The sequence below is a fragment of the Bradysia coprophila genome, unplaced genomic scaffold (genome assembly GCF_014529535.1).
Source record: "Bradysia coprophila strain Holo2 unplaced genomic scaffold, BU_Bcop_v1 contig_232, whole genome shotgun sequence".
Classification (NCBI taxonomy): domain Eukaryota; kingdom Metazoa; phylum Arthropoda; class Insecta; order Diptera; family Sciaridae; genus Bradysia; species Bradysia coprophila.
Window position 1 is genome coordinate 20,975,786 of NW_023503493.1, and position 142,626 is coordinate 21,118,411.

At 35.3% G+C, this 142,626-nt stretch overlaps 14 protein-coding genes across 25 annotated transcripts; 7 read left to right on the forward strand and 7 right to left on the reverse strand.

The window, feature by feature from the left end:
• Positions 1–3,865: 3,865 nt before the first annotated feature.
• On the forward strand, positions 3,866–5,539 carry LOC119075842 (aminoacylase-1-like). The gene is made up of 6 exons (XM_037182390.1): positions 3,866–4,066; positions 4,137–4,481; positions 4,538–4,968; positions 5,033–5,169; positions 5,230–5,290; positions 5,361–5,539. Exons 1-6 carry the CDS (start codon positions 3,979–3,981, stop codon positions 5,502–5,504), a joined length of 1,206 nt encoding a protein of 401 aa, XP_037038285.1. The 5' UTR covers positions 3,866–3,978; the 3' UTR covers positions 5,505–5,539.
• Positions 5,540–8,171: 2,632 nt separating this feature from the next.
• LOC119075856 (glutathione S-transferase 1-1-like) lies at positions 8,172–9,851 on the forward strand. Of its 2 annotated transcripts, none has more exons than XM_037182410.1 (5): positions 8,172–8,312; positions 8,750–8,842; positions 8,991–9,245; positions 9,308–9,475; positions 9,622–9,851. In XM_037182410.1, the coding sequence occupies exons 2-5, from the start codon at positions 8,753–8,755 to the stop codon at positions 9,763–9,765; spliced, it is 657 nt and encodes a 218-aa protein (XP_037038305.1). In that variant the 5' UTR covers positions 8,172–8,312; positions 8,750–8,752; the 3' UTR covers positions 9,766–9,851. The 2 variants fall into 2 exon arrangements, with proteins under 2 accessions (XP_037038305.1, XP_037038307.1); XM_037182412.1 differs by lacking the exon at positions 8,172–8,312 and adding an exon at positions 8,539–8,561.
• On the reverse strand, positions 9,760–21,578 carry LOC119075854 (transcriptional regulator ATRX-like). 4 transcript variants are annotated; one of them, XM_037182409.1, is made up of 19 exons: positions 21,295–21,578; positions 19,317–19,935; positions 16,101–19,286; positions 15,760–16,040; positions 15,496–15,695; positions 15,299–15,436; positions 14,956–15,212; positions 14,755–14,895; positions 14,472–14,689; positions 14,314–14,411; positions 13,957–14,255; positions 13,770–13,891; positions 13,504–13,709; positions 13,419–13,432; positions 12,536–12,555; positions 12,430–12,472; positions 10,092–12,142; positions 9,940–10,031; positions 9,760–9,884 (listed from the first exon to the last, which is right to left on the reverse strand). In XM_037182409.1, exons 2-19 carry the CDS (start codon positions 19,905–19,907, stop codon positions 9,856–9,858), a joined length of 7,986 nt encoding a protein of 2,661 aa, XP_037038304.1. In that variant the 5' UTR covers positions 19,908–19,935; positions 21,295–21,578; the 3' UTR covers positions 9,760–9,855. The 4 variants fall into 4 exon arrangements, with proteins under 4 accessions (XP_037038304.1, XP_037038301.1, XP_037038302.1 ...); XM_037182406.1 differs by having other exon boundaries at positions 16,101–19,935; XM_037182407.1 differs by lacking the exon at positions 21,295–21,578 and adding an exon at positions 21,122–21,250 and having other exon boundaries at positions 16,101–19,935.
• Positions 21,579–23,446: 1,868 nt separating this feature from the next.
• Positions 23,447–26,488, forward strand: LOC119075573 (zinc finger protein 879-like). Its single transcript, XM_037182040.1, has 10 exons — positions 23,447–23,637; positions 23,713–23,826; positions 23,891–23,977; positions 24,118–24,213; positions 24,275–24,488; positions 24,685–25,371; positions 25,440–25,874; positions 25,944–25,983; positions 26,050–26,210; positions 26,290–26,488. Exons 1-10 carry the CDS (start codon positions 23,558–23,560, stop codon positions 26,440–26,442), a joined length of 2,067 nt encoding a protein of 688 aa, XP_037037935.1. The 5' UTR covers positions 23,447–23,557; the 3' UTR covers positions 26,443–26,488.
• Positions 26,489–27,673: 1,185 nt separating this feature from the next.
• LOC119075769 (titin-like) lies at positions 27,674–30,523 on the reverse strand. Its single transcript, XM_037182313.1, has 3 exons — positions 30,451–30,523; positions 29,065–29,940; positions 27,674–29,007 (listed from the first exon to the last, which is right to left on the reverse strand). Exons 1-3 carry the CDS (start codon positions 30,460–30,462, stop codon positions 28,048–28,050), a joined length of 1,848 nt encoding a protein of 615 aa, XP_037038208.1. The 5' UTR covers positions 30,463–30,523; the 3' UTR covers positions 27,674–28,047.
• Positions 30,524–32,705: 2,182 nt separating this feature from the next.
• LOC119076221 lies at positions 32,706–38,365 on the reverse strand. 6 transcript variants are annotated; one of them, XM_037182875.1, is made up of 7 exons: positions 38,170–38,365; positions 34,789–35,317; positions 34,661–34,735; positions 34,386–34,600; positions 33,997–34,328; positions 33,611–33,938; positions 32,706–33,537 (listed from the first exon to the last, which is right to left on the reverse strand). In XM_037182875.1, exons 2-7 carry the CDS (start codon positions 35,021–35,023, stop codon positions 33,313–33,315), a joined length of 1,410 nt encoding a protein of 469 aa, XP_037038770.1. In that variant the 5' UTR covers positions 35,024–35,317; positions 38,170–38,365; the 3' UTR covers positions 32,706–33,312. The 6 variants fall into 6 exon arrangements, with proteins under 6 accessions (XP_037038770.1, XP_037038772.1, XP_037038771.1 ...); XM_037182877.1 differs by having other exon boundaries at positions 34,661–34,720; positions 38,170–38,364; XM_037182876.1 differs by having other exon boundaries at positions 34,661–34,732; positions 38,170–38,364.
• A 602-nt stretch (positions 38,366–38,967) lies between these two features.
• Positions 38,968–41,073, forward strand: LOC119076231 (probable cytochrome P450 9f2). The gene is made up of 5 exons (XM_037182889.1): positions 38,968–39,292; positions 39,365–40,143; positions 40,200–40,616; positions 40,680–40,697; positions 40,774–41,073. The coding sequence occupies exons 1-5, from the start codon at positions 39,081–39,083 to the stop codon at positions 40,947–40,949; spliced, it is 1,602 nt and encodes a 533-aa protein (XP_037038784.1). The 5' UTR covers positions 38,968–39,080; the 3' UTR covers positions 40,950–41,073.
• Positions 41,074–42,561: 1,488 nt separating this feature from the next.
• On the forward strand, positions 42,562–44,684 carry LOC119076230 (probable cytochrome P450 9f2). The gene is made up of 6 exons (XM_037182888.1): positions 42,562–42,663; positions 42,735–42,955; positions 43,034–43,812; positions 43,877–44,293; positions 44,359–44,376; positions 44,444–44,684. Exons 2-6 carry the CDS (start codon positions 42,744–42,746, stop codon positions 44,617–44,619), a joined length of 1,602 nt encoding a protein of 533 aa, XP_037038783.1. The 5' UTR covers positions 42,562–42,663; positions 42,735–42,743; the 3' UTR covers positions 44,620–44,684.
• A 4,004-nt stretch (positions 44,685–48,688) lies between these two features.
• LOC119076232 (60S ribosomal protein L7) lies at positions 48,689–49,961 on the forward strand. Its single transcript, XM_037182890.1, has 4 exons — positions 48,689–48,811; positions 48,883–49,182; positions 49,373–49,565; positions 49,640–49,961. Exons 2-4 carry the CDS (start codon positions 48,884–48,886, stop codon positions 49,901–49,903), a joined length of 756 nt encoding a protein of 251 aa, XP_037038785.1. The 5' UTR covers positions 48,689–48,811; position 48,883; the 3' UTR covers positions 49,904–49,961.
• A 3,392-nt stretch (positions 49,962–53,353) lies between these two features.
• LOC119076233 (REPTOR-binding partner) lies at positions 53,354–59,176 on the reverse strand. The gene is made up of 4 exons (XM_037182892.1): positions 58,995–59,176; positions 53,935–54,016; positions 53,745–53,866; positions 53,354–53,678 (listed from the first exon to the last, which is right to left on the reverse strand). Exons 1-4 carry the CDS (start codon positions 59,037–59,039, stop codon positions 53,586–53,588), a joined length of 342 nt encoding a protein of 113 aa, XP_037038787.1. The 5' UTR covers positions 59,040–59,176; the 3' UTR covers positions 53,354–53,585.
• Positions 59,177–63,230: 4,054 nt separating this feature from the next.
• LOC119076234 (translocon-associated protein subunit gamma) lies at positions 63,231–64,355 on the reverse strand. The gene is made up of 2 exons (XM_037182893.1): positions 64,048–64,355; positions 63,231–63,912 (listed from the first exon to the last, which is right to left on the reverse strand). The coding sequence occupies exons 1-2, from the start codon at positions 64,193–64,195 to the stop codon at positions 63,491–63,493; spliced, it is 570 nt and encodes a 189-aa protein (XP_037038788.1). The 5' UTR covers positions 64,196–64,355; the 3' UTR covers positions 63,231–63,490.
• A 1,219-nt stretch (positions 64,356–65,574) lies between these two features.
• On the reverse strand, positions 65,575–67,110 carry LOC119076235 (uncharacterized protein YxjH-like). Its single transcript, XM_037182894.1, has 2 exons — positions 66,954–67,110; positions 65,575–66,897 (listed from the first exon to the last, which is right to left on the reverse strand). Exons 1-2 carry the CDS (start codon positions 67,086–67,088, stop codon positions 65,875–65,877), a joined length of 1,158 nt encoding a protein of 385 aa, XP_037038789.1. The 5' UTR covers positions 67,089–67,110; the 3' UTR covers positions 65,575–65,874.
• Positions 67,111–70,367: 3,257 nt separating this feature from the next.
• LOC119076236 (glycine receptor subunit alpha-3) lies at positions 70,368–77,227 on the reverse strand. Of its 2 annotated transcripts, none has more exons than XM_037182896.1 (9): positions 76,914–77,227; positions 73,376–73,459; positions 72,578–72,722; positions 72,049–72,358; positions 71,854–71,988; positions 71,624–71,724; positions 71,403–71,563; positions 71,197–71,335; positions 70,368–71,117 (listed from the first exon to the last, which is right to left on the reverse strand). In XM_037182896.1, exons 2-9 carry the CDS (start codon positions 73,450–73,452, stop codon positions 70,875–70,877), a joined length of 1,311 nt encoding a protein of 436 aa, XP_037038791.1. In that variant the 5' UTR covers positions 73,453–73,459; positions 76,914–77,227; the 3' UTR covers positions 70,368–70,874. The 2 variants fall into 2 exon arrangements, with proteins under 2 accessions (XP_037038791.1, XP_037038790.1); XM_037182895.1 differs by having other exon boundaries at positions 70,368–71,126.
• A 9,229-nt stretch (positions 77,228–86,456) lies between these two features.
• LOC119076237 (zwei Ig domain protein zig-8-like) lies at positions 86,457–120,720 on the forward strand. 2 transcript variants are annotated; one of them, XM_037182898.1, is made up of 10 exons: positions 86,457–86,708; positions 89,538–89,962; positions 99,096–99,250; positions 103,898–103,975; positions 106,536–106,602; positions 106,687–106,752; positions 110,636–110,755; positions 110,820–110,919; positions 110,988–111,088; positions 118,478–120,720. In XM_037182898.1, the coding sequence occupies exons 2-10, from the start codon at positions 89,899–89,901 to the stop codon at positions 118,675–118,677; spliced, it is 951 nt and encodes a 316-aa protein (XP_037038793.1). In that variant the 5' UTR covers positions 86,457–86,708; positions 89,538–89,898; the 3' UTR covers positions 118,678–120,720. The 2 variants fall into 2 exon arrangements, with proteins under 2 accessions (XP_037038793.1, XP_037038792.1); XM_037182897.1 differs by having other exon boundaries at positions 86,465–86,708; positions 89,417–89,962.
• Positions 120,721–142,626: the final 21,906 nt, after the last annotated feature.

Sequence of the window (142,626 nt, forward strand, 5' to 3'; positions counted from 1 at the left end):
TATTTAAAACATCAGTGAACAAATTTTCGATAAAAAAAATTGTCAAGTTTTTTATAAGGAATTGTTGAATGAATTTTCTATTTTATCTACGTAAAAAAAATCAACTTCCAAATACGTAAATTCGTTGCGAGCAGAAAATCAGAAATCAAATGTTCTGTAAATGTATTCCAAGAATTTGTGTGGTCGTCCGTTAAATTTATTTTTCAAAGAAAGAAGAAATTCATTATAACTTGCCTGCGACTGTCTAAAATATATTTGCTTTGTGATGGTAGCAATGGTAGAATCTGCAAATTATGTATATCCATTTTCCCCAAAATATATACGAACGAAAGCTGGGATTGCAACAATTGAAATTATTCGTGCGAATCGGGCAGATATCATTTGAATTGAAATTCAAATTTCTCGAACTACTCTTGAAACGATATTAAATGTATAACTCTTCTGAGCAGAGGAGATCTGTATGCATAGATACCGACACGGCATGGTATACTGTATACGACTCCGAGATGGATATGATTGTATACAACGATGCTATTACCCACATATTGAATATACTTCTATATAACCACATACTGAGTTTCTATATTTTTGGGATTATGTAACTTCATTTCAGTTCACACTTTCCTCAATGTTTGGCAATATAACAGAAAAGCCATAAACAACGTCATATGGGGGTTGTATGTGTACTTAGTCATATTGTGTGTATATATTTTTTCGGAAATATCTGCAGGGGTTTTTGCTCTTTATATTTTATCTTTATTTAGACGGTATACGGTAGCGTAAACGCTACGTATGTGTGTATACATTGCATTATTTCACTTTTTAAAAGAAAATCGTTTTTCTTTTCCATTTTCTTTTTATTATTTTTTCTTTCCTTTTCCACTAATAACGGAATAGTTTCATTCGTAATAAAGTTAAATTATTTTATTAGAAAATCCGTATATATAAAAGAGTCAGCGGGCTGTAACCAATTTTGAATCGAATTAATGCATTTATAGAACTAAACAACAAAGTTGAACGTCTTATCTGGTAGTATCTGGAATCTGGTACACACAAATATTTGTAATGCACAACTGATTCTAAATTAGAATTTCTAATCGCATGTTCAATCTTGCACATTAGAGCTGAAAAGTTACTGAAGAATTTAAACTGTTGTTGAGAACAGCTGTACCATTTATGGAGTATATCATTTTCCAACGCTATTTAAATTTGAATAGAAGTAGTTTATAATAATTTGGCTATTGACACAATGTGCGAATAGCTAAAAAAAGAACTATTCGCACATAGTGAGAATAGCAATGGTATCATAAAGTGACTATTCGTACAATGTCTTGTCGTATTTTCGTTTTAATTTCTAATCCAAATCGAAAATTTTGCGAAAATCGAAAGATCTTACAGACATTCTTGAATAAATTAGTAATCCATTTTGGCCCAATAAAAGTATAGAACAGGTATGGTCGATCGCCGAATTTGTCTTAAACTCACTCACATTTTATGTCAAAATAATATGAAAATGAGTGCGTTTAAGTACGAAAATCAAATTTTTATGTCCTCCGGGCGGACAATATACCGTACCTGTTTTACACTTTCATTGTTTTGGCCAATCCAGAAAATCCAGAACCTCATATGATATTAAATATTATTGTTAAAGACTTCGTGCATGTATGTGAGCTCTGACGACCATAAGATGCGGCATCTGTTTTTCAAAAGCGTACGAATCGATACAGATTAAGATAAGAAAGTCGCAGAAGTACAGAGACCATTCTAAACAAACTTTAACTCTGCCTATTTTAAGCCTCCTACACTTTTTCACAATTCTGACCCGCATTCACGTAGGATGAGGTGTATTCATCACATCTCTATATATTGAACGGAGATATTTGATGAAATGCAATACACATCAAGAAACTATATATGCCCGAATTGCCTCGCTGGGTTGTGGGTATAAGTTATTGTACCGGCCATATCTGTATTTTAGTCCAATTTGCTACACATTTGACTGGCGTATCGTATAGCTCAATAACCACATAGTCACATTTCGGGAATGTTTTTTTTGTATTCAGAATTCAGATGCACCATTTGTCGACATTTATCCACAGACCGATGTCTTAAAAGTATCGAGTCTGTTACTTCTAAGGTTTTTCTGTAAGAATTTCAGAAATCCACCGGCATGTGTTTGATAGACATAACAAAAAGCTTAAATTTAGATGACTTGAGTTTTTTAAATTCTCAACTTTTTTGAAATCTCACTATACACGTTTGCATTGTATACGTCAATATTTCCCAAGTTTCGTCGTATTATAAAGACTTTATATTCTAAATTCTATAAATCTTGTACAATGGCTCTAAGGTTCTTTAGGATTTTTTTTTGTAAAGCGTGTATAATGGTTCTTAAACGACTTTTTAAACTGTTATCGTTTGTTTGTAAATTGATGACGAGCTTACAATAAAAGCAACCGGTCGAATCGCTTATAACCATTACTTTGCAACACCTTTTGCGTTTAAAAGAAAAATTAAACGAATCAACAGCGATTTCCATTCATGTCCGGTTTATAATGTTCGTAGACATCACACTTGCAACGTAATACAGATTTTTATTATATTTTCAACACAATATTTTCCTTGGCAAATAAAAGCAAAAATTGTTATTTTATCGTGCGCCTCTTTGCCCTTGCAACTTTTTTATTCTAGAAATTTATTTTTCAATTTGCTAAATAGTTTTTCGCCATATGGTCCCATGTTCTATTTTTCAACATGCTCCTCTAGCATATTATGTAAGTGGAGTATTGAATGCGTTATTATTTTATCGTAAAACTACTAAGTCCATGTTTGTTTTCTTTCCGTTTTTTTTTTTGCATAAAATGAGAAAACAGCGCAAAATAGACATTTTTCAAATATTGAATTTCTTTTTGTTTATTGAATGGATATCCATCGTGTTTTTCTGCCGTTATTGCGGGCGGGAGGAATAGTTAATTCTATTGTATATATATTCTATTGTAATAAAATGTCATAAAAACGTTGTTACCATGGAGTACCAGCGCATACACGCACTACACATGTTTATGGCCCAAACCATTCAACATTCGGTTTGGAATATTAAATTTTCGAATTTCCAGAATAAAAAACGGAAAAGGTGGGATTTCTTGCTAGTCCAAACTGTGGTCTATCCGACAAGGTCGTTGCTTCCTAGGGTGACTGCACAAGTCTCCGGAAATGTACCAACAGCTATTGCGTTTTCATTCATAAAACATTTAAAAAAAAGACCAATAACTGCGTCCGACTACCGGGTACATGACTACCGGAGACTCACCCTCACCCTTTATAACAGGTTTTATTAGACAGATGGCATACCCTATTTTCATCGTCACTGTTGCTAACAGATGACACAGCCGTCTGCTTGGTTCGTGAAGGTGTAGCTCATTTGTCAATGAAAGAAATATATCGTCGACGAGACGCATTAATCAACACCATTTATCAACAGTCGCTTCGAAAGCGTGAATGTAATAATATAAAAAATGTAACGATTGTCTTCTTCTCCTTATCTTCCACTTCGCGGTTGTTATAGTGTTGGAGATCAATTTTATCAATTGATTTTTTTGCACACTTAAAGATACTCAAATCTGTTCAGATTGTAATAGCCGGTCTTTATATTTTCGAATGTACGTATGCGTGTGTGGCACTATGAGCAAACTGTGTAAGTTACTCGAATTAAAGAAAAGATCAACAAAAGTGTTTTAAGCGTCTCACGTTTTTATTCAGCTAACAAATCGGCACAACTTTTGGGGTCTCGAAGTGTGTTTCGTTCTACATACATCTTTACTATCGAGATAACTTTGTCCGTCTAATCGTATAAGTTATCAAAGATTCATGTTTGTATTTCAAATTTTGATTATTAATCGACATCCACCTGTCAATACGTGTCTATCCACCTTTAAGTGAGAAGCTTTTCTTTTACAAATATTTTTCTCCGGCCATTAAATGACTTCAAAGTGGGAATCAAACGAGGACATTCAACGGTTTCGAGAATATCTTCGCATACCGACAGTCCAGCCGAACGTAAACTATGGTAAACATTGTGCAGATAAATCAAGTTGATAACCAGTTGTTTAACTTCGATATACCTCTGTCGTTCTAAGATGAATGTGTCACTTTCCTTAAACGGCAAGCTGAGGAGTTAGATCTTTCAGTTGACATCTTTTATCCTGCTTATCCGACAAAGCCAGTTGTAATATTGACATGGCAGGGTACCGACCCGACTCTAGAATCAATTCTCTTAAATTCTCATATGGATGTGGTTCCTGTCGATCTCGAGCATTGGACACATAAACCATTTGATGCTGATATTGACGATGAAGGTCGAATTTTTGCTCGTGGTACACAAGATATGAAATCCGTTGGAATGCAATATTTGCGTGCGATCAAAGCGTTGAAAGAGCAAGGAGTACAATTAAAGCGAACCGTTCATCTGATGTATGTACCAGGTCGGTAGTCGAATGTCGCTATCAATTTGTATCATTCGAATAAATCATATTCGTAGACGAGGAGATCGGTGGAGAAAACGGAACGCGCGCTTTTGTTGGCACTGACGCATTCAAACGTTTAAATGTAGGATTTGCACTAGATGAAGGAATTGCGACTCCAGATGAAACATTCTCAGTCTTTTATGCGGAACGAAGTGAATGGCGTCCGCATTTCAAATGTTATGGAACAACTGGTCACGGTGCATTGTTGCACGAAAAAACGGCTGGTGAAAAAATTCGTTTTATTATCGATCGCTTCATGGACTATCGGTCTGAACAAGTACAAATTTTGAAAAATAATCCAGCGCTTAACGTGGGTGATGTTACAACAGTGAATTTAACGATTTTACAAGGTGGCGTTCAAGTTAATGTTGTACCTACGTTTCTTTCGGCTAATTTCGATGTTCGACTATCGATAAATGTTGACCATGATGAATTTGAGAAAATGGTAGCATAAACTGTTAATTAAACCGTAGATTCACAATCTAACAAAATTCGAATTCCCAATTTAGCTACGCAAGTGGTGTGAGGAGGCTGGAGAGGATATCGAGCTCACCTTTGAAGCAAAACGGCCAAAGGTTCCTGCCACTCGCATTGATGGCACAAATCCATATTGGACAGCCATATATGAGACTTTAGTCAACGATTTGTGAATACTCTTCGATTTAATCAAAAGACTTCTGATAAAAAATTTAATTATTTTTTTCAGGAAGCTGAAAATAAAGCCACTTGTATCTGCGGTACGCACTGACAGTTGCTATATTCGTGAAGTGAGTCGATCAGAAACGTTTATGATTTTGTTCCTCTTACTAAATTCTTTTTCCCTTCGTTCTTGGCTAGATTGGAATTCCAGCTATCGGGTTCTCTCCATTGAATCACACACCAGTATTGCTCCATAGTCACGATGAATTTGTATCAGCGGATGTTTATTTGACCGGCATTACAATTTATGAAAATTTGATTAAAAAACTTGCCAACGTCTGAAACGACTGAACTAACGATCCACGTTTTTATTTTTGAGTGCAAATAAAAGAAAAATCTCTCAAGATCGTATTCCTTTTACACCATATAATCAATTGAAACTTTCGAAAACTAACGGAAAGCGCTATTCTAACCAACTAAATCACAATCTGCCGTTCTTGGCTTACTCAACCGTTCCATCTAACACGGTATGCTAACACAAAGGAAAAAAAGCCTCATAAATTCAGAAAAAAAAGCTGCAACCAAAAGCTTGAAAGTCATATAACAGAAAGAGTACAAAGTGTAATTTTGTTGAACTACTACCTGCATCATTTCCGGAGAGGAAAAAAAAACATTTGTTAAAGTTGATTATCGTTGCAAAGGCTACGTACACTTCACATAGCGCACTATCCTATGGCTGTGTCATATGCTGTCGACAAGCAACAACAAAAATTAATCTCGCAAATGTGATCTTATGCATGTTAAAGCTAATGAAGATTCGTATTTTGAATCAATCTTTTGAACAGCTTAGTTAGGTCGAAACAAGTTTGAACAAACAAGGTTTTATGGAAAGAAGTCCTTTTTGAGGAGAAGCTTACAACTATGTGCAACGTAGCCAATGTACGTACATACTTGATGTGAGATTACTTTTATTTTCTAATTAACCCAGATCATATCTTCACAAGTCGAATTAATTTAGTAATTTATTTCGGTCATTTCATTTCCGGACGCTTTAAATATTGAAACGTACAGAACAAACCATTTATTTAGATCAGTTTATCCATATATGCCTTACATGAAAATAATTCCTTTGGCATCGAACCAAAATTAGTAAGGGAATTCACGAAGCTGAAATATACAGAAATATCTACATTCGGTTTGTTGTTCATTAATCGATGTGCAGTGCAGGGTCTTAAAAACATGTAAAGCAAAAATTATCGGATCTAACAAGGCATTCCCCATTATTCCACTAATGTCTAACACAATAAATGTTGAAATTTTAAAATGATTTTGGACACCCTTGACAAAACTACAACCGCTTCGGAGAAACGTTTGAATAGAGGAAGAAACACGTGCATCTTGTTAAAGACTTTCAATTAATAATTAACATGGAGCCACAGCGTTAATCCATACAATATGTACAAAGCACCAGCCGACGCACATTGTTGAAAATCCACATTCACGTTAAAATGTAGCCCTTGTTTCAAGATGCTGAAATAAATTGTTTATCTATGAGTTTGAGCTTATAGGTGAGTTTGAAGAATATGGAGTGTCATTAGTGTTGGAAGAGAATATGGCTTTTCGTGAGGAATGTAGGTAAATGAGACCAATAAGTTGCAAAAAGTAAAACGTGAAGATTTTGCAACTACTTCAGACTGTATTAGGTTGAAGTAGTTACAAAAGGTTTCGCCAAAAGAGGCACGCTGTAAGCCTTTTCTGTATATTTCAGCTTCGTGAATTCCCTTATTGTAACAAATTTAGCCCATTCGATTTTAATTTGACTTGTTTTATACATCGTTTAATGGGGATTTTCTTTACTGACTTTTATACACAAATCCTGAAACTATAAAGGTAAATCTGAATGTATTTATTATTTAAATTTAATAAGGGATTTTCCAACCAACCGTAAAAAATATTTTATTTACGGGATGACGAGAATTTGGGACAATGTGGTATGTAAATAGCGTTGAATAATTACAAAAAGAGAGAGAGAAAAACGCGAATGCCATGCATTAAGTACACTGAAATTGTATGAAACAATGTAGAAGATTTATTATTTATCAGCGAGAAATGTCGTGGCTATGGGTCGTGGTAAGAAATAATAGATGAGATGAGCTCGCGAAAGTTTATCATATTTCTGTGCGTCAAATAGCTTCCAGAAATAGAGGAAATATACAGACAGTTATGAGAAGTTTGAAGATATACTGTTCATATAATTAAGCAGAGACGAATGGTTACCCTAGTGAAAAAAGTTGAAAATTTTACTTCGAGGGTAACCAGAGCGCGCCAGAACATATTTCAGCCCAGGAAATTAAATCTCCTAAATTTAATAAAAATATTTTTTCACAAAAGGCATCCGAAGGTTGAGGTCAGAAAATTACTATTTTTTCACCTGTGTTGTCAAATAATTATTAAAAATGGGAAACTTCTGTTGCCTTTTTCAAGAAGAGCACATACAACTCGTTTATAATTGTTATTTATTTAACAAGAATCGTATGGGTTATCGAATTATCAAAATTGCCAATCCGAAGCGAGGCCTAATCGAATAATTACCGAAGATAATCGAAGTGTGACCCGATATGTATTGTCACACTCGGCCTACGGCACACCTAGTGCCTAAATGACAGTGTTCATTCCAGTGGAGCTTTTGGGATTAGACGTTGATGTAAGTGAAAAGTTCATCACTTTATCTACATCTACATATATCGATGTTCGTCACAAGAATCGAAAATTCTACTGTATAAGATGTAGAGACACACACACCTCACTTAAAAATCTATCTTCAAGAATAACAACAACAAACACCAGAAATTTTGTTATCAAATGTGTGTTTTTGCTAAAATTTCTCGAAACGGAACTGATAAGCCAGGAATCATCAAAAAGTATATGAAAATCGCATCTCGTCTCATAAAGATACGACTCATCAATATTGAATATTCCATACCATCGCAACAAGGTAGTTACATTAAAAAAGAAACGAGTTTAATTTCGGCTCTACGACAGACACATTCGCTTCATCTTCGTTATAACATTTAAAGAGAGTCGCACAGTTCTTAAACTCACGGTACCGCCATAACAAAGTTTTGTTCCCAAATTTAGTTTTGTATTGCGGTAAGTAATTAATTAGCCGCAAACGTACAGTACGATTAGCATCAATAGCGAATAATGTAGCGAGCGACAAAATTTTTCTATCGAGATAATAATAAGATTTCCGCTAAGAATCGATTGTAATCGAAAGACTATTTGAAAGAATGTTTTAGTGGATTTAGTGTTTGGCTGGCCACATTATATATTGTGGATCAGCTTTTCTTTGTATTGATTCCTTTGCACCGTACATTATCTATAGTTTTTAAAATAAAGGTGATTCCGATGAAGTCTATGGCACATATTTTTAGTATTGTACTTTGCGGAATGCAAACAATGGTTCAGTGTTGCTTTGAGTAACATTACCATTGATTAGCTGCATTTAGAGCAATAAAAACCGAAAATTTAGATTAATAAAAACGAGTCGTAACATATTCAATGAAATAACATATTTTCTACTGCAGAACATGGCACCACTTACTTTGTATCATTCTACTGCCAGTGCTCATTCCAGGGGAGCTTTGTTTACCATACGTAATTTGGGATTAGACGTTGATGTAAGTGAAAGGTTTTCATTATTTGGTCAACTATGTTTTGATCGGTTGGTCTCTGTGTTTATTCTTCAGCAGAAGAAGAGACATGCCAACTAACTTCTAAATTAACTCGAATACAAGAAAAAACTGAAAAAGTTCACCCCTTTCTTAGATAAAACTACTAAATCTCCCTGCGAAAGAGCAACTCAATCCTGATTTCATCAAAATTAATCCGCAACATTGCGTTCCCACCATACTCGACGGAGATTTCACTTTATGGGAATCGCGAGCCATCGCTGTCTATCTGATTGAATCGAAAGTGCCGGACAGTCCGTTGTATCCGAAGGATGTGAAGGAAAGAGCATTAGTCAATCAACGATTGTATTTCGATGCGGGTACACTTTACAAACGAATCCGGGATATTTGCGTAAGTGGAAAACAAGTAGCTGAGACTTAGAGAGAACGATAATGCGGAAACCGAACTTTCAGTTTCCGATAATTTACCTCGGTGAAACAACAATACCAGACGATAAGCGTAAGGCAATGTTTGAAGCATTCGGATGGTTGGATGGATTTTTGGACGGAAGTGATTATATAGCCGGTCCCACTGTGACAATTGCTGATTTGTTTGCAGTGTCCACAATGCTATCGATTGTGGTAAGTTGTGAATGATTCAACACACAAATTCAATTCTCGCATTTTGCAAATCAAGCGAAAATGTCATCGCAAATGCTGTGTCGCCTATCATAAGATTGGTTCTACTATTTTTGCAAAAATTTAAATGTTGGCCTTTTCATTTGCAGAACGCCGGATGCGATATCGGGGCGTTTAAAAATATCGTCGCATGGTTGGACCGATGTAAAACTCTGCCAGGGTACGACGAAAATGTTGATGGTGCCAAGGTGTTTGGGCAACGTGTTACAAGTCGATTAACTGACAAATTTTAGGTGAAAACAAATGTCTGTATTTTCGGAGAAAATTTTTTTCTCTTAAGAAGAACAAAAAATAAATAAAATTTCATTTCCATTTTAAACAAATTAATCCAATTCGACAATTTCGACTGGCTCTGTAATGAGAAATGTAAATTTTTTCACTTGGAACAGTTATAAGCTAAATATTACCTCTGGGTTTTGGTTTTTTAATCAACGTGACCCCTGTATTTTTCGGAATTAATTCTTCCAACTTTCTTTTCCGATCGCTGGATGAAGTAGGACTGAAAAAATTTCTTTTAATAAAAACAATATTCCAACTGTTGGTATATCAACTGACTCACTTTGTAAAGGATACTAATTTCGGTGCTGGACTTGCAGTGAATACTTTTGTATTTGGTGCTGGACGTTGCATGGCCACTTTGACACCATTATTTGCAGCGACAACACGAGAACCTGGATTTCGATTTATTGCTGGGATTACAGGTCTGGATGTCACACCTGCTGCTGTTTTGTTGTTACTGTTACTCGGCGTCGAAATCAGTTTTAACGTTGGCATTGTGCTTGCCAGATTACTGAATTTAGGAATTGACTTAGGTGGGTTTAGCCGTCCAGTAATTTTGTTCGCATTGGTAACAGACGACGGATTCGGTATTTGCCGTGTGATTGATGCGTTTGCACTTGACGTTGCTGGTAACTGGCGGGTTATTGATGTCGATGATGGCACACGGCTCACCGATAGCTGACTGTTGTTTAATTTGTTTATTTCGATCGGTGACGATTTGTGACTCGACGACGCACCTATCAAAGCCGTAGATGCTAATCTTTGCGCATTAATTGCACTCATTGGCAATGACAATTTTTGTGGTCGTTTTGTCGGTGTGATTGTCACTTCGTTTGTCGGTAGATTTGGTGATGATAAATGATTTTTCGCAATGGATGTTAGTGATGAAGACGACACATTTGTATCCATAGCTCTGGTTGTTGTTGTTGCTGTTCTAGTTCCACTCTTTAGGTTGTGTATTCGGTTAACTGACAGTCGATTGGCAGTTCGACTCGGTGACGGTGGAAGAGAGATTCGGTTTTGAGGTTCGGGCCTGGCATTTTGCTGTAGCTGGCTCTTTGCTGCTTTTAACAGCGAATCATTTTGTGACAAATCAAAAGCCTTTTTTTCCGGTGCCTTGGGATACACAATGCCCATATTAAAATTTTTAATCGGTTGTGCGGGTGCCTTTGACGTCGTTGTTGCTGTTTTCCGTTCCATCGATCTGTTTATGGCAGACACATCCTTCACTATAAGATTTGGTTCTGGGCTTGTACGATTGCTAGCCAATGTAATTGACAATGGTCCCAGTGATGCGTTATTATGGCTATTTTTGTGCGCTGTCGCAGAAGTTCTACTTATTGACAGACTACTTGTTCCATCCGCCGACGTTCGATTTATCGATGGACTGCTTCTTGATGCAATTGAAGGACTTGCTCTTGCGCTTGATAATGGACTTATTCTTGCACTCGATAGAGGGCTCGCTCTTGCACTCGATAGTGGACTCGCTCTTGCGCTCGATAATGGACTAACTCTGGCACTCGACAGGGGACTCGATCTGGCGCTCGATAGAGGACTCGCTCGTGCAACCATTAACTGATTCCCTTTCAATGAATTCGACAAACTGGAATGTGTTGATGTTTTCTGGTGGCTCTGACTCGTATTGGACGACAAAGAAATGGAACTTAGTGATGAAACAGGACCGATTGATGTATTAGCGGCGGCACGTTGCACGTCTTTCGATGCCTTTGTAATGACGCTAGTCGGTATGCTGAATGAATCTTTGGTGATGCTGGTTGATGGGGGTAATAAATTAGAAAGAAGCGGATTTTTAATTGCGTTTGGTCCAGGCTGATTTGTCGCCAACGACTGAGCAGCGTTTGTCGATGTAGCGCTAGCTGATGTTGGATACATATTGAACGGCGAATATGACGGATTACCAGAATACGAGGGCATGTATCTTGCTAAATTATATTGTGCCACTGCTGACGAAGACGATGACGTCAATTGATTAAGTCCGTTAAATACACTCGATGAAATGTTACTATAGCTAGTTGGTGATGATGTTGTACTTGTTGAATTTGTTGTTGATTTGTAGTAATTGTTGCTAGCGCCCGCTGAATTGTACAGTGGGTTCGTACTTGAGCTAGACGGTGAGTTAAAATATGAGCTAAGCGGACCATAGGCTGACGTTCCACCAGACTGATTGAATTGGGAATACATTTGGCTCATCAACATAAGTTCCTGTTCCACGCCAGTTACATTTGAAACACCAGTGTATCCCATTCGCTGCAAATAAGCAGGTATCATACTGGTTGGAAGATTCGGTGGAATGTACGAGTAGGGATTCATCTAAAAATTAAAAAGAAATTGAATTTAGAATTGGACTAGAAGTTTTGCGGCTAGCTTGGTGCATATGGTCGTCAAAACGAAATTATTTCCGGCTCCTTTTTCCCTTCATAATGTTATCATAGCTCTGACTCGAATGTGTCAAATTAAGAGTTGTGGCCATTGCTGGAAATCTATTGCACTTTCTAATATGTGTAAAATGTCCCAGTACGCGATGGTGCGACACGAATGGACACTCTGAGCTACATATCCTACACGAGCATGTGAATAAAAGACCATTAAAAACTTACCAAATTTCCTAAACCGAAGCTTCCGTATCCTGAGCCGTACGTTCTGTAAGAAATAGTAAAAGTTAAATAACGGAGGCCGAAAAAATTGTCAGTTTCAAGTACTTACCCGTCCGCTGTGATGTTCATCTGGAAACGAGTAAAAGAAAATTAAGAGATTAATAGAGGAACATAAAATGAACAGAAAAAATGGTTGTTTGATGAGCGTATGGACGTCCTAATAGGATCTATATTTTTCAGTTGGGAGATTACTCAAGCACACTGTTTTTTGAACATGAAGAGAAGTTCCAACAATATTCATTGAAGATGAAATTGATCAGTTCGAGACAAGCAAAAACTGATGAGTCATAAAGACGTTGAGTATGAAACGCTCTCAAATCATGCACATGGAAGATAATTGCGGCTCGCTGAATTTCGGTTCCCGCGATTGCTGTTAAGGAGTCAGGACATACCTCCAAAAAAAATCCTAAAAATCTAGAATTCTATCTTTTACTTTTATAAATTTGTTTTTAGGTGTTCCCTGACTCCTTGACAAAAATCCAGGGAGCTGAAATCTGACTAGCCGCAATTGCCGGCACTGTGTTAAATACAAAGATTAAAATCTTATCAAAGAACTACGATCAAACAAGCACAATCAACTCGTTTAATGTTTAAGAATGTAAAATGTTCCACTTTTGGAAACAGTGATCTTTGTTGATCTGACAAAAGCAGCCGGAAGTTTACTGAAACACTTTGAATGATCGAATTAGGTCATTTGAACATGAAACAAAAGTGGAAAGAGTGAAGTAGTTCGAGAACCTGACGGAACAGTCTACAGTAGTTCTCGTGCTTCCTATTAATCCCGCACAAAATTGAAAATATTTAAATTAGAGATGTCATTTCATCTGTATCATCACATCTGCGACACAAAGAGTTAAACCCATTCACTCAGTGCTCAACATCCACTTAAATACAAAATTAGAGAATATGATCAAAAACAAAACTTTACTCACGTTCCCGAATTGATCTGTAAAGAAGAAAAACACAATTTGAGTTTAGACAAAAGACAACTTGTAAAATAGAGAACAGAAAGCTTACTCTTCATGCTGACATCTTTCTCGTACGCCTCCCAAGCGTCAGCTTTTTCCTGTTCGTTTAGGTCTTCGGCAGAATTATTTTCCAACAGAGAATCATGTTCGTGGTACTTGTACACCAGACTCTTGAAATTTCTCAATAAACTGGCCAAAATATTGTCGACTGGACGAACCGGTGTCGGTTGTTCGGCCGGATCTGGTTTGGTTAAACTGAAAGAAACAGTCCGATTGAAATGGCACACATTCTCCGTCTGTACGCAATATAATTACGTGTATAGTTCGGCCAGCTCAGCCAAACTGTAATGCCGGTCAATTTGTTGTTCGTCGACGACCCGAAAACTCATAGCTTGTTTGGTAACCGATCTGGAATACACTTTCTCTTCCATAGTGCCCTACACATAAAATTAATCGAAACATTGAAGCTAAAATTGGTAATTGATGGAAATCGCTGACATACCATCGCCAACAATCGATAAATGTAGCATTTGCTTTGTTGGCCCAAGCGAAAGACTCTAAAAATATTCTGTTGATCATTCGACGGATTCCACGATGTGTCCAGCAATATAACGCGATTAGCACCAACGAGATTGATACCCTGGCCTCCGGCCTTCGCCGATATCAGAAAGCATTTGACACGTTCATTGCCTGGATTGTTGAAATTTCGGATCATGGCATGTCGTAACGCTTTCGACGTTTTTCCATCCAACCGATAGTAATCGTGATTTTTCTCCCACGGACCATGAAAGTTTTCGATGCCTGTTCGAACACGGAAAAACGTTAGAAGCGACTCGCTGATGTTGTGGGAATAAATTACCGAGATCACTGCCATCATTGAATGAAACCTTGTTGTGTATCTGATGCATAAAGAATTCGACCACATCAAGGACAGCAACGAAAGCCGAAAATATTAAACTGCAAGGAAATGAAGTTTTTATATGGAACTCATCGTTCGGTGTGCCCTGAACGGCTTACCATTTTTCCCTGTTTTGTTCGCACAGCTTTAGAATCTCGAATAGAATTCGAAGTTTGTTACTGGGCAGCAACGATCTTAAATCCATAGGTTCTATAAACTGACGCCACCAGTCATTTTCAACGGACATCTTTCCCACTTGGCTATCTAGCACATCGTCAGGCTCCTCATCGGAATCCATGTTCCGTCTTCTGGCTGCATTTCGTTTATCACGAAGGGCCTGTAGAATTGATTATGAACGAGAATGTCAGCAAGAGATGTGAAGTCAGAAACTGTTTGACTTACGATGGCATTTTTCCAAGCATTTTCCAACACTTTGGGATGTGTCCAGATTTTTCTCAAAAATGTGTAGTCCGGAATGAGACTCTTTCCACCGTACCTCTCTTTCAACGGATTGTTGTCCAAGAAGTGCTGATATAGTCGATTCTACGGAATGAGGAAACATTAGTACAAAATGGAATACCGACTACGGCTACAAAGACTAACCTGAAGTTCCGTCATTGGTATGAACAAAACATATTCGTACTTTTCCGGCAAAAATGTTTTCAATAAAGCGGCTTCACGACGTTGCACAAATTTCGAGAGTTTCTTGTGCAGAACATAAGAACGTTGTTTCATTATTCGAATTTGAGCACTGTTCGAATCTTTGTGCTGCCCTTCCTTGATAGGATTCTCGTAGAGATTGGCAAATTCTTTTTCAGTTCCCAAGAACGACGGTTTGATGAAGTTCACCATACTGTAGTCTGTCGAAACAAATTTATTGGAATCAAGTGATATCTACGCAAAACGATACGCGAGCGATGAATTGACCCCATTGAGGCTGACTTACATTCCTTCAAATTGTTTTGTATTGGTGTTCCCGTTAGAATGATGCGACGTCTACTTGAAATCTTGTTGACTGCTCGGCTTGTGGTTGACTTTCTATTTTTTATGACGTGTCCCTCGTCGCACACAACCAAATCAGCACCTTGAAAGTGGAAACGTTGAATAGATTCTTTGCAGAGTTCAATCGACAAACACCCTTACCAGGCTTCAATAAATATTCCTCGACCATTTTCCTAATCCGATCCAGATCGACTTGAGACATGTCAGGTTTCGATTTGTCTGCATAAAAGACCAGCGATCGAAACGCTTCGTAGCCGATTAGCATGCATCCAGCTTTTCCATCAGGATCGGCTTTAAACGAATGCCATTCGCGCAAAATTTGTAACTTTTTGTTGATGTCACTTTAAGAATCAGAAAGGCACACTTGGAATGATGACCATGAATTTTCAATTACAAATTACTCACGATGGATCGGGGAAGTGCAGCACTTTCAGCTTTACTTTAACTGATTGCAGCCAGGTTTGAATCTCGTCAGCCCAGTTCATGATTGTGGATTTGGGACAAATTACCAGGATTTTCTTCGTCTTCAGTTGTGGATATCGTATAAGGGTGTGTAGTAAAGCTATCAACTGGAGTGTTTTTCCAAGACCCATGCAATGTGCCAGAATGCATCCGGACCCGTTGTGTTTTTCAATGGAGTCGACGCTTCCGTAACAGCAATCGTACATGAATTTAACGCCAGCAATCTGTGACACAGTTAAATGGATCATTTAATAACAAAATAGGCAACAAAAATGACGTCTTACCTGATGCTCCTTGAGATTTTTGACAATCTCCGGATGTACAGATATGGCACAATTCTGTTTTGAGTCAAAGTCCAGTATGACGTCACTGTCATCATGTGATTGTGATAATTTCTCCGTTTGCGATTCAACAATTTGTGTCAGTCTTTCGGTTTTCTTCTCCAAACGTTTCAGTCGATCGTTCTCCTCTTTTTGTGCCTGTTTGGTTTCTCCAGCCAATTGATCATTGCGCAGCATTGGACGACTCTTCGTTGTGGGTTTTTCGTCCTCGCTGTCTTCGTCTATCGTCCCCTTATCAATTTCTAAATCACTGTCCGAACTCAGGCTGATGCATTCGTCGGCTACTTTGCTGCTGCTGATTTTGGACACATCACGCTTCTTTTGATTTTGAATGATTTTGTCCAGATCGCCGTCACTCTTTTTCGTTTTGAACATTGAGATGTCGAGCATTTCACAATCGGAATTATCCGAGTTTGCGGTTGCCTTCGTGTTCTTGTCATCATCCAAATCCAGGTTGCTGAACAAATTTTTGCTGAACGCAATTTTGTCCAATTTCCATTTTTTCTTCTCTTCAGGAGCTTTTTGTTCTGATGTCTCCTCAGCATCCGAATCTTCATCTTTATCCGGAGGTTTCTCACCGTCATGAAGTTCTATTTCTGGCTCAAAAATGCCAGAGCTTTGCAGTTCCAGATCCTGTTCATCTTTCACTTCGTCGACATCGTCTTCCTCAACCGGAATATCCTTAGATGGTGCTGGTGCATTCTCCTCGGGCTTTTCGTTGTCATCCAAATGATTTTCCATTTCATGCGCCAATTGCTTTTTTAAGAAACGGTCAACCTTTGAGTCATTAGACTCATCTGTTACGTTGTCGATCGAGGATTTGTCTTCATCATCATCATCATCATCGTCCACAGATTCACTGTTTTGACCATCGGAGTCACTAGAATCTTTCAGACACTGTTGTCTCGCCAATTGGAGTACAAACTGTTCTTCGGATATGATGTCTTCCTCGGACGACGATTCCGATTCGATGTCTTGACTCGCTGAATCTTTCAGAATGTCCAGAATATCTTCCTTCGGTTTCGGCTTACTCACTGACTTCTTTCTATACACAGGAACGTGATTGACGACAGGCCTAACTTTCGTAGGAATGTTTGAAAAATCAATGAGTCGATCTATTTCATCATCCGTATCGCATTCGCTGACATCTTCCTCATTCTGGTGATTTTCACCATTGTCGTTCTCATCATCGACGTTTTCTGCTTTGAGATCCTCATTTTCGACCGCGTGTTCATTATGATTCTCGAGATCGTTTTCGACATCAACTTCTTTTTTCGGTGAGATATTCCTTTCAAATGCTTCATCGTTTTCCGAGTCACTGTAATTTAATTCTTCCGGCAATTCCCATTGTTGAGACTGCACGTATGGCGTTTTAGAATCGATAATTTCCTCTATTTCGCTTGTACGCTCAGTACCATCAAACGTGTGTTCAATCACAGGCTCGTTCACATCAGATGTTTGTTGCAAATCATCAGGTGTTGGTTCTGTGGCATCAGATATTTGTTCTGTGACATCAGATGTTCCTTCTATAACATCAGATGTTGGTTCTATAACATCAGATGTTGGTTCTGTGACATCACATGTTGGTTCTATAACATCAGATGTTTGTTCTGTGACATCAGATGTTTGTTCTGTAATATCAGATGTTTGTTCTGTGACGTCAGATATTTGCTCTGTGACAACAGTTGTTTGCTCAGTGACATCAGTTGTGTGCTCTGTCACATCAGAATTTTGTTCCACGACATCACCAGTTGGTTCACTGGCATCAAATGCAAGTTCGATAACATTAGAGGTCGTTTCAATGTTATCACAGGTAGATTCAACGGCATCAGGTTCCGAAATATTGCCAACCCCATCACCAGTTGCTTCATCGATACTAATGTCAGACGTAGGTCCAATGATATTCAAAGTGCTTTCAGCACCATCAAAGCCGAAAAATTCTTCTACTTCTGAGTCGACTCGTTGGTCGTTTGCATCATCGATGTCATCGCCTATGTCACTGTCCATAGATTTGTTCACCGGTACATCTAGTGGTAGAAGGTAGTTCGACATATCTACGTCCTTTACAGCATCTTTTTCGGAAGATGGAACTTCATCCAATTCAACTGACGAGGCTGCACCATTTTGAGATTGGTCATCATCAGAACTTTCTAGCAGAACGTTTTTCTTCCGCAGGTTTATTGATGACAATGTCACATCAGATGAGGATGAGGAAGAGGAGGATTTTGTACGAGCTCGTTTCTTTCGACGCTTTACTGGTAAGTTTTCCGAGTACGAATCGTCCGAACTATGCTGGCTGTCTTCTGACGATGACGCTAACCAGCGTTTTTTCGACTTTAAATCCAACTGCTTTTGTTTATCCTCAACGACTGCAATTGCATCGACATTTTCATCGTCTTCAATTTTGTCATCAGAATTGCCATTGACTTTGCTATCGACAATTTCCGGAAAGTTTTCACCATCGTTTCCATTTTCACTGACCATTTGACCAACAGTTTCGTCGATACTTCTTTCATCGGCAGTCTTATCACCACTGTCATCGACTTCTGTTTCAGCCTCATCGTTAGCATCGCCGAGGTTTCCGGTAGGTTCATCCGTTGCAACTGTGACCTTTTCGTGGGTGCAACCTCCAATTTCCAATTTTAGGATTGCAGCCATTGCTACAACGGACTTAATGACATCATTACCGCATTCTGTTAGGTCTGTCAGCCTTGAGGTACCGCTCGAACATAATTTTGAAAATTTACCGATTTTCGCCACTACTTCTTCAGAAACTGAACGTAGGTCTTTTAGCGTCTCTACCGGCACTTCATCAATTTTTTCAGTCGCGGTTTCACTTTCTGTTAAAACTGCTCGATCACCTCTATATTCCAACGGTTCAGAATGTCCCTCCGACATTATGTAGCCACTATCACTTTCATTGTCTTCCGATATTATGCTGGTATTTGCATCGATTGGTGTGGCATCATCTTTAGAAGCGTTCGTTGGAGTTTTCGGGCTTGGTTCGGGTTTCGGGATGTCTAGCACCGTTTCCTTTATCCTTTTAATTTCACTTTCTAAATTGTTTAGAATTGTGACTTTACTTTCACTCGATGAACCATGCATCCAACTGGCAATCAGTGCCTGCATTTCATTCACATGATCGATTGGCTCCTGCATTTCATTCACATGATCGATTGGTTCCTGCATTGGTTCAGTCTCTGGTTCGGTTGCGGGAACTTCAGGTCTATCAATTGTTTCGTTGAGAGATGGTGCAAACAACTCTTGAGACGAGTAATTATGATCGGATCGTATCGACTCCAGATTCGCACTAATTGATAAGTTCGAAGCGTTGTGCACTTCATCGCTCGAATTTAGTAAATTCACCACGTCACTATCTCGAGAGCTCTCATCGGCGATTTCAATGACACCGTTGACATGGTCATCGGTAATTTCCATTACACCGTTGATCTGTCTGTCTTCGTCATCCTCCGACTCGTACTGATGCGCGTTTCGCTCTCCTTTGAAATAATTTTCCGGTGAAGGGTACTCATCTAATTGAAAATTCTCCTCTTCGTAATTGATTCTGTTCCCTAAGAAGTTGTACGATTCCAATTTGATTTCCTGCGAACATTGTAGAGCAGCTGCTTCATTATCGGCACCCAAATTCCAATTGTCCAAAATTAGTTCGTTCATGTCGACCAAATCATTATCATGGTATTGTGAAGAAGCTGCTTTAATTTCGGTTGATGGTTGACTGTCCATGTCCATCGTAGATTATGTCGTTGGTTTTTTTCAGCTGAAATGTAAAGATTTGAGTAAGATCAAGTTAAAGCAAGTCATCTATGGAATCGGAACGTCTATCTCAAACAGGTAACTTTCAATAGACTTTAATGTGGGAGTGATTCTATAGATTGCGCCGGCTTCTGTGCTACTATTATAATTTCATCTTAAAGTGGGTAACAGACCTTCAATACCACAATGAATTATGTGGTTCATTGGCATGTTAATGCAGACGTTCATTCAAAACTATGTTTCTAAATCACAAAACAAGAAAGAGAAAGGACTACATACATCACATATACATACAAGATCTTGCTTTGTCTTAAAGATGATTAAACCCTCATACCACCTGTGCAGCCAACGTCAGTCTAAGCTATTGACAATAACTTTTCAGAAACGGCTTGTCATCTGCTATTGTCAGAAACGACAAAAACAAGCGATGACCTATCGTTAATATGGCCTTGTAGCGAATCGAAATGGTTCAACAAATGAAGTAAAAGATTTTGCGGAGATGTAACATTAGGCGACACTTTACAGATTCAATTTACAGATTTACAGATTTAAAGGATTCAATTTGATTCTTTCTTGGTATGTGAATCAAGAAATTGTTGACACACAAGCCCTTTATCACTAAAAATTAAAAAGCTTGAATTCGACTTTGATTCATCATAAAAATTTTGTACTCGAAACTGACCCCAAAACAAACTGATATTCCGAGTCGAATCAGAGCTTCACTATTCGTTCGTTTATCTTTTTGTTGGAATAAATAAACAAAATAACTCGGAACACATTTTATCACTGACAACACATATTCGATTATTGTCCATAGCATCGTACATAATGTTATGCATCGAACAGAACAATTTATTTGAGGTTAAGGAGACGTGTCTGGTAATAATAACAATGCAAATCTATTGATGTTGAATAACACACTCAATCTGCACTTTGAAATATTAAATCAGGAGCGTCGCAATTCCATGATATTATTGAACATTTTTGTAAATTGATTTTGATGCACATCCGACGGTAATGTTTACCTCAAGAAACACTTAAGATCATATAATGCAGAATACAGGTATAGGACATTTTCTCACTGGATGGCTTCTAGTAAAAATTACTGCCGCAGTGATGATTATTGAAAATTTTACTAATTGCAGAACAAGGAATTATTCTGCTGGTGCATGAAAAGAACCGATTCATACCTGCACCGACTTGTACACCAATTACGGATTTATAAAAAAAACAATAACAGTGGCTACGGTCAGACACAATTTTCTTGCAAAAAAAGGTGGCCATTTAAAACCGAATCGCATAATTTTTTTACAACCCAGTTACACATTGTATTACATCGTAAAGAACTCATTCTTTTCCTTACCTAATGGTTTAGCATTTTTTTGTACAATTCCAGTGATTAGAAACAAACCAATATTATTGCACTTTTCACAGTAATCATCCCTTTTTTTATGCACAAATTTACAGTAATTTACGACAACGCTACCAATTCAATTCAATTGACAAAAAGTATGCGACGTCGTTCTGAATTAGTTTTTTTTCTATTGTTTTGGCTCCAAATTTTTCTTTAATGCCATCTTTTGGGACACCCTTTGGGATTTTGTAGCTCTGGTAGCCAGATCTGCTATCCAATCACAAACGCACGACAAAAATGCAGTTTTTTGACAGTATGAGGGAAAACAGTAAACTGCTCGAAAATTACACTGATGGTGACAGGGCCGTATTATCGAAGGGGCATTTATCCTAGAGCGCCAAGCTATCAGCGGGCAAAATATTTGTCTGATAAGAAATGCTTTTGAGATGTGAGCCGAAATGTCTCACACGATTCAATATGGCAGTAATACACGCCCGGAATTTTGAAAACTGACACATTTTCTGTGTTTTACTTGAGTTTCTGATTTCTCCATATAAAAAATACATGCAAAATTCTCAAAAAACCACGTAAACCACAAAACAGAAAATGTGTCGGTTTTCAAAATTCCGCGAGTGTAGTTCTGTTCCAAGTGCAACATCGAAATAACATTATCAAACAAAATGTTGACAAAAATAGAAAAGCGTTGAGGTTATGGCTCTGTGGACGACGTTTGACAGTACATTGCGCTTTGCACCTGTACTTGGAACAGATCTATTGATAGTCACACTCACAAGGTTATGTAAAAGAAATCATTCGCTTCATTCGGGATTTACTGGACAAAGCAGATTATTTATTTTTATATAATTTGATAAGCTTGTGTTCCAATTTATGCTACTTTTCGGCTCTTTAGGATTTTAAAATTTTCCTATACTAAGATTTTGAAAAAGATGCTTGTGCGCAAAATTGTTTTATACCCGAGGGAGCCTAACGTCTTAAGACGTTACTGGATTTTGGGGGTGTTTAAACAAGGTGAATTTTTTTTCGCTCATTGTGTTGTGTTTAGTACTACACTTTCGGCATGTGTTAAGTCTATCATATGCAGCATGAGGCGTCGCGTCGGCGGCGTTGCAAATTTTTAGTACCTTTAATTCAAACGTGTATTTGGACAAATATAATGTTGATTGAAGATGATTTAAAGTTCATCGTTTATTCATATCGAAGTTTTATCGACGAGACATGATTAGCAAGGTTCTGAAGGAACCAGGTGTAGACAACTCTGAGTTGATCACGAAGGCGGTGACATTTAAATTGAGTTCAGCGGCTACGAAGTTTATATGAAAAAGGCAACGTTACGTAACAAAAACAAAATTCCGAATATTCCTAAAAAACATTTTCTTCAAGTTGATTTGACACACAATCTGCACTGAGTGCGTTTATCGATTTCGGTGTCACTCGCCTTCGTGTTCTTTCAGAACCTTGATGATTAGTAGGTTTCAATGTCTATATCGTTAAATGACTGACTCTGCTCTACATGCACACAAACAGAATCAATGTGAGAGTGGCCGGCATAGCTAGCATAGGAATAAAGTTAAAACTTCGCTGTTAAAACTGTTGTATTAACTATGAATTTTTGAGCTGCATATCCTCTCTTGCGATTGTTAGTAGCTAGCAAAGAGTGACTTAGATTAATTATTTGTGTATGTGTTTTCGACGGCCGATTTCAGTCATTTTTACGTGTTCAAGTGCCTAAAGTCGATGGTGTAAAACAGACACACCTAAGCTTTGGATACATAGAACATTTTACGTTGACGAAAACCTTAGAAAAATCTCAAAACTGTGAAAATTTACGACCTGCGATGCTTAAGTGAAAAAAGGGTCTTCAGTTCGAGAAAACTGAGGAAACAGTAATCACACTTAAGTATGGTATCTCAACAAAAAGTACTCCAGTGAGCTGTCAAATTAACAAGGCAAAAATTTAAAAAATTCAATTTTGTCTGTAACACTGAGTACTTTTTTGGTCAGTGGAAATCAAGCATTAACGATGTAAGTACTAGTCGTATTAGTTCTAATTTTGTTGATGGTTGTGGTCGTTGTGGTGTGTTAATGCCTATGACAGATTCTTCGAATGCGGCTTCGGCTTTGTGATAATAAAATTTGACAGAATAACAAAATATTCGTTCAGAACGGTGGAATTTTTATTACCAATGCGAGGCTGTAATCACTTTATTTTGAGTTAATATCGGAGTAAGTGAAAAAAGTGTAGACTCTAAAGATGTCAAAAATTTTAAAATGTTGCATTCTCGGCTGTAACGAGAATTCACGCAATGTTATGGAAGAAGTCAGTTTTCATCGGTAGGACATAAGAACGTTTCGAATTGGGGGTGAAACGGAATCGAATCAAGTAACGATAATTTCTTTAACTTTCAGAATTCCCAAGGATGTACCGACTCGAAAAAAGTGGACTGATCTGATTCGATCGAAAACAAATCAACCGAACGTCTTCGCAATAAATGCTTTAGTGTGTTCTAAGCACTTCGAACCGTAATCAATGAGTGACTTTTACATTGATTGTATTGTAACACGAATTTCTTCTATCTGTTTGTAGTAATCAGTTAGTGGAAAGAGTCAATGGCAGTCGGCTTCTGATCAATTATGCCATTCCGTCCATTTTTCCGAATGAGCACCGAGAATGGTAAGTTATTGACTAATCAGATCAATGAGTCGGCACATTTTGATAGATTTATGAATTACTGTTAAACGAGTGCCACCGGTTCACCCAGTTCTGAATAAGAAATAAAAATGGAACTAACGAAATGCTAACATTTCTTTCAGGTTCAAGTCGGACGGATCAGATGATGATGAATCTACTGAACCCCTGAAGAATGTGTCATCCACAATGACCATTGAACCGTCTGATAGTAGTGCAGCGTAAGGTTACTCATTTGGTTAGTATATTGAATCAAAAATAATTTGACTTTCGTTCGATTAGGAAGGCGCAACTTCGGACGGTAGATTGTTCAGCTACAAGAAAAAATTCAGTGACAGTGTCTATTAAACAGGAGGATGATTGTGAGGAACTACAGGCGACTGTAACCACCGATTTTCAAAGAAGTTGCAGATTTTGTTTAACGATTCCGGGTGCTAATAAAATTGAAACAAGCGAACATATTGCAACCATGTACACGAGCCTAACTGGTATTGAGGTAAGATTCTTTTTGTAATTATAACTCATCGACAGCAACGGCAAAAATTGGCCCTCACCCCCGCTTTAATGATTTTGCATCAAGTAGGAGGTGAGGAGGGAATTTGATGAGAAACTGTTGACCTTCAAATTACTCCAAAATCTGACCACTGTATCCACTCACCATTGATTCAAAAAGTTTTCCTTTTACTATCCAGTTCCTTCCTGCCACCTTTGCTGTTCCTGAAACAATCTGCACGACATGCTCATCGAAACTGCAAGATGCGTTCGAATTCCGCGAGCATTTGATCAAAATGAACGCCCACTGGGAGACAGCGGTAAAGACTGAAGATACCAAAGATGCGATCGTAATACAAATGGAACCACGGACTGTTCATCTGGAAGCGGAGGTTCTCATTCTAGATGAAAGTGATCAAAGTCTCGACAATACTGAAGTAGTCGAGGAGTTTGTGGAATTTGGTGACTCTGAAGATTTGGAGAATGGTGACGACCATGTGGATGAAGAAAAGCAAACTGCTGAATCTGATGAAGACGATCGTTTCATTGCGGATGCTGCGAATTTTATAAAAACCGTTAAACAGGTGACACGCTCTGAAATGAAGAGAGTTCAGGCAGGAAGACCGGCCGGAGGAATAGTGCTAACGGCGAAAAAAGCTAAAATATTAGCCGCTGATACAGAACGGCTAAATTTTCGTTCATCATCGTGTCCGCATTCATCGCAAAAATTGAAAAAAGACAACAAATGGTGGAGACTGATGCATGACTGCAACTATTGTGATGCTAAGGACTTTCTGACTGTTGATGCGGTTAAAAAACACTTGAAGCTTCATCATGCCGATCAGGTTAAAGTTACTTGTGATATTTGCAACAAGGACTACAGTGAGGTGAGAATATATTTCGGTTTGGTCATTCTGGTAAATTAGGAGCTATTTCTATTTCTGTTGAATTCCAGCTCAAATATCTGAGAAAACACATGAAGTACGTCCATCAGACACGGCAGAATGAATGCAAAATTTGTAACAAAAAGTTTTACTACAACTATAACCTCAAGAGTCACATGCAGGTCCACAACAACGAAAAAACGGTCATTTGCCATCTCTGCGGCAAATTCTTCACTCCGGCTGCTCTGCATGGTCATATGAAAACGGGTGTCCATGGTCCGGTTGAGAAGTCGGTCAAGGAACAAAATTCAAAAATCGCCCGATACTATTGTCACATATGCGTTCCGGCCAAACGATTCCATTTGTGCTCCGAGCTCACCGAACACAGACGATTGCAGCACAACGATTTCGAATGTCCGATATGTAAAAATTGGTTTTCTTGCGCCGAATCATTGGAAAATCATTTGAAGACGCACTCGAATAAGGAACGAAAACATTGCTGTACGGTTAGTATGATACGCATTTAGAAGTTGAAGATGGAGTTGAATTAACTTTTTTGTTTTATCTAATTACAGCGCTGCCCTAGCACTTATGTTCGTGCCTCTCATCTGGAAGGTAATTTATATTCTTATACATTACCGATTTGCCGTTTATTTATCGATATCAATACCCCGGATATAGGTCATATGCGTCGAAAGCATTCCTCTGATCCGAAACCAATCTCTTGCGATCTGTGCGATTATAAATGTGTGGAACAGTACGAACTGTATGGCCACAAAAAACACGCACACTCCAAATCAAAACCCTATAAATGCAACCTATGCGACAAATCGTTTTCAAAGGTATGTGTTTCCAGGCGAAGCATCCTGCAGTTGAATAGAGCCGTGTATCCAACATAATTTTTCTTTTATTGCGTACCAGGACCAAGCCCAAAAGGATCATTTGCTGACGACCCATGGCATCGGGGAATACCGCTACTCTTGCTCGGAATGTCCGAAACGTTTTACGAATTCAGCTGGTCTCATTCATCATCGGGGTATCCATCATCGAGGAGTGGCAAATAAGATTTCGTAGATGATTTGTTTGACGAATTCCTTCAAGAAAATACAATCGAATTGAATCATTTTGAGAAGATCTTTTACTGTGAATGGAATTTAAACGTTGCCGGGGGCTACCTTTGGGAAAATGTTGCCTGAACAGCGAAGCAATGCAATGAAACATTTCATTTATCGTAGGACGCAGTATCAGCATTACAAATATATAAATTTGAGGTAAGTAAGGAATTGGTGCTCTGATAATTAAAAAAATTGTAACTGGCTATATTGGCCGAGCTACAGTAGTTGGTGCAATGTGACTTACGCTGGAATGTCCCTAGACGAGTTTAGTTCCTTGAAAAGGGTACTGTGGAGAATCTCTCAACAAAACTACCAACCGACAAATTGATTACATTCACAACTTCAATATTTAAGAATGTTTTGCATGGTCCAGGTCCAAAAGTTTCGGATAATCGATGACATTAATGTGATGAGCTCACTATAACAGGCACAACAGATTTGAAATAAGAAGCCTACTCAAGAGGAGAATGATGTTTAGAAACTAAGAAGAAATGTAATAGCATTTTCCCATATTCTAGTACATTCTGTCATAAAATTACTGCTGTCACTGCGCTTATTTTCATGTGAACCAACTTCACTGCTGTGACATTTCATAGGAATGAATCAATGTGAAGTTGTTTCACAAAAAAATAGTCCAGTAAGAATGAAGTACTATAAAAAAATGTGGCGCCTCTACAGGCCAACCGACTAGGCGAAGACGGTAGTCAGAATTTTTATGTTGGTTTAATACCACTGCGGGCTTAAAATATAAATAACTTTTTCACCGTTAAAAGAATTTGTTTTGGTGCCTGTTTATAGTGCGTTGGTAGGACACTATCATATAGTAGTTGGTGTTACTCATTCTTATCGGTCAGTTTATGGTCAGTGTCGAACCGCCTAGCTACGTTTGCTTGTGCTATTTTGAGGTCGTCAGCCAACGTTGCGATTGCATTAATTACAATCGGCTCAACGTATACATTGCTACCTTCATAAATCTTTCCAATGGGCAAGAATACTTTATCGCATAGAAAGCTTTAACACCAGACACATGTACTCGGATTCAATGGATCAGTTAATCCACCTGTCGTCATACATTTAAAGTCCATATTTCTACTGATTGAAGACTCTTTTTCAACACTTTGTATTTAATGATCTTACAGAACCTTTCAGCGACCTTAGAAAATGTAAGTGAAATTATCATGCTCAACAGATTGGTCTACGTGATTTAATATTGGCTCACAACGTTATCACAATATTACAATACAAATTTACATATAAGCTGCAACATAACATATTGATCCTTTAATTTACGTATAGCCTCTCGTTCTCTCTTTATCTAAAGTAAAGTGAAAGAAAGTACGAAAATTGGAAGTTAAAGTGAAAGTTAGAGCAATCGAAAAATTTGTTTCTTTCATCTTCTGGACATTTTGCATAGCATATAGCCACTCCCATGCATAGGCCACCGAAAGAAGGTGACAATCTTACTCACTTTAGCAAGACCTACGTCAAGAAAAAGTTCCAACCACCAAGGTAAAGGCTAAAAGCTTCAACAGCGATTGGCAAAATACAATTGAAGAAATCGTCATTAAACATTTACTGACAATGGTTTTGTGCTTGGTGGAAACGAGGGAACTGTTTGAATTTGGTACACTTGAAACATGTTAAAATCTGGCTGTGGTTGAAAATTAAACGGCGAATCCATTGTAAACGCTTCCGCTTTTGGCAGTTGCTCCGATTCCGCTACGTTTATCCGAAAACTTTGTTTATCCGTTGGATCACTAGCTGGTTCGATTGCCACCGGTTCGACGTTACTGCTAGCACCATCCATCTGATCCATGCTCACGGGATATAGTTGTTGCGTTGATTGTAGTGGTTGCTGCTCAAGGGGTATCGTTTTTACGTTTGCAATTGGTTTAAATTCCGGAATAATTTTCTTGCTCGGCCTAAAACGTTCGTCTTGTAACATATGGGTTTGAAGCGTCAATATGGATTGGTGTTGGTGCTCAGTGGGATAGAATGGTTTAGCATAATCACTGAACATCTTTTGACCGAAATGACCATGGATTGATTGATGCTTCTCTAATTGCTTCTGTTTGTCTTGCAAATGTTGTTCCATTTGTTCCATTTGCTTCAATTGTTGATCCATGAATACTTGTTGGGCTTGTATTTGCTGATCATACTGCTGTTTCTGTTGAAATTTTTTGTAAATTTTAAACTTTTCATTCAGTTTCTCTTGTTGCTGTTGTGTATTCTGATTTTGCATATCAAGCTGCTTCTGTTCTCGCTGAAAATGTTTCATTTGTTCATGATAATGGTCATCTGGGGTCTCTGAAATAGAATGTCTTTGGATTGACGTCAGAGAATGCTGGTCATCGTTGTCGGCGGTCTCTTCATGGAATTTATGCTCCAAATAACCATGATGATCGTCCATGGAGCTGTATTGATGATGCGGATGGTGATGATGGTGGTGTTTATGGTCCTTAATTGGAGTTTTCTTCTCTACAGGATAAGGTTGAGGTACGTAAACTTTGACCGGATAGGGCACCTAGAACAAGTTAATGATAACTTAAAGTTCACTAAACAATTTCAACAACGCACTCACCTTTTTCTCAACTTCAACTGTGTGAGGAACGTATACTTTCTTCTCGACTGGAACGGGAACTTTTACTTCAACTGGAACGTGGACATGTTTGATGACAGGATATGGCTTAGGAATGTGCACATATTTGTTAACGACCTTTTCAACCACTTTCTCGACGATTTTCTCAACAGGGTATGGTACTTTCTTCTCGACATATTCCTTCACCGGATACGGCTTCGGTACATGCACAACTTTTTCGATTATTTTTTCAACCGGATAAGGTACGGGGAACGGTTTGTGTACAATCTTTTCTACTGGCATGTGGATAATTTTTTCCACAATTTTCTCCACCGGATATGGCTTTGGAACAATCTTCTCAACCGGATATGGTTCCTTTTTAACAACGGTTTTCACGTGATTATGATGGTGGTGATGATGATGATGTTTGATTTTGATTTTCTCTTTATGCTCTTCTTCATATTGATGACTGTCCCCCTCTAATGGTTCTTCTTCATACTTTGACAAGTCCATCATTTTTTCGACTTGTTCCTTGTTTTCCTTGTTGGCACCATTATCCACGAGAGCTTCAGGACGTGGAACGTTTTCCGCTTTCGGCTGTAGTTGATTTTTCTTTTCATTCTTTTTTACGGGATAAAGGTGAATGATTTTTCCACTTTTTCCTGGCTGTTTTACCACTTTGACGCGATATTGTCCACTATTATTGGTGATGACTGTTCCTCGTCTCTGTCTCACCTGTCTATCTCCGACTTCCTGATGATTGAATGTGCTACCAGTGACCGCGAATTTACTTTCTTCCAGTTTCGTTACATCTGTAGATTTTTGGTCCTCATTTGCAGTGGTTAATGTAGTGAGGAGAACGACTACAACTAGTGTGGTCTGCAAATGAAAAGAAACATTAACGATTCACCAGTCCTCGTTTTTACAATTTTAATCGAAAAAATTAAAATCAAATGGAATCATCAAAACAACGTCTGAGTAAATATTTGATCAGCTGAAAACTTCACTTCGATAAGCACTAAGCATTCAAATTACTTTTTCATGCTTCGGGGCCGAAAATGAGGGCAATTTTTTGAATTTTCTCTGGTTTCCGGCCCTCTGCATGAAAACTTACATGTGCACCTGTTTGGGACGGTTGATTTAAGGCACTTTCGCTTGTAAGCCTCACTTCGTTCGGCCTACAATCCGCGAAATTGCCTAAAATCAATCGTCCAAAACAGGTACACAAATAACCATACTTTGAGTCCACGTAGACCAAACTGTTCACTTAATTTTTTTTGGGTCTATGCAAAGTTTTCACTAATTAAATCCTTTGTAGAAAGTTGTACATTCTATAGCCTAACCATATTCACTACGCGAATTAATTTCCAACGAAAAACCAAAACTTACCGCAAACTTCATTTCGATTTGTGTATCCTATTGTACGAAAAGAGTTTACTGATTGAATGCATCACTTCGATTACCACACTTTATATAATCAATGAAGATTTACTCGAGCATTTTGGGCGGGGATCTAACTTTCCTTTGAAACATCATGCGATTATTGTAAGCTGATGCACGAATATGTGCATTGTACAGAAAATGCATTTTTCGATATAATGTAATCATTGTTTGCGAGAAGGTATGAGTGAAGGTGAGGTACTTAAGAAGAGATGGCGACTTCCTGACCATTCGACAGAACCCTGCTTAAATTTATAAGTTCGTAGAATAACTTCTAGATTTCTGTGGAATTGAAACAAATAATTTCTTTTGGAAACAAAATTTGAGTTCTGTCTCATCGCGACCTTTGTTTCTTCCATAAAAGACATGATTTAAGATTTTCCCTAATTTTTCATTATTCACAATTTTTGTCAATAAAATTTACCAACCACGGTAACATGTGGGAGATATACGAGAAAAAATATTGATGCACTCTCATGCACAGAATTTAACGTGCAATTGTTTGCATTTTGCATTCGTAACCGTCGACTGCTGTTACCATTTTTTTGTTTAATTACTCAGATATTTTACTTCGATTCGACAATAAATTGTTGAACGTAACAATCGTTTGCAATTATGAGCTTCGCTGCAATGAATGGCTAAGACATTGAACTTACGATATGCGTTTCGCTGAAACACTGTATTCTAATAACGTACTTCCTCTACTATGTCTCATCGTTCGTAACATCATAATTAGTCAGTACGAATATCCGGAAATTTTGAATGAAGTCTTTATTACCTTCGAATCGATTGAATGTGCGGCACTGTGTAACGACATATTAACATATCGCACATAATTAAAGAAGTAACTAGAGTACATTTCTGGGTCTATTTTATTACCTTTCTTAATATTCAACAATTTCTTCGACTATAGGAAATTTTGAGCGAAAATCACTTTCTGTAAACTTTACAGGGTAAAATCGACCTTTTAGAAACGGCCATAGGTCTAAATCTAGAGGAATTATGACCAAAAATACACACACACCACCAACACGAAAACGTCAACTTTGCTTTACTGAAACGGCAGATGCACCTCGACATATTCCTTATATCTGTTACTTCTATTGTTTCAAGTGTTCCATTGAGTTCAATGAGTGTTAAAACAAACAAAGTAAAAGATCTTGAATCAAATCTTTTACTTCATTTGTTTTAACGTTCATTTTACGATAACTCAAACATCAGTTCTTTTTGTCATCGATAACAGATGACTATAGACTAGTTTCTGAATGGTGAATGACGCCTGTAAATTAAATATTCTAGACATTTGTTCATTCTACATGGCCTATTATTTGGAACTTTATCAGTAAATTTCGATAAAATAAGCTAATTTCGGTAAATTTCGGTAATCTGGTGAATAGGCCCTCCTGCCATATACATCTTGAAGTGAATGTGGGGTCCGAAGCTCAACCCTAAATAATGACAATTGATTTTTACAATCCAATCTCAGCAGAGCTGTGCTTTCCTGTGATTTGAGTTTATTTCATTAACGATCAGTTTATTGCTTCTCCTCCATATTTTACTTAGTTGTTAGCAGGTCTCAAAGTCTAATTTCGAAGACAAAAATTAAAACACATTGCGTACACTGGCCAGGTTATTAGTTTTATATAATAAATACAAATTTATATATACAAATAGTATATAAAGGCAATAAAACAATAAAAATTGGTACAATACAATAAACGATTGAATGAAAAACAAGATATCGAATATAATTTATAGAATATGTGTCATTATAATAGAAATTGACAACACAAAAACGTTTTTAATAAAAAAAAATTTTGTCTTTGCTTTTTCCAAGCTCTGGTTTTATACATATACAAAACTCCGATTATTATATCTATGATGGGAAAGTCAAAAAAATTAATTTCATTTTCATCATCATCGAATTCATCGAAAAAGTGTTTTTGCAATTATTTTTTACATTTATGAAAATCGTGTATAGGTTGAAAAATTAACAGCTCTCATATATGGTGCATTATAAGTAAAATGTAAATAATTTTCTTATTATATCGCTATAATGTCTATCTAAACGTGTAAATCTAACCAGTTGAATTTAAATATTAATTTCTGTTAATTGAAACAACTACTTTTCAAAATACACTAATCAAAATACAAAACAAAGAAAATTTTCTTCCGCCGCGTTTCCCATGATTAATAATTATTTTTTCCATAATTTTTAAGTTGCAATTAATTCGAATCTGAATTATTGCAGTCCATATTTATAGCTGGAGCTTGCTCGTTGTTCTTTACCGAACATTTCGGTCATTATTAAAATGCGATGCAAATTGAGTAGGGAATGAATGACACCAGACAAAAAGTAAAAGTTTTTTTTGGGATTATTGGTAAATCTTTGATCGTGCCAAACAGACGGAATCCACCGCGTTGATTGAACATTATATGCCATTGATCTCGCACTATGTGCAAAGAAATTAGTGAATAGTTTCTGAACAAAAGTGTTTACCTTACATTTTCGCATAAAATTAAAAAATCACTGAATTCACTTTCTATATCATGAACATCAACACATTTTGTTGGTAGGTAATTATGAACAAAAATGTTGTATTTTGCTGTGCTTTATGGTAGCGATAAAATGAAAAGCGGTGAGCCGAAACATTTAATTTATCTTTATAAACATAGCCTTTAAAATAAATGCCATTCGATAATCGGATTAATTTTGACTGTTTAGCACTGCTGTGTTCTAGTTAAAATGGTTATGGTAAATTATGGTCCAACGGGCACAATGCTGGACATACTATTGATGTCCTTCGTTATTTATTTCGTCGATGGATAGTAATACAAAACCGTATTACCAGGTAATTGCCACCGTGATGCTTGCAATTCGATTAATTGCAATAATGTTCGACGAATGGCCGGTGCAGATGCACTTGAATTTAAAAACGCATCTCTTACAGATGATAAAAGTGCTTCAAGCTGCTGCGGTAAATGACTTTCTAAATCTCGTCCGATGCAGGTCAGGACGAAAAATAGACATTCAATCTGAGGAATGGAAGTAAAAATTCTCCGATCAAAACATTCCACAACATCCACTTAAGCGGTATTTCCATCTTACCTCTGATAATGATCGAACAGGAGCTTTTACACAATCTTCACAGCACTTGGCTAGCAGCGTCAATAAAACTAATGGTGGCGGAACGCCATCACATTTGGTGCGAAGTTGTAGTTGACGTCGTTTCAATTGACAAAACATTTCCGTTAAAAAGGCCATGAAGGCAGTGAATCGAGGTCTAGAATTAGTTTTATTGTTTTGTGATGATCCCAGTACTTTATCCCGTTCTTGATACCATTGACGACAAGTGTTTAGAAGGGACTCTAAAAATGTTTCCTTCCGCTCTTTGGCTATTATTGATATGCAAAAACGAGACGTAGGAAGAGCATAGCTAGAAATAAAATTTTCGTGAAACTAAAATTCACGAATCGTTCGAGTTTTCTATTTACCGTCTTCCTTCTACGGCTCTCTGCATGATGTGATTAGCCAGCTCCATTAATGATCTCGCATTAAGTTGGTTTGGATCTTGTTGAGATTGATCGATAAGTGACTGGATTTCTGGTATAAATGTTCCAATATCCGTCGCATCGCCACCCATACCTAGTCCAGCTAGCCCCCGAGCAATAGCATCAGCTGATGATAGTGACTTGGATCGCTGAAGAGAGTTCGTTGGATTATTGAGTTTTTGTTGAAATTGTTGTTGCTGTGGCTGTTGTTGCGGTTGAGAAGGTTGAGTGTGATGAATTTGTGGTTCGGGCGCAAATTTAACTCTTGAAGCAGACTACAAAATCGGAATTAGTAATTCTATTTCACTGACAAATATATGAGAAGCACCCACATGCAATATATTTCCGCTAGTTGTCGAATTGACTAGTGACATTTGAGGTGTTTGCATAGCAACACCAATCGGTGATAATTGCAAGGGGTGTGATACCATTATTGTCCTCGGACCACCTGCATTCATATTGGCTGCCATCTGAACAGCATGCCGAGCTGCAGCCATTTGCAGTTGTTGCTGCATATTTCCGCTAGACTTAGAGTGTTGCAGCAATGCTGAATTATGTGAGGGATAAATGGCAATTGAAGACCGGGAATTTTGCAATTGTTCCCTACCCATGGTAAACTCCTGTGCATGAACATTCAGCTTGTTTTGAGGACCATCAAGGCGTACGTCTGAGTAAAAACCTTCTTCAATTAATTGACTTTGTGATTGGTTAGGGAAAATTTATTTGAAAATTTACTTGGTGGCCGATAAATCTCTAGAGCCGGCTTTCCCCTCATTTGTTGTTGAAATACTAGACTTCTCCGTTTGTTCGCATTGTTTTGTTGATTGTTGGAGTTGTTGTTTATGCGTACGAAGCTACGTTCTCGCTGTATACCCTGCGATCCGAATCCGTTGGAGAAGTCGTGCATCTTAAATCCTTTATTTTTATTCAAATCATTCTGGATATGATTTTGGGTTACCTGTTCAGCCATTTCTGTTTCTTTTTTATTATAATTTTTGTGTTCTTTCCTTTTGATAGAATGAAGAGTATTTTTAGTTTTCTTCTGACTACGGCACAGATATTTTCCTTTCTTTAGACTAGTTTGGTTCTCATATAAATATATCACAATACGTTACAGTTGATTAACATTTCTCTTTTTCGAGATTATCTCATTATTGTTAAGTTATTATGGTTATAATAGTGTACACTATTATTTTCTTGGGCTTTTGGCTTTTTATATCATTTATACAAAACGTTTTGTATTGTATCTCAGGTACATGTTTACCTGAAAAATGATAAGAAAAATATTCAATCAGTAAACAAAAACAACAATTAAACAGATTGAAGCAGAAGAATCGTTAAATGGCTTTCTACAAGGCAGCTCTCTGGCAATCGCACACACGTTTTTTTACAAAATTATTAGGCCGAAAATCGGACAGTGTATGCTTGCAGATCTCATTATTTTAGAAGTGTGTGAAGATAGTGTAATGAAATTTATAAGCGAACACTGTCCGATTTTTGGCTTCCTAACTTTGTAAACAATGTGTGTGCCTTGCTTTCTACTATATCGATCGCATTTGTACAAGCATTTAAAATGTACGGAAATGGAGTTAAAATGTAGTTAACTGCCTATTTGCATAAGGACACTATACTCTCAGACACTTATTACACTCTCAGATGCATTTGAAGAAAACGTAAAATTAAAATAAGTGAGGATTTGAGGAAGTTAGTTTGTCGAATGAGCATCATTTTTAAATGCTGCCTGAAATCGAGCATAAATTGCCTTGAATGAAATTGATTCTTTACATTGCACCGAAATGTAATTTTGTTGAGAAACATTTGAGGAAACATTCTTTGTCAGAGAGTAAAGAACTTTGCTACAACAACGGTCAAACAAATAAAATTATTGGAATGTGGAAAAAGTGTCCGTTTCTATTAACCTGTTACAGACGGCAGTCATCTGTTATCAACAACTACGGCAAGAATAAACGACAAGCTCTGACTGATGAGGTCATATATAGCAAAAAGGATGTTCAAAGCAAATGAAGTAAAAGATTCCTAAAATCAATTTCTAAAAATTTTCGATCAAATGAAGTAATTTATCAGATTCAGATAATAAAGTTGCCGTACGTGACAGGTTAAAGCTTTGTTGATCTGCCTCGAACCCTTCGTTTGTAGGCATAAGAGATAAAAGAGGCGAGGAATGAGAGAGTTTCAGAAGTGAGGCCAAAAAGCCACTTTACGCTCACATTTTATTCACTTTATTAACTTTTTGTAAATGACAAGCGAGTCTTACTATATACTATGCTGTAATTCTGTGATAATTATGAGATATGCCGGTTGTACGTACGTACCGGGTACTTTTTATTCGACTTTTAACTTCATGTATTTATCTCTTAACGAACTCTGCTAATTCCTTTTAATAAACAACAAAAATAACACCCACAACGCATATAAAATGCGATAATCGGTGCTTTGGAAAGTCAAGTTGATTTTAATTCTCGTTTTTATTGCATAACAATATTTGTGTATTAATAAAATGATTTGAAAAAAAGTGCGCTGCTTGTTAAAATGTATTTTTTTCTGGTTGCGGTTGGAATACCACAACAGATGGATTGTTTCGATATTAGTTTTTCGTTGATTGCAAAAGACAATTCGATCTCTTAATTCAAATGCTTACAAGTCTGACATGAATGCAGAATGTTTATCGTTGTAGTTATACTCGACTACCTCACCTCATGAATGAATGAATAACGCGAGTGGGTGTGGTTGTTGATTGAAAACATTTTTGAACATCGTCTCGTTGCAAACTTACAGTTTAATTGCACAGTTGTAGATACAACAAACTCTAAACTCATAGATACACAACATGACGTTCACTGTATACGCCGATGATGATGAATCAGAATGTTAAAATGCGTCTGAATGGGATTCTAGATATTTTTTCTGTATAATTCCATTCGGACGTAGCTAACCGTTTGCTGAACGTTACTCATTAGTTGCTTTAAGCATATCTTACAACGCCAAACCAAACATTTATAATTGCAAAATATGCCTCACGATTTTCTCTATGTAATATAGGTTACATATCAGCCTAATCGCATATATTATGGATGCAATGTGAAGGTCGACGTTCGATAAGGAAGTATATTATCCGACAAGAAATGCTCAAATCAAATATCTAAAATCGAAAACTCGAATTGCCGTGTCTCTCTCATCTTTGATTCATTTTTTATTCAGTTTTCTATATTTGGCAAACAATCTAAAAAATGATGTCATTTTGCTAGAGATGATTAAGTGCAAAATTTCGACAAATGGAAATATTATCATAACACTCACGAGCCCCACACAATTTATCAATTAAATGTCATTTGGCAAAGCTTTTAGCCACACAAAACAATTTTTTTTTTATTTTAAAATTGTATGTGTTGTGTATAATAGTCTGAGGTACATTCCGATGCCGCTGCCGTTTTCCTACATTGTTGTGTGAATAAAATTTGTGCGACGAAATCAGAAATCATTTTTATGCATTTGTTTAATTAAATTTCGTCGATAAATTTCTTATCCGATTTTCTTGCTTCCATTCACACTGATGGAAATCGTCGTCTATACAAACATCCAAAAACAAATCAGAGATGAGATTCTTCGTAATTTGTATTTTGGTTTTCGTGTTTAGTTTAGTGTGTGCTTTAAATATAGATGAGTTTTATATTTAGATAGATTATTATTGTATTACACACAGTCTCTTCTTCGATCACTATCATTGCTTCTATAGCTGCTCGACATAAAGGAAAATACTATACGGCCTACCAATGAACTGTATTGTTCTTTCGCATAAAAATTTAATTTTTTTTCCTCCAAAAAAATATTTATTTTCAACGCAGTGTACGGACATATTGAGTCATTCAATATTTTGGTATTGTGCACACACACCCAAATTGTATATGCATAACTACATAAATTTGTGCATTACATAATTTTCATTTTCAGTGCTATTTTCAACTTCCGCTTTTCCCAATTCTCAATTTTCCACATTCCACTTTTTTAGGTCTTAGGCATGAGATATTTACCGAACTCGCGGAAAAAGGAAAAAAAAAATTGTTCGGACTCAACTGTTTCCGCATTAACTGAATTTACCTGAGATTCACCGCGCGCACAACGGGTCCTAAGTTTTCCATCAATTTAGGGTTCTTATTATTTATTTTTAGCTAAAAATTATTTTACTTTAATAACTTCTGTTTGTCTCTTTCTATTTTCTTTCTTAAAATAATCGTTTAAATAAAATCTGTTTTTCTATGTTTCGAGTCGGAATAGTTTCGAGTAACTGATGAACTGAGCAAATTCGTTTCGCTTAAGCCGATTCTCGAGTGTAAAAATGTATGTTAATGAGTAATAATATGACATTACGCAGGCGGAGTCGTACAACAACAACTTTTTTTCTGTGTGAAATTCACATATGTGTATAATAGACGATAGTGTGGTCATGTTTAATGTTTGTTTGTTTTGTTATATTATGCGTTATAAGTATATGCTTGTTGTAAGCCCAAAAGCTTAAAGTGTAGGATTTAGAGTGATAAAGGTTAGTTAAACAAATTAATTGGGGAATTGTTTTCAATAGCAATGTACAAGATGAACAGTAAGTCCAACAGAATATAGGTTTTCAAGACACAGGCCGAGAAAAAAAACACTCATGAAAAGCCAATTTCACTTCTGTTCGCTAAGTTAAACAAATAATTGTAGATTCGAATATGTAGCGGAAGCAAATGATCGTAGAGAAAGTCTTATAGAAACTTATCTAAGAAATGTTTCGAATAGAAAATACTTACATGCACCCTGCATATAACAAGTAAGAATTCAATTAATCCGAACATAGTCGAAGATTAGTTAAGGTTCTTGTTATAATTTTTCCGTTTATACTTTTAGTAGACGGAAAGTGTTCAAACACAACGGATTTATAAAATTGACTTTACTGTCAGAAAATCAATTGAAACATCTGCGTCTGATGATTTCATTTTCTTCACGAAATTTTGTATCTTATTATAAACAAAATGTGGAGCGCTATCCTCACCATCATTGCGATATTTTTATTTTCGTTGGCTTTCTACAAGTGGGCAACGATTAACAATGACTATTTCGAGAAAAGGAACATGAAATTTACAAAACCAACGTTTCTGCTTGGTTTTACCGCTGATTTTTTCTTTGGTCGCGGAACGTTGGCTGAATTTGCAAATAAAATTTATCGAGAATTCCCTAACGAAGCGTAAGCTATTGAACATTATTTCGACGCATTAAGTAAGATCAAAAGAATTATTTTCATCATTTGTTCGTTCAGTGCCAATGGTGTTTTCAGTTTTCGTGCACCACAATACTTGCTACGAGATCCGGAGGTAATCAAGCAAATTGCCATTAAAGATTTCGATCACTTTGGAGATCGATATAAGTTTATCGATCCAAAAGTAGATAAATTATGGGGAAACAGTTTATTCCTGATGGAACATGATAGATGGCATCTGATGCGAGCCACTCTAAGTCCTGCATTTACAGGAAGTAAAATGCGACAAATGTTCAATTTGGTCGTCGAAGTAGCAGAAAGTGTCATTCAGCATCTACTAAAAAAAGTTGAGAATGGAGAAAAGATCGATGTTGAAATGAAAGATTTCTTCACACGTTACACGAACGATGTGATTGCCACTTGTGCATTCGGGTTAAAAGTGAATTCCGTTGCCGAACCAGAAAACGAGTTCTATCGCAACGGGAAAGAATTGATGAATTTCTTTGGTGGAGTGAACGTGTTAAAAAGTATGATAATTCTATCGATGCCAGCGGTTGCTCGATTTTTTAATCTCCGATTTACTGGAAAAGTTGGAGAGACCTTTGGCGGAATGATTCTAGATACAATGAAAGAGCGGAAGAAGAAGAATATCTTTCGACCGGACATGATAAATATTATGATGCAGGTTCGTGAAGGAACGCTAAAACAGGAAACAGACGAAAAGGAAAAGGAAGTTGATGGATTTTCTGCCGTGGAAGAGTCAGAAATAGGCAAAGTGACTGTAACTCGTACTTGGAGTGATGACGAACTTGTAGCTCAGTGTTTCATTTTCTTTTTAGGTATAACAATAACGGATATTTCCCTAATTTGTTTAAAAATCTAATTTACTTTTCAGCCGGTTTCGAAACATCATCAGGAATGTTGACATTTGCATCTTACGAGCTTGCTGCAAATCAAGATATTCAGCAGAAACTCTATGAAGAAATTGCAGCCATGAATGAACAGCTCAACGGAAAGTCAATCCATTATGATGCGCTACAGAAGCTCAAGTATCTGGATCAAGTGTTTTCAGAAACAATGAGGAAATGGCCACCCCTATTCCAGATTGACCGTCAATGTACTAAAGAATACATTTTCGACAATGGAAGTTTGAAATTTGAAGTAGAGAAAGGACAGTCCGTATTGATACCAATTTATGGTATTCAGCACGATCCGAAATATTTTCCGGAGCCGGAGAAATTCGATCCGGATAGGTTCAGCGATGAAAACAAAAGTAGTATTCACCAAGCCACTTACATGCCATTCGGAATAGGTAAGACTGTAGAGCAATTAAACTTTTAGGGAAAAATTTAATTTTATCTGTTGACATCCGTAGGTCCACGCAACTGCATTGGTAAGCTTCTTTGTTTAAAAAAAAAAAGGTTCGACAAAATACGGTCAAATTTGCAACGCTTTATTTTCCTTGTCAGGTTCTCGATTTGCACTCATGGAACTGAAGGCAATTCTATACTACATTCTTCTGAACTTTTCAATTGAACCGAATGAAAAATCCGAAATTCCATTAAAACCACCGAAACTGTCAATGATAGCGTCATTGTTGCCGAGAACCGGAGTTCATTTTGAGCTGAGACCAAGGAAAAAATGAGGATTGTCCTTCTACTTAAATTAGACAGAGAAAGCATTGAAAAAATCGCTTTCAAAATATAGATTTTCTTCATAAACGAATAAACTAACATAAAAATAAATTCAAAATCTTACACAGCACACAGCATTACGAACCATTCGGTAGAAAATGATCGAGCAGAGCCAGGTCTACAAGCGAAAGTGCATCCAATCAATCATTCGAAACCGGTACACATTTTCGGCCCCGAAGAATGATTTAGTTATTTGTGTATCTGTTTTGGACGATTGCTTTTAGGCAATTTCGTGAGTTGTAGCCCGAACGAAGTGAAAAGCAATTTCTTGTTACAAACACAGCTCACAAGAAATTCTTTACGCCCTCTCAATCTTATCAATATACATCTAAGTGTTTCTCATTATCTAATCTGTCCATCGTCAACATTATGAGGAAGAAACTGAGAGCAGCTTTCATTGCTCTTGATATGAGACGAACAACAAATATACCTGCGAGTTACGACCATATTATTTGTGAGTTTACCGCCAGTGAATAAATGCTTAGATAGATAGATAGATAGATAGATAGATAGATAGATAGATAGATAGAAACATACAGAGTAAGTTGAAAGATTTTGATTGTTTGGAAAAAGTGCATTTTGTATTAAAAGTGACTAATTTCAAAACGATGTATCTTCGGTAATTTTAAACCAACATAGTCGAGTGATAGCTCGTTTTGTTCGTATTTAAAGCAAGAATATGACAGATTAGGTTTTGTGGTGATAAATACCAAAGGGTAGAAACTGAAATGTTCGGCTATACATAGTTGACGCGTCTCAAAAAATTTTCTTCGTTCTTTTTTTGGTTGTTAGACTGCGTCAAGTCCTCCGCTATCGCTACAGACATAATGTTGATGCATTGAGTACCGGATGATCATGTCCGGAGCGATAGCGGAGGACTTGACGCAGTCTAACTTCCGAAAAAAGAACGAAGAACCTTTTTTGAGACGCGGCAACTATGTATAGCTTATTAGCTTACTCTGTATGTTTCTATCTGTCTATCTGTCTATCTATCTATCTATCGATGGTTGATCTCCGAAAATCCGCAGCCAATCTCCATGAAACTTTTCAGGAACTTAAGTTTCATTCATCATTATCCCATAAAAAGTCAGAATTTTGTGGAATTAATTAATTAATTTTCGGAACAATTTCTCTCATATAAAAATGTACAGCCATTTTGTGTTGATAGCGTCGTGATGATTGTTGTGAAGTTGGTTGTAATTCGGTCGAAATTTCAAAATTCAAAGTTTTATAAGATAAATTTTCTTGCTGGTCTGTTCCTGATAATCTGCCACTTTGCGACGCAGATTTTTTTGGTTAAATTTTGGTTGTTTCCAGTCAAATTTTTTTTGGTAAAAATAATTTGGTACAATGATGAGAAAAACTAAGCCAGCTTGTTTGAACTTATTGGGTGTTTTAGAAATTGTACCTCAAAGACTGCGTCACAATTTTCTCGAAGAGGTTTTTGTTTGGATTAAATGTATCTAAAGTGAGTAAAGAAAAAATCGCTACATTTGGACTAAGAATTTACCAATATTGAAAAAAATACTGTGTGTTCACCCTGTGCGCAGCAAGTAAGCATCTAATCAATCCGAAAAAAGTCGAAGGCATCAGTATAGTTCTTGTTTGTAATTTTAGTAGACGAAAGACATTGAGACACAACGGATATATAAAAGTGAATTAACTGTGAGAAAATCAATTAGACATTTGCGTTCGATGATTTCATATTCTTCACGATTTTTATTTTATTTCATTAGACAACCAATATGTTGGGCGCTTTCATCATCATCATCGCAATTTTCTTATTTTCGTTGGCTTTCTACAAGTGGGCAACGATTAACAATGACTATTTCGAGAAGAGGAACATGAAATTTTCAAAGCCAACATTTTTGTTCGGATCTATGCGCGATTTTTTCTATTCCCGTGGAACTTTGGCTGATTTCGCAAATAAAATTTATCGAGAATTTCCAAACGAAGCGTAAATTATCTAATCGGCGATTTTCGTTTCAATCGCGACAAAGAGAATCAAACGGATTAATTTTATCTACTTTTCCAGAGTCAATGGTCTGTTCGGTTTTCGACAACCGCAATTCTTACTTCGAGATCCGGACGTAATCAAACAAATTGCAGTCAAGGACTTTGATCACTTCGAAGATCGTTTTAAATTTATCGATCCAAAGTTAGATAAACTATGGGGAAACAGTTTATTTCTGATGGAAAGTGAGAAATGGCGACTGATGCGAGCCACTCTAAGTCCTGCATTTACAGGAAGTAAAATGCGACAAATGTTCAATTTGGTCGTCGAAGTAGCAGAAAGTGTTATGCAGCATCTACTAAAAAAAGTTGAGAATGGAGAAAAGGTCGATGTTGAAATGAAAGATTTCTTCACACGATACACGAACGATGTGATTGCATCTTGTGCATTCGGATTAAAAGTGAATTCCGTTGCCGAACCGAAAAATGAGTTTTATCTGAATGGGAAGGAATTGTTGAATTTCTTTGGTCTTGTGAATCTGATCAAAAGTATGATAATTATGACCACGCCATCCATTGCACGACTTTTAAAACTCAATCTTACTGGAAAAGTTGGAGAAAGTTTTAGCCACATAATATTAGACACAATGGAAGAGCGGAAGACGAAGAGTATTTTTCGACCGGACATGATCAATATTATGATGCAGGTTCGTGAAGGAACGTTGAAACAGGAAACAGAAGAAAAGAAAAAGGAAGTTGATGGATTTTCTGCCGTAGAAGAGTCCGAAATCGGCAAGGAAACTGTAAATCGTGCTTGGAGTGATGACGAACTTGTAGCTCAGTGTTTCATTTTCTTTATAGGTAACGGGTAGAGCTTAGACCGGGGAAACTGTTTCGATGCTAAAAAAGGGAATTTTTCTTTCAGCTGGTTTCGAAACATCATCAGCAATGTTAACATTTGCATCTTACGAGCTTGCTGCAAATCCAGATATTCAGCAGAAACTCTATGAAGAAATTGCAGCCATGAATGAACAGCTCAACGGAAAGTCCATTCATTATGATGCGCTACAAAAGCTCAAGTATCTGGATCAAGTGTTTTCAGAAACAATGAGGAAATGGCCACCACTATTCCAGATTGACCGTCAATGTACTAAAGAATACATATTCGACAATGGAAGTTTAAAGTTCAAAGTGGAGAAAGGACAGACGGTATTGATACCAGTCTACGGAATTCAGCACGATGCCAAACATTTTCCGGAGCCGGAGAAATTCGATCCGGATAGATTCAGTGATGAAAACAAAAACAGTATTCACCAAGGCACTTACATGCCATTCGGAATAGGTAAGACGTTAGAGCAATTCAACTGTTGGAGAAAAAAAAATTAATTTATCCGTTCGTATCCGTAGGTCCACGCAACTGCATTGGTAAGTTTAAAAAAGAGGAGCTCGACAAAAGACGGGCAAGTTTGCATATCTTAATTTTCCTTCTCAGGTTCTCGTTTTGCACTCATGGAACTGAAGGCGATTCTGTACTACGTACTTCTGAACTTTACAATTGAACCGAACGAAAAATCTGAAATTCCATTGAAGCCACCGAAAATGACAACAGCTGCGACAATGTTACCGAGAACCGGAGTTCATTTTGAGCTTAAACCAAGGAAAAAATAAAAGTTTTTGAAGATCAGATGAATTTGACGATAAAGTAATTTTTTGCCTTAGACAAATTATACCAGGACTGGTATTTTGTTCAAAAAATATGTACCCAACGTCAGTTTGCCCTCTTAATGTTTAGTTTCCTCTTACCAAAAAAGTACTCCGTGTGAGAGACAAAATTGAATTTTTTCAATTTTTTCTTTGTTTGTTTGACAGCTCGCTCTCTCACGGAGTACTTTTTGTTGAGTCGAGTGGACACTTAAGTGTCCATTCCACTCAACAAAAAGTACTCCGTGAGAGAGCAAACTGTCAAATAAACAAAGGAAAAATTGAAAAAAATCAATTTTTTCTCTCACACGGAGTACTTTTTTGGTAAGAGGAAACTAAGCATTAACTAAAGAGGGCAAACATTTCGTAGTTCATATTGGTACCATATATTTTATGTAATTTTGTTCGAAGTTTCCTCTCTCCAGGTATAATTACTTTTTGTTCTTTTGCACAAAAATAACTTTGCCATAAGTTTGTAATTTTATCTACTAATAAAATAACCACACTTCAAACGTTTCGTCTAATTGGGAGAGGCAAAATTTGGGTGATGATTTGATAAATAACTTAAAACCTCTACGTAAAGAATGTCACGCAGAATGTCAGAAAAAACCCTTCTAGTTCAAGTAAGCAAATGCAGAGAGCAAAAGAGAATAAGAAATCCAATTAAACAAAGCCGCCATTTACCTTACAGGAGAGAGCCAGCCGGATTTGTCTTACAAGAGAGAAATTTCCTCTTATTTGCAAGGTACATGTAGATCACTAAAATGACCGCTGGCGTGACGATCGACGGTTCGGTTTTGTGTGCAAACTAATGACAACCAACTTTGCTTCTAAGGGAATTCCCCGTATTTAGTTCATTTGCATTCATTTCAAAGAATTGGACGCACTCACTTATTCATTACTATGTGAAATTGTGAAGTTGGTTTCGATTAGTTTGCACACTTTTCCCCACCATTCCTCACGTTTCCGTTATCAGTTTCACCAAACAAAGAGATCTATACATACTGAAGGTAACGCAGACTCTCAGGAAAGAGCAAGAAATACAAGGTTCTTTCAGAACCTTGAAGAAATATGGATCCAAAGTTTCGGGTGAATATAAGATTTGTTATGTTGCATCCGTGACATTTGACATGATCATGTTGTTGTGAACAACAAAGTGAATTTGACTTGTGTCCAACATTATAAAGATTATATTCACCCAAAACTTTGGATCCGTGTGGTCTTGCGGATTTGCGTTACCTTCAGTATATATATTTACCTCGCTTATTTGCACGTGGCTTATAAAGATTTAGACTTTGCTTGATGATTCAAATAGTCATTTACGTCACAAAGACTGAAGTCCGAAAGAACGTTTCCATGTGACGTATCGAGTTGTAGGCCTGCTAAGAGAACCGAAAAATCAGAGATGGCACTGCCTTCGAGTCGGTCTTTTCAAGGTTCTCAAAAGAACGGTGTGTTTGGGACTCAATGAGAATATAGAAAAGAAACGGGCAAGGTAGGTTTAGTCCCAAACACACCGAGATCTTTCAGAACTTGGGTCTTTTGAGATACGAAATTTAAAAATAAAAATCATTTGTTAGGAAGTTAAATTTTCGATCACATTGTACATGAAAAAATGGTTCGATGAAATGACCGACTTGCCGACAGCGTCAATCATTGAGAGTCCTGTGAAATAGTGCTCAAATCCACGACCTATTACACATCTATTACATGTCGGGCCTTGCCCTGAATTTATGTGAACTTCATTCATCGAACAGTACTAACTGTACTAACTCACTTCAATAACAGATTTTTTCAAAGTTCTGAAAGTATGTTATCTGCTGCAGTCTTTCAGAACCTTGGATTTTTTAAGGGTCATTAGGCCTCTTAATTTGTATGGAACGTCCGGAACACAGTGACCTATACCATAAAATGAGAATTTTGGACTACTGCTTCGCTTTTTTTAATTCTGTTCTCGTTCCTGTTCTTGGAGTGCGTCGAAAGTACAAAAGTAGACCCAGACCATCTCAATTCACATTATGTTAAATACGAATATATTAACAATGACATGGATATCGCATGTGGAACAAGGGGTAATCATAACGTTGAGAACGTTATTAAACCTTTATTTGTACAATAATTTTAACCTGTGACCCGAATTCGAATCATTGATTTGTTTCTCTTTTATTAGACCCGTACGAAGTACTGGGGTCTTATAGGTTTACGCATACGTTTGTAACACGTCGAATTGGACTCCCTGAGTAAGGGGAAACCTATTGTGGTTGTCTAGAGATGCCAAGTCCGCGAAAAAAAAGTCCGTCTGTCTGTCCGTCTGTCTGCACGATAACTTGAGTAAAACGCATCCGATTTTGAAAATTCTTTTTTTTTCCCGTTTGGTAATGTCAAAAGACAGGCTAAGTTCGAAGATGAGTGATTTTGGATCGACCCCTCCCGAGCTGTGGCCCAATAAGTGCTTTACGGTTTTTCGAAGATCTTCTTCTTCTTCTTCTCCGGCGCTACAGCCACTTGTGGGCCTTTACCTGATCGAGAATCCGGTTCCAGCGAACCCTGTCCCCTGCTACACTTCGCCAACTTCTTATTCCCAGCGTCCGTAGATCTGATTCGACGCCATCTATCCATCTCATCTTCGGACGACCTTTTCCTCGTCGCCCTTCTGGATCGTTTCGGAATAACATCGAGGGGGCTCTGTTCATATCCATGCGTGCTAGATGCCCCGCCCACCTCAACCGTTGGACTTTCACCACTGCCACAATATCCGGTTCACCAAAATCACGTTTCAGTTCAAAGTTGTACCGTCGCCGCCACCTTTCACCTTCGTGCATTGCTCGAAAAATGGTACGGAGGACTTTACGCTCGAACGTTAGAAGCAACTGTTCATCGCTTTTCTTCACCGTCCAAGACTCGCATCCGTAGATTAGAACCGGGCGAATAAGCGTTTTGTAAACTTGGCACTTCGTTTTCTTTGATAGCAACTTTGATCGTAAATGTTTCATTAGCCCGTAATAGCACCTGCTTGCCGCCATGATTCGCCTTTGTATCTCCGGCGTGTTGTCGCCATCAGATCGAATCAGCGCACCAAGATAGACGAATTCGTCGACTACCTCGAGGCTCAACTCGTTTTTGCTTGTAGGTCGGCCACATTTGAACATATTTCGTCTGTTTTAGCTTTATTAGATAGGTATTGACCGTACCAATCAGGGAAATTTTTTTTATGAAATTATGTTCTCCGGAGCGTGAGCTAGGTCTCTTGGAGTGAGCTCTTATCTGGCTACTCGGAAGTACAGTGAATGTGGTGTATTTTGACAATATCTCGAGTAAATTTTGACCGAATTTCATGAATTTTTTTTTGTTTGAAAGGTATTAACGAATGTAAAGCGTCGGTACTATTTCCGGTCTCCTAACAAAATGGCTGCCGGCGGCCATATTGGATTTTAGTAAAACGATATAAAGTGGGAAAATTTGTACTTAGATAGTTTCTGTTAACATGGAAATAGCTTGTTATGTGTGTGGGGTTTCAGGGATTTCATATATGGATATCTATATATACCTATATACAGCTAAGCTATATACAGGCATATATTCCTCTGTGAAATGTTTATTTATAGTGAAATATAGGTAAATAAAGCGGTATATAGCTGTTTAAATAGGAATTTATGAAATTTGTCTTCGTACGGGGCTGTCTATATTGCCTCCGGCAATTTATTTGTATATGATAACAAGGCAAAGAGTGGATAATGTAAGTGATTTTAAAGGCTTTTGACACGAATAGGTGTTTCGTACGGGTCGGCGTTAGCTATGTTTAGGTCAGAAATCATGCATTTATAACACCATCATAGAATAAATACATTAACAAGCACGAGAAGATATCTCCCGTCCTCGTTGTAAGAATAACAGAATCCTTTCCTTCAAACAGTGTATGATTAAGGAGCACAAACAACTCGATTATGATAATTATTACCACTGACCAGACGACAATTTCAAAAAATTCGCTAACCACAAACTGTACGAATCATAAGGTAGATGACAGCACATTCGAAAAAAAACGAAAGATGAAAGCGGCGGCGGCTTTACTCCATCTTTAATGTCATTGCTACCAACTGTAAAAAAATCCTTTCCAAAGTCTTTTCTGTCTGGCAACGTGCTAATCAAAACGTGAAAGGTTATTTTTCCCAGAAATTCCACAAATTACGACCTATTTTCAATAAATTTTTGTTATTTCATCGCTTCCAGAATGACAGCGGTCGATAAGAAGAAAGGTGATGCTAAAAAGCTCCCAGCAGTGCCCGAATCAAAATTGAAAGTGGCCAAGAAAGTTTTCTCCGCGCGTGCTATTGCCACAAAAAGGAAGCTTGTCAAGGCAAAAACAGTGAAATTGCGTGTTCGGGAGAATTTCTTGAGAGCTGAGAAATATGCCAAGGAATATGCACGAGGCGAACGTCGGGAAATTGAGAAGCGCCGACAGGCCAAAAAGGAAGGAAACTACTACATCCCCGGCGAAGCTCGTTTGGCTTTCGTTATGCGTATTCGAGGGTAAATTATCTATTTTCTACCCAATATCGTGTCTCCGTTGATGGTTGCATAGTGATCCATCCGATCGAGAAATTAGTTTCAACCAAAATCGAAAATTCAATTCATTTTTGAGGTTATGTTTGCCACACAAGTGAATCGAATGTTGATGTTGTTGATGACGTTAATGTGTGTTTTTCCTTGTCATTTCCAGTATCAACAAAGTAGCACCGAAAGTACGCAAAGTCCTCCAATTGTTCCGTTTGAGACAAATCAACAACGGTGTCTTCATCAAGCTTAACAAGGCCACAATCAATATGCTCCGTATTGCTGAACCATACGTTACATGGGGCTATCCAAACTTGAAATCGGTTCGCGAACTGATTTACAAACGAGGATTTGTTAAGGTTTGTGACATCTGCACTCCGCAGCGACAAGAGAATTTGTTCATTTACCTTTTCCATTCATTCGCTTCAAACAGCATAAGGGACAACGCATTCCAATCACTGACAATTTCTGCATTGAGCGAAAACTGAAGAAGAACAATGTACAATGCGTCGAAGACATGGTCCATGAAATTTTCACGGTTGGTGCCAACTTCAAGTACGTGTCGAACTTTTTGTGGCCCTTCAAACTGAATACACCCACTGGTGGGTGGCGTAAGAAGAACAATCACTACGTGGAAGGTGGTGATTTCGGCAATCGCGAAGATAAAATCAACAATCTCCTCAGAAAGATGATTTAAAACGTTTTATACGAAGAATATTATCGACAAATACAGAAGGAGAGTGGAAAATTTTAAATGTTTTTTTGAATGCCATCGGTCAGCTCGCTCACCGCACACGGATGGAAGAATTTGATGAGAATATAGGTTTGGTGCGTATTCGATAGTGATTTGGATGGTTCGCGATTTCAAATCTAAGGTAAGGAATTTTAGAAGTTTCCATTTGTATTGATTAAATAGGATCAAACTGTTTAGCTGGCCGTTCTTTTTTTTTCGTCACCACAGTTAAAAAGGTTCTCGAGTGATTTCCAAAATTATTTTATGAAATGGCCAAAGGAATAATTACCATAGAATCGAACATATAGGTCCTTCTTAAATCAGAAAGATGAATGATCAATGATCGATCACTGCCAGTAACTGTACTCGCAGAAAACTTGTAAAAATACGTTGTAGGATCGGTCGGAAACTCTCAATCCGTTAGTAAAAGATAACTACGAAAAGTATGTTAAGAACAAAAAACATAAAAACTCTCAGCATGACATAGATCAATCGATGTCCCATAAAACTAAGAAATATTTGAAGAATCATTTCTAACTTTTCACAGACTGAAATCATATCAATATAGGATATTTACATAATATAACAATTCATTTGTTTTAAAAGGATATTGTCGGCAGACTTGAGATACAATCTTTCATTTTGTTTGTTTTAACATATGAGGGATTCTTCTGAAAATCCACCTATCAAAATCGGACCCAGTTCGTGTGGGATGGATATATACATGGTTTGAAAGGGCTTTGCCATTAGACCTCAAAACAGGCCTCACACAGTCTCGAGGCACACCTGGTTGCTGGTGGAAGATCTCCGAAGTTGGATAAATAGTGTTTTTTATCCGAATTTTTTGGCCGTTATAAATGATCGTTCCGGGTGAGATTGGGCTCGTTGGAAAGCTGAGCTTAAGTACTTTCGGGTCATGCCTAGTTTGATTAGATTCATTGATTTATGTTTCCAAAAATTTGCAAGAAAAATTTTCAAAATCTGTTTGAACTTTAGAAAGGTCTGGGCTGGTACTGATGACGCTTAATGTGAACCTAATATGCTAGTTGTAACATAGCTTACGTAGCTTTCCGTTTGTACCTCATTTCCAGTGCTGGTGATTGCCGACATAACAGAATTTTATGTTAGTACAACCGCTAATCGTAAAACTCGCCAGCAATCACCAGCGCTGCAAATGAGGTATCGATGGAAAGCTTAGACAATGCGTGTTACAACTAGCATGTTAGGTTCACATTAAGCGTCATCAGTACCAGCCCAGACCTGTCTAAAGTTCACACAGATTTTGAAAATTTTTATTGCGAATTTTTGGAAACATAAATCAATGAATCTAATCAAACTAGGCATGACCCGAAAGTACTTAAGCTCAGCTTTCCAACGAGCCCACTCTCACCCGGAACGATTATTTATAACGGCCAAAAAATTCGGATAAAAGTCACAATCCAACTTCGGAGATCTTTCACCAGCAACCAGGTGTGGCTCGAGACTGTGTGAGGCCTGTTTTGAGGTCTACTGGCAAAAACCTATCAAACCATGTATATGTCCATCCCAGACGAAATGGGTCCGATTTTGATAGGTGGATTTTCAAAAGAATCCCTCATATTCGATTTGGGCTATACAAGACAATCTTGGCTTATTGTTTTTTTTTGTCGTCGTTGCCGATAGCAAATGATGCAGCTGTTCGTAACGTTCTTAGACTGTGACTTTAGGAGTGGAAGCTAGATGAGATAAATAATTTTATGTGTCTACTCGTCAAAACAAAAATTTGGAACCACCGTGAGACAAACGTATTGTTAGTATTGGATATTCGTCTTATGTTCGTCATACAATCACATAATTTTGAAAACCGACACAGTTTCTATTTTGTGGTTTACTGGCTTTTTGTGAATTTTGCTTGTATTTTTATGTGGAGAAATCAAAAACTCAAATAAAACAGAAATAGAAAATGTGTCGGTTTTCAAAATTTCGTGAGTGTATTATCTAACTGCTAAAATAAACTATGAGCTCTGGTTGAAAGAAGTAACAAACCCGTATATTAGACTGCTGATACCAGGCGGTTAAAAATTCGAATGCTTGCTCGTGGAATAGAACGTTCATTTCTCCTTCGACAGCTGGTAGTGCCATTCTCAGGAAAACGTAGAAGAATTTTTAACCATTCATTCATATCGGTTGTAGAAGGTTGAGAGACGCCCACTCTTTTAACACTCCAAGTATTAACTGCTAAATGGTTTGACGATTTTCTAACTATAGCTGAATAGAAGAGAAGTATAGTGTTGTACGAATTGATTTACATAGCAACTTGTTCTGCAAAGATTCCGCTGAATTCCTTTTCTGACTCAATCTTTCACGAAAGATAAGCTCAGTACATTACCAATATCGTTTTTCGTCGTTGTCGATCGCAGACGACTTAGTGTTTAGTGAGTTTTGAGTTATTTTGTCAATTATGTGGTGAAATATATTTTTACACTGAGCGTAGTAATCACTTAAAAAAGTTAATCTTGGTAAAGGAACATCCATAAATCTCGTCTTCCATTTTCAGAAATTTTTCAATTCTTCTGGTTGTCGCTTCTTTAATTCTTTTTCGTTACATATCATGTGGTGTCCTATTTTCGCTACTATCGGGATTTCTAGACTCTAGATTCTGCTCAATGTTTTTTTTTCTGTATATTTGGTCATCATCGACTTCTCTTACTAAAATTGATCGTTCATCAGAAAACCGAAAATAAAAGTAATTTCTGATAACTGAATTGTCTGTGAGCGAGTACAATAATCCTTAGTTCCTTGATGAGTTCAATAATCAAATAAATTTCCAAAAATAAAGAGCGAAATGTGTCCGAGATCCGAGCACCGAAAATGCTACAGATTTTTAATCGACAAACGATAACCTGACTCGATTTTCAACATTAAATTTATCTTTTCTGACTATCTTATCTTATCTTTTATAGCCAAGAAAGTTGAACTAACCGGTGTTCCTGCTGCAGTTTAGAATATCTGTTCTTTTAGATGTGGATTTGCATGACCTTCATTTCAGTACTGAACGGTTTAGATGGTTAAATAATATCAACATTGTATTAGATCGAAAACAATAAGTCTTAGTCTTTAGTACGGATGGTACGGATACTGTGTCCATCAGCTCACTGTAAACTTGTATGGTCGTACGTTATACCAGCGTTACAATAGTTTCACTCTTTTAGTTCCACTTTTTCTAACCAAAGCGACGAAGCATAGAAATTTCTTACAAAAAGGTTGCTTCAGTTGTGTCCCTCAATTAGTGTTATTGCCAGAAATGTTAAGACTCTTCTTAAGACTCGTCACCTATAGTACTGTTTGTAGCGAAAATGATGTAGACACATTCGCTTTTCCGGGCTCAAATTGGTAGTCGGACGGGCAGAAGTGAAATGCAAATCAAATGCAAACTTTTACGAAAATATCCTTTATTTGTACTGTCCACATGAAATTCATATGTTTGAAGCAAATGCCTTTTAAATGGTTAAAACATATAAATATCAGATTTTTATAAAAAATAATAGAAAAAAGTTGTGAAAAAGAGGAAACAAACAAACAAAAACTTGAATTGAACAGTCGCAAACTCAATAACACAAACACCAACTTTCAAATCTTCAACTTATAAACCGAAATCCAGTTACACTTATTCTTGTTTCAAAGCACCGACTTCTTCCAATATTGCCTGCATCTCTTCTGGAAATCGGCCAGCATCCAATTCTGATGCAAATTGTCGGTACTAAAAAGTTACAGAGACGAAACATTAGAATTGAGCTCAATTCAAATTGGCGAGGTTATTTTTTACCTTTTCCAATTCAGCACGCAATGACAAAACAGCTTTCTCACGGTCAGCTACAAGTTCTTCCAAGTATTGATAGCGTAGCTTCTTACGAGCTCGACATTCACGAGCGCTCTGACGACTTCTTTCTGTTGATAAAAGCAATTTTTAATTTGTTGTCCAAAGTTAATGTAAGACTTTCAACGGTATAACTCACCAAGTTTTGCCTTCATATCAACCTTATCAGCTGCTGCTTTGCGTCCCGGTTTTCTTCCTCGCTTTCCTGCTTCCTTACGTTCCTGTAACAATTGAACAAAAACTGCGTAAATAAATTGCCTCGTCTCAATATTTGAAATTGCACTGAAAATAGCAACACCCCTCGCCAAACCCACATACAAAATTTCCAAAGGACAGAAAGACAACGAATCACTGGGAAAGATATTCCATTATATCGTGGACAAGAGTTGCTCTAAAGTCGTCAACAACAACAAACATAATTATTGCACTGTTCACAGATAAAGACACATCAACAATAAAATACAAAGTTGTGCGATGATGGTGATGAAAATTTGAATTTTATTTTGTTCGAATGAAATAAAAATGCAATTTTATGTTACTTTTGCTACGAAAAGAGAACGCAAACGACGACGACGACGTGACTAACGATCTTTCGTTGTTTTTCATTGCATTTTGCATTGCACTCAACTCAAGAACGATTACACGAAACAGTTTCTGAAATCAACAACAATCATCACAATTGAAGGCCAACGTAATTTCATATATATATGAGAAAAAAGGTCAATGATCACTCCTTACAGTAAACTGTGTACAAGTGACTTGTAAACGATCCGTACAGTATTCGAGAAAATATTATACACAAAAAAGTCACTCACAACGTACGATCAACATTTTGAATAATTAAATGCGTGTACGCTCGCAAACGCACGTTTGCCTTACGAATTTTGTAGAATCATATTCATTCTCTGTGTACAGATTATGAAAAATTTAATTTTCAAATATTTGAGTGTACCTAGGTAGGTCCAATTAATTCCAAACACAGACGCGTCATATTCAAAATGTTTATTCTCAACAAGTTGCATTTCGTCACTTAATTTGGAGTAGTTATAATATCGAATAGTGCGTTGGGGAAATTTCCATTGCAAACTCAATATTTATTACAATTCAAGGCATTGATTTTGTTAGTGTGGACAGCTCTCGTATTCTGTTTTTACGAATATTGTACTAAGCAATACGGAGTAGAAAGTTTTCCCTTTGTTAACTTAATTTTACTTGCAACGTATTCTAAAGCTACTTAAATTTATCGTTCTCTGGATGCAGTTCTTATAGCAAATACTTTGTCATTGTTATGAAAATAAAATTCACTGAAAAGTTTGAGTGAGATAAAACTTTCTGTCTTCGCTCGTGATAAAGTAAACTGAACATAAAAGTCGACGCAATTACCTCATCTTATTACGAATCGAACTGTCTATGTATTCTTCTAGGTACTTCTTTTCCATAGCACAATGCAATGTTTATCTAAAATTTGTGATAATGTTGTACGTAAGGAGAAAGTGTTTCTTGAAACCGTGTGAGCGTTTAGAAAATATATTCTCCAGAGGATCGCAATTAAATTTTACGTTTTATAGCAATATAAATGATCTTTACATTCGCGTTGTTCATATCTGCAATCTGCATTATATCGCTTAATCACGTAAAATACAGTACGGTATAATCTGCTGTTCCATATTTTCGTGCGACGGAATTTGTAAAATCTACTTCACCCTTAACCACTGTCCTACAATTTCTCACCAATTCGGAATTTCTAATTTTGACTTCAAAGTCATCTATCCAATCCGATACAACGCATTATATTAACAGGATCAAATATCAAACTAAAAAGACGAAGAAAAAAAATTTAATGTGCTGCTCACATTGTGGGTTGCTTAATTAGACCGAAACAGATAGACCGCACGTTTGAAAATGATTGTACTTCAATCACACAACGGAGAATTCGCATTAGAGCCTCGACTACGTATAACTTTTTTTTGACAAGTCTGAAGCATTTAATTTATATTGCGTAGTTACATTGCTTGTAGCCGGTACACAAATGAAAAAAAAATCGACGCAAATTCTACACCAAACGTGACATAATATTCGATTTATGAGCTGGCACATAAAATTGCTAATAAACTATACACCGCAGTCAAGCATAAAAAAAGAATGTTATCAATCAAATGAGAACGGTTTTCAATGTAAAGTGTGCCAATAAACCATTCGGTTTGTAAAGAGAATTACTACGTACCTTCACCTCAATTCAAAAACTACCGCGCAAATTACAATAAAATACAAAGAGTGTTCGGTGTGCGTATCAGCAAAAAAAAAGGAAAAACACCGGAGAAAAATCAATCAGAAATTTTCTTTTTGAATGAAATTATTTCAGTTGATTGTTGCAGGTGAACAACGGCCGGTTAGAGAATTTTATTTTTCGGTTATTTAACTTTTCGGAATGAACACAAATTTATCGACAATAAGTCTTTACTGCACTAATCCGAATCGAAATAATAAATGTAAAAATAAAAGACCGCACAACTCTTCTCTCAGCACACGCCACACACCAGCCACAGACCAATAATTCCAAGAGATGTTCTACCCAGCAGGGAAAACGCAACGCAACTGAGGTTTCTGATATATTATTTTACAAAAAACCATTTTGTGCTTCGCCTTCTGCTGTATATAGTGAGTGTACCGAGTAAATGTTATAGATGTTTAGTATGGGAGAGTGTGCGATGTTTTATATTGTGTAGTAAAAAAATGTTGGTACCAACATTTTTCTTCGTTACTGCGTATTTTGATAATACCTAAATTAAACGCTCAACGATTTGGAATTGAAATAGTTGGACTAAGCAGATCCATCAGCTACATCAAAAATCGAATTCAACAAATTAATTTTTCTGTGAGAAAATCCCAAATAATTGAACATTTGCATGATCGCTCTACCACTCAACATTCTATTACCGTAAATGTACAGCTACAAACGATTGGTTGAAATCGTTCCGAGAGCATAGAGCATATCAGCTTAAGTATATCTACTGCCTAAACATAAGCATAATTTCGAAATTTCATTTGACGTTTTTTTTTTCTTCTCATGCGTATCTTTTAAACGTCGTTTCTTTTAAGTCCAACACTATAACAAATATGCTCACAAAAGTCTAGATATTTGTGCATTTTTGTATCATCTCCGACATAGCTGTAGCCGCGTATATAAATGCTGTCTATTGCACGAACCATTTTCTCTGATTGTATTGTATTAAAATGTCGTGTGGTAAGACTATATAGAATGAAAATGCGCAGTAAATTCATTTCGAAATGTTCGTATTTTTGTTGTTTCTAAGGCTGAATTTAGTATGACACACGGTAGATATGTATAACCATGGCTCACCGATGCTATTATATGTAGTGTTTGCATTAAAGGTAACGTACATAGATAGGTAGGTATACATAAGTAACTGCAATTATGCAGACCTAATATAAATGCATTCCCATTTTCCCACCTAGCTTAAATCGAATATATTAAAAATCGTGACCATCCGAATATCAATTAAGAAACACCCAATCTATGCATTTTCTTCTCTATTATTATCCTTATCTCGTATGTGTATATAAAGTGTATCTTTGTTACATATCTCTTCGCATTATCTCTTTTTTTATTATTTATTCAGTTGTATATCGACTAAATGACTACGCAATGGAAAGATATATAAAAAAAAGTCTCAATTGCCAATAAAAATGCTCTAGCTCGAATATCTCGAATTTTAAGAATCATTAATGGATGTCGGACAACATTCAAGTGGTAGTCGTTTCTCCGTGTAACAGTGGCTCGTGAAATTATGAACGTTTCGGGGATTTCAGTCCACTCGGGACCTAAGGTGTTCGAATCTTTTAGGGATTTAGAAGACGGTAGAGGGTGAACGGTTCGATATAAACTCCGACGATTAAATGCGTATCACGATCTTTTTTGATATCTCAGACTGAAGACGCTCAAATGGAGGATTGTATAGGTCTCATATGGTCAGTCAAATAAGGATTTAACGTGTACGTTTACACCGTTTCCTACTCTTCATAGCAATCTAGTTTGAGCTATGTTATTTACATATGTCTGAATATTTTTGATATTTTCAGTTAAATACTTGTGATTTAAAGATACAGTTAGTCCAACCGAAATCAAACAGGATTCACAACTTTTAGTAATGAACAGACAGTCGCTGCACAAGCAGAAAGCGACTACTGAAAATATTGTATTGATCAGCCACAATCATAGATTCAACGTTTCTGATAATCTGAATGAAACAACTCAGATCTGTACTTAAATAATCATTGCAATTGTCAGTAACTTCACACAAACAGGTCCAATGCGATTGATCTTCCTGAGCTCGATTTTAAAATATACAATAGCGCCACATTGTGGCACAAACCTTGAGTCACTGAGGTCTACTTGAGTCTACTGAAAAATAGTGAATCGAACTCAGATATTATCAGATCGATCTGAGAAGTTTTCAGAACGACTTGAATTTAAGTTTAAGATCAATGGATACCTAACCTGTGGCCAGTCTTAGAACAATTAAAAAATGATCAGATTCTTTGAGCACCACTGGATACGGTTAGTTACGGGGCGGATATAAGTAACACGAGTAAGGTCGATTCTTTGAGCGAAAAATCATTAATTTACCTCCCCAATCATTAAGTACCATCAATTCAAAATAATTTTGAAGCCTAACGAATTTCTAAGGCGTGAAATGCATCGCTTGCATTGAATCGATCTTGAATCAAATTCAAATAATACGCAAAACCAACGAAATGCAACACTGAAATTGAAGAGCGCCCTCACATTGAACAAGCACAATTCGTTGGGAGTTTTTCAATTCAATTCATTCAATTAGTGCGAATGTATATGTTACGTCACGTGACACATTTGTTTTGATGATGCGATGCGCGCAACACATTCTTATCACAGCACTGAGCAAAAAAACAATTAATTTTCCTATTTCGTCATAAAATAATTAAGCCAAATGATTCCACCAAAATGTCGTTCCAATTATGCTGACTAACTCACGACACCAACGAAAATATGTTTGGCTTCGAAAAAATTCAATATAAAAATGGCAGAAACTTGTTTTTGTTTCAAGCTACATTATGAGTATCACTGTATGTATGGATGGTAACAAACAATCAAAACAAAAACATTCGGAATGAAAATTTTTCGATTTTCTGTCCACTTACAGATAAATTTGGTTCCTCTGCGATCACCATGTCTTCGTAGTCCATTTTATCAGAATTTTCGACACACTTTTAGTTCGATTTAAATGAATTGAATTATTAAAAAATCACTTTTTCCTTTGATTGAAAGTAAAACCATAAAATCGCGTTACGTTCGTTATACACTTTGACAAGGAAAATATACACTCGCGAAATTTCGTTCGGTTGTTTACATTTTTCTATTCGTACAAGGTCGCTGTTTTTTTTATTACATGTTTTGCTGGGATTACACGTCGTGGTAATTTATTTTTGAAATAGTAATTCGGAAGAGATAAACACATAAACACTAATATAATGTGATGATTTGGTAGACGAAGAACGTTTCGTATTGTTTCTGTGAACACAATAAATTTTTTATACACTGAAAAAGCTACTAGTCAGAATAAACTGGAGTATAAGCATTCAATATTTTTGAAATTAATAATTGATGTTCCAACCATCAATGAAAGTAAATGAACAGGTATGGCACAAGGTTCTTTCAGAACTTTGGAATGGCATGCCGTTATTTACAATAATTGACAAAATGACACATTTCGTATAAGGAAAATGTCACTTTGTGGGTTATTGTGAATCACACGACGCGAAATTCCTCAACACCCGATTTGATTAGGGACCTGAATAATCTAGTAGCCCTTTATTTTTTGCGAATAAAATTTTTCAATTTATGTCAGTGTTCATTTGAGTTCATGTTCATACAGTGTATCAGGTCCCTTATTTGAGGTTTCGAAATGAACCGCTCCTGCCTGGTTTATTTTACTCTGCCGTGTTCATAGAGATTTTTTTTCCAAAAAAGTTAGGTAAAGGTGTCAATGGAATCGGCAAATTTCCCTCTCAGGGAAAACTCGTTAAACTCTCAGGACAATGAAGATTTTACAGAAATGTAACATTTTGTATGAGTTGTTACCAAGGGGCGTACACACCTGCTTTATTTTTGTTTTATATTATTTAAAATCTAAAAAAAATCGTTTTTTCAGTTTTTTATGGTTTCATTTCAAATTTTCTATTTTTTTTTAAGTTTTTATTTATTCTGTTTATATTTATCAGACCCTTGGCGTTGTACTCAGGAAAAAATTGAAAAATTAGAAAAAAATGACCTTTGAAAAGTTTGATCCAATTCGAAAAATGTTAATTCATCAAAGAAAAAACAATCGGGTAAAAATCGGCGACAACGTTTGGGGAATCTGTTTTTTTTATGCAATTCAGTGAGCGAATCCGATACTTACGCAGCCTGTGTGCAGTGCAGGGACTATTTTGAGAAATCGAATTTCTCAAAATTTCTCAATTATTTCTCAATTATTTCTCAAAGAATTTCTCAAATTTTCTCAAATTTCTCAAAATTCTCAAATTTCTCAAAAATATAAAAAATTTCTCAAAAATTTCTCAAAGATTTCTCAAAGAATTTCTCAAGAATTTCTCAAATTTCTCAAAATTTCTCAAAGAATTTCTCAAAAATAGTCCCTGGTGCAGTGTCATATTAACCAGTTTTATTCCATCCAAAAATCAGTGCGAAATAGTATGTTGTGTTACAAGTATTGCTGTTGCGTGTGCTGAAAAAATCAACATTACAATACTTGTAACACATCATGCCTTGTGCCAACCGAGAGTTGAAATAGACAAGAGCACAAAAAATCATAATTTTCATTGTAAACAATCACTCTTCAAATTTGATCGATCACATTGCTTTTTTTGATACCAACATCGAAAGTTGATACTTTCGCCCTCGAAATCCGGGGCGAAAGTAAAAAAATGCAAGTTATGTGTTTGAGCGGGGAGAAAGAAAGAATACATAAAGCGAAAGTCAATATACATAATGCGAAAGTCGACTACATAATGTAATAGTCGACTCTTGTCAACAAGTGTACTGCGATCAAAATTGAAATTAGGCGTGCGCCAGTGCGCTTATTGAAATTAACATGCGAAGTTAAAATGAATGATTTGTTAGTTATTTGTTAATTTTTGTGTGTGTTGTTGTTGTGATGGCTAAATAATTAAATTTTTGATATACCAGGGGGCTGCCGTCCCCTGGACCCCCGCATTTTCTGGCTAAATGCCTTCATATTTCAACATTTTGTTCTGCTGTTTGCGATACGTATCAACTTTCGATGTTGGTATCAAAAAAAATAGTATGAACGACTCGGGGCAAAAGTAAAAAAATTCAACCTGTGCGATTGAGGCCCTTGCCTTCGGCGCGGGCATCAACTCTCGCACACGGTTGAATTTTTTTACTTTCGCCCCTTGTCATTCAATAGTCATTTGTGTACCTGTTTTGGACGATTGATTTTAGGCAATTTCGCGGATTGTAGGCCGAACGAAGTGAGGCTTACAAGCGAAAGTGCCTTAAATCAACCGTCCCAAACAGGTGCACATGTGAGTTTTCATGCAGAGGGCCGGAAACCCGAAAAAATTCGAAAAATTGCCCTCATTTTCGGCCCCGAAGCATGAAATGTACTATTTTTTGATACCAACATTGAAAAATGATACTTTCGCCCCGCATATGAGGGGCGAAAGTAAAAAAATGCATCCCACGGGGAGAAAGTACTTAACGAAGAGCGAACGCAACTGAACGAACAGCGAAAGTGACTGACGTCACAGAAAATGAGAGAAATGAGTCGAGTTGTCAACAAAATCCGCTCATATTATGCAGAATACTTTGATCAAAATTGTAAAACACTGTGCGCCAGTGTTCTTATTGAAATTAGCATACAAAGTTGATACTTTTTGTTACTGAATGATTTGTTAGTTATATCTTAATTTTTGTGTGTGTTATTGTTGTGATGGCTAAATTATTAAATTTTTCATATACCAGGGGGCTGCCGCCCCCTGGACCCCCGCATTTTCTGGCTAAATGCCTTTTTATTTCAACATTTTGTTGCGATGTTTGCGATACGTATCAATTTTCAATGTTGGTATCAAAAAAAATAGTATGAACGACTCGGGCCAAAAGTAAAAAAATTCAACCTGTGCGATTAGAGCCCTTGCCTTCGGCGCGGGCTCCAACTCTCGCACACGGTTGAATTTTTTTACTTTCGCCCCTTGTCATTCAATGTACTATTGCATTTTCGATTTTTTTTGTGCTACCGAGAATTGAAATACGACTCTTTTCAGCACTCATTTTAGTGTTGTAAAGTGACTTATTTCAGCACCCGTTTGATGTGATATTACAACACTCAAAGCAGTGTTGATATGGAATTTGTATGAGTTGTTACAGCATTCGGCTTCGCCTCGGGTTGACAATCGACATCTAGTGCGATAAAATACCTTCATACGATTCTTGTTTCATAAATGTCCATTTTTTAAGATATAAGATTTAAGATATGAAAAACATCAGCAAATTTATCAATGTAGTTATAAATAAATATTGATAAATTCCTTGAAATAAAGCCTAGGGGGCCATTCACAAATTACGCACGCACCAAATTCGAAATTTCAGACCCCCCCTCCCCCCTTGCACGCGAAAATATATGGAGAAAATTTCAAAAATGTATTGAGTGTACGCTTTTGTCAAACCCCCCCTCCCCCCTTAAGAGCGTGCGTAATTTGTGAATGGCCCCTAGGCCTACAGACAATGAGATCAACAACGAGTTAGCACGGAACTAGAAAGTCAACGCAGTTACCCACAGAAAACTGTATGTGTAAATACGTAAAAGGTGCAAAAAAACGCAATTTTAAAACCCGACCCTTTTTCTGTTTCTGTATTATACTTGACTTGAAAAAACATGCAAAATTTACAAAAAAATTACTAATAAACCACAAAATAGAAAATATGTCGGTTTTCAAAACTTTCTTGCATGCACCAGGAATGAATTTAAATTGTTATCATTTGACTCGGCTGTTACCTAATGAGATCTGTATTAGGATACACTGGAACGGTCAACATGTGAAACGACGGAACCAACGACGAAATAGGTGAGAGAATCGACTTTGCGATGAATTTTGAATTTTATAACCCTCAATACACTATAACTTAGTAAAAGAAACTTGTGGAGTTTCTCAAGACACAATAATAGAGCAACCAGACATGATTTCTCATCGTTCCATTCAATATAAAGCATCTCTAAACTTAGAGGTAATTGTGTCGATGCCACATGCAACTAAGATTACCAGCAGCTGTCTATTTCGATGAATCTATTCGAACGACCAATTTTAACTCACACTTAAAAATTCCTTTCAATGTAATTGTTGCTAAATGAAAAATATTTATTTTAGTCGCAACGAGCGAATTTTTTATTAATTTTTCGACTGAAAAAAATTACAAAAGAAAATTATTTTACCAAAAGCAAATGGTGAAAGACAATCATCTTTTGTCGATGTCACTTCCACGAAGAGTCTTATCCTTATATTGACAATTAAATCATTGATCAACGGAGAAACAATGGAAAAAATTTTGTGATAAATTAATGAAACGATAAATGAAAGGATCACCAATGTGGGTCCATTCAAGACATTTAGCTTCCATGAAATTATGTTGGTTTGCTGGTCGACAACAAACATAAAAGACCACTGGCACCGCTAACGGACAAAATGTAGTTCAATGCTGGTGACGTTGTTCGGAGCAAGTAGAAGCTGGCGAAAATGATGATGGCCAAGAACAGTGCGTTGTTGTAGAAAATTGAAAAGGTTGTTGCTTCGTAATCGGCCACTTCATTCTTCTTCCACAACGTACGTTCATCCTTTTCTTTGCGGCTCATTTTCTTGTCGTCGGACAAAACTTTGTGCATTTCACGAGTGACACCGTCCTCTCGTTTCACAGCTACTTTGTGTTTTAAAGCGAACTTTGTGTTACGGTAAGCCATGGCCATGAAGTAGGTACTGAGACCAGTGATGACAACGAAAAAGATCAATGATGGAATCAATTCCATCATATGAATTCTCCAGAATAGCCCTGAAACAACAGAGCATTTAAGGTTAAAATTGTCGCCACGAATGCAATATCTGTCTACATGTATTGAAGGAGTCCAACTTTCATTTAAAAATTAAAGAAATAATGGGCGAAGGAAGACGTGTTCCTGATACTTACAAATGGGAATAGCTGACACAATGAAAGCGTTTCCGTAGAAAAGTGCCGATGACTTGGTCGAAACATTTCTGCTAAAATCGTTCAGCAACAATTCCTCTTCTTTCGTAAATCCAGACGTGGTGGTTTTGGTTACTTTCTTATCCGTCATTATGAATCTTTATATCTCACACAATTCGCAACAATTGACCGATTAACACAAAACTTTTAATTTATTTTACTCGGATTTGCTGCAGCACAATCCAGGTTGCGGTGTTAAAGGAGAAATCGGAATACACACTCGCTTCTTAGAGACGTCATGCGACGTGTCAAAAGTAAAATGATTATGTGTTTGGGTATGTGGTGCCACATACGGCCGAACTGCGAACTTATAATTATTCTGCTGATAAAATATGGAGGGAAAATTTGAATATTGTTACCGAAGTGAGTTCATGACTTTACTTTATTCGCTTGTTGCTAAAGTTTGCTTCTTGAAGTCAAAGTTAGTGATCGGTTCGTGATATTCTTCTGATAGTATAAATCCAGCTCAATTATAGTTAAGCAAACGGTTTTACCGATTCTTTGCCAGTTTATCCATGTGAAACATAACTTAATCGAATATGTGATGGAGCTGTGAAAAAGCAACAACGCAGGATGTTAGTTACAGCCCTTAGTCACTCATATGTTGTTCAACTACTGCATGGAATAAGAGACAAAAAGTGTCCAAAAATCATAATTTTAGAGTGATTTTATTGAACTTTGGTTTAAGCATTCGAATCAAGTCGTAGTCTGAAAGTTAGAGGCTCAACTACTGGTTTTCTCATAATTTGTTAATATCAGAACTTCATCCACCGATGTGTCCCACCTGTGCGTCCATTTTTTATTTTAAATAACATGTCCACAAGCACATTACATACCATAGCACTTACTCATATGATCCTCTGATAGTCCGTTAAAGCGTAACGTTAAACATATCGAATAACAAGATTAGTCATAAATGAAATTATTCGAGAACAAGATCTTCGGAATCATTTGCCAATTGTGTGTCGCTATCTGATTTAAATTGTCACATACCGGCTATTCATTTGTTATCGAAAACGATGACAAAAATAATGACAAGCTGCGGGTAATATGGTACTTTAAACAGTAAAATGGATGTTTAAAAAAAATTGAAGTACAAGATTAAAAATCAACCGATTAAAAATGTGAGGCTTTTCCGAAAAAAATGAACTCTAAATATGCAAAAATTGGATGAAATTCGAAAAAACCAAAATACCACCAAATATTCACACCAGTCATTCTCGGTGCGAGGAGCCCTAGTTTCACCTATTCCAAGGTCTCTATCTCCCCTCCCACTTGGTGGATTTGTGTGGTTATTTTTCCTTAGACTCGTCGAGACGTTTCATTTAAGCTATAATCCAACGTCATAGTATCCATACATCCAGAAATATAATTGAAAAGCTGTTCCCAACCCTCAAAAAACACTGTAAAATTGCACTTCAGTGCCAATAAAACAAAATACAGTTTTTTACTGGGGTAGTAATGACATATTACATTTTCATTTTTAAGCCCACCCTGAGGTTACTGTAAAATTTCATGAAGATCCGCTGACTACTTTCTGAGATAGCCCGTCGATAGATAAATAGACAAATAGATAGAAACATACAGAGTAAGTTGAAAGATTTTGATTGTTCGGAAAAAGTCACTTTGGTGTATTTAGTATGACGTTTCAAAATTTTATTTTGACCCGCACTAACGTATTGTTTCAATTGATATTTCATTTTACATTTTCACAGTTTTATAATCTGCAACTATCTGCTAGGTTTACAAAATGTGACATTAAAATCTCATTTATTTTGACAAATCATCTCCCCACACCTCTTTAGCGATGCTAACCTCAAGTCTTACCTTTTCCCATTGTTCTTCTTCAGTCAAATCGTTCCCGTCCTCTGTTGAACTGAATCCACATTGATGACTCAGACAGAGTTGATCCAGTCCTCTGGGGCATACGGCTGCGGCTTCCCGAAGTCTTTTGATGATAGTGTCCCTGTCATCGAGTGATCGTTTCTTGGAGCTCATTAGTCCCAGGACCACAATTTTATTCTCTGGCAGAAATCTTAACGGTGCGAAATCTCCTGATCGGGCATCATCATACTCAAGGAAGTAAACGTCAACGTTCAACTCTTGGAACAGAACTTTTGCTACGGGTTCGTAGCCTCCACTGGCAAACCATTGTGATTTGTAATTTCCTCTACACAAATGAATGCCAATAGTCATGTCGTCCGGCCTCTTCGATATGGCTTCGTTGATGAGCTGAGCATACTTTCTAGGCAACGTCGACGGATCATCGTTACGTAATGCAACTTCCTTCCTCATTTTTTCGTCACATAAGTACGCCAAATTTGTGTCGTCGAACTGGACAAATCTTGCTCCGGCTTCGTACAGAGACGCCAATTCCATTTGATAGACTGTAGCCAGGTCAGCGAAAAAAATATCCAAATCCGGATAACTATCAATGTCGATACCTGCCCTTCCACCTCTGAAATGCACCATTGTCGGCGACGGGATAGATACTTTCGGTGTTGCATAAGTGTTTCCTTCACCGAACTTGGCCGCTGTAGATTTAATCTGAGTATTCAGGTACTGAAAGTCAGCCACTTGTATTGGTTTTTCGTACGTCAGCTTTCCAGTGACAACGAGCCTAGGTGGTGAGTAACCATCTGAGGCTCGTGCACTAGATTCTATCATCCCCTGTATTTCAATTCCTCCGAGTTGTTTCAAGAAATCGAAATGAAACCAGGCTCGTCGTGCTTCACCATCGGTGATGGATCGTATGCCTGATTTGAGCTGATTCTCAACAATTGTGCTAATTGACTGGAAAATGTCAAAGATTTCAATTTGAAGATTACGTCTGGTAATTTTACATTTACTTGATCTTCTACGGCTCGCAATTCACTTGAGGATATTCGTCCATTAGCGAAGTCTTGACGAGCCTTTTTTACTGCTATCGGTCTAAGGAATGATCCAACGTGATCGGCACGGTAAACTCCTCTTGGAAGTGGCATTATAAAAAAAAAACAGAACCGCTTCACTAAAATTTCTCAAAACTATTGCACTAGTCTAGTCGTGCCAATCAAAATAGTAAATTAAAAAAAATTATCTTGCCTTTATAGCAGTGTTTCAAGACTGAAATATCGAACGATACTGTGAATGAGTAGCAAATTTTGAGCTATGTCTAATCTTATCACCCATTCATATCACAATGTTATGCGCTTTTAATAAACATTTATTTTGATCAGCGAGTCTTCAGACGGTGCACAATGTATAATTGAAAAGATAAGGTACAATGTAACCAAATTGTATTTATATGTAAAGTGTACTGTCTGCTCTGCATATTTCGGGTTAACCCGTCACAAACGGCAAGCATACTAACAGTTTTACTATTCAAATTATTACTTCATTTGATCGAAGATTTTCGGAGATTGATTTCAGAAATCTTTTACTTCATTTGTTTTGAACACGATTTTTGCTATAAAGACCTCATCAGTCAGAGCTTGTCGTTTATTATTGCTGTTCTTGTCGATAACAGATGACAGCCCCAGCCGTCTGTAACAGGTTAAACATGTGGCAATAGCGTGAAATTTTTTTCGGTAACACCACGGTTGTTAGATTAAATTTGAAAATTCGAAGTGTAATTTTTCTTTGCATTAGGTGGTGACTATCAATTCTACAATCGTTTCATGTTTCAAGCACTACTTTCGACGCACTCAGCATGTAATATATATTACACACTTGTCACGAAGAAGTCGAGGCTTGCCAAAACTAATAGTGACAAGTGTGTACTCTATTTTGTTACATAAGCGAAAACGAGACAACAACATAGACCTGAAGTGTAATTTTTCAATTATTCTTCCAGTTAAGTAATTTTGACATCCGAACACCGCGCGTTTGTGATAATAGTATATTACTTCCAAGGTTCCAACTTGGAACCTCGTAAGTACAATGCTTTACGTGATTAGGCAATGTAAATGAAAATGAAACAGGCCGTAACACGTAAAATCCATTACATAACTCGTGATAAAAATTAAAAGTCTCGTTTTCGTGTGTTTATTGACCTCGGCTACGCCTCGGATCAACACTGATAGAAAAGTTAACGCGCTGGACGTGTACTGTACGTAGTGGACGTGTAAATTGGCTGGCAGACAGCTATTTTTGGATCGAACTTCGGGAACGTTTAGTACACGTGCACTGCGTCAGCAAACGTCCAGTACGTTTGCTCTGGTATACGAAATAAAATGAAATTCTGATGTACATTTCGTTCTTTTTAATTTTAATTTTTTTATTTTTCGTGTTTTTATTCATTTATATCGTAACTTTTTCTTAGATAAAAATTTTCTCCATGTTTGGTGCTGGGTTTGAACTGGGGACCTCTTGATCTCAAAGCGGCGCTTCAACCAATGTTGCAATTAAGACATACTACATTGATAGTTGTATTGTGAAGCGTTGGTAGAAGTAGGTAAACGTGGAGCACGTTTGCACACAAAGTACTTATACATGCTATACGTTTACTTACATGACACACATATTTTTTTTTAATTCTAATTAGAACTATGGTATATGACAATGACCTAATATCGAGAATCGTAATCGTAATTCCTTCTTCTTCTTTTTGCGTAATATTTCGATATTTCAACAGTATGAGATTGGAACTCAGGGAATAAAACGTTTTGAAATTTAAATGACTGAATTTAATATTTCTGTTTTTAAGTGAATCCTAAAATCCTGATACAGATACATTCATCTCATGTACGTAAAGGACTTGACATAGTTGCTATTAATATAAAATGCACAGTGTACGAATGTTAACGCGCAACAAGTACGATCTTTTGACATCATACTTACCATGCGTGTACAAACATCCTAAACGTGTGCTTTTCTCAAACGTGTTGGGCGTATGAGGTAATTTTGCGATGAAGTTACACATACCAAAATTTTACACGTCCTACGTCGACTACACGCGTGAGATGTATGGCACACATATCGTACGTAAACTTACATACGACAGGTTTGCCATACATACCCGACGCATACTATGCATAACAGAAGTATATCATACATATCCGAAGTACACCGCCAAAATCTTTTTTATCAGTGAACAACATTCACCCGAAAACTCTACTTTTCATCTTTTCATACCTTGTCATGTAAAATACTATTTGAGCGTATCTATTGAAATATAAATTTAAAATGAACCATCACAACAACAACGACCGATTGTTGACTAAATTATTAAAAAAAAAAAATTGTGTCGGGGTCGAAAACGGGGGTTTCGGCCCCTTACATGAAAAGTTGTATACACATCAACTACTGCATACGGTACAACCTTAGAGAGGCGAATTTGTGAGAGAAAATATTAGAAATTCTCTCACAAATTCGCCTCTCTAAGGTTTGAATGCGTTATACGGGCTGTTCACAACAGATGTAAATAACTATAATTGGCTCTGAAAATCATCATCCGCGAACTTTGTTCACGGGCTAACGTCAAGATTTTTACCTTTTTCGAGCTTCTTTGATTTTGTTATGGTGTGGACTCTGTAGAGTAGAAAAAACAATAAAACCGATTGAAAATATCATAAGATGTCTTTTTGGTGAAGATGAGAATGGTTTTCTTGTCACAAAATGAACAACACATCAACAACTAGAATATTTATCCAAAATTTCATGTAATGTTTATTGTGTGTTATTTGAGATCATCTGCTTCTCTATGGGTAGTGCAACCAGATAACTCACATGCCTCGTTACAATATTCGAGTGCAACTTGCTGTACCAAAACCATAAATAAAAAAACCTTTGTTATGAGACAAACTTTTTAATTTTTTAATTTTTTAATTGTTACGTTGAATCAAGTAGTTAGATATTTAATAATAATATTTTGCATCATCATCAGAACGATTATAACCAGCAGACTATCAAATGATTGCGACTCTTATTTTTGCGGTTGATTGTTCATTGATTGCATCAATATAATGTTAATTCCCTTTGAATTGCTCTTATTGCTATGTGAATAGAAGGTGTGGTAGATATTCTGCGACGCGAATGAAACATATCTACAAAAAACTCTAAATGTCCACAGATTTTTTAAACCTCTTCACAGTCGCTTCAATTGTGCCATTCTTGGAACGTGTCTATCCTTCTCCCACTATGTCTGTTAAAACAATTTTTTTCGGAAATTTAAGAAGTTTAGGGAAATTTTCGATTCAAATTTAAAATTTTTAAAAATTCTGAAAACTCATTAATTTAGGATTTTTGGTAATTTTTAAAGATTTTAAGGAATCTTTAGGAGTTTAAAAATTTTCGAAAATTCTTAATTCTCTAATTTAGGAATTAAAAAAATATTTTAAATTCGGTATTTGCCTTCAAACGACTCGATTTATTGTTATCTCACTCTCACTTTTAGCAATTCAAAGTGACTAGGTTACAAATGCATCAGAAGTAAGTCAGATTACTGAAAATTTTCGAAATGGACCTTTCCAAAAAATCGTTTTTTGTGTTCTAATCAATAGCTCGTAAAATTTTATTTCTCGTAGATTGGTGTCTTTCGCTCTCCAGAAGGTCGATCACACCTTGTAAGTATTTTGTTTTTCAATTACTCTAACAACGTGGCTTGGCCTAAATATTATTCATTAAAGTTAAGTCATCACTTCTCTATAATTGTTGTTGCTGTTGTTTTTTCTCTTTCAAACTACTGACATTAAACAGATGAATTTTTTAAAATTATTTTGAATCTCTTCCGCTCTTTGAATATTTTTTAAGATTAATTTTTACTATGGAAATATGAAAGCTAGACCATTTTACAGGTATTCATAAAATAAAATCCAGTAAATGCTATTTAAGAGCGCGAATAAGAATGGGAAAAAACCTCGAGAAAATCGATCAATCAGAATGGCACGACGTAATCTCTGCTGAGCTGGAGTCAATTTCGGTTTCGGCGGCTCTGGCGGTAATGGCGCTGGATGTAAAATCAGTGTATCTTGTCGTTGAACCCATGGTACTTCGTTACAACTGTCCTGGCTGCATCGACTGCGTCGTCCATTCTGTAAACACTGAATTTGAAAATTGTGCCGATTTAAGAAAGCTAAGGCTATGTTTCGGGTGAAAGTACGAAAATATTACCTTCGGAGGCGCATAGTCGAAAGGTTTCTCCGGTTTTGGTGGTTCGGGCGGTGGCGGCAGAGGAATTGGTTTTGGTAATGCTGTATCACCGAGCACAATGTTGACCAAACAATATTCCATTAGAGCCATGAACACGAAACTGTGGAGTGAATAGATATATTGATAACAGCTGCGTCCTCTCTATTGCTGAGGAATAAAAATCTTACATGGTACAAACTGACATAAAAGCATCGACTGCCTTTAGATAAGATACTGGAGGCAATGATGCCTGTGATTTTGCATGTTGTGTGGAGAGAGTCAAAAGCGATGTCACCCCTAGCGTCACTCTGGCCGGAGCAGCTTCAGGCTTGATCCAAAAACTCACCCACTGCAACAATAAAACTAAGACTTCTACTAAAAAATTAAGTATGAGAGGATACACACGTACCGACATTATGACTATCAAACAAGTGGGAATGTAAGTGTGAAACAGATAGTATCCTAATCGTCTTTTCAGAACAAATATCACTTCGAGACACGTAAAATTACCTGTAATAGTTGACATTAAACAGTCAATTTAACTCAAATGAGTCATAAGTGAAACAACAATTCATTAACATCAAATTGTCAAATTAAAGTCCAAAAGTTTAATTTGGTCCCTGTAACAGTTTGTATTACCCGTTGAATACACTTGAGTACAGTCAGCCGTGTGATTTTGCACCAATGCTAGTTGTGGAAGTTCTATATGCTCGTCCACAACTAAAGGTACCTCAGGATCCCATTGAAATATCATATCATCAGTTGTATGCGACACTGAAATTTTTTTACCGCTCAAAACAAGGACGACAAAATCATTTTCGATTTTCAACTTACAACTTTCCATTTGTAATTTGCATTCTTGCGTGTCATGTGGATAAATTGCGAAATTCATTGCGCATGATAGTCTCAATGTTAGCTTTACCATGTAGAGTATCGTTTTATCCTTGTACAACCACATGTAGTGATTCGGAATGGTCATAGTTTGAAAAGTGACTGATTTGGCATTTTTGAAAAATGAGTCTGGTCTCCACATATTTTTCAGCCAATCCACTTCGAGCAAGCGATATTCTTGGGTCATATTTTCTGGCAATCTCAGTCTATGATCTTTCCAAGTTTGAGCGAAAAATATATCAGCTGCGTAGGTCTAACAACAGAAATATATGTTCGTCATATCAATTAAACGACAATACGTTTATAGGAGAAAAATGATTTAATGGCACGTCGCCGGTAGCTTTTCCGAAGTACAATGTGTAAATGGTAAGAGCGTTTCAAGTTCAAATGGCTTCAATATTCGAATTTAAAACGCACCTGTGCGCGATGTGATACCTTTTTACCTTACTTACTGCGTCCAACTCTCACTTACCATGCTTGTTTCGTCTATCGAATCTAGACCCATAACCGTAACGTGAAAATAAACTATGGTCGGCTGTCCTTCTTTTTTTGGAGGTCTCATCTTGTCATATTGTGAGGTATCCTCCGGTAATAATTGTCTAAATGAAAGACCAGTTCTAAAAGGAAAATTAATTTGTTTGACTTTCACATAATCATATCCACGTCAATCGTATCGCATCGTTATAATACTAAAAACGTGCACACACAAAGACTTTGGTGTTATAATTTAGATCGAAGTGATACGGTATGAAGTTTAGCAGGATATTTTTCACTCCATAATAATAAATGTAACGAGAGCTGTCGTCATATTTTATGCAATGAAAAACTCACCGTAAGTCACGGGGCGTTCTTAAAAAAGATTTAATAAAATTGTGTAAGTTTTGTAGGTTGAAATGTCACCGTTATAGTTCAAGTGGTTCAAGCATTTTATTCTCTACTTAATGGCTTATAAGAGGCGGTGAAGATGTTTGGTATTGATTTTACGTTTTTCTAATGGTTAAAAATTAGCGGATTATGACGTAAAAAGTTTGTATCTATGTCGTATATACATTAGAGTAACATTCTATTGAATATAATTGCAATATGCGACGTCTACGTTACAAAGAAAAATTGAAAGTGGGACATAAAAATTGCTATACACGATTAATGGAGCACATTACCCTTACATGAGTTCGTTTTTGCCTCATTATATTGCTAAACTATATTAATCTAGCATTTGATGTAAAAGATGGTGGATAGCTTAATGGACGACACTATAAAAACAACTTACTGAAAATGCTCTCCTGCAACTATGGTTTCTCCCATCCAAAGTGTGATTGAGAAAAAAAGGAACAGATCAGGAATCATAACGGATCTAAAAAAGTAGAAAATTGTAAATTTAAAATAAAATAACAGATTTAATTATTAGGGGAATTCCTTCAATATGCCGGTGGTACAAAACTTTATTCTAGCTGGAAAATTAATTAATTCCAGGAGTGGCGCTATCTAATATGTAAAACCAAAAGAACATACTCCTTTTTCACTTTATTCGGGGCTTTTCACTGAGACACCAAAAACAAACAAACTCCTTTTCTCATTTAATGGCGGGATTTCCACTGAGACATTAAAACAACAAACTCCGTTCTTCATTCATCGAAATTAAACGAACAGAGTATCAACCTCTTCCCTTACCCATGGAATTCACGTTAAGTGAAAAATACGAAGTCAGACGCTGTTTCGACCTCGGGATTCACTTTGTGAAAGCTTAGCCTATTTGAAATGAAAACTAAACTTTTTGTGGTATAAAATCGAATTTTTTCGATATCACCAAATGATAGAATTCTTTTATTTAAGTTTTTCACGAAGTCGCTCATGCAAATTACGGCAGTAGTTCTAGTCTATTTTTATTGTATCTCGTAGTAATCGTGCTAGTCGCTCATTTCACGATGCCGTGAAGCCACCTCCCCCCGTCCTCTCACCAGTTAATCCTCCGGTTTGTATAATTAAGTCTGTCAGTTGTAGTCTTTAGTTTTTAAGTTAAGTCAAGTCAAGTATTAGAAAAGGTTTTGTCAAGCATTCCTATCGCCTTCTCGCTAACACACTAAGTTGAAAAGCCGTTCTTAGGCTAAACTCTTGCTGCAAGTGAAATATTTTTACTGTATTCAGAATTTGTATTTTTTTGAATGATAAAGTTCGTTAATTACGGCAGTAACGTGTGGTGATTACTACACTTCAAAGCACTAATTCTGTGGTACAGTTCTGCCAGTGCATAGTTGAGATTTGAAAGTATGATTTAAGGAACAATCACTTGTCTATTGTTATACTTTTCACAATATAGCACCGTTACATCATCATTACCTTTTTTTCGACCTTCACAAGAAAAACCAAATCTTTTACAATTTCCATCTCAAGGCAAATCGGTCATTCTTCATACAAACATCTTAAAGGTTCTCAAAGTCACAAAAGTGTTCATGGGATGAAAATAAGTCGATTAAAATGAGTTATGATGGCAACCATTTTAATGGCACGGTATTTTTTCTCGATTAGACGGGTTTCTTGTATGCTTTTTTTTCCTATTCGAGCGTTTGAAACGTTTGTTGAGATATTTTATGGCAAAGAAATCGTATAGTTGTTGTGCGTACATACTCTGTGAATATCAATGCGTATACATAAAATACTCCTCTTTACGCACAATATCTTAGCTTAAATCACACATCCATCATCCACTAACATCCGTTATATGTATGTATTTGTATGCTGAACTGCATTATATATAACTTAAATAGTAAAGAATAATGCCCCAGATTATTTGAAGGGTCGATTCATTGAAGAGGATGAAAATTCTGCAAAGAAATAAGCCAACATCAGCAAATTTCAGTTTGTTGCAGTAGTTCGTTTTACAAGAGCAAGATGAGACGATAGAGTCCTTAATGATTTTCCTGTCATTATAATATTTGCGTGCATTGCATTCAATTCGTGAATATGAGAGGTATTATGTGTTCAGCGTTATAGTCATAGTCGCTTCGGGTATCATTAGTCGACGAGAACATAGTACTGTATATAATATGGTAAATTTTCTACAGACATAATAGCATATATACATTAGACATCGACCTATCTCAGAGCTCAATTTCTGTGTAGCATATTGTTTTAAGATCAAAGAATTATTCTTTGTTTTTTCAGCATTGAAGTATGTTCTGAAATGACCGACCATAACAATAATTATTTTAAGTACAACGAGCATACACTGTGCACATTAACATTGTACAACAGGATTTCTTAGTTGCTTTTCACATAAAATGTAACGAAGTGTTTGCAGCATGGAAAAGCATCTTGTGACGCCATAATAATCCTGTTCAATCACTTTGATCCAATTTAACATCTCTTTCAGATGCATTCAATCTACTCTACGGAGAATAGGTTCGTGACACAGAGTTACGTAATATTTGTGTCAGAAATTCATATAATGATGAGCTTTGAGTAATGAGTTTTTTCATGTCATTACACGAGAGTAGCGGAAATCTGAATTTTTTTTTTGATCATTATTTCCATTTCTCAATCTCTATGATAAAAATATAATTTTCTAATTTTTGAATTATTTTAGTTTTTACTGACAATTTAATTGTTTGCGGTTGATTATCATTATTTGCCTTCAATCTTTTATTTTCGTAAGGAAGTCGCCAAAAACGTGCCACGTTCTATAAGATAATGGTTTTGCCATTAACACTCTACACAAAATAGTTTTTTCTGGAAAAATCCAATTAAAAATATTTTTAGACCTTCAATAATTTTACACAGGCTTGGGGAAAGGTCCATTTTCGATTAGTTTTTGAAATTCTTCAAAATTCTCGAAATTAATTATAAGTCTGGAAAATAGGCACCGAAAGTTTATTGCATTTTTCACAAAGTAGCTGAAAACTTCAGATGCCTTCGTTGCCAAAACTCGAAACAAAAGAAAACATTTCCTCGGACGACAACATCCTCGAACTGAAATTTCTTACTTTTACCACTACAGGGAGAGAAAAGTGAAATTCGACATGTTTTCTGATTTCTAAATGATTCCACACAAAATTTGTTTAACAAATAAAAATCTAAATTTTTCATTTTAGTATTTCATTCTTGTTTAGAAAATTTTAGATTTTCATTTGTTCAACGAAGTTCTTGTGGAAATAACTATTTCAAACTTGTGGCTAGAAAACCGTTTTTTTTTTTCTTTACTGTCACATACATAAAAAATTCCGACGTGTTGGTCACAGTCTTTGGAACTACACACATAAAGGCAATAAATAGACAGACAAGAATAAAACCACTTCATGCTCAAGGAATAATTTTTCTTGCCAAAGTATTCATCAAGAGCTTTGTACTGTAATGATTAATTTGAAGTTAAACAAAAAGTAACAAAAGTGCAAAGCTTAAGTGGAGCCGAGAGTTGAGCGTTGTTTTCGATATGGTTAGATTTAGAAATTCTGACTGGACATAGCCAATTTACATTCGATTTTTTTATGCGTTCTACATATTTTAAAATTTATCTCGAAAGAAACTTTCCCGGTTTTTTTATTTTTAAATTTTCAGTTTTCAGTTTTCAAAATTCCCTGCGTGTACATTTTGATTCTTTCAACGACTTTTAGTGAAATTGCAAAACGTTATACACACAAAGAAATTGTGAAGAGCGATGACCGAAAAAGATTTATTTGTAACTGATCCAATTTCCAATATAAAGAAATTCGATTCATTCTGTACAAACTGGATAATTTGTTACTGATTTGAAGTTAAACTTTCGGTACATTGTTGTCAAAAAAAAAAGAATTGGCAAATTTCTTTCTACTTACCAGTCTATTTGTGAAATCGTAAATTAATTTCAATTGAAGTAAAAATTTTCGGTATAATTAAGATGTTGTCAGTTTTGTCCCTTTATCACTAAGAGAAAACCGTCATTTGCCTAGCATTTTTTTAAAAGCACATCACATTTTCACTGAAAATCTTTTAGTTGATCGTGTGTTTCTTGCAGAAATCATCCTATTCTAGAAGAACTGAAATTTAACATATCCAACGAAAGAATTCACAAAGTCTTTAAATGCAAATTAACTTTGATTGTTCAACCTCCAAGTCTCTATATTTCACTTTCCATCCAAGTCCAAATAGAGACAAATCACGACTAAGCAGAAAATTTTGCGCGTCAAACTTAAATAGACTTTCGAAATACTTCAACAGCAAAAATGTCCTTCAAATTGAACGAAAATAACGAATCTCTGGGGTGCAGACGAAATTGTGATGTGTTGATGATGTGCAGTACTTGTGGGATACATTTTTTTTCTATAGGCTGCATATCAGACAGACGCAGAATGACAATTTTTCTTGTCGATATGCATGTACATTGTCTATAAATAGTTGCATAAAAAGAAAGAAAAAAAGGAGAAATATGGCAAGGAAAAATGAACGTAATCGGTTAATGTGTTTTGAAATGTGCTGATCTGTTCACCACTCGCTCTCACTCATAAAATTTTATTTAATTGGATTATTCCTTGATTAGAACTGACTTTAGGAAATTGGGTCACAAAATTTCGGCAATGTTAAATTTTTCAAATTTGTCAAGCATATCTACCGCAGATAGATTGATGTATTAGCTGTTTTTGCTATTATATTTGGAAAATGATATCCCGATGTGGTGTAAATGGTCCAAGACGAGGACGACGAGCTTGCTCACACCTGGATCTGAGACTCTTACCAATTCTTCTTAAAATTCGATGTCTCAACTGCTGCATCTCGAAATGGTCCATTTCTTGTACATAAAATACGTTTTACAGTTCTAGTAGTATAAAATACTATCAGGGCCGAACTGGGAACCACCAACCGACATATGCAAACAATTAACTTTCATACAAAAATTAAAAAAAGGGAATCAGGCGATGCGCGTCCGGGCCTGAGAACTATTGCTTCATCAGCTGGACAGTGAAGTTTGATTTATAAAGTACCATTAGCCAATTACCTACAAAACAAGTGAAATTGACGACTTAAAAAAGTAAGTTCGATTTAGTTTAGTGTTTTTTCATCGACACTAGAGCACGGGCGTCTTTAAGCTTTTTGAGTTTTTACACACTTTTTTTCTATCAATTCCTAGACTCTTACTTTTCGAAAAAGTGTGTATAATACCTTTTTGCAATTACACACTTTTTCATTTTTTAGAGTAAAATGTGTAATGATTACACACTCGTAGACTGAAAAGTGTATAATTATTACACATTTAACGCAGTTCCAAATTTACTCCTTACTATGTACTTGAAATCACAAATTCAGCGTCGAACGTGGCTTCGCTTTTATCTTTCGTTGCTTTTCACAAATAGAGCACTCACACAATGCGCTAAGAACCTGTTTGCGAATTGGAACGGCTTGTTCCACTTTTTCGTCTTCGGACGATGATGATTTCTTCGATGTATTCAGCGTCTGGGTCTGGATACTTTTTTACTCTTAGATCTACCCAATTGTTCAATTTTATCTTTATTCTTTCGAAAAGACTTGCAGTAATGTACAGAAAATATTAAAAGAGCGAAGTAAGGTTCGAGTGTCTCATTTGAAATTAAAAAATATTAATTATCAGTTAAATGGATTAAGCTCATAAAGCTTCGTTTGGAATGAAGCCTCAGTTTTTTTGGCAATGAGTCGATTTTTTAAATTTTTTATTAGGCATAGTGTGTAATTTTACACACTTTTACTACTAACAAAAAAGTGTGTAAAATACACACTTTCAAAAAGTTTTTACACACACTGTGTAAAATACACGCTTAAAAAAGCCCGTGCACTAGAGACATTCCGTTCACGGTGTGTATTAGTGGATATCAGGGCAAAATTATGATTACAAATTATTTACGCTGGATCTTTTTTTCGAAGCGACATCATATTCTATACATTTTGTAGAACAACATTTCTGAAATTACGTTCATTTAGGCATCCCGCAACAATTTTTTTTTTTCATACAGATTTTTGAAGACCTTACAATAACAAACATTTTTATTAATTTTGGCAACACATACGAAGCCGTCTATGAATGCATGCCGAATTATATCATTATTTTCTGTACGAATCAATTGTAATCGCTTTGATTCTTTTAAAAACAAACATTAATATCTACATACATGGCATATGCTTATTATGTTATTATGTTAAACATCTTGGGGATTATTTTATGATAATGCTTCCTTAGGCAGCTAACTTCGATTGATAATTTATTCTAAAGGTTGTAATATGACTGTAATGCATACTACTATGCACTATTTACATATAGCTGGTAACAAAAACTATTAAGCAGGCGCTTGCTGGAATCTTTCAAAGAATATAGCACAAAAAACAGATAAAACTCATACCACATTATTGCATAATTATTGCACCGGTAATTTTGATTTTTCAAATCTGCTCAAAAATGGAAATCTTCCTGAAGGAATTCCAACTGTTCGGGAAGTGATGCGTGTTTATTTTAATTATCGTTTGATTTTAAAGACTGCAAAAAAACTGAGTGTTGACCATGTTGCGAAAGACCTAATTGATCATTCAAAACGATTGGAGTTGGATGTCATTGCACATCAGGACATAGTACGAAAAATTAATACTCTTATTGACAAATACGATTCATACAAAAAAAGTATGCACCGTAACACACCGACACAAAGACACAATGAGCAAAAATATGTAAAATTGTTGGATGAATTCTTCGAAATTGCACCGAAAATCAACTATCATCTTCATCGCAAAGAGAATGAGAAAGTGAAGGTGGCTGAACCGAAATCTTTGGACTTACGAGATACGACTCCAATAACTGCAAACAATGATCCAGATCCAAAGTCTGCTGACAATGATGTGTACCAAAGGACCTGTTTGTTACAGACCGACGATTCTGACGATGACAGAATCAAAGAAATTGATTCTGATCCGGATTTTGAAATCACTCTAACAAATTATCAGAAGTCAAAATTATGTGGATCAGCGATAAAAGAGCCTGGCATCATTCACAAAATTATAAACAGCCCAGACGTTTCATCTACTCTCGATCGAGCCGGAATTACAAGTCCAAAATTCTCAATGATATGCGCGGCAATTGCTGGAGCTGTTGGTGAAGAAATCAATGACTGTGTCTTGTCAACTTCGACGTGTTACAGACGGAGAGAAGAACACCGAGATCAAATCGTAACTGTTGTGAAAGAGGAGTTTTTGTCATCTTTATCAACGAATTTGGTCGTTCACTGGGACGGAAAAAAATTACGTGACTCAACTAACGACGATCTTACTCTACGAAATAAAAAAGTTGACAGACTAGCGGTTGTTGTAAGCGGTGTGGACGTTCAAAAAATCATTACAATAGCAAAAATGAACAATGAAACTGGTCTGGTAATATCAGACACTGTTTACATGCATATCAACGAATGGACACTTTTGGATCGGCTTATTGGTATTTGTACGGATACCACAGCATCCAACACTGGAATACATAACGGTTCCGTAATATTATTCCAAAATTTGTTGAAAAGAAATATTTTGTATTTGGCGTGCCGACATCACGTATTCGAGTTAATCATAGGAGCTATTTTTATAGCTTTGTTTGGCGAAACAAAATCCGGTAGTCCCGAAATGTTCGAGTCGTTTAAACGCGATTGGCATCTTGTCGATCAAAAAGCATTCAAGGTAAATAAATGTCATCAAAATTCACACGATAATTTATAGTAAATCATAAACATAAATGTTTTGAGATTCTAGATTTTGCTTCACATTTTTTTAAAACTAGTAGAATTATCAGATTCAGTTGTTAACCACATTTTTCACATAATTTACAGCCACTGGACCTGAATCTTTTCAAGGGGAAGACATATATTGCCAAACTGAGAAAAAATACGATCGAATACGTCGAGAAAATATTTGCATCAACAGAAAGAAAAGCCGCTCTAAAAGGTGACTACCTTGAAATGCTTGAGTTGTGTCTGATTGTTTTGGGAAAGGAGTTGCCAAATTATAAATTTCACATACCCCATGCCTGCAGTCATTCACGATGGATGGCTAAGATAATCTATGTGATGAAAATGTATCTATTTCGGGATCAACTCAGCTTTTCGAGTGCAGAAATAAAGAACCTTGAAGATATATCCATTTTTATATGCCTCGTTTATGTGAAAAATTGGATCAAGTGCAGCATTGCAAGCGATGCACCTCATAACGATTTGCTGCTAATGAATGATTTGAAGTTGTATTCAAAAATCCACAATGTTATTTCGACTCATGCTATCGGAAAATTTAGTGATCACCTTTGGTATCTGGGGTCCGAGCTTGTGGTTTTGTCACTATTTTCAGACAAAGTTCCAGATACCATCAAATGTCGAATGTTCGACAAGATGAAAGTTTTGGATAACAACGAGTGGGTAGAAAGGTGTCCAAGATTAATTGATTCCACTAAGATATTCAAAAAAAACTTGGATGACCTTGTTGGTACTTCATCTATGATGGCATTAAGAAGTCTTCAGCTGGACATCGCTTTCATGTTCAAAAACGACGTGAGCGAATGGAAAAATTTGGATGAATACAAGGCAGCGAAGAAAACAGTCGACGCGATTCACGTTGTAAACGATACTGCAGAGCGGACGCTCAAATTGATGACTGATTTTAACGAGAATTTAACAACAAACGAATCTAAGAAGCAACAGTCGATTCAGGTCATTGAAGACCATCGGAAACGAGTCCCAAATACAAAAAAATCTACATTGTCTATGTACAAAAAACGTCGAATCGAATAATTTTTGTAATCACTGCGTTAATTTTCTATAAATTTCCTTTTAAAATATTCTCCCATTTGTTACTCTGAGTTAATACATCGTACCTACGTTTAGAAAAATTAAATGTTTTTTTTGAACTTTGAACATTTAATTTCATTTGGCTTCTAGTTACATACGGCTTTGTACAATGATTACAAAATTGAGGAAAGTAAACAAATAATTGGTTTGTCGAATTATATGGAAAAAAGATTTATGTTGCGGGATGCCTAAATGAACGTAATTTCAGAAATGTTGTTCTACAAAATGTATAGAACATGATGCCCCTTCGAAAAAAAGATCCAGCGGAAATAATTTGTAATCGTAATTTTGCCCTGATATCCACTAGTGTGTATGTCGTAGATAAGAGGCAGATATTGAAAATGTGTATGGATGAATTTATTAAACAATTATCGCCAAATAGCTTTGCAGGAAGTCGAGTCAACTGCCAGAATTTTAAATTATTTGAACGAATCTAAAAACAAAATCAATAATCTGTTTAAATTCACAGTACAGCTTTCATCATAAAAAATTCCGTTTTTCATTTAAAAGCTCAGTCTCGTGTATGATCAGAACTTATTTTCAAATTTTCTATCTCTTATTTTTGTGCAAAAAAAGTTTAGACGATTTTCCACCAAATCCGTCCCATAAATAATGCCGTAATATTACCAGTTTCTCCATACACATTTTCAATAGCTCGGCTCTTGAGGGATTTTCAAACAAGTATATAACGAGGCAAGAATTACTGTCTATCCATTTTCCTCTCATAGAAATATTTCTAAGTTGGTATTTTCGTGTATAGGTACACTTGGAAAGACACTTTAAAGTTTTACGAAACGAGCCAATAGGAACATGTTAATCACGTTATTTTGTCTCTCTAATGACGTACGAGTGTGTAATACTCATATAAATCGAAATGTGCGGTACATCTTTGTTTATGCACTTAGGTCTTATGTTAATGTAAATGTTTGAATGCTGCAATTGCGAATTTCACTTGTATACAGCTCGTGTAAAGCTGTATGTAATTACTTTGTGGATGATCGCTGTATGTATGTGTATGATACATATCTAGATTAACGATGTCTGTGGTGGTTAAATACGATGTAAAACATGACATAATTTCATAAATCATAATTTCCACTTTAAAGCTCAATCTGCAACGATAGGCTGAGTGGAAAGTGTGTTTTGCACTGACGAAAAATAAGTGTCTGCAACAGGTAATCTTCAAACCAGCGCAAAATATATGATTTTTATGAAAATAAGGGATTTTTCCGTGGGGAGAAAATAGAACCTTTCTCATTTGAACTGTCACTTTAAAAATGGTGAATTGATGCTTTCGTTTCGTGGAGAAAACGGTTATTCACCCCGTGCACACATGAAAAACGTTGTGTTCACCTCTGAGAGAAATAATAAATTCCAAGCACACTCGAACTGCAATTTCCAACCTTTTTTTCAACTGTGAACAAATAACTATTCTTCACACAAAGCATTATGACAAAATGGCATTTTGTTCAAGGCTGTATACTTTGGGGAGGTCACGCAGATGCAGATACGCGGGTTACACACCACGTTTCATACAAAAAAATCACCACGCCATACAAATTCAATTTTGGTGAATTTCTTTGTATGGAAAAGGTGTGTTCCCGCGTATCTAATAAAATGGCGATCTGCGTGACCTCCCGAAGTATACAGCCTTGATTTTATTGACGTTTGGTCTGATGACAATTCAGTGGAGAAAATTTCTATTTTCTCGTCTCTTTCTTTCCCGCACGGCGAAGATAGCATTTTCTCGCTTGAAGCTAAGTAACCGTGAAATAAAATTTTGACAGAAAATGTATGGACTTTCTGTAACTTTTTTCGCTAACTGTGAAATAATGATAGATAATCCACACCAATTCCTTTACTCGGCTGATTATGTACTTGTTTTGACTGTATACTTTATGCATAACAGGCCTACTAGAGACCAGGGTGCTGAGACCCTTTGGCTCACCCACTTTATGCTTATCCTACTTTAAATTGTCACTTTGCCAAGTACACCAAGTACACATGAAAAATGTTGTGTTCACCTCTGGCCGCAAAATTTTGCTCTTGTTTAATTTTATATTTTCCTATTTCTCTCCTCGGTAAACCTGTTTGTGTAGGCTATATTTATTTAATTAGCGAAACCAACAATACATTGTACCTGCCTCATCAATTAACATTCATCACAGAATCATTTATGTTTTAACTGTAGAGCATAAGTTCGAATTATTGCGGTATCCGCTTTTATTGAAATAAATTCAATATTCAAGACACCATCTATCTAATATAATTGAACTATTTTATGATGAATAGTTTTTAGAACTCCAAAATATGTATAACTAAACTTCTGAACTTCAAGAAAACTTCTATTACGTTTTCTTCTTCGATTTCTCAGAAATTAAATGTTTTAGAGGTTCGGGCGGTGGTATAAGTAACTATAATCGCCTTAGAATTTTGCTCTGTCGTCTTATATATATGCACTTAGCTGTCAACTGAAATTAAGTTCATTTGAAGTTTCGATATTGGACTCATTAGACGAATGCAGAGTAGACTCAAGATATTCCAACACAATTCGATATGTCTATAAAAACGCTATGTCGTGTATAAAGCTCCCTAAAAGCACGACGATGTTCGCGATAGGTAGATGTGATCTAGATCAGAAGCAGATTATGTTGCAACAGTTGAATGAGGAGTCAAGCAAAGTCGACCTCAAGATGAATTTGTCGAAAACGAAAAACATGACAAACATTGACGATGACAGAGACATTAAAATTGGTGATACTGTCATTGAACTAGTCGACAGCTAGGTGTACCTAGGTCACAAATTGAAGTTGGGTCTGGACAACCAAACCAAACTGCAGAAATAAAACGTAGAATTGGTCATGGGCAGCGTTCGGAAAACTCAGGCTAATTTTCAAAAGCAAAATGAACAATAGTCTGAAACGTAAAGTGTTCGATACGTATGTCCTTTCCGTGCTCACATATGGAGAAAAAAGATCATAAACTGGAGACCACCTAAAACACGACCTAGAGGTAGACCACCAGAGTTGGAATAATGGTATAAAGAGAATTACAGGCACAAATTGGCAACGGATCGTTCGGAATGGAAGAGAATTAGGGAGGCCTACGTCCAGCAGTGGATAGAAAAGGCTGAAAAAGAAGAGGAAGAGGAAGAAGAAGTTTTTTTCAGGAATGTTTTTGAAATGTAGCTAGACTTATATAATATAATGAGCCATGTCACGAAAAGTAACTAATACTGATACCAAATACACACACGGAATTTTGAAAACCGACACATTTTCTGTTTATGTGTTTTTTTACTTGAGTTTCTGATTTCTCCATATAAAAACACATGCAAAATTCACAAAAAACCAGTAAACCACGAAATAGAAAATTTTTAATATCATGCGTATTTTGAGCTTCTTGGACCTATAAAGAAAATAGGAAACCACTTACTTGTCCAAAAGTTTCTATCTTCTATTTATACAAAATCAAAACGAAATTATTTTGACGACAAAAAGCTTAATATTTTACATACTACATGCGTCGAAAACCGTACTTTTCATGTTTCAAGCACTACTTTCGATGCCCTCAGCAAGTAAAATCCATTACATAACTCGGGATAAAATGAAAAGTCTCGTGTTCATGTGTTTATTGACCTCGGCTACGCCTCGGATCAACAAATTTCACACGAAAACTCTACTTTTCATCTTTTTATCCCTAGTCATGTAAAATACTATTGCCTGAAAGAACCCTGCAGAAAACACAATTACTTCCACAGCACTACAACTACATTCTATTTCATATTACTGATCCGTAAGAAATGAACATGTGATGTCTACAGACGAAACGACCTCTGAAAATGAAGGGAAATCTTGTTGTTAATCAAATTTTATTCGCCCAAACACAAAACTCTGTTGGTGTAATATCGGCTCAACGTACGTGTAATTCCCTTTCACCAATCGTATCCATACGATGATGGGAAAAACAAAATTCATGTTTATTCTTTATAATACATTTTTCCTTTTACTTAAAATTCTATGGCGCATTTTCGGTTTCCCTTACGACCCCCGCTAAAAAAACCATTAATTTCCGATTTCTTTATTCTTTATATCCATTTTTTACCGATATTGTCCTAATCATTTTGATCACACCATGTACGACTCGATGTAATAATACTAAATAAATGTGGGGTATGCCGGTATAGCACATTGAAGCCGAAGCATATAATACCATTTATGAACTAAACACTATACAAACAGTCATCCACCGTAATACACGGACTAACGCAAGGAGAATAATAACATAAAAGAAAAATCAAAAGAAAACAATTTCGTTTTGGCGAAAGAGACTGTCACAGAGAACAAATTGAAAATATTTATCTCATTTCGGTGCGCAATTTCGCATCTCTGTATCCACACCAGCAGCTGGGGTGGAACGTAAGAGCATACTTTTTCAATTTTTTTCCATTTGACACTGATTCTGTTTCACATGGAAGTACGAAACCAAACCTGTGCAGATTTGCGCGTACAGTGTAACCGATGCCAGATTTTCTCTTCTCTAATCAGTCGTCAATGTGAATAGATACGGGCATGGACCATATTCAATTTTCCACCGCATAACATGCTACGATAGTTCGCTCGAGAAATGTACAGTGATAGTGCTTTATATTGGTACTTTATGTGCTCGGAATGCTTGTTGAGTTCAGTTTGTTTATAGAAAAGTTTAATATACGTTCTCGGTGACATAAAAAGTTCCTTCTTTTGTTATCCCCCAACAACTCGGATTATTGGTGTTACAAAGTATGCAATGTAATAGGTTTGTGGTTTATTGATACATATCCTCGTCCGTGCCATATAAACTGTGTGTGGATAATGAAAAACTAACTTGTTTTACGTGCCTTTATATTGACCAACAATAATATACATAAAGCTCGAATGTGTCGTGTTTCATATTAAAATGTGCGTTGACATGCCTGGCTAACGAATCTGTATAGTCCACACCGAGCAATTCAACAAGCATAAATAAAATTATGTTACAGTAAATTAATTCGTCCACTAAACTACCGTATCCCCGTTAATTATTCTAATACACCTCCCATATGGCTACTGTTGAAAGTTATTATGATGATGTGATTGATGGTTATTGGCTTTTATGTTGTAAAATGGATTACCACATAAATTTTATTTATGATTGATTCCCGTAATAATAAATTATTTGCTGGATAAATATTGAGATAAAATATGTTTTTTCATTGACATGAAGAAGTGCTTGTCGAACCGTTTATTTATGTATCCGTGCGACTAAAATTGTGTGCAAATAGATGAAACATTTACCTTCAATTCTTTTAAGTGTAACGAGTTATAAGCCAAACCAACGCTTGTTAGATTCAAAGGGTTTTCGTTCGGTTATTTTCCCCCATCTATCTTCAGGAAATGAAAGTGCTTGCTCGAAATGTCTTGATATTTGTTGAGGACATTTATTATTGATACGAAACAGCTATTTCTTATTTTTAATGTTTTTATAGGATCAGTTTCATGTTAGATATTCATCTAAATGTCTTATTTGCGTAGGCTTTCTGTTTGCAATGTCTAACTACCTGATATCTTTCGTTATAAAAGAGAGTGGGCAATTGGGCAATCGTAATTTGTAGGCGATACACTGATACGGAAGGTTACACTGGCTGGCCGCTCGTCCTAGACATTATTTCCATCTTATTTATTCATGAATTGGTGCCATTTTAGGTAGACGAAATTTATATTTTATAATGATAAAATATAAATTTCATCTAATTTATCGACTGAGTGTGTTCCAACGTTGCTACTAGGTAGTAGCATTCATTCGTGGAATGGCCTGTAGCACTTTCTTAATTGGTTTGATCTTTTTTCACAATATAGATTAACGAGACTCGCGCTGATTCGAAATCATAGACAGATTTGTTCGACGATGCGTTACAAATGGTTGAGATATAAATTCAATGATGCAATAGTCATAGTAACAAACTTCACTAAAAGCTGTTATCAGCGACAAAAAGAGTTAGTGATGAGCTCTAGATATTGTGGTGTTTTATAGCAAAATGTATGTTAAAGACAATGAAGTAAAAGATTTCTCCTAATTGTGCGAAAATATGTTTAAAAGTAGTTACAGATTCGATAATGCTGATGGTGATGTACTTGCCGTGGCTAAGTAAATATTAAAATCGAAACAAATTTCCTATAAGTCCGCATGAAAATGAATTATGAAAATAGAGCAAAATGTGACCTGAGTTACATGCAAACCTATGACTCCGCGGCACGACTACCGCTTGTTCCCTGAAGCCTAACTCATGATCCAGACTGATTCATTTTCTGATTTAATTACTCAATGATTCAAAATTTTAGGTGTGAAAATGCATTTTAAGATAGCCACTCAAAAGCCTTGCCAAAATGGCATTTTTTGTGGGAAATGTGATTGACACAAAATTTTTTTTGATCCACCTCGCCTGTCGATTTTTAATACATTTACTTTTTTCTAAGTATATCGCACTAAGGTTAGCCTAAGTTTCGTCTAATGACAACACAGACGAGAAAATTTCTATTTACATGCTATATGTGTCGAAAACCGTGCTTTTTATTAAGTTGCGAAAAGTGAATTTTTGCATGCATGATTTGAGTGACGTATGAAGGGTCTTCTTTCACTGTTATACTGGAAACTTTACTTTTTGTCACAAAAAGAAGTTACTGTAACTGTAGCCACCAGTTGGCAGAAACCAATAAATTGATCGATAAAAAGAGGAATTTATAAATATCGACACAACCGAAAGTTTCAATTGCACACGTCTAACATCAAACCAGAAATATTTAACAAAATTATTTGAAGAGAATAGTTATTTACGTATCTGTTATGGACGGTATATTTTAGGCAATTTTGCGGGTTGTAGCCCGAACGAAGTGAGGGCGACAAGCGAAAGTGCCTAAAATAAACCGCCACAACAGACGCGTATACCACTTTTCATGCTGAGTGCCTAATTTACGAGAAAAATTCCGTAATTTATGCCCAAGGCATGAAAAGGTCATTGTCAACAAAGTTGTGTGAATTGTTACAGAACCGACGCAAAACTAAATTTTCCACATCAGTGAACTGTTCACTGAACAAAAGCAACCACATTTCGCTAAATGTTTTTTATCGATACACATTGTGTTTCTAACCTTTCGCTCTTGTCGTTTTTTTTTTATTTTGTTCCTTGGATTACAAATAACTATTTATGACAATCCACAAAGTCACAATCTCAACATTATTGTCCCACAAATGTCACAACATTGAATCAGGAAATTTGAAATGCTCTAACTGACGACATCTCAGGCATCTATCAATTTCCACTCTTTCTTGCTACAAAAAAATGTTCTTATAATTTGTGATAATGAAACCACCATCGTCTGATACAAGCCATCAACAAGATTTTCCTTTTCCGACCTAAATGATAACTGTCACCACTCACAACAATTAATTAGATTAGTGTGAGTTTAAGTAACTATTTTGTATCATAGCGAATGTTTATGGAAAGTCGAAGGGATGTTTTTATTGTCTGCTTTATCACGCTGAGTGCGGTAGTATACGAGAATTTATTCTAAATAAATTATATATAATTTGTATGAACGTTGTTAACAGTGATTGATGACAAGCTAAATGACTCGATTTTTTTTTGGTGAATCGAAAAGGCTATTTAAGTGTTCCGGAAGGGATGTGTACACTGTAATTAATGATTTAATGTACTTACTTTGTTGATTGCATTTCGAATGTACTCGTAGAATGTTTTTCATCAAATTTCAATAAAAAAAACCTAAACTCAAAGTGAAATAAAATCGATTGTAAAGTTACGGTATGACCATCGACCATTTCGTGGCTATGAAACAAAAATATCAAATTTACGAAAAAGATAAAGTTCATGAAACATAGTGGTATAGTACGTGATAAAAATATGTGATTACGTAAAACTTTGCGGTTCTTTATCATTGTGCAATATCGAAGCATGATGTACAAAACCGATGGATTATCATTCTTGATTTTTCTCATCAGTCTCCAATCATTTTATGGTAAGTATGAATTGAAGATAGAAATAGCTTTTAAAGAATATTTAATTATAGAAAAAATTAACCAAGGTAAAATTAAACACTAACGGCACACCGATAGATAACTTTAGCCATCTGTTTGTTCAGATGAGTCGTCATACCTCAGTTGCTACTAATACCTCTGTTAGTGGTTGTAATTACCAGCAAGAAACATTTAATTTAAAAAGTGTTGAATGGAAATGGAGTGGTATTCTTCACCCGGGAGATGCGAGAAATCAGAAACAAAACTACATTTTTTATTTACATCTTTAAAAAAAAAATTCTATTTAAAATCGCTTGATAAGATTTTAGTGTAGACAATTGAGTCGTACAACTATTGCATAGAAAAATAGGTCAGCATCCTCTTAAATTTTTTGTGTAACAGTAACTTATTAACCGTACGAAGAAACAACTTTGGATGTTTGGCTAAAACATGAAGAATCGATTTTTTTAACTGTGAAAATTCTATGTCTCCAGTTTCGTGGCTGATCACAATGTGAATGTGAGATACTCTCAGAGTTCTACAACAACCAAATACAAAGTATACAGTAGAAGGTTCCAAAAATAACCAAATAAAATTGTACCAAGTCATACAAATCGAAACACTCCGATCCGAAACATGTTTCGAAGACTCTGCAGAATTCTGTGAATCTTGGAGACAGTGATACCGTACATCAAATGCAATGGAAGCGAAGGGAAAATGAATTTTGCCTGGTTTATGGTCCTCATAGACAGAGGACCTCGGCATTGCACGATATTTGTTTCTAAATTTGGTCACCCATGTCAAAAATGGTCTAAAATATCAGTCGATACTTTCCAGAATCTGGAAATAATCTGCAATTCTGGAAAAATTGGTCACTTACATCAAACGCAATGGAGGCGAAATGAAATTTAATTTTGTCTGGTTTATGGCATACATAGACAGAGGACCTGGGCATTGCACGATATTTATCCCAAAACAGGGTCACCCATATCAAAAATAAGTCGAAATATTAGTTTGAAATCAGTCGATACCGTGCAATATTGCACGGTAACGACGGTTTATTTACCCATTTTTCACGCTATTTTTGATATGGGTGACCCTGTTTTGGAATAAATATCGTGCAATGCCCAGGTCCTCTGTCTATGTATGCCATAAACCAGACAAAATTAAATTTCGTTTCGCCTCCATTGCGTTTGATGTAAGTGACCAATTTTTCCAGAATTGCAGATTATTTCCAGATTCTGGAAAGTATCGACTGATATTTTAGACCATTTTTGACATGGGTGACCAAATTTAGAAACAAATATCGTGCAATGCCGAGGTCCTCTGTCTATGAGGACCATAAACCAGGCAAAATTCATTTTCCCTTCGCTTCCATTGCATTTGATGTACGGTATCACTGTCTCCAAGATTCACAGAATTCTGCAGAGTCTTCGAAACATGTTTCGGATCGGAGTGTTTCGATTTGTATGACTTGGTACAATTTTATTTGGTTATTTTTGGAACCTTCTACTGTATACTTTGTATTTGGTTGTTGTAGAACTCTGAGAGTATCTCACATTCACATTGTGATCAGCCACGAAACTGGAGACATAGAATTTTCACAGTTAAAAAAATCGATTCTTCATGTTTTAGCCAAAAATCCAAAGGTGTTTCTTCGTACGGTTAATAAGTTACTGTTACACAAAAAATTTAAGAGGATGCTGACCTATTTTTCTATGCAATAGTAAAGTTGTACGACTCAATTGTCTGCACTAAAATCTTATCAAGCGATTTTAAATAGAATTTTTTTTTAAAGATGTAAATAAAAAATGTAGTTTTGTTTCTGATTTCCCGCATCTCCCCGGGCACAGCCACTTCTCAACACATTTTCCTCTGTATCCGTTATTAATATCAATATGGCAGAAATTACGAAACTTGCACCTACTCACACCTCGTCATTTTTGTGTGCGAAACCCGGTGCGAAAGTTCGTTATTCTCTAATGTGATGAGGACCGACGGAGGTGCTTTTCGATATTTCGATACTATATTATCACACTATATAAAGACTTTATTGACACTGCTTTTACACAAAGTAGCCTAATGACTCAGTATTCTAGACAAACTTTTTTCATGGCACATGGATTCGGATCCGTGGACATTTCAGGAGAAATGTTTAAGAGTACAAATGTTGATTACAAATCAAATTTCCGACCTTCAGAACGACGGATACTATTGTCTCTATCACTGACAAATGGATCTTAAAGTCTTTTAAAAATTGCACAAAACACTTCGACAACGTGCCTCTGGCACCGACGTACAGCCCAATCACTTCTATATTAGCGATGTTATAGTTTATGCTGAAATACGGGATACATGGTTCATAAATTTCTACCTTTTCGAGATCAACGGAGTTGAATTGGTCGATGTCTGATTCCATTCTAATTGTCGGGTCGATGATGAAACCTCTATTCGAGATCGGATTGTATGCGAAAATTTCGACTCGTCTGCTGACGCCATTGATGTCTATGCATGCCACTTCCTCCAAAACATTCCAGCCTCTCTCCCTGAGTTTCGTTGCTAATAGGGACCTGATGCTGTGATGACGATTGTTACGTAACAGCTCACCGCACGGACATTTGCCAAGGATGTGTCCTAATGTTTCAAACTCGTCACAGTGTCTGCAACGGCCATTGCCTTGACCATATCCGGGGTTTGTTCTTACTGGGAGGACGTTACCAGTCATCTTAATTGCGTTGGTTCATTCGGACAGCCCGAATTTAGTTGTCAACCACTTGTTCGAGGCGGGGGGTAGTCACTGAACTGAGCAACGCTACGTCCTTTCGTGGGGAGAGCGCACCAGGCGTCGTATTGTTGTTTTATATATCATACTGATTATTTAAGTAGAACGAATTGGTCATCTCGGCTCGGCATAATTTTTAATTTGTTGTGAATCTGCTGCTTCCTAACATTTAATATTTTTTCACGTCTGTTAGGAAATCTGTTACTTCGTTTCTTATAAAGTACATTTTTCTATATAAAGGAGACACTACCTCATCGCTTATATTTGGTGTTGTCGTTGTCCGTGTCGACAACAGATGAATAGCCGTTTCTAAAACGTACCGCTTCAATTTTCTTTTCCACCGTTTATACTTAAGTCCAGATTCATAAATTTAATTTTCAGATTAAATTTCTCTTAACAATTAAATAAGAAATTTGATACAAATTGTTCTGCAGATTTGTTTTCCTACTTACCTGATATGGCTGTCCTGAGCCTTTTCAGCAACTCATTTTATTTATGTAATTATCTGGTACGTGAATTCATTGTGTATAGACCTGTCTCAAACGTAAAACGATACGAATTAATTCTTAAAGCGATTTCTCTAAATTTCAATAACAAATAAATTAAAATGTGTTTCAAGTTCTTTTTCGGCTTTGTACAATTTTCATTTTATCTCGAACAATGGAACAACATGGGACTAAAATTTCTATAGAGAAATTACTCAAAGCTTTTCCGACGCTTTTCAATTAAAAAATGGTTGAAAATAAAAACAAAAACACAGGATCGCGTGAATAAGATAGAATATTATAATAAACCAACATCCGCTTAACAGGAAATATAATCTGAAAGCGATTGGCAAAAATCGAAATTTTGTCATATACCTATACAAACAGAGCCAAACAAAGGATGAAAGGGGACATTTTGAACAATTTCAAGTTTTTCACCATAATATCCCAATACGATGATGGGAGTAATAAATTGTTTTATTGTTTGTGATAATCAAAATGAATAAATTTAATTTTGAATGAAAGGATTTTCGAAAGGGATAATAAGATGTAGGTAGGTGTAATGGGTATTGGGCGTATAAATTCTACGAAATTATGGAAGAAATATTTGCTTGACTCGATTGTTGTCTAGCAGCAGTAAAATTTGGTTTGTGTTTACACATAAATTTGTTAAATTTTATCATTCGCTTTATATGAATATTAAACTATACTGTTCAGTTCATTCATCAGCAACATTACCAGTAAAAACCGCTACGATAAAATAGAACATAACATTCACATTAAAGTAATTTGAACCTTTGTTGGAGGAATTTAGTCTATGGAAAGACAATGCTTTCTCTGACAAGGGTAAAGTATTTCCAACAATACGTCTAGCCACTTTACAGAATAGAAAAATGTAATGACTACAAACTGAAATCAGTGTTTCGACATTGGATGTTTGAATATTTGAGTGAGGTGCAAATAGTAACAGTAATTACGTAAAGACAACATAATATGGTTCATTACAGATTTAATAAATCTTTGCCCTTGACCATTCCCGGGAGAGTTGAATTCTGGGAAAAGTATGTCGACAAAGGTTCAAATTTTTCTAGCCGAACCAATCCGAAATTTTATTTTAAAAGTCAACTTTCTATGACAACGGATTGTGTGAAACGTATATATGAACCAGAGCGTTATAAAAAAGCGTCTGTAAAAGTGAAATAATATATCTGTGATGAAAATAGTTTAACTTTAAAAAAGGACTCTATTTACGAATGGTGAATTTGAGATACGAATGCCCTTGCGAACACCATCTTCATATAATAGTTTGTTATTGAGGATGTTATTGTGAATAGTTACATTAGTTGTGAAATAAGAAAATAGATTCAATCCGCCCACCGCCACAAAGACAATTTCTTGATCATAAGATAATTTTCAAATAAAAAAAAGGCTCGATGCTAAGTACCAATGGTGCTCACTACCAGCTCATCTAGTGCTTAAATTGCGTTGATATTTACGAAATTCTGTTCAAGACATGTATATTATGCAAGTCATTCGGATATGCCCGTGAGTGCTGACACAAATGGCTTTTGAAATATTTGATTATTTCAAATTATTTCAAATTAAATAAAAATATATTTACCATCATGTCTATCAAAATGGCTTTCTTCATACTGAAAATTTTATTGAAGCATTTTCCCGTATTTTCCCGCATTTTCCTTGTGATTAAATAACTTTGAACGGTATGTCAAAGTGGATTTTCAAATATGTCCATCAATCAGCAGATTCTTCCCGAAATGTTTTCCTGAATATTCTGCGCAAACATTTTTAGTACAGTACATAATCAATGGTACTAATGATACAAACGATACTTCTTTCGAGAAAGTTATGTTAATAATAATAAATACGAGCCGATGGCGAGGGAAAGTTGGCCAATAATAATCACCTCAACCGAGAAACCATTTTCATCGCTTATTGCAGTGACATTAATGTTAACTTTTATGCCTTTTATGTCATTAAAATCTGTAGGTATGTTTTAATTTAAACAAAAAACTGGAGGTAAAGTTGTATCGCTGCAAATAAAACTAACCTATATGTCACGTTCTGTAATTAAAACGACAAAAAATATTCTATTTTCAAAGGCATCGTAATGTGTCAGCTACATGTTCTTCACCCACTCGATGATTAACAATAATTATTTGAGTAGACATTTAACAAGATAAATACTTCTTTCCAAGGCTAAAACGAACGTTTTATGAATCCAAGGGTAGAGTCTCTATAGCCTTTGCAAAGTATCTGGTACGATTCACATTTCTTTGTACCTACTACTCTTTTGCCTCGTTCAAAGCTCAGGAATTATTTGAGTAAAATCACAACACCAGCATTATAAATAATATAAGTCGGTTTGATGTAATTACATTGATTCAACAACTTTATTTGATTTCTATATATTCGCAGCACAGAGAGAGAGAGATTACTTACGAAATGCTCGAATATCAATTACGTTATTCCTCCGGGTCATGTCATTCAGCTTTCATAAAATATGACCAAGTCAATCAGGCCGAAAGTTAAGTTATTTTGATAATGTTAGAATGGCGACATAGTCGTTGTCGTCTGACTGGAGTAAAGAAAAACATAAAACTTTGTGTTTTCGAAAAACATTTTCAAAACAAAAACATAACATTACTGGGTGTGTCACTGTATGTTCAATGGGATTAAATAAGAAATGAAAATAGAAATTTTTGCTGAAGTTCAAGAAAGTTTGATGAAAAATTGATTCTGTCGTATGGAAAGCTCCAATGATGCGGGGATGATGTGTTTGTGGCACCTCAATCCACAGATTAGCTACCGCCGTAAGAAGATTATATTGCTGTATATTCAATGCAATAATTCTATTCGAGAGATAAAATTGAATCCAAATGACTGTGTCGCTTTATATTACACCCGAAAGCTTTACAAATCAATAACGTTCTTGTGCTAATAAATATACGCTTATATCAATGATAAATGCAAGCCAAGAGTTTAAAATTAGTTATCTTCTGTATAGCGCTTCAAAATTTGCATATAAATATAGTATCGTGTGCTGCCGTATCCGATTGCACGGAAAATACAGAAACTTTTCAATGATTTCCAATAAAATTGTTCGAGAAAGTAATTGTGATTGCAGCGTCTGACAATATCAGAATGTGAGAGGAAATTATATTATTTGGGGATTTAATTTATTATTCAATTTCAAATACCACAGTTCCGGTGCCAAGTTGTCGAATGAAAATACGTAATTTACCTTTTCAAACGATTTCGTGCCTGTTTCATTCTATTGTTACGTAATTGTTAACATACCACAGTATCGTGGACCATCAGCACTACCCATAAATTACTATTGTATTTATGTAGCTTGTTCACTTTCGGTTTACGACGCGGCGCCTTAATCAGTGATATTTATTCGATACAGGCGGCATGGCAGTAGAAGGCAAAATTTGGATATATTTATGAATAAGGAAAAGTCCGAATATTTATCGTTGCTTTATTCTATTCGGTTTTCTGGGGTTACAATTTTTTTAGAAACCGATATGGGTAATTCCATGGTTAGTTGCGTTACAAATTTCGTTATCTGTGAGTCATAAAGTTAATTGTGTTGGCTATGTTTTGCGGTAACAAATCAGTCTATAAATTTTCTAATACTCAGGAGACATAGGGCTTTCATACCAACAAGATTTGGAATTTTTAGCCTGCGAAGTGTGAATTGTGTGATCGCAAAAGTCGGCGGTTAGTTGCGTTACACGTTTGTGACTTTTCGAAATATTTTCACCAAATAAAAACTAATTTAAGTAATTTTTTTCCCCTGAAAGCTATGGTCAAGACGCGCAGTTTAAACTCAATATGAGGTTGGTAACCCAAAATGTAGGAGAGATATGTCTAAAAAAGTGATATTTTTCGGAGATCATAAATAGCCATAAATATTTTTTTTTCACAATTGGTGGTTGTTACCCCACAGAAAATGTTGCTTTGGCTCAAAACCGGTTAAAAAAAGTTGTTACAAAATTTTTCGAGATAGCCTCGACGAGTTAAAATTCGAGGATGACTTTATCACCGCTGGAAAGCTGTTTTCACCTACTTTAGTCACCCTACTAACCTGATTGACTCAAAGTTATTTTTCTCGTGAAGTCATATGCTGTAGCTTTCGAATGACACCGATTTTCAGTTTTTATTTGAAAAAATGTAATTTCGGCAACGCTTGGGTTGAAGTGATTTTACCTTACTTCAAAGCAGAATGAACCAAAAAACTTCAAAAAAATTAATTTCGTGTCATTTGGAGCAATTGTGGAATTATAGCGTTCACATCTACAGGAAAGCAAATTTACAAAAATCATTTGAGATTTATTGAGAATATCTCGGAATGTCGAATACAAACAAACACTTTTTGGTCATATCTCCCCGAGACCACATTTTACAATGACCTCATATTGGTGTCAAACTACGCGTCTTGTCAATAGCTTTCAACAAAAAAAAAGTTTAGTGAAATCGGTTCAGGTTTCGTGAAATGAACTAGAATTTTCAAAAATTTGCTGAAAACAAGCATACATTTTTATGGTGGTATCTCCCCGAGATTTTTGGCCACCAACCTAATATGGGGCTTAAACGACGCGTCTGGTCAACAGCTTTCAAGGAAAAAAAAGTGTGCCGAAATCGCATTTCAATTGGTGAAAATATTTCGAACAGTCACAAATTAGCTGGAATTACCCATATTATATAGTCAAGTGCGAGTTGTCCAAAAAAGCCGTTTCGCTCATATTGAATGTAAAAAGCGATTTTATGGTTGATTATCGTAGATGGATCGACCAGTAACTCAAATGGCGATGTTGCCAAGCTGGGATCGGCCTGGTTAGGTCTAGGGAGCCTACGTTGCCTAACACTTCTTTTCGCTCTATGAAATTTTGATTTTTGAAAATTTATTAAAAAGTATAAAATGAAATATTTTTGACATGGTTCCATGGGAGAAATTATTCCAAATGGTGTCAATTTTATGTTAAAAATAATAGTTATTTACGTATTGATTGAGGAGGCCGAAAGAGTTACGTATTAAGTTTGATATGATGCCTACTAGGGACGAAAGTTGAAAAATGTAAGCCCAAGGGCCGAAAGTGACAGAAAAATGTAAGCCGAAGGGGCGAAAGCGAAGCTGTCGTTCACTGTATCATTCCATTAAGTAGTAAAATGTGGTTCATTATATTTTGTACACAAAAAATCAGTGTTATACACAGAAAAAATATTTTGTACGTCTTTTGTACACACACAAAATATTTCGAAAGAAGCTGTGATATCGTATGCAAAAAACCTTTCTTTGTACACAAAAGGAGTACACAAACCAAAACATTTTCAACCATTTCGAAATTTCAAAATTGAATCTGCTTGGAGGTAAAAATACAGGAAAAATGTCACTATTCCTAGGCCTTGCAAAATACAAATAGGAAATAGGTCTAATGTCAAAATTTGTATGTTGCGGAGGAAATAGCGATTTCATATAAACAAACTCACCTTTCAATGAAAATTGTTGAAAGGTGAGTTTTGTTATATGAAATCGCTTTTTCCTCCGGTTTGAATGGACAGACCATACCTGGTTTGTACTTTCATTGCTAATTTTTTTTCGGAAAGTATTGATTTTTTTACGTGATAATTCGTGTAAAAACATTGAGTCTATTGAGTCTAACGGACTATTACAGTACACATGAGGAAAGTCTTTAAATGTGGGAAATTCTGAGTGTTACGATGTAAATTTGGAATATAGAGTGATTGTGAAGGTGAAATTTGCTAAGGCGCAGCGATAAAAATATCGAAAATTCTACTGGCAGCATTATATCTTGAGTTTCATGATTTTTTTTTTTTTTTCAGAAATGAAACTCGCTGAAGGCGCAGACGACCAAAAAAATTATCATAACATGTCGCTGCATCCATACTTCGACTTTGATGTGCCACGTAACGTTACAGCGAGAGTTGGTCAAACAGCGTTCTTACATTGTAGAGTGGAACAATTAGGTGATAAATCGGTACGTTTTCTTTGCATTATGTTTAAACGGTCTTTTCCAGCTTAGCTTAGCTCTAAGTATTTTTCTGCTAGAAATTAAATCAAAAAGTGTTTATCTGGTTCATTGCTATTCTATCACATTTAAGAGTTTATTTAAAGAAAGGAACGACTTTCATAAAAGAAATCCGCAAGTCAGTATTTTCCTTGTAAAAGCCGAGGGCTTAACGCTTTGTTTCATTTTAAAATTTCTTACAACACCACCTGTTATTTGTACTATTGCAACATCTTCGCACCGTTGCCGAGCAATATTCTACACGGCTACTGGTTAAAAAATTACTGGCGCCTTGTGTCTTGATGTAAATCTTTTTTTCTATTCTTTTTTTTCAACACGTTTCATGTAGAGAAAATGTTTATCCTGAGCAAAATAAATGTTCAACATTAATTAGACTGAATATTAAAACAGAACTCGTGCTTGTAGCTAATCTTGCGGCTTTGTAAAGATTTAAAGAATGTAGACAGAAGAAAAACAGTGTGAAATCGTATTAATTCAAATCGTAAAGCTCTTACAATGATGTGTTATAGTGTGGTTAATTAAGATCACTCCTCATCATATTATGTATTGTCGATGAAGTGGGAAATCGATATGCGTGTGAACTGCCTGTTTATACGACAAATTTCCTGGTTTCGGTTTGTGACATCAATTATTCAAACATTTAATCCAATATGTGTAACGAGACAATTGGTTTAATGCCCATCATCATGCATTCATTATGCACAAAACAGTTATGATCAATTCAGCATCTGGTGTTGTGTCTACTGCCACTTAATTTAGTTTGAATATTAAACGTTGTTGCGAGTGATTTTGGATTTAGGATTTGAGGAGGTGTTTCGATGTGGCAATTCGACAGACGGTCTACGTGATTTTATCAACAAAACAGTAGATAATCTATTTCTGTGGGAGTAAACAAATCATTACATTGCTTGGAGTCCTGGCTTAGTCCCTTATTGTCTAGACGGCAATGCTAATTGTTGAGGTGAAACTTATCTATCGTTTTTGGCAGATTAAATTTTGTCTCTGTGAGATTATCTTTTAATCTGTGTCTTTAACACGTCACTCAACAACATTTAGTAAAACGAGACAAATCTATTTTCGTATTAAGTCATGTGACGAAAATGAACCTTTCAGATACGGCAAGCATATCATACAATTCGTCTACTTTATTTAATGTAAGTATATCAACTCAACTGATTGAAACGAATCGATTAATCCTTTACCTTATTAGAGTTAACAGATATTTTGATATTATGAGAACACCTTCAAAATGTTGTCAAAATACCTTCCAAATTTTGGCTAATTATGCTTGCAGCTTCTTTGGTCGTTGGAAGAAAAACTATTTTAAACAATAATCTCGATCGATCGAATTGCTCCCTATTTAATTTAAGACTCGTTCGATTTCATTGTCTATTATTCACATCTGATTAATGAGCCTACATTCGAGGCATTTCAAACGTGAATATATGTAAAACAAATAATTACCGTTGAACAATTAAGTGTAATAAATATCAAGACATTCAAAGTCGCGGGGAAATATTAAATTTACGCATTCACATTCACATACATTATTTACTCCAGTATACTCGTGCATACCTTAACTTATCCCACAAAAATCCCATGAAAGATATTAAATTAAGTCTTTCGAAAACATTTTTCTTTATTTTATTATTATTGTGCTCCCATTTTCTGTTGTTTTCTTCGTTTTTTCCTGCTTTGTTTATTACACATATACAATACAACGCTATATATATATAGGTATACATACACAGTTCCGTTTCGCTAATAGTCACGAGTCCCAACTCCCAATCCCAACGTATAAATTGATTTTTCAAAATTTTTAAATACATTTTCCGAAGGCAGTATAAGCAAATCATTTTTGCTTTAGGATGCTAAAGTACTTCTGGTAGTTCTTGGTGGAAGAAGGGTTGGTGTGTTTTTCTTATTATTCGAAAAAGATTATATATGGGAACGTCTGGCGTGTTTTATGTGTTTTGAAAGCAAATATTTTCTAATTAAATTCATTGTTAAAATCAGAAGTAAGAAAAATGCTCACATAACAAATTTTGTAATGCTTGGATATCTTTCGAAAAGCTGGAAGCTATTTCACATATAATCAAGCATATAATGCATACTCTGCGTATACTGAGTATACTTAAGAGTTTTCGTGGTGAATTGCAATTGAAATAAGCGGTGAAATCGGTGCAATATGATGGTATTGGTATATAGAAAAATGTATGTAAAAACAAATGAAGTGAAAGATTTATGTTTAATTTATCGATTTAATAATTCTTAGTGAAACGTACATGTTGTTGGTTTTCCAGATATCCAGGAGCATTAAATAAACCACAGATATACAAAATATACAGAACATTAATCAAAACGTCCTTTCACATAGAATATTACAATTAGACTGACTAATTGCAACCTAATCAAGGCATACTAAACTATTGTCAACGTATGCTACATCAATAGATTGCAAATCCAACACACCTCCTCAATGTTATGATCTAGCAATGCACCTCCTCAAGTAAATAATTTGCACAAATACTTGGAGTCCGAAGTCAATTCTCAATACCGATTACATTTCGTTTGTAGATCCACTTTCTTGATTCCTGATCTTCATTCCTCATACAGTTCCTCTTTTCCGATTTTAGTTCTGTAACTCAAAACTGTTGCTATAATTCAAAATCGATCGCACCGTCACGTTCATCTCGATATTTTGTTGATCTGTTGCATTTCCAATTACTTCTATTTCCTTCCATTTCCATTTTAATTGCTTCCATTTCCATTTCCTTCCATTTCCATTTTCTTGCATTTCCATTTCCTTGCATTTCCAGTTCCTCCAATTGCCAATTGTTTCCATTTCCAGTTTCCAATTTCTGTTTCTATGTTTCCATATTTCCAATTTCCGTTTCATAACTTTTTACGACAGATGTTTCTTAAGGTTTTTCGAACACCACCGGTGCAATTAATTAAACTACTTTACTTTATACAAATTTAAATTTGGTGTAATTTAAATGGTGTTTTCCTTTAAAACATATCATTCCGTAAAGTAGTTGCGTTTCATGTGGTCAATTTCTTCTACCACTTTCTATTCCGTTTGCTAATATAACTTCCAAATTCAGTTCCTCCGATGTAACTTCCACATCAACTTTCTCCGATGTAACTTCCAAATGCACTTCCCGAACTGATATCCCAAGTTCGTACATTTAATTTCTATATTCAATTCCTCAGCCGTTGTCAATTTTTTTGTTTTACTATTTCCATAGCCTTCGTTTTTTTGTGAAATTCTTATTTTCACTTTCCAAACTGATATCAGCTGGACTAGTGCATGTGCCTTTCCCAACACCACTGAGACCAAGTTCGAATATTCAAATTTCTATTCCGTTCATGTCCATGGTTCATGTCCAGTCCATTGCCAGAGTCGTTTCCATAAATTTTCCACCATTACTTTGCAATCATGTCTTATCCGTGTTCATTTTTCAAATGTAATTCTTTTGTCGAAACTGATTATTTCTTCCTTTCTTCTTTTCCTGCATGTCCTGTGCCCATAACCTGTTGGTTTTCCAGATTTCCAGGATCATTCAACAAACCACAGAGATACAAAATATACAGAACTTTAATCAAAAACTTCCTTTCACATAAAATATTACAATCAATTTGACTAGATTGACTTTTCTCATCGTATGCTAGATCAATAGATTGCAGATCCAACACATGTTCGATTCAAATAAATAGAAAAATTGCTCTGGTATCTAATTTTTCTGCAAATATGATATAGTTGCACGAAAAGCAAAAACTCTTCCCTTCAGATTTACAATTTCCAACTATATGGCATTTAAAAAAAACTTGAAGCTTCCAATATTCGTTTCCACATTCGGTTCAAGTTTCTCTTACACATAGACCGAATTATTTGATGCCTATTTTTTCCTCATCTTCAGTAATCACCTACTATACCGTTTTTCCCGCTGTTCGAAGAATTAGCAAGTTTTCTATTTAATGAAAGCCGATTATGTTCTCAACGATTAACTTGCAACATCCATTAAATTATTTTCGAAACAAAAACGGAAATCGTTTGTTTACAAACAAAATGTTCAGCTGTGCTCATAGCTAATCGAATCATAATTGTAATGGAATTTCCTACATTTAATGAAGTTTAATTAGTGTTGATTATGTAAATTTTCTTTCCATTGAAAAGTTTAACCTTTTTCCCATTCCCCGAAGTTTCTTATCTGTAAACCAAATAGATTAACAAACAAGTTGAAAATCTAATACAATTTTGGATTGCCTCAAAAGTTTACAATGTCCTTTCTATTCGGTCTTTCATTCTCATTTTCCGTATAATATGCTTCCATGTAAACTGTTTACAAAACTGCTGTAGGATATGCCTGTTTTTGATAACATGATACGTATATCCTACCAGACATTATGGGTGTAAGTTGACAAAAAAAACCCTTCCAATATTTTGGTATATGTAGATGTCATCATATATGGGGCCCATAGGAGACTTTTGAACCGAATCACAAATGACAATTGTAACAAACGTTTTTTTCCTATATTTTTTTAGCAGAATGTGTGAAGTAATTTTTCTCTGATTTTTCCCTTTTTTGTTAGGTTTCCTGGATTAGAAAAAGGGATCTACACATTCTCACTGCTGGCATTTTAACCTATACATCAGACGAAAGATTCCAGGTATGTTGTTTGTGTTGTTGAATGATATCTTGATGTGTTTTGTATATTTTTTAAAGTGAAAACGGGTCAGAAAAGGTATTTACCAAAGTTATTACAGAAACCCCAAGTGAACTTTCAGAATTGTTATGCTAAAAGATAGCTGATACTATAAAGCAGAGCGTTGGCTCAAAGTCGTAAACTTTCATTCATTGTTCCAAGGAAAAAGTTTACCACTTCCGTTTGTCGTGGAATCATGCAATGACGACGAAATGAGCTAACTTTATGCTACAAATTCACTGTGAACTACATGGAAATTCTTTCAAGAAATGTTGAAGGCGAAGGGTTATTATATTCGACGAATAGTGTGTGTTTAATGGCATAAAATTGCCCCCACTTAAAAGCTATGCCGGCAAAAAGATGAATATCAATACCCTTTTGAGGTCAAATGGTTTGATAACATAAATTGTATGTGTAGTCTCTATGAAGTAAGCTATTTCAAGATTTTGAAATATTACTTAGTGTGGTGAAAATAATATTAATTTAACGAAACCCATCACACCACATTGCAGTTACGTGATGGTGAGCCTTGAGGTAGGAGTTGCGAGTGCCTTTGTTTAGGCTGTGTATATTTCGAGATGTATATTATTCCTCAGAGAAACCCGAATTTAATTAGAATTACCTGTCTCTTAGTCTTTATTAACCGCACTGATTGTTGCTTTTTACACTCAGGGAAATTAATTTAGCGTGTCACTCATGTGTTACAAAGAAAAAAATTGGGTTCTGTATTGTATAATGACATATGCGAGCATAATTTACACCTAGCAAATATTAAAATCTCAGATTTTCGACGTGATATTAAAAGTTACGAAAATTCATCAGTGCGTATTACATTGAGCTTCCTTTTGTCATATGAGTCGATAACTTAATATTTTCTATAACTTCTCTCCCAACAAGTGCCTGGGTACTTGATTTCGACCTCAGATTGTAGTTCACAGAGGCGAAAAGACAGGAATTTGAAGTAAAAACAGAAAATTCCCGTAGAAATTTGCCTTATTTGTACATATCGCCAGTTCAAGTCTCTTATTTTTTAAGTGTTTCCTCACCATTTAGAAAGTTTATCAAGGAAGTTTTACGCATTGTTCTAGACACAGTCGCAGAGTCATTAATATTTTTAAAATGGTAAGGGTATCATTCATTGTATTTCGCTCGTAATTGCACTAGGTAGTTCAACACTATGTAATTCACATCTGAAATTTACACATTGGTATTTCAACAAAAGTTATGTTCCTCAGTATCCCCTCATCACCGTACTCATATTGGTTTAATAATTTTCAATTTCTTGTACACAATGTCCATACATGGACATGACTTTACAGACTTCGAGATGTCACCAACAAGAGTCAATTAGATAATGTCGCCATGCCATACATAATAATAGGTTGATTTAGATTTTATCTTCCATTTGAATATATGTTCAATTTTCCGATAATAATTTCAAAGATATATTGAAAATCGATTGTGGTCAATCAACAAACTTTAAAGTTTGGTTGAATTTTGAACATTTCAACTACTATACAACTGAAAAGCAATAAAAACGAGTCTGGCGAAAATAATCTCGTAAAAAGGATATCTTCCATTCTATGCCACGAACCTATAATATGCCCTTCAAAGTTGAATCGTTTCAGTTGAATTTCAATCCAATTCTAAAACAATAGAGTTTGTGAGACGAGCTAAATCGTAAATCAACAATTTTATTTAACTGTTCGTTGTTTCACGTAAAAAAAAACAATTTCTGCTCTGTATGCACCATTTGTGTGAAAACTTCAAAAATAATAAAAGAAAGGATATAAAATGGCTCACACAGATAGGATACGTATATTTAGAGTTGAGCCAACTTCCACGGTTCAACAAAAAAAAAAGTTTGCATTCAACGGGGAAAAGTTTCATTTCAACAACACAGAAAACTTTATTGATCAGCGATGTATAAAACAATGGGGTTTTTAAGTTGAAGCTGAAACGAAAATTGAATGTCGAAAAGAGTTTAAAGGTAAATTTCTTTTGAATAAACTGAATACAGAATTTTTTCTCGCAAAAAAGAACTCCTCATAGGAATAAATTTTTTAAATTGTTTACAATTTCGTGGAAGTATTTTCTAATTTACACTTTGTTGAGGCTAATTTAATGTAACCGGCAAACTTGTACAATTTGCTCAAATATAAATACAAAATTCTGTGGTATAATTTAGTGAGATGTTTATTGATGCTTGTAGGTGGAGTATAGATATTTGTTAATTAAAAATTTGTTGAATTCTGAGAACAAAAGAATTTCACCAAACACTGGTTTCGCAAATAACTGAAAGCTATGAAAAATTGCTGGTTTTGTGGCTTTGCGGTATTTATTTGGGTTATTCATCCATATAAAATTACGGTAATAATTATGCTAATGACTACAATTCTCCTATAACGATGTTCTTTTTACCTAGTTAACCTGTTTTGCGATAGCCACTGTTCCCTTCCCATAATTTTTAGCCCAAAGAAAATGTAAGTAAAACTATGATCAATTGGTTCTTTTACAAATGCAGGTCATCCGGCCAGAGAATTCAGACAACTGGACTCTACAGATAAAGTTCGCTCAAATTCGAGACGCAGGTAACTATTTTCTACTCCGTGTAGGAACACGGGAAAGTTTTTAAATTTTATCATATTCCGACTTTGTCCATTCTCTTTCGACAGGTGTATACGAGTGTCAGGTGAATGTTGAGCCAAAGTTGTCCATGGCTTTCCGGTTGAATGTCGTCGGTGAGTATACATCACAGCAGTATTTTAATTATAATAGTTGTAGTTCGTAGTGAATCACTACTAGTGATAGATTCATTATGTGGTCGTAGATGAGACTAAATTATAATTTGTGATATGCGTTTAAGTCTCCAAGGTATGTCTGCTTCTGCTGAACAATATCGATTTGCAATCGTGTAGTTATATGAAAATCTTTTGAAATAGTTCGGGAGACGATGTGAACTCCGTAACTGCCTTAAATATTAAACTTTGATTACATGTCACTGGTCGGAGACTAAAGAACTCATAACATAGACGTCATCTACTTAGCAGAAAGCTTTTAACTCTCATCCGAGGTTGTACATCTAAAAATAATGGAAAGAACAACAAAAAAAGCTCCCATCTCACCACCTCCTACAAAAAACAGATGATGGTCGTATTAATGCAAATTATGACTTACTACTTTCTGATGTTTAATTATTACGCTTTTCATTCGCCGTACTGTGTTCCGCAGATACTAGCTCATTTGAACTGAACGTTTTTTTTCGACATTGCATATTCTTTCACGCTCTCGCTTGCCGGATGAAGGTAATAAAAGCAAATTACCCGATTTAAAAATCCCAACGCAAACCATTATCCTTTTTTTCCATCTCTCTCGCATAGAAAATGCTTTGCATATTGAATCCATCAAGAACACATCAAATTCTAGTTTTCGTACACCATTGGCAAAATGGTGTATGCATATGAATACGGAAACGAAGCTTTTATATGTACGTATATATAGATATTAGATGCGGCTCGGTATCTCTCTCCTTCAATATGATCCCCATTATTCGATTTTTTTTTATTCATGGCATTCATGGCGGTAGAAATTGTTTATAAATTGTTTTTCAGTAAAATTGAACATAGTTTTGGGACGCCAGTTAAGTGCTTCCGATACACAACTCTATTTTACACGATGTATTAACTGTATGGAATGGCGATACGTATACGCCATTCTATAGTATCGCTTGTACGTTGTGTAGCACTACCGTATATTGCATATATATAGATACAGAATTTCACTCATTTGATTTACTGCTGGAGCACTTTATTTTGTTGTTGTTTTTTTCTCGTTTTCATGTTTTTATTGTACACATTTTCTCAGCATTCCTTTTTTTTTGTTGTTGTTAAACCAAGTTGTCAAAATTAGCATATTTTCCCTTGTTATCTTACTTTTCTGTTTTTTGAAGGGATAACACCATAACAGATTCTCTGTCATTTTGAAGGTTGTTTGTACGTTCGACATTGATGCGACTTATACTTTTATAAATTTATTTTTCGCCTCAAGGTAGGTGTGTGTGTCCCACAGCAGATAAAAAATTAATTTTATTTTCCGCTAACTGTTTGTTTTGATTTTCTTTTCATAAAATATAATCTCCGCCTTTTCAAATATTTTGCGTTCATTTTTTTCTTTCTTTAATTTCTGCCTTTCCTTTTCCATAATTTTGATACACGAGTCTAACCTTCGAAGTGGAATTTACCAACCGTGCCACAAAATATAGTAATAACAACAAATGTGAGACGCATACTTAAATATTTATAAAATGTTTCTAAATATATTTGAATTATCCAACCGAACGGTGTGTGGTGTGTAACGTAAAATACGATGCCAGGTATGTACTATGCTTACAGTGCAACCCTTTACTTCAGCAATAAATCTCATAACATTATCCCCGGTTACTCTTCTCTCCATACCCAGAAGTAACCTTGCCGCTTTCCATTGTGCCAACAATTCCAACTTGATACATTTTTCATTCAACATAAAACGAAATCTTTGTAATTTTTCATGGTTCTCTGATGATCGATAAGAGTATTTCTCTGCAATACTCCGTACGTGTTAGCTATATTATACACTTACGGTTTTTGGATGTTTTTATTTTATTTTTGTTTTTTTTTTCTTCTCTTCTATACTTCTTTGTTGTGTTTGAGTGTCCCATGCGACCTGATTTATATGTGTTTTAACCAAAACCAAATTGAACAAATGTGGAAAATGTATAAATTTCCTTTTCCCGTGTGATAGCGCACAATCAATCGCATAAATAGCATTACTCAGGAACGGTATATCCATCCCATACATAACCTATATGATCGAAGAGATACGGAAGAGCGGATACTTACCAATATTACTTGCAAATAATAGTCTCAGTTGGTTATTTTGATTGGTTTAGCAGTGAAAAAACGTATGAAATGCGGACACGCTATAATAAATTTACAGCAAACAAATTGAACCTTTTTTCGAACATAATTTCGCTCTGTTGTTACCTTTTAGAAACGGCGGCAGAGGTATCGTGTCGTAATAATTAATAAAATTGTTTCCCCTTTCGTTGCAAGTACCGCCTAGTGTTTGATAAAACAAAATCTTTTACTTCATTTTTTTAAACATACATATAAGTATAGAACAGTTTTCGCCGATTTTGCTCCCGGGAAAAAATCGGTTTTTCCATCAGCGAGACCAGAGTTCATCGTTTATTTTTGTTATTATTGTTGTCGATAAAAGATGACTAACTGTTTCGGAACATATATTGTTTGTATAAATATCTCTTGAAGGTTTAATATATATTACACACTTTACACGAAGAAGTCATAGCTTGGGTTGAAGGTTTAAATTATGGAACACATATTTCTAACTATCAAATCCCAATAAGTTTTTTCGCAGGCTCCGATTTAAATTTAAGATTACATAACAACTGCACCATCAAACAATACAGAATGCAAGCCATAATTCAAATGTAAAACGAAAACGTTTTTCCTCTATTTTTCTCCTAGTCAAACATTTGCATAATTCAATAATAAATTTTCGACGAAAATATTGTTGTCTTATTTAAACACAACCAAAAAAATAAAGTTTCTCTTAAAATAATTGATTGATTTCACTGTGGGAAAAACCAGCTAAAAAGCTTTTCGCATGCAACGTGAAATATCCACATTCAGCATATTTTTGTATGCAGCTGTGGTTCTTTATTTACTTATTCGGCAATGTTTTTTTGTTTTATTGTGCCCCGTTTCTGTGTTGTAGATTTTGCCTCACATTTTTTTTTTTGTTTTTTTTTTTTTTTATTTTTGTTATTCAGCCATTTATGGGGCATCGGAAACAGGAAATGAGAATAAAACTGAAGCAGAATTTCAGTCAATTTGGGTTGCTTTAGTTGTAATAAAGAAACGGTTATAGCGTCGAGGATAATAAAATATTTTTTTTTGGTAAAAATAAAAATAAGCTCGTTGAGTGATGTATGTACGAAGCTTGAGGCTCACTCTATGGTCTTATAAAACAATTTTACTCTCGCCTTTTTGGTTGAATAAAAAATTGTTTGGTTTGCGTTGTGGAGAAGAGGAGGAAAATATTGCGAATGTTAAAATGAGGCTTAACATTTTCAGCTTGCGGGCCCCGATATTAAAATTTTAAAACATGTCGTTTGCAACCACGACTTCATCAGTTCAAACATTAAATTAAAACGAAGAAACTTCGGATGCACATATTAGGAAAAATTGTTTCGTCTCATTTTCGAAAGAAAGTTTCCGGTGACAATATAACCAAACTACAGACTTGAAGAGTTTTCACAATCTTTTTTTTTATATGCAAAGTTCTCAAAGTTTTAGTCCTATAATTTCCATATTTTTACAGTTTTTTCTCGTCATTATTTTAGTTTGCAGTTGAGATGCGGATTACCAGTAGAATTCTCTTTTCATTTCATATTTTTATAATTGCCTGCAAAAAGGATTTTATACAACTGGATATGGATAAATCTCGTTCACGTATAATCTTATGTTAATTTGAATCATTTCAATGATCTAATAAAATTCAGTTAAATCACAACCCATATAAAACCCATCACACGACTTTTTTATTTCTATTTCATAAAAACAGAAGCAAAAGCTGCGATTCAGGGTCCGCCCGATTATTATGTAAAAATTGGCAGCAGCGTTAATTTAGACTGTGCAGTGAGTCAAGGTCCCCATGAATTGGGCTCAATTTTCTGGCATAAGGGTAATTTCTGGGAGATAAATTGAAATTGTTTGGATTGGTTATTACTAAAATCTACAACTTTCAGGATCTGTTGTTCTAGACGCGCGGCATCCAAACGATGCAATCTACGATCAACCGAATCGTGTTTACATCGACACCGAACGGACAGATATATTGCGATCAAGGTATGGAAAATGTTTCTTTAAATCCGGTCACTCAACGGATATATTAGCATCAATTTTCTTTTACTAAGGTTAAGGATTGTTGATGCGAAGTTATCGGACTCCGGTAATTACTCATGCCACTACAGCACTGCAACAGAAGGTGACAGTGTGATGGTTCATGTAATAAATGGTAAGTGTTTTTTAATTCGTCTCTCTGGATGATGTATATGTTATTTTCGTGCTGAAACTATGGTATTAAGTGCCATAGTTTCAGTGGTCATGGTACCATACGTGGCATTATAGTGGTTGTGAATATGAATTAATCGTCGTTGACCTAGAAGCTTCAGTGCACAATTGATTTTATGTGTTGAAACTAACATTAGGTTTTACTGTTCATTCTGAAAAAGAAATTATAAATAAATAATTAGCGTTCAAGCAGAAATGAAGGAAGATTATGTCGTTGATCGGATTAATTATAAACAAGAAGTACAAATAGTGCCATGTTTGCAACTTAATTTTGTTTTAGTATTGTGCCGCAGGTGTAGAAGCGACTCGTATACCATTTTTTGACTGGAAAGTTTTTTAAAGTTTGTGGTTTGGGGAATGTTCACAGACTGATGCCGTAGAAAATTACTAAGTCTAAATCTGTGGTGCTGTTCTTATTTGAAGGAAAAACTGCAAACATAAAATTAAAAATTATTTTTGATGGGTTGCAGGTTCAGAACTGCATCAAAGTTTCCATAAATTAATTGCGTGTGCTAGTGATGTGAACTTTCAAACATTCAACAAATGATTCCTGACGTTTCCATATTTTTAAAATTTTTGTTTGCTGATGAAAAAAAAGATGACTGAAGACAGGACGATATTTTATTTCTTTAAGTAATTTTTTGCTGTTCCAAACTTTTTTATATTTAAAGCAGTAGAACTTTGAGAAAATATTTCATTTTATCTCTGAACCGAAAAGTTTTTGTCTTGGTATTTCTATGTCATGAAAACGGGGATTATTCATCATATGGTAAATAACGTTCGCTATCAACTCAAACAAATCTACAAAAACGGTTCAAATTTCATCTTAATTAATGCGTTCAGTACGTTAAATTTCTGTTTATCCTGCGGAACAAAAAACCAACAAAAATGTTTCGATCGTAAAAAAAGCCAACAAAAATAATTCGTTCGCAATTTCGTTAGCATGAAGCTGATATGTGAAACATCCAAATTAGAAGAGCGAAAGTCGGTAGCATTCAAAAGAAAAATAATTTTCTTCCCTTTACATTCGTAGTATATAAAATACTACCCTCCCGAAATTACGTCTTGCTGTGAATACAAGGAAATGTATTCATCAAAGGATTTGTTCAAACTTTTTAACGAAATAAGAAAATATAAATTTGTATCGCACAGCACATGAGACTTATTCTGAAAATATTTCACAGAAAACTGTCATATTACATTTTGCATATAATGTTACAGTGACATGAAAATAGAAAACTACTTTTCTGTCATACATAATTGGCTATTGGGCTACGAAATTTTTGGTTTGTCCCGCTAAACCCACTAAACTAAAAATAATATTTTTTTCATGTGTCGGGGCCGAAAATGAGGGAGTTTCGAGATTTTTCTCGGGTTTTCGACCCCTTACATGAAAAATTTTGTGTGTATCTGTTTTGGACGTTTGATTTTAGGCGTCCACTCGCGAAATTGCCTAAAATCAAACGTCCAAAACAGATACACAAATAACTATTTCATACCTAGGACTTCGTCGCACTTTTTCTCTGTCCAATATGAAAAATACTATTCGTACCACGGACTTCTCACTCGCTAAAAAAAGACTTTTAGTCCTAGGTACGAAATGTACTATTTTAGGCACTAGATGTGAAGATTGTCTTTCGAGGCCGTAGGCCGAGTTTGACAATACACATCGTGTGCGTAAAATAGTATTTTTCGTACCAAGCCACGAAATGACGATTTTTTCAGCTGAAAAAATCCATTTCCTGTCGAGGTACGAACAAAGTTTTGTGCATCGGACAACTAAAATAGACAAAACACTTCAATTTACTTGAAAACATACACACTTCACATTCACCATATTAAATTTAATCAATCGTATAGTCATAGAAAAATTCATGTAATTCTTTTCCCGCACTATAAATCGTAAAGAAATGAAGTTTTTTCCCGCACGATATATAGTTCGGGAAAAACTGACATTTCTTAATGAAAAATCATGGCAAAATAGGTCGTATTTTAGTTGTAAGATGCACAAAAGGATTTATCATCGAGTTGTATACAACGCTTTTCGCAATAAAGACAATGGAAAGTCCTACTTTTTGTCATTAGTTGCGAAAATACTTATTTTGTCCACTATGAAGCGTTGTGGAAATGGCGTTTTGTTGTTATTCTGAGAGGCGCCATTTTATGTGAGAAAGTAATCATTTTCTTCCCTACAATGGCGGGCTCAGTCATATTTTTCTGCGACGGTAACATCTAATATTTATGCACTGAAACGAATGAGGAATATTTTCGAATGTGGTGGAGCGAATCTGTGTGCATCAAAACACAACTTCGATACATGTATCGATCTAGAAACTTCCTTCTTTATTTTCAAACTTCTATAACTGCTAAAGACTCTCCAAATCTATAAATTTGCAATCCAATTTGCTGGTATGATGCTTTATGGTGATAATAGAAACAATTTTTTTTTTCAAACAAAATCTATGCCGCAGTAATAGTAGATTACATTGGATGCTGCGGAGGTAGTTCATTACATGAGGGATCAATTTTGTGATACGAGCCGAACTCACAAGTGTGGTTATAAGCAACAAGCTTTGGAAACGGTTATTTTTACAAGTGTAGAGTTATATCCGAGCCGAAGGCGAGGTATGCAACTACACGAGTCAAAAAAACCGTTTCCAAAGCGAGTTGCTTAAAACCACACGAGCGAGTTCCCGATTTCACAAAAATGGTTCCGAGTGTAATGAACTACCAAGCAGCATCCAATGTATGTTGTTTTATTGCCTATCCACCCGGAATATTGTTGTTACGAGTACATTTTCCCACCCAAGGACCTGAAAGTTCAAAACCAAAAGTGTTCCTGGAACACTGTTCCAGTAGACAACTGGCAGACTCTTGAATATCAAAAGATTATTCTAAATTAATGCACAATTTCACAACATTTATGTCGCGCTATTTCATTCACTAATACTAAACATAAAACTACCGATACAACAAAACCAACAAAAATATCTGTTGTTGCATTGAAACGTTTAAAAACGAATCTAGTCTGCTGATGAAATCGGCTCACACTTCTTCATTATATTAATCCCATTAATCCCGAAAGCATCACTGGCAACACTACTGTTTTGGTGACATGTTGACAAACTACTTCGACTGTTTTGTTTTTGTGAAGTGCTAGATTCATATTTTGCGTAATATTTGTCGATTTTGGTGGTGTTAATAAATTTTGCTGTGAAGTGAAGTGAATATATGATAATAAAAGTAAAAGTGTTAAGTGTTTTTGAAAATAAGTGAAAAATGCAAAAATAAAATTGTGCGGCCATTGGTGTTCGTCGAAGTTGAAAAAATTAAAATTATGGCTATAGACAAAATGGTAGTCACTTTTATTTTTGTGTTTTTTATCTTATTTTTTCGAAAGTTTTTAATGAATTTACTTAGGTTGGTGTGCACTTAATTCAAGTGACAAAGTTTGTGATATCAAAACTAAAATAACATCGCGAGTATTGTTTCGATTTCAGTGTTAAAGAATATTTCATGTGCTACATTTTTACTGATAAGTAATGAAAATCTCCTGATATGTAATGAATTTTCATATGAATATTCCTTCACTTGTGATATAATGAAAAAGTTCCCATATGTAACGACCGCTTTCCGCGGGTGGGAAATGTACGTGTAACAACAATATTCCGGGTGGATAGGCAATAAAAGTTCTTATTTGACATTCCAAAAAACGATGAGGAGTTCGTCGCTGTATTCAATACAAAAACAACTTAATTTTGCAAGCAGTTGCATAACAAAGAATTTAGCGATGTAAAATTGAGATATTTCGGTTTTTCGTCTGAACATCTTCCAATTCTGCAAGTTAGCATGACACACAAGTTTAGTTTTTGGTCTTTCGAAAAGCTTATTAAGGCGAAATTACTAACGTTAATTTACACCCGCTGCATCCGTTTTCGCCTAGCGTAGAAGCTTCGTACACATACACAATGGGTAATTGAATGTGCTTATTATAGCAAAACATTTTGAAACCCGAGTGTTGAAATAGTTAACAATCAGCAATTTGAATGTATAGTGTACGTACTCGTGTAATTCCATAATGCCGTTAACGGTAGATGCAATCTCTAGCCTCGCATAGCCACTAATTGTTTTAAGTGGTTACAATATCCGGCAGTTTCCTGTATTTTTTTTTGTTCCTATCCATAGTAGGAATAATGAATAATAAGCGAACATTGAAAAGTTTTCTTTAATTGAAAAGTCGTCGTTAAATTTCGAAGAGTATCAACGAAATTATTGAATATCTGAAATCGTTAACTCTGTATTCAACTGAGAAAGTCTTCTTTTTGGCTTAATTTAAAATTTATAGAAGCTGGTGAAGCGATTGTAATTTAATGATACAAGCAACACATTTTTATTTAAATTGAACGAGAGTTTATATGTTCATGTCAATGGGGGGAGTGGCAAAATGCGCGTAATTTGTTATCCTTACAAGCGATTTTCCGCACAAGACATAGTTGGAAATGCTACATTTTTTTCGCTGGTTTATTATTTATTTTTATGAAGCCGGGGAGCAAGGAGAACATTTTCTCAGAATTTCGTAAAAATAAATGCAAGAAAAGGCATAAAAACGAATAAAATGAAAACAAAAGACAAATCTTAGAACATACACTCGTAGCGAAAAACAGAAAAAAGGAACAAAGAAAAAAAGGCGAAAATGTCTCATAATAAATGGAACATTCGAATGGTTTGTACTTTGTTTCGGAGAGATTTATTTGCATAATGAAGTTGTCATAAATAATCATAAAGGCGATATCATAGCAGATGATGGCGGGGGTGTATAATATGAAATTTAAATGTTTATTTGTCGTTTTTATTGAGAAGCATTTCCGCAAATATTTTATCAGTAAAATGTGCGAAACGAGTCAGCAGCATCATTTTGAATATTTATTCATTTATTATACGGCTTGTATACACGTACTGTTATTGTACCCACTCCGCTTACTTTCCTTTCGAGAACAACTAAAGGTCCCGAAAACACAAATTTTATACACAAAATTTTCTTTTATTTTTCCACCAGCTGAAACATACAAATAATCGATGGTATTGACTGCCAGTGTATCGAAGATTGAGTGTAATGTTTTCGATAACGTTTATGTTCAGTGAATGTGGGCAGATAAATTTATGTTGACATTGTGGTATAGCTCTTACCGAATTGGTTTTTATTCAATTTGACGAACGACGATTTGTTTTATCGCATCGACCTTGAATCCACCTCGTGTAAATTAAAAATGGGGGATGCTATGTGCTACGTTAACCTACCAGCAAATTAATTTCGGATTCGATGTCGATTACACGTTTTCTAATAGATCGAGAGGCTAGTGCATATCAACCGCTCATAAGGCCACTGTTTGAAACCTATACCAACCCGACAACAAGGAAAATAATTAGTGTATATCTCAGCTACAATATATTGTGGAAAATGCCTTATATTGATGTTAAAGTGATTGCAAGATGGAGAATGAATTGCTGACAGAAAAATTGAAAAAAGAACATAACAAACTGATATGCACGAAGGCTCATGGTCTACAATGTGTGCTATTTCCTCAGGTTTATAGCATTGGGAACCTGCATATTATATATGCTTTCCTTTACTCAAAAACGTGAGGTAAGTAGATTGAAATTTTGTTCATGTCGGCGAAACTTTTCCTCCAATTTCTTAGTAAAATATCTCACTTCTCAATGGGACACATCTCGACTTCGCCTTACACAAGAAGTACCATTTTTATTCAATAACGTGAGGAAAAGGTAGCCTTACTTCACGGAGCCAAAGCTCTCGCCAAAGCTTTACCTCAAGTTCTTGAATACAATACCTTACTTGGCAATGGGGAAAATTATGGAAATAGTACTTCTTGTGTGTTTACCGACCTCGGCCACGCCACGATCGGCAAATTTCACACAAGAAGTACAATTTGCATCATTTGCCCCATTGGTAATTGATGATTAATGTACTATTACTACGTCACATGACATAACTTTCGATTGGAATTCTTTTATTATTTTGATACCTCATTTTCATTACAACACTAACAATGCTTATTTTCGTACTGCTGAGAAGTAAAATTTAAAAATTATAAAACTCAAATGACTCAAAATTATGTGTCTCTTGCCGCAAACTTCACTATTCTATTTTGCCATTGTCATCATTCGGGTAACAAATTGACTATTCCAATGCTGGCAAAAGATAAACACGATTTTCCGCAAAGGCCGTTAAAGTACGGATTAACTCGTACTAGTATATAGAAGCATTAATTACATTTTTCTGGTATAGATGTAAACCCAACCGATTTTACCGCAAAAAAAATTAAATTTCTTTTTTACTCGTTTTGTTGGCTTCACGTAAATTTTGTATAAATAAACTGGCATGTTTGTTGGCACTATTTGTATTTACTTCGAGTAAGAGTAAGAGTTTTATATTTTGTACGGAACAAAGCACGTTCTTGGGGTTTTAAAGGGTGTGCAGTTAAACCTTGCATTTTGGAATGAAATTTAATTACTGGTTTCATTACATCCGTTACATCCACAGGGTTTTTTTTTTCTGATAGAGGGAAATAAAGCTCTTTGAAATTTATTGAGTCAATGAAAATATAGAAAATATATCAATGGTAAAATGATGGAAATTGGTAATGGTCTTGTGTGAAGTTTAGCGATCCGATGCAAGGTAAAGTTTTGCCGCCGTCAAGTATAATCACCTTTACCAGTTCTGAAATACCAACTTACCATTACTGCTATTTCGAAAAATGTGGCACAGTTTTTGTGAACAACAAAAACTTTTTTCAATTTAATCCTCTTAACTGGTTGTATCCAAAACTTTCACGGACGGCAAGTGGATCCCCATCAAAATAATAGAATCTATTACTTCTTTTAATTGAAGTTACGCTAACTAACTGAAGCAAAATATTTTACTTCATTCCTTCTAACCTACTCCTTCTTGCTGTATAAGAAGTCATAAGAGCATTGCTTATTTATGTCATCTCAGACAGTGCTGTGACAGTGTGTGAAGATGCAGGTTTAGACGGTAGAGAGGTCGAAAGTGAAACGGATGAAAAATGAATTCATATTTTCTTCGATCAATTTTGATTTAAGAACGATATCTTCTTCTGTTACCACCGTTATTTCGATTATATTAGATGAAAACATAGTTGTGGATGGGCAAACTCTGTATCAAAGTCATTTAAGACATTTCCGTATTTTAAGTCAAAATTATTTACCTAAACGCTAACGTGAAAATAATAAGAGTTTCAATTCATTGGCAACAGTAAAGCCAAACTAATTTCACTAAATTTTCCATTTTCAGGCGAACATCCCGCTGCGATGCAACGAGGCTGTGCTAGTAATATAGAATTTCCAATTTTAGTGTGCATTTGTTCATCATTGACAATTATACTGCATAGCTTAGATTCGATTTATACCATTGTACCACTAATGGCATCGATTGCTGCAAAAGCTGCAATATCATTTCGCCAATTTAACAAATATTACCAAAATTTAAGATGAAAATTTTTTTATTTTCAATTTTCTAGGACATTAAAACAAACAAAAAAAATTCAAATAAAAAGTGAGGACTTATTTAACAAACAAAACCTGGAAAATTAAACATCCCGCGAATGAAATCTATAAACATGAGAAAATCCTAATATAGTGTAGGCACAGGCACATTCTGGCACATTAATAAAAATATAAAAGAGAAAAGAAAATAAAAAAACATAAAAGAAGTAACAATATAGAAATGTAAATAAACCATAAATCTAAGAGTTTATATTATCAGGTATGCCACCGTATACACAAACACACACACCTACTTAAATGTACGAATTTCCCGGTCTTTCTTATTTTTATTGCGTTTTCTTCTACAACAAACATTATTCTCATATTTTACACTTTTCGAGTGAAAATAAAGAATAAAATTTATCTGTTAATGGGTTCCTCATTCCGAAAGAATGCGCCTTCGAATCCTTTTATGATTATTTTCTTCTTCTTCCTCTACATTTTTTTCTTACTCTGGTTGTATCTTTAAATTTTCATTTATTTTCTTAACTGCATTCTACATTCTATGGGAGGCTGATAAACTCTTTAGAAGCTCTACTTTCCTTATGCGGAACTGTTTAAGTTGTTTTCTATCGAGGCGTGGCTGGTAGTTCGAAATTTTATATAGTGTGGTATTATGTGATGCCAAAAGAGAAGAGATGGGGGAAAAAATCGGTTATCAAACGGGAAATGATGATAAATGATGGCATTAAAGTCCAAAAAGGCTATAAAACATGAATGCAAACTAGTCAGTTATCAGGAAGGGCATTTTCGGTTTAATATAATAAAAAATTAATGTACTCATATGATGATGTTGATGAATCGGCGGCTACAGAGCCTGTTATTTGTGTGTATTTTATGGCATGGTGTTCGGATATTGTTACTGAAAACTTTTTACATTAATCTGAAAACAATAATTTGGTGAAGATTCCCAACAGACCCTTTACGGTGGGAGATGTTCAAGTTGTTCGAATTTTCCGTACATTTAAAATTGAAAGTGATGGCCCCGAGAAAAAAAAATTGGAAATTTTTTGAAAATAATTTTGATTTTATTACCGGAGTAAATTTCAACCATATAACCGTCACGAGTTCGCTGGAATTATAATGTAGAGTAAAACAAGGAAGTGCTGAGGAGGTCGCTGTGCTTTCGGCGGAATAAATTAAAGCAAAAACTTGTTAATAAAATGTTTGAAAGCTTTGCTAGTGTGTTGTCTGTGGCACACAAATAATTTTATTACAAAGGTTGATAGGTAGAGAGATGGAAAAAGGAGGCGTTGTGGCGATGATGTTGTTTTGTAATAAGATTCACCCAGAAGAATTAATGAGTTGTGTACTAACTTGACGTTGTCAAGTTAATTATTCATATAAAAGGAAATGCCACATTGAAGTCGCTTAGTTTTGCCGGGAATATTCTATATTTGTTTCGATAATGTGGTTTATGCTGTTGAGAAGTTCTTTGGTTGGAACTGGAGAATAATAAATAAATTGTAGAACGATGTGTATAAAACTAAAGTCTAACTTCATCTAATATTTATATTCCATAACTGAGTTTGGTGGTATCAACAAGGTGGTATTGATGCTGTACACACGCATAATTCATGTGAATAAAATTATGTAACATTTACGTTAAATGAATTCATAATATAGAGGTCATATACAAGTAAATTATAACATATAAAGTAATAGTAGCAGGTAAGAGCTTCATTTTGCTTAAATAAAATTTACCATAATACCGTGCGAAGATCAACATTTGTTTTAATTTTTTCATACTCAGGGCCGAGAGATGTTATTGTTTCCGTTGCAAAAATGCTAAATTTCAAATGAAAGCTCAGTTGTTTTATCTAGTATTTCGATCTATCAATTTTAAGTATAAAAAAAACTAAAAAAAAACGTAAATGTTAAGATAAAATAAAGAAAAATCTGCATAAATTAAATTTCTTTCCATCCCATGTACGTTGTGAAAACCGTCGCTAAAATATAGCTCAACTAATAGGAGATTCATCAATTTCTTGAAAAACCCCCCTGAAATCCATTTTTATTTTTTTTTATTTTTCAAGGTATCTTCGACAAGTCATATTTTAGACATTTTTATTTTAGGTGAAGTTTACCCGAAAATTTATTGACAATCAACTTCAAATGATAATTATACTATGTCTATTTAAAGGTCTATTTCCTATATTTTAAACTCACTTAAATTTACCTCAAATAAAGTTTTTACGTTTTTATCGTTCTGCATATTATTCTAATCTTTCTGCAGGAAAAACATAAAGAGAGTCGTTGCACCTAAGAGTAACTGTACTTAGAGAGGAAATTTTTTACGATGAACCGTGGTTCCAACGTCAGTTTGTATAAGATACACATTTCGTATAATTTGACACCAATCCATGCGTTGACATTTTGATAGTTAAATTTACCCTCTAGAGGGCATATGCAATGCACATACCAATAAACTTTCCTCTCTAGGTATAGTTACTCTTAGCGTTGCACTCACACATATGTTCGTTGTTGGAATGGAAGAAATGAAAAGAAAGACGCTACTGTTATGCAATGGAATACATGTGGAACGAATTCATAGATGGAAACAAACAGAACCCACGAAAAGTAAAAACTTATCTTGAGCTAACTTTAAGTTTAATCAAACTCACTTTCTTTGCCATCATGATATTGGTCAAGTTTTTGAAGTTGTTTTCCCCACGGTCAAATTCTGTAAACAAAATTCATGAAAATTCTTTTTTTTTTTGAGGATTCCACATTCCACATTGAGGTTGAGATATATTTTGCATCGGTTTTATCTGTAAATAAGATCCTATTTGTTCTCCATACATAAAAGTTTGTAAATAAAAATTCAGATGATTAATATTACACGTAAAAATTAAGAGAAAATTGTGTTTGTATTTGGAGCACCGGAACTAATGCCTTGATTTTAACTTCTGTAAAAAATCTTGTAAACGTTTCACATACGGGAGTCCGGTACCATACCGACCTTATTATTATCGCAGATCAATTCATTTTCACCTTGGTAAAATCTTTTATTTTGTTAGTTGCATACGTTATTACGTTGTATAACAGAGCAATTTAATCGGTGGTTACTGTTCATCATCTATTTTTATCGTTGATGTCGATAACAGATGTCGTAGATTTAGCTAACTTTTCACTGGACAAAGTACTGAAATTGTTGCACCAGAATGCAGAATATTTGTATTTGCTTTATTGTAATGCAAAGTTGTATGAAAAGTGAAATTTTTGTCACTGGCATAAAATGAAAAACTTAGACTTCTAGTTCAACATAATTTTTTCCATCTGATTATCATGATGCATTTTCCCTATTGGTTTTAAAGTTCATTTAGATGACCTAAGGGGCTGCTACATGCCGGCGGCATATATGTATGGCATAAAGATGAGGTCTGTAAGGGTTAGTGAGGAACATTGAGATGTATTTGGAAAGATGACAATGTATCATTTCGATCTATACGGATGGTCTGAGTACTACTACACTCCTATTCTTTTATAATTAAATCGAAAAATTAATCAAATCAAAAAATTCAGAACTATTACTATACAAAGTAACCAATAAAAACAGAGTCAATGGAAGCTTGTACCGATGTTTATCTCGGTACAGCATCCAACGATTCTTTTATAGAAACGGGAGACGTTAATTTCGTTTACATATGAAGTACAATCAATCACATCAATCGTATAAACACGCGTCCATATCAATTTAGCTTTTTCCGAATCTATGTCTCCTAAACTACTTACGAACAAAAGCGGATTATATTTAACGAGAAATCATTCCCGTTACCAAGTAATTTTTTATTGCTGCAGAAAAACAATGGATGTGTTGTGGATAGCATATACTGTTTTCACAGCAAAAGAGAAGAATTACGATTACAATCGATTTCCAATAACTGTCCAATTTCTGGGTAAAAATAATCGTACGGAAAAATATAAAAGACTCAGATCAATCGTTTACCAACATTTTTTTCTCTCCTTTATATCCAAATTTATGGCACTAATATTGCATAAAAAACAATCCAGTCTTTTCAATCCATCCGTCGGAATTGTATAAAATAAAAATCCTCAAAGAACGAACGGAAAAAAATAATAAAGATTATGGGGTGTATGCGGCATGGAGAAAGGCAACCGAATAAAGGGCTTCGACATTAAATAACCGAATTTGGCTTTTTCTGATTTCAGGGAAAATGTTGTGTCATTTTAACGAAGAGGTAATAAATGATTACATTTTTCATTGATATCAAATGACGTCGAATATATACTATAAATTTATCCACGAAATGTTCCATATCAATTCAACTTTCGTTGTCGTATAATAAATACAGATGAGAATATGAAAAGAAAAGATAGATTATCGTCGTTACAGCTGAATGATCAATTTTAATTAGGCGTCTTGATCAAATTCTGATTAGATACTTATATGGCTTTGGCTTAAATTGTACGTAGAAACATAGAAATGTCTGGGTGTAAATCAGGAAGCAGCTATGACGTGATTCAAACGTAAGTCAATTGAATCAAAAACCAATATTTCTTGCATAATCTTCTCCACCACTTCATGGCTCACTTGAGGATATTATGTGTATATAAAGAACCAGGGTAAGCATATTTAGGTACACAAAACTTTTGATTTGTAACAACGCACTGCTCCTAGCATGAACACTCCTTTGACAAATGTCCAATTTGGAGGCTTTTGTGATGAGAGCTACCGCTTAAGGATTGTATTGTGTGTTTTAACTCATACAACGAAAACAAGTCATCTATCTTTACGAAAGAAATGCAGTGCATACTGTGCAGGGCCTATTTTTGGAAAATTTTTCGAAAATTTCCAAAAAATGTGAACGTTCAAAAACCGAATTTTTCCATAATTTCAAACTGTTTTGGCAACTCCGGAGCTCAGCCTTATGTTTTAGCCGGCTCTCAATGATTTATGTTTGATTATTGACGCTCTCATCTTTCAAATTAATCATGCTCGTCTTCATTTGAAACCTGATAGTGTCAAGCAATAATCGAGAGTCAGTTAAAACGCAAGGCTGATTCAGCAGTTGCCAAAACCTTTCGAAATGGTGGAAAAATTTGGCTTTTAGACGTTCGCGGTTTTTTTATATTTTTGGCAACTCAATTGAGTTACAAACATTTTTTTTTTTTTTTTTTTATCGATGGAGAACCTAATTATAAGACACTTTGTCTCGTATCATATGCGAAAAAAGTTAAAACTTTTTTTATAAATCATTTTGAAAGTCACTGAAAACACGAATAATTAGGTTCTCCATCGATAAAAAAAAGATGTTTGTAACTCAATTAAGAGGGCAAACACATATACCAATAAACATTTCGTATTTGATGTTGGGACCACATATTTTACGTAATTTTGTTCGAAATTTCCTCTCTAGATATAATTACTCTTAGGTTTTGGGACCATTATAATTGATGCTGACTTTTTGTGGATCTGATCGTACAAACAAGCGGTACAGCTCTTGCTCTCACCAGGATATGGAGTTGGAGGGAGGCCAGTCCGCAATCCATATGAAGCTTGTGTGGTTTCCATCTTTATCAATATATTGTTCAGCAAATTGTAAGTACAATGAAAAGATTGATACTAACAAAATTAAGAGGTCGAATACACTTTTGTATACGGCGATAAGTCTCAAGAATGTTATACAACAGTAATTAAAATATATACTTTATCAATGCATCGATGGTTTGTGCATTCTAGTGCGAAAATTTTAGTAATTTTTGAGATATGAGCATTAGGAAGTGTGACGATCAACAATCGGGTGATCCACCTTTAAGCCTAAAATTTCTACTCATTAGATTCAATAAATATTTAGAAACTTGCCCTACATATCTCATACCATCAGTGATTACCTTCAATGAGGCGACAGTAACAGACCAGAGAGCCGCCGATTTTCAGCCGGCCGAAAGCGGCGGCTGACGGCTAAAATGCCCGCCGCCGCCGCCGGTATTTTTGGTCGGCTGAATGCGACTAGCCGCCGACAGCCGCCGCCAGTGCCTTAGGTCGGCTGACTCGGCGGCTGATATATTTTATTTGACGATTAATTAAAATTTTTGAATTAAAATTTATAACAACTTTTTAAATGGATTCTATTTTAAGACAGAAAAAAAATGAAAAAAAAGGTATAAAATTAAAAAATTTCGTAAAGGGAAGAATATCTCAGTTTTTCAACTTTATAACTTTTTTTTAATTTTTTCTTGACCCTAAATAATATAATCCTTTTTCAGATTGGCCGGAAATTCGTCAAAGTGTAGAATAGTGTTTTTTTGAACACTACTTGAAGCGCTACCGAATGTGATCCACGCAACCTAACACATCGACAGAGGACTGAAAATTAGCAGGAAAGATAGCCAATAGAATTTCACTTTAAATCTACTCCACTCAAAAGTATTTTCAAAGAACTATCCTTCCTGCGAATTTTCAGTCCTATGTCGATATGTGCGTGGCTTGGAGTAGTTTCATGTCGCGACTCGCGAATCTACGCTTCGACCAACTTCGGCAACCTTAAATCGACTCCAAGAGGGTTACCATAGAATAAAAAAAACTTATTTTTTCATCAAGGAGAACCACTTGAGAGGGTAACACCTGACAAATTCAGACTTTCGTGTTTGAGACCCACCCAAACAAAAAAACTTTCACACATGTGCTCTACATTGTAGTCTTTAATACTTCAGCTTTTGTTTAAAAAAAAATTAAGAAAATGTATACTACACTACTACAGCCGCCGCCAGCTGACTTTTTTACCGGCGGCTACGCCCAGTCGCCGCCACCTCTCTTAGAACGGCTAAGCCGACTCAGCCGCCGGCCGCCCGCTCTTTTGGGACGGCTAGCCGCCGCCAACGATTTTTCCTCGGCTCTCTGGTCTGGACAGTAATATATAGTTATTTACGTATCTGTTGTGGACGGTATATTTTAGGCAATTTTTCGAGTTGTAGACCAAGTGGAGAAAATAGGAAATTTCGCCAAGAGCGAAGCTTCGCTCAAGCTGAAATTTCTTATTTCTCCCCGAGGTGAACACAACGTTTTTCATGCTTGCATTTTGCGAAAATCCGATATTTTTGTCCACTTTGAATAAATGAAATAGCGTGTTTTAGGTGACGTGAGAATGACGCATTATGACACAAAACGCCATTTTCATAGTGGACAAAATAAGGATTTTCCCATCGCTAGCATGAAAAACTTATAGATATTAACGATGCACTTCAAGCAAAAGAGCTTCGAGTGACAGCTGCTAGGGTACTACTTTGTATGAAATTTTTTTTCCACATTCTTATCACATTTCTCTTATAAGAGAACAGTAGCCAGAGCTCATCGATATAAAACTACCCGTTTCTGTAAGGTTAAGGATTTGTAACAATATATATGAAAATATTAAAACAGTTTCGCCTATATAAGTTGCATTGACATTAAATTTTTATTGAAATTTGCTACATTAATGGAATGGGAGTGCAGTAGATAATTAGAACATCAATATGCCTCGAATGTCAGAACTTCCCGGGTATGTAAAAAAAAAGTTTTGATCATTGTGACTATTCCAAATACACTCCCAATGTTCCGCATTAAATTTACATTTTGCGTCTTCGTACCATCGAACACATATTCCCTGGAATAAATGGCAGCCTGTAAGGTCAATTGCATAGACTTTGAAGCCAGTGTTTTCTGTAGCGTAGCATTGTCCAGGTAACATTACGGTTTGAATTGATTGAGATTGATTCTGGTCGTGCAAAACTGCGGTACAGTTCTCATCAATGCGAGTGCTTGATGCAGAAGAAAAATGTATAGTTATGATGCAAATGGAAGCAATTATATCTACGGCACACGGTAAATTTTTCATTTTAAGTACGAATCGTTGCGTTAGATCGGTGGTACTAATTATTCGTCGGATCCACTACTATGTTAATGTTTTGTGTGATATTTGAAAATTTCGTTTACTTAGTTTCAGCAATTTCTGCTATTTTTGAGTTATTACAAAGGTATTCATAACAAAACCTATGGTTGCATTGAGTTAGGTATTAGCATAACACTGTCAAGCCTCTATTTGAGTGGAGTCAAACTTAGCTTCGGTGCTTGAGAGCGCATGTTAGTGGTAAAGCCGTATAAAGACGCATAAACACTTTTGTTTGCATGGTTAAGCTGAGAAACAGCTGAAGCAAATTTATGTTGAAATTTCATTACCTCTAACTGTATCAATGTAGTCAGATAATTTTTTGTAAAAATTCTGCGTCAAAGAATCAGAAATTGATGTAAGTTAATTCTAGTAGTAGTATCAGGGCCTTTTATAACGAACAAGCGCGTGGGAAAAGTCCCACCAGACCAACTTGAATCCGCCCCCCCCCCACTTTTTATAAATCCCCCCAGTGCCCCCACTTTTAAAAAGTCCACCACAGTCTCTCGATGTCAGTAAATCTTACGCAGCCAGTAACTAAAATCATAAGAAGTAGTTATTCTTCTTTTTTTTAAATCGCTGAGCGGCATCTCATTATTTGTCAACTTCGAATTACCACAATAAAACGTTCGTGCGTATGTTGAGAGCAGAACTTGAGTAAATAATGTTCGGCTCTACTTTTTTGGGCCACATTAGCTAGATGATTGCTGTGGCTTTTTTAGTTTGTCCATAAGAAAGAGCATCGGTTCACAAAATCGAAATAAAAAGCTTCCAATCTTGAGTCTATAGAGTGACCTAAAGTATGGCTACTCGACCATAGAACCGAACGTATAGACGATTTTTAAAAAACAATCGAAATAATAGAACTAATATTCAGGTTGTCGGATTAGCTCAAATAACTAAGACAAATTTTTTACTTATTTTGCAAATATATTTCGTCTTCGAATTGAAAACATCATCAGGACTGTAACAAAACAATTCACCGATAATAACACAAGTTATACAACATTCAAGAGAGAACAGTGATATATATATATATATATCTCTTACATTCACATTAACTTTGAAAAATATATTGGCAAAATAAGTAAAAAATGTGTCTTTATTTGAGCTAATCCGACAACCTGAATATTATTTAGATCAGCTCATAAAATATTGATAATAGAACTAAAATTAATCGACCTGTCGCTGAAATACGGTAATTTTATGTTCATGGTTCTTTTAGCATTTTAAAAGGCACAGGCACTTTGCCCAAAAGTATACGTTGTAGTTTAATTTTGATGATATCTTTCCACCAGAATCATTTTTATAGCTTTCAACAGAAAATAGATTTGACTGTAGCAGTTTGAAAAACTCTGATAACAATGAGCAGTTTATGAAAATTTCGTTAAACTGCTTACTTTTCTCAGAGCTGGTCAAACGACTACAATCAAAACTAATTTTTATTTAAAGCTACCACTTTCGTGGTCGGAATTGTGGTCGTAAATTTTTGAAAAAAGATTCTGATGACGAATTATGAGAAGTTGAAATGTTAAGTGCTTATATTGAATCGTAGATGCTACCAAACTTCCGTAAGCTCTACTTACCCTGAAAGAACATGCAATTAACTTTCTAATGACACCCCACACGACCATGTACGTTTCGTGTACCTCGAGAAATTTATGTCTGATTTCAGTCTTTTTTCGGTTGAAAACTTAAACTGTACATATCTCAGTGTGGATGAACTTTAAACCCAATAAGACCCTATTTGCCCCGGATGTTCATGCAGTTACCTTTCTAATGATACCCCACACAGCTCGAGTAACTGGAGAAATTTTTGTAAGAAAAGTGCATGTTTTCGGTTTTTGATCACTTCACACTAGCCACACAAGCTTCGAAGAATTTTTTTGAAAGTGGTTTTGGCTTCTGGGGTCGAATACCATACTAGGCACATATAAAAAATTCCAATAGAAAATGCGTCCGATTTTGGTCTTCGACTTCCCCCCCAGTAAAATATTCTTATAAAAGGCCCTGAGTAGGATTATTTTCAAATGTCTTCTTTCTTAATTCACTAAAAGAACCAGTTAGTCAACTTTGCTAATATGACCATTATCTGTAAGAAGTCTATAGTAATGCTTTACTTTAAAGGTTTACGTAGAATTTCTGTAAGTACACATGTATTCCAAACAACTGTGAACAATTATCATAAAATAAATTAATTTGCTTAATATCTCAGAACAGGATACACTTTCAGTCGTTTCTCTTGTTATATTTTATCATCCGTTTAAATTACCTTGCCTCAGATTTTTTGATATCAAACTTTCTGAATAAACTTTGGGTAAATTGTTTGTCATTTCCCTCTCACTCTATGGCTGTTGTTCCAGCAAAATTGTGTATCTAAAATTTAACATTACTATTATTGTGTATATGAACCGCACATCTCAGCAATCACAATTTAATTTTCCATTTCGCTTTCTATCCGCTTCCTGAACATTTTCTTCTTCCAACGAGGAAATGCAATTTACCGGGTGGAACACATAACGTCTAACCATTACTTCACATAACAACATACATTACAGCATAAATTTTACATTGCTACTTACACCGAAAATAAATAATAAAAAAAAACGCTGATGCAGCACCGAATAATATTGTAAAAATAAAACATATTTCAACCGAAACGAAGCAAATTTCGCAAATATATACAAAATGTACCGAAAAACCGAACAAAGTTCAAAATTACAAACAAAAATATTTTTAAAATTTCATCATAATTCATCTTCAATACCTATCCCATTCAGCCGGAGTGTATAGAGAGGATGATAGTAACAGGACCAGATAAATATTTTGACTCAGCCTTTTCATACCGCATATCTAAATATTATATACACCGCACACACATATAATACCTCGTCTACAATATGTTCGACATATATACATTTTTACGACCTCATGGATTCAATTTTAGATTTTCTATGAGCAACATGGTGCCAATAATATCAATTTATATTGATATTGACATATCAGCATAACCGAAAGTTATTATAACACACAGCTTCCGTCTTATAGTATCCTATATGCTGGATGGATGGAACCATAGTGGTGTATTTTGATGGAACCATGTGCAAGCCCCTCCATGCCTTTTATATGATTTTGATATGACGCTCTTTAAACACTATACCAGAAATCACACTTTTCAAATATAAATTTTATTCGCTTCACATATTCATTCTGAGAAAATGCTCATATATTCAAACGATGTGTATGGAGTTGAGGGTGTACCGCACGTGTTGTATGCATATGTATATATATATGTATCTCCTATACTATATTTGCTTATACAACGTCAGATATTTTATTTGATCAGAGAAAGAATATCCATTCTGTTTGAAACGATAAATAAAAATGAAAGAAAAAAATTGTAATCTATGACGGGTTCAAGAGGCAACAACGAACAACAACCCTTTATTTATTAATTTTATTTTTACTTCAATAGACTGTTGTATAACTGGTGTACGCAATCCGGTTCTCCTCTGGAGCATTGTCCAATCTTCATAAATAACCCGATCGCCCAATCTGTGGGGTTGTATGTGAGCGAATGTTTTTTTGTAGCCGATCAAAAGGCAGAAATTAAATTTTTCTGCCTCAAGAGAAATTGAAGACAATCGGAAAACGGCACTCTTATTTATAGGTTTTCATTATGTAAAAGTTGGAAAATTCATACAACTTCAATGGGTTTGTTTCAAATGCTCTAAGTAAATTTCGCAGAAATATCTCGATTCTTAAAAACATTCAGGTAAGGCTTCCGGTTGGTTCTAAACATACATTTTAACATTAAGACTGATACATATTTTCTTTTTACAATCTGACTGAAGTGATCCCTTCATTCTCGGAGTAAATTGGACAATTAACAATGCGGTTTCTAATAGAAGCATCGAGAGAGCTTGATTTCATCGGGACAGCTTTTGTTATAGGAGTATTATTTTCCCGGTTTACCTATTATTTGTATCTGTTAATTTAAGTTTCAGAGATACAACGTGCTGGAAAATACGAAGAGCACAGAAAAGTATTATGTTGAATTTTGTTCAATGATAATTCCATCCATATAAATGGTTAGGTACCTTTTTGTGGAGATAGGAAATTGTTCAGTTAATTGTGTACCACTCCTTAAAATAAATTGGTAAAATTCACAACGGAACAATACGCAATAATAAATTACCTAAACCATCATGTTTCACGATGCGATTTTTTAACGAAGATGCTAACGTTTTGCGTATAATTTTTAAATTCACCGAGGCAATTGGTTATTTTAATCACTTTCAATTAAATAATTCATTTGCTTTAATTTTTGAATTTTGATTCAATAATTTATTGTTGAATTAATTTTAATTAAAAATTACTCGAGTGAGCCAGATGCAGATTTTTGTTGTTGTTATTAATAATTGAGGAAATAAATTGAGGCTGCATCAAGTCATTAGTCAACGCGGATTTTTCAATTCAGAGCACGTTCTGTGCATTTTTTGTTATTTGCTTCGATTTTGATTTCATTTTTTTGTTATTATTTATTGCAAATAGATGAGATACGAAATTGGATATTTTCATCGATTGTCTGTGAATATAACATACTGCCCTGTTTTATTTTTTGATAATTACGGTTTGATGCTCAAAAAAGGAACAGTTATACTGAATCAGAACATTATCAATCTTTATAGACAGCAAGCAAATAACAGCTATAGGTTTCGAATCTTTTACGTCTACTAACCTAAATAATTTTGATCAGATTCAAACCAAATCTTTTACTTCATCAATTTTAACAGATGAAATCTTTCCTTACCAATCGAATCCATTTGCAATGTTAATGCTATAAGAAACAGATTCATTACTACTGCGATATGTGATTCTCTATACGTATCTATACTTATTTATCGTATGGCAATCAATCTATCACAGGTTGTAACAAACTAAAATCATCAAAAAGAATCGTCAAATGTTCAGACATTGAGGTCAAGATTCAACAGCCATTCAACCGCTCCGTCATCCAAACGGTTTAGCCCCTCTAAAAACTTCCTGATCGGGCAGTCGTTCACTATAGTCATATTCTGCAGTCCTTATGGAATAAAGGAGATTGGTGATCATCGAACGACTCCTACCGTAGTGAAAACATTTTATTTACATCCGACGTTTTTATAAAATATAGTTGACTTGTTTTCTTAATTTTAATTGATCTTAAAAACTAAAAAAGGGGTAAATGTTTAAGTTCAATGTTTGCGAACTATTGCTAGAACCTCATACCTGAATGAAAACCCCGCACTATATGTCGAATTGACGAAATAACATAGATACAACACTCATGTGTTACACTACATAAATTTTTGGTTTGAGTGCGCGTGCATCTTTATAAAATCCAGTTTTTATCCTCTTCTCAAGAATTCATGGAGGTTATTTAGTCTATACACATTTGAAATATTTCAGACTTTTAATTCATTAATACGGGCTGTGCAACGAACATCTTTTTAACCTGAGGTAACAATCCCAGGGGTACATATCTCGTGATGAAAAACTTAAAAACACTTTTTATAAAAGTTGAAAGACAAACGAAGAATATTTTTATTTTTTAAAGAAACAAAAACGTGTTTTTTGCTTGTTGTCGGATCTTTATAACCTGAAACGATGAAGCCCAGTTGCACAGTCTCACTTTTACTCGCAGCTTAGAGGAAAATGTCGAAACTCTAAGGCCTTCCAAAATCACTTCAGATTTTCTTTTTTAAACTTTTTTTTTGTTAAAATGCAATTTTGGCTCTCATTTCTCTGATTTTTTGTTGGTCTCAACTATAGAGATTGTCGACATGGAAACGATATCCTCGGTATTTCTTATCTCAACTCGTGTGCCTAAAATTCAAGATCTTGTAGACTTATAGAAAGGATTTTACATTTAATCGCAAACACTGAACACAGATTGGGAAAGGGAAGAGTCGAAAGATGATTCATGTAGTCGCTTCAATAAAATTGGAGTAAATAATTGGCGTAAAACGTTTGCAAAAGTACACTAGAGGAAGAAACTATGTACAAGACAATGATTAATAACTTTTTTTCTTGGGAAGGGAAGAAAGCTTTTATTAGTCCGATGGGTTCTCTTAAAATCGCCCACGATGCCTTGATATCAATTGATTGTTTTCTATATATATGACTAATTAAAAGTTGCTACTGTAACCTTTTAATAGTTTCGGTTCTGCAACAAAATTTCACCATTTCTGCATCTTAAATTTCGCTTCGTTGTTTAGCAATTTACAAGCTCAATGTCTTATTAAATCCGATTTCGTAGATAGCTTTCGTTTGAAACTTTGTTATTGTATTGTGTGAGAATGCACAAGGACGGAAATATCGAGAATTTTCACTTGGATAAGTGTGTTAAGATTAAAAGATAGTAAAAGTGGAGTGCATTCAATTGATTTATATTTTCTGGTTAGTTTGCAATTAGAAACGAAATTATTCGAGATTAATGCATATAATGCTGAGAAATAATATTTTGGTTAAATTCGAAGCACAGTCGTGTTTGAGGTGATAAGATTATTGCTTTTGTATCAAAACCATCGCAAAATTTGCATTTATATTAAACAAACACATTGGTCGGGCTTCTCGGCTTCAGGATTTGTAAATGATGATTTTATGTATAATTGGCAAAATAAATTAAGCGAATTAAGTTTGTCAAACTAATTTGCATTGATGTTATGTTATACGATCACCTGTCCGATGGGTAAATAAATTCATTTATTTGAATGACATAGTAATATAACTTCAATTTGGTGTCAGGAGAGCAGTGGCATTTTTCTGAATAAGAACTACTATTTTGATTACTGAAAACATTTCAGCTTCTCACTTCCAGAGTACAAGCTTTTGCTTCAAAAAGGTAGCAGGAATTTTGGATCGAGTTATACAAACTTCTGACTCCTGTATCTGGGAGTTGCGAAAAATGGACAAAATTGCTTGAAAGGGCACAGCAATTTCCATTAATACAATTCACATTTCTTTTGGTAATGAATGGATTGAAGTTTTTATAAGTTATTTTTAATCGACGTAAAACATTATTCTAAACAAAAAATTGTTCTACTGTGTACAGTATGTCTTTAAAATGCACTGATCTTTTTAAAAGTTCGTCTAAACGTCGAAACGCACAGCCGCCCGTAAGAAAATTACAAAATGGCGGCCCTATATTTTTGACTTTACACTGTTTTTAGAAATTCTTCAATGTGTATGTCAACACTTTTTGGGGACTGCCTAAGCACGTAATAGTCTAATTTGACTTCACGGAAGAGCTTATTAACAGGATATAACTTGCAAATATCTTTTTATGTAAAATAATGTTTTAATTGAACAACATCTACACTAAAGATCATTAGTCAGCTTATGAATATGCAATATCCCTACCGAGGCCCCTATTTAAGTTGTAGGTGCACCTCTTAATCAACCCTTTTGCTCATTATTTACGTATAAAAAAATCTATGCTCAATTGGTGGTCCGGTTCATCATTTTGAAGCATGCTGAGCCATTCGTTCTTAGCTTATTTAACATCATAATATTAGATTTTAGCGATTGCATTCTACAGCAGCAGGTACAAGCCATATCACAATATTAGATTCACAACATGTGTCCACAATACAATTTAATAATGCAAAACAGCAAGCTATTTTGTATACTATATACTATATATATAAGACTATAACTATGCCATTTTCATGGAGATTTTATTTGCCTTTAAATTGAAACAAACTAAGCATGGTCTGTACAACCAGTAAACCAATGAGGATTTTTTCTTCACTTCATGAAACGGACAGTGAGTGGTGTAATAAGGTGTATTAGGAATGCTGTCAATAATGGTCCCATGAAAATAAAATTCTTATTTACGACATTCGTTTCATAGCTCGGCTATGGATGTCATATTCCATTTTCTTTTCTTTTGCGGAATCTGTCGGTATTTTGTTATTAAAGGAAGATTCCGGAGACTTGTTTCTATAAAAGTAAATAAAAAGATGTTATGAATCCGAGGCGGTAAAGGAACGAAGTACATAATAGAGGCAGAGAAATTCACATAAAAAAAATCAAATAAAATTTAATTCTCCTTTCATTTCACTCATCGATGATTTTTGTTCAGATTCTCGCCCGATTTTATTTATTTTTTGTTGGGCTAAGGTTTTTACTATAAAAGTGTACCTATTTGGAATAGCCATGATTTTCTATAATTTTAATTGACGCTTTACACATCAGATCACAGACTTAGTTTGTCATTTATAAGACATCCGAGGCTGTTTATAAAACCAAATATAAGTCAAGTAGCTGAAAGCCTTAAAATTTGGGAATTCAATTTTCTGGTTGCATACGTATATCGAATTGTAGTTTTCAGTGTGAAGAAATAGTTATTTACGTATCTGTTTCGGACGATAGGTTCGAGACTATTTCACTGATTGTAGCCCGAGCTTGCTTGCCTAGTCTGATGACAGTTGGGGGGAGAAAATGTATATTTTCTCGCCTCTTATTTTGACAGTGAATAATTTTGAAAATTTCTTCCCCGAACTGTCACCTTTGTTTTTGTTTTGAAAAATTATGTAACAAATTGATGTGTTTGTAATACAAACTTTGTATCGTGGAGAAAAACGGTTAATAGGACCTTACACAAAATGAAAAACGTTGTGTTCATACCTGGAAGAAAATAGGAAATTTTAACTTTGCTCTCGTAGGAACTTCCTGTTTTATTCCCTCGCCTCGGGGAACAAATAACTGTTTCTTTTCACCAAGTTTCAGCGACTTTTACTCTAACAACTCTCCTGAACTTCTTATACATCTTTTGACAGTCAAGGGACCCTGCAACAATTTTCTGTCTTTTAAATTTGATTTTTCGCTATTCTAACTAATGTTTCTGTAGTTCGATTCAGTAGAATAGATAATGGGGATGAGTTCGGAAAATGTCGACCGAATTTGAAATAAGGCTTCGTTTTAGATGGTAATTAGCGAACGTTATTAGTTTAGGGTTTTTCGTTAAAAATGAATCGAATTACCAATATTTTCATCCAAATGGTACCAAATTGATACTTTACAATGGGGAAGAGATTTCAAAATGTTTGTAAAAGCAAAATTAATATTGGAAAAATAATCCATCGAGTATTTCTCGTTTCGTTTTGGCGGTGTTCACTATATTTTCTGTCGTAAGCAAAAACGGTAATACTTCCATTTCATGTGTGTATAATGCTAAAACCGGGGATTATGTTTGCGCTTCAGTTGTGTTTCACTCATCCAATATTTTTTAACAATAGAGTTTTTACTGAAGTAAGCTCAAAAGTTCCCATATTTCGTCACACCATGTAATTCCTAGTATACAATGGGTTTTTCTCACATTCCTTCTTCCTCAGTGCCTCAACAAAGTGGAACTGTGCAAAAAATAATCGTGTAGAACATTTTAGAGAATGTAGACGTTGAAAGGATGTAGTCTATCGGCGGCGTTAATGTTCATCGTTCCTATTATTTTATTTGTGCGAATTCGGCAATCTCAATAAGAAAGCGTAAGTGAATATTCAAGACATGTACATGTAGGCTGTTTGTTTATCAATAAACATTTGGCTTATTGGGGATCCATTCAAACTCCTTTTTTCAATTCCCGTTAAAAATTACCAAACCATGTAAATTTCTGTCATTTCATTCCAATTTTCCATTTTATTTACGACAATTTAACAATGCGAAGATTCCGCATGGATTGTATTATAATACATACCATGTATATCTGCGTCATTGTGAACTTTTAACGGCAGAAAAGATTTATTTTAATAATAAATGTTTGCCCTGTTTCTGTTCACCAGGGAAAGAAATTTCATTCATTTTTCTATTAGCATATTATTATGGCACGAGAGAAAAGTTATAAATGATGGTTAGTGTAGCTTTTATTATATACATGAATGTGTATAGTATACTGTGTGTACAGGTTTTTGCTAAAAATGTACATGAATGAGTTCCATTAATCAAATTATTTTATCAGAATTGTGGAGTTATACAAAGATGAATACGGCAAAAGTCTAGGAAAATGTTGAAGGTGTGAGAAAAACTCACTTTTTCGCACAATTTATATTGGAGAAGTATGAAATTTTATGAAGTGTACCCATAAAGGGTAAGAGTGTCTATTATCTATATATCTATGCCAACAACTGTATTATTACTATGCAAATATTTCAGTTAACAAAATTATGGTGACACGCGTAAGTGAGTGGAACTATGACTAACAAGCATTACGGTTGGCTGAATGTATATGGAAATGTCCACTGCACTGTGCTGTCAGTTTCGCAGACCGAGAAGATCTATATAGTAAAATGAATGTTGAAATGAATGAAGTAAAAGATTCAACGTTAAACATTAGGAGATGCTTTGAACAAAAGAAGTACTAGATGCCATACAATTGAAGTTTGATACATTTAACATTAGATTATGCTAGTATTCTCGTTAGTTTCACGGAATTTATCTTCAGAAATTTACACAACCACCTCTTGTGAAAGCCACTTCTTCTACGAATACACCTTGACTGTACCATTTTCCCTACTGGCATTAATCTCTACACATAAATCCAAATCTCGGTATTGAAAGTATAACTGGAATACCGAGAAGCAAGAAGCAAGAAAAAAAATTGTCAACCCTTAGTATTCGTATCCGTACTCTTTATTTTATGTCCGACGATGGCATCGAAAGTCCATAAAAAATTTATACATTTATATCGGGCTTCATGTAACATGTAGCCACCAGAAAATGAATGCTTTTTCGTTTGCTAAAATATGATATTATTTTGGAACAACCTATTCAATACATTTTCTGCATGTAGGATGTGTAGATATCCTAAGCCAATATTTCCTTTTTTATCGGTCCTTTGAACACAATACACACATATATGCCCGCTTCGTTACAATAAATAATCTAAACGTCTTGGTAATACACACTAGAAAACCCAAACAATCTTTCACGGCACTGTGGGTATCCGATAATGCTCGATAAGGGTTTTGCCTAATAGGTAAAATTTTCTCTATGCTTCTGACCGATATGGCGCATAGTTTTTGGTTGCCCACAAGACAATGGGGATTATAGGCTTTATGAAAATGTTATAAAAATCTCTATATGTGCCATAATAATTTAAGAAATGGTTCGATCATTCCTCTCTACTACTTATAGCCGTAAATGAATGATTGGTATTGTTATGTGTTATGTTCGTCCCACAGCCATCCGAAGCAAATAAAAGTTTTTTTTATAATCAACGAAGATACAACAACCGTTTGCCTGTTCAATGTATTTGAAAAGAAGAAAGCATTATTTCATGACAATTTCGTACTGACGGTGACGGTATTATAGCAAAGAATCTCCTCTGGGACGAATTAAATTTAATTTTTTAGAAATTTACAAATACATTGAAAGAAACCATTCCTCGAAGGAATTTTCTTACATTTTCAACAATGCAACAATAACAGTGAACGATGTGTACGAGATATCACGAAATTTCGTCTTAACTCGATAAAATTCTAGTAGAATTCGTTTGAACATGATCTATTGTGTACAATTTTACGAAACCTTGACTTTGTCAGATAAATAAGGTTTCTATTGAACGAACATAATCTCTGCATAAATACCTTAAACGACTGGATTTTTTTCATTGGACATACGGAATCAAATAGAATTGAGAGAAATTAGCGGATTATTAATTATTGCCAACAGCTGAAACTGACGTGTGAAACCTAAACAACTGGAAAATGGAATTTGTAATTTACGATAAAGTATAGGGTGTGTTTTGGGGAAATGAAGTGTAACAAAAATACGAGAATGAATTTAGCCCGCAAGCGTTCATAAGCTTTGGAAATTCATACAAGAGCTCTTACAGCGATACACATTTAGAAGTATCATCATTTTATAAATTTCTCATTTCTCTTATTTTGCTTACTGCTCTCATTTCACCATATATTCGTTATGGTAAAATGAGAGAAGTGGGAGAAATAAGAGAAATAAGATATTTATAAAATGATGATACTTTTAAATGTTAATCGCTGTACGATATATGAAATAGTACATTTCGTACCTAGGACTAAAAATCTTTTTTAGCGTGTGAGAAGTTTCCAGACAGAGACGAAGGCGAGATTCCAGAATACGCTAAATAAGACTTTTAGTCCGTGTAGGAATAGTATTTTTGATATTGGACGGTACGGGTCCTAGGTATGAAAAAAAAAACTTTATTTTTCTGAAGCTAGCTGTCACAAACTATTCATTATAGTAGGGCTCACTAGTTGAACAAAATACATTTTTTGGTGCATTTTGGTATAAAAGCGTGAATTTTTTACCATTGATAAATATGCATTATGTGTAAAAAGTGACCTCTAGCGCCATCTTCATCCGGTTGAAGTTTTAGATGCAGAAGTAACTTCTCGATGAATTTCTGTATAGCGGTAATCGAAGCTACACAGGTGATATTGGGCTCAAACGAAAGCTAAAGGTTCAAAGTTTTTTTTTTGATGCAAAAAAATTTCCCAAATTTTCCGTTTTTCCGGCAGTTTTTCAGAATTTTCTTTAAAATGATATTTTTTAACTGAGGAGAAAGTTAAGTAATTTTTAAAATTGGTTCAAACATTTACTTAATTCGATCTATTCTGACAGATCAAAATAAAATCTTTCACATCATTTGTTTTAACATATGTTCTTCACTATAAAAAGAGTGGCTTTCTAGTGCCCATTATTGATTTTTGTCGATAACAGATGATCTAGTCAACCGTTTAAGAATATATCGACAACGAAAAAAAATGGAAATCCTTCAATCGTAGTTAAGTCTAGAAAAAACCGCAGACTATCCTCTATCCAAAGAATATCTTCGTCGGTTTTACTTTCAGTTTGTGTTAATAAAAGTTTATTTTCTTTGCCTCAATAACATAGAAAAGAGAGAGAGAGAAAGTGTCAGATTAAATTTAAATAATCTTCATTTGTAGCCGGGAACGTATATTTCGTTACATATAATAACTTTTAAAGTGTCTTACGCTCTAAAAACCCATGTCGAACTTTGAAAAATATCTCAAAACTTTGTAAAAACTAATTCATCCTCACCCCTATACATTGGAAAAACTCATACAAGCAAACTTGGAATTTATTCGAAAAGTTTATTGCTCTATTTGTATTATGGTTTTGAATGAGGAAGAGGGAAAAAAATCGTTCACAAAAAAAAAACTTAACGAAACGCCTTTTCCGTCATACAAAAGAGATTTTGAAAATTTTAAAAGAAACATTCGTTTTTATTACGAGTAATGTGTGTGTGGTTAGTGGATACTAATTGGTCGTTGAGCATACTGAAGCGAGCGAAGCGCAAAATTTTCATGCTTTCGATCAAGAGCGTTTATATCGAGTTTAAATGTTATGGCGGAATGGACATTAAAGCTGACGATAATTCGAAAGTCTTTAGTAACGATTATAGTACCATTAAAAGAAAATGGGTTGAAGGTATACGTAATGAATAGAATGTGTTGCGAAAAAACACTGCAACACTTCTGACAAAGTATTAAAAACTTACTTAAAAAGAGTGATAGAGACGGAGAGCGTACATGGGAGACCATTGTAACATGAAATCTAATACTACAAATTGCAATATGATATCCCTCCAACCCATTCTGTTCTTAAAAGGTATGGCTTTTGTTGCTTTGAAAAATTTAATGCTCGTATCCATTATTCAAGGGTAACACCTGAAACTCTTTCTTTTTTTTTGTCAAATTCATTTATTGTTCAATAAAATACACAACCTCTCGGACACATTATGATTACATATATGAGAAAATGCTCCAAGAACTTTATATTTTTATGGAGATAAATCATAAAACTGCATCTGTATATTACGTGACATGTTTATAACCCTTTTTGGGGATTTATGGGCGCGTAAACATTTTTAGGAGAGATGAACTTGCCATACCATATTTCATTAGTCTAATAAAAAAAAAGTTTATTACGTAAGCACTCTTAGCCACACTCGCATACACAAACACAGACAGACCCCCAGCACAAGTTGTCATGGAAGTGATTTTTCTATACCGTTCACATTAAATGATAAATAACATTTTAGGGATCAAAATATAGGCTCATTACATTATTTCAGTTCTATTCTTTATTCTTCTTTTTATTGTCGGTGTCCGTTACGGTACGGGGAATTCACATCCTCAGCATATAAATTTTCGGATTATATTTTAAGGCTCGAATAGGCTTAGGCTCAAAGTAACCGCAGAATTAATCTCAGGTAGATCGGGCAGGTAGCATAATTTGTGTACATGCGTTAAGTGCCCCCCATATGTGACCATTATAGTGGATATATATTTACAACGAAACGGGGAGATGGATTGGCAACATTAGGAAAATTAAATGTGGACTGATGGTGATATGTTCAACACCGTATAAGTATATATCCACACTGTATGTGTTGGTTTTTTTTTTCTGAAATATTAAACTGAAATAAATGTGAAAATGTCACAACAACGAAGTGTGTTGTAAAATTCAAATATGCTCATGGATAGCACCATAGTCCCTACGTTTTGTGGTCGATAATAGAGGTCGAAACCTCAGTTGTGACATTATACAAGTGATTAAGCACATTAATTGCTTTTTAACAACATCTAACTAAAGCAATAAAAGTATACGGGTGGCATAAATCTTCCAGAGTTCTTAATTTACTTATAATATTACTATATTGCTCGGTGTACATGTTAAAACCATAGGTTAAACAGGAATTGGAATTGGCTTAATAAAATGACGATAATATTTGGTGTCACACTCTTTGGTATGGGTATTGGGTACTATTCTAGTGTAAGATCTGTTACAAAGATTTCCGGTGAGCGTTGGGTGACGATTCTAAATGAATGGGTTTACATGTTTACATTGAGATTGAAATACCAAGTCCTAGCGATACTATCATTGACGAAAAATCGTTTCCCGGGGGCGCAGCTAGTAAAAAGCTTTTTACATACTTACGGGTCGAAAATCGATCTTTTCATAAAATTTCATAAAATTTCGACGTACACAGAATGTAAAATCCATTAGAAAACTCGGGATAAAAAGTTGAAAAGTCTCGTTTTCGTGTGCTTAAACTCAACTTTTCAACTCCCGAGACCTAGAAATAATTTTTTCCATAAGAAATATTGACTTTTTAATTAAGAAATAAGGAAATCCCAACCAAAATCTCTTCGAGAAAAGTGTGACGCAGTCTATGAAGTACAATTTCTAAAATGAATGATATCGCTAGAGTTGACGCTTTCAGCTTCGTTACGCAAAAATTAAATTTTACATCCAATTAGTTCAAACAAGCTGGCTTAGTTTTTCTCATCATCTGCCAAATAAATTTTACCAAAAAAAAATTTTACCAAAAAAAACTGGCAAGTGGCATAGATAGATAGATAGATAGATAGATAGATAGATAGATAGATAGATAGATAGATAGATAGAAACATACAGAGTAAGTTGAAATATTTTGATTGTTTGGAAAAAGTCAATTTGGTGCATTTTGTATGAAAAGTGACCAATTTCAAAAAGATGTATCTCCGGCAATTTTAAACCTACATAGTCGAGTGACAGCTCGTTTTACTCGTTTTAGAAGCGAGAATATGATAGAATAGGTTATATGATAAAGTCTAAAGGGCAGAAACTGAAATGCTCGGCTATAAATAGTTGCCACGTCTCAAAAAAATTTCTTCGTTCTTTTTTTGGAAGGTAGACTGCGTCAAGTCCTCCGCTATCGCTCCGGACATGATTATTTCGCCAATTTTCTGTTACTATTCAATAAGAAAAATCGATGTAGCCATGGATGTAGCTCAGTTTCAATTAAGATTATTGATTCACCAAATATTTCGCGGATCGCATCGGAAAGTAACAGAAAACTGGAAAAATTCAACAGCTCATTGGATGATTACTTATTTATTCAAGAAAAAACACGAGGAAATTATTTCGCTGGATTGATCAGCTTTTTTTTGTTGAAAAAAAAAAGAATTCAAAAGAAGTC

Bases quoted from the DNA above. Each gene is read 5' to 3' on its own strand.
- LOC119076232 (XM_037182890.1), top strand. From the start codon at position 48,884: ATGACAGCGGTCGATAAGAAGAAAGGTGATGCTAAAAAGCTCCCAGCA. The intron at 49,183-49,372 runs GTAAATTATCTA...TGTCATTTCCAG, and splicing joins TTCGTTATGCGTATTCGAGG to TATCAACAAAGTAGCACCGA. The intron at 49,566-49,639 runs GTTTGTGACATC...CGCTTCAAACAG, and splicing joins ACAAACGAGGATTTGTTAAG to CATAAGGGACAACGCATTCC.
- LOC119075856 (XM_037182410.1), top strand. From the start codon at position 8,753: ATGGCACCACTTACTTTGTATCATTCTACTGCCAGTGCTCATTCCAGG. The intron at 8,843-8,990 runs GTAAGTGAAAGG...CCCCTTTCTTAG, and splicing joins ATTTGGGATTAGACGTTGAT to ATAAAACTACTAAATCTCCC. The intron at 9,246-9,307 runs GTAAGTGGAAAA...CCGAACTTTCAG, and splicing joins AACGAATCCGGGATATTTGC to TTTCCGATAATTTACCTCGG.
- LOC119076231 (XM_037182889.1), top strand. From the start codon at position 39,081: ATGTGGAGCGCTATCCTCACCATCATTGCGATATTTTTATTTTCGTTG. The intron at 39,293-39,364 runs GTAAGCTATTGA...TTGTTCGTTCAG, and splicing joins CGAGAATTCCCTAACGAAGC to TGCCAATGGTGTTTTCAGTT. The intron at 40,144-40,199 runs GTATAACAATAA...TTTACTTTTCAG, and splicing joins GTGTTTCATTTTCTTTTTAG to CCGGTTTCGAAACATCATCA.
- LOC119075573 (XM_037182040.1), top strand. From the start codon at position 23,558: ATGTCAAAAATTTTAAAATGTTGCATTCTCGGCTGTAACGAGAATTCA. The intron at 24,214-24,274 runs GTAAGGTTACTC...TCGTTCGATTAG, and splicing joins CCGTCTGATAGTAGTGCAGC to GAAGGCGCAACTTCGGACGG. The intron at 25,984-26,049 runs GTAATTTATATT...CCCCGGATATAG, and splicing joins TCGTGCCTCTCATCTGGAAG to GTCATATGCGTCGAAAGCAT.
- LOC119076236 (XM_037182895.1), bottom strand. From the start codon at position 73,452: ATGATTCCTGATCTGTTCCTTTTTTTCTCAATCACACTTTGGATGGGA. The intron at 71,725-71,853 runs GTAATACAAACT...CAACTATTACAG, and splicing joins TACTCAAGTGTATTCAACGG to GTAATTTTACGTGTCTCGAA. The intron at 71,127-71,196 runs GTAATATTTTCG...TTTCAAATTCAG, and splicing joins TCGACTATGCGCCTCCGAAG to TGTTTACAGAATGGACGACG.
- LOC119076234 (XM_037182893.1), bottom strand. From the start codon at position 64,195: ATGACGGATAAGAAAGTAACCAAAACCACCACGTCTGGATTTACGAAA. The intron at 63,913-64,047 runs GTAAGTATCAGG...CTGTTGTTTCAG, and splicing joins TGTGTCAGCTATTCCCATTT to GGCTATTCTGGAGAATTCAT.
- LOC119076237 (XM_037182898.1), top strand. From the start codon at position 89,899: ATGATGTACAAAACCGATGGATTATCATTCTTGATTTTTCTCATCAGT. The intron at 103,976-106,535 runs GTATGTTGTTTG...TTACAAATGCAG, and splicing joins CATCAGACGAAAGATTCCAG to GTCATCCGGCCAGAGAATTC. The intron at 106,603-106,686 runs GTAACTATTTTC...CTCTTTCGACAG, and splicing joins CGCTCAAATTCGAGACGCAG to GTGTATACGAGTGTCAGGTG.
- LOC119076230 (XM_037182888.1), top strand. From the start codon at position 42,744: ATGTTGGGCGCTTTCATCATCATCATCGCAATTTTCTTATTTTCGTTG. The intron at 42,956-43,033 runs GTAAATTATCTA...CTACTTTTCCAG, and splicing joins CGAGAATTTCCAAACGAAGC to AGTCAATGGTCTGTTCGGTT. The intron at 43,813-43,876 runs GTAACGGGTAGA...TTTTTCTTTCAG, and splicing joins GTGTTTCATTTTCTTTATAG to CTGGTTTCGAAACATCATCA.
- LOC119075842 (XM_037182390.1), top strand. From the start codon at position 3,979: ATGACTTCAAAGTGGGAATCAAACGAGGACATTCAACGGTTTCGAGAA. The intron at 4,482-4,537 runs GTCGGTAGTCGA...TCATATTCGTAG, and splicing joins TCATCTGATGTATGTACCAG to ACGAGGAGATCGGTGGAGAA. The intron at 4,969-5,032 runs GTAGCATAAACT...TTCCCAATTTAG, and splicing joins ATGATGAATTTGAGAAAATG to CTACGCAAGTGGTGTGAGGA.
- LOC119076235 (XM_037182894.1), bottom strand. From the start codon at position 67,088: ATGCCACTTCCAAGAGGAGTTTACCGTGCCGATCACGTTGGATCATTC. The intron at 66,898-66,953 runs GTAAATGTAAAA...GACATTTTCCAG, and splicing joins TGCGAGCCGTAGAAGATCAA to TCAATTAGCACAATTGTTGA.
- LOC119076233 (XM_037182892.1), bottom strand. From the start codon at position 59,039: ATGGACTACGAAGACATGGTGATCGCAGAGGAACCAAATTTATCT. The intron at 54,017-58,994 runs GTAAGTGGACAG...CAATTGTTACAG, and splicing joins CAGAGGAACCAAATTTATCT to GAACGTAAGGAAGCAGGAAA. The intron at 53,679-53,744 runs GTAAAAAATAAC...GTAACTTTTTAG, and splicing joins TGCGTGCTGAATTGGAAAAG to TACCGACAATTTGCATCAGA.
- LOC119075854 (XM_037182406.1), bottom strand. From the start codon at position 19,907: ATGGACATGGACAGTCAACCATCAACCGAAATTAAAGCAGCTTCTTCA. The intron at 15,213-15,298 runs GTAAGTCAGCCT...TTGTTTCGACAG, and splicing joins ACAAAACAATTTGAAGGAAT to ACTACAGTATGGTGAACTTC. The intron at 14,690-14,754 runs GTAAGTCAAACA...TCAATTCTACAG, and splicing joins ATGCTTGGAAAAATGCCATC to GCCCTTCGTGATAAACGAAA.
- LOC119076221 (XM_037182872.1), bottom strand. From the start codon at position 35,023: ATGGCTGAACAGGTAACCCAAAATCATATCCAGAATGATTTGAATAAA. The intron at 34,329-34,385 runs GTGGGTGCTTCT...CCGATTTTGTAG, and splicing joins CTAGCGGAAATATATTGCAT to TCTGCTTCAAGAGTTAAATT. The intron at 33,538-33,610 runs GTAAGATGGAAA...TCCATTCCTCAG, and splicing joins CTGTTCGATCATTATCAGAG to ATTGAATGTCTATTTTTCGT.
- LOC119075769 (XM_037182313.1), bottom strand. The intron at 29,008-29,064 runs GTGAGTGCGTTG...AACTTGTTCTAG, and splicing joins CAGTTGAAGTTGAGAAAAAG to GTGCCCTATCCGGTCAAAGT.